General features: G+C 45.2%; 1 long non-coding RNA gene across 1 annotated transcript; it reads right to left on the reverse strand.

Annotated features, from left to right (window-relative positions):
* Positions 1–56,253: 56,253 nt before the first annotated feature.
* On the reverse strand, positions 56,254–112,802 carry LOC140105029 (uncharacterized). Its single transcript, XR_011850478.1, has 3 exons — positions 112,487–112,802; positions 72,499–72,568; positions 56,254–56,342 (listed from the first exon to the last, which is right to left on the reverse strand). It is a non-coding gene; the product is annotated as an uncharacterized lncRNA (long non-coding RNA).
* Positions 112,803–144,179: the final 31,377 nt, after the last annotated feature.

Below are 144,179 nucleotides of genomic sequence, written 5' to 3' on the forward strand. Positions count from 1 at the left end.
ACAACCTGAAAACGGAAAAAAAACCTAAAAAAACACAAAAATCTAATAACCTGCTCAGTGGTCGGGGAGATGGTGGACGCTGGTGGGAAGGGAATATTATTATTAATGATACTCGTGTGTTATTCTAGGAAAGGTCCAATATCCTCGGGCGTCCTGGATAGTTTTTGGGATTAAAATTTAAAGGGGTCGTCCACTTTCAGCAAATAATTGACATTTCTTGTGTAATGAAAGGTTATACAAATCTCCAATAGACTTTCTGTATCAATTCCTCACAGTTTCCTAGATCTCTGCTTGCTGTCATTCTATAGGAAACTTCATGTGGTGTGGGACGAGCAGACCCAGTAAGGTTCGAATCCTAGGTGCACGTCTCGTTATATCCCTGGTCATGTGATGTCACACAGGTGCACGGCTCGTTATATCCCTGGTCATGTGATGTCACACAGGTGCACGGCTCGTTATATCCCTGGTCATGTGATGTCACACAGGTGCACGGCTCGTTATATACCTGGTCATGTGATGTCACACAGGTGCACGGCTCATTATATCCCTGGTCATGTGATGTCACACAGGTGCGCGGCTCGTTATATCCCTGGTCATGTGATGTCACACAGGTGCACTGCTCGTTATATCCCTGGTCATTTGATGTCACACAGGTGCACAGCTCATTATATCCCGGGTCATGTGATGTCACACAGGTGCACGGCTCGTTATATCCCTGGTCATGTGATGTCACACAGGTGCACGGCTCGTTATATCCTGGGTCATGTGATGTCACACAGGTGCACGGCTCGTTATATCCCTGGTCATGTGATGTCACACAGGTGCACGGCTCGTTATATCCCTGGTCATGTGATGTCACACAGGTGCACAGCTCATTATATCCCTGGTCATGTGATGTCACACAGGTGCACGGCTCGTTATATCCTGGGTCATGTGATGTCACACAGGTGCACGGCTCGTTATATCCCTGGTCATGTGATGTCACACAGGTGCACGGCTCGTTATATCCCTGGTCATGTGATGTCACACAGGTGCACAGCTCATTATATCCCGGGTCATGTGATGTCACACAGGTGCACGGCTCGTTATATCCCTGGTCATGTGATGTCACACAGGTGCACGGCTCGTTATATCCTGGGTCATGTGATGTCACACAGGTGCACGGCTCGTTATATCCCTGGTCATGTGATGTCACACAGGTGCACGGCTCGTTATATCCCTGATCATGTGATGTCACACAGGTGCACGGCTCATTATATCCCTGGTCATGTGATGTCACACGGTTCTGATTACTCTCTGTTATACTAAGGGTAGGACAGTGAGGGTAATAGTCCTTCTGGCTGCAGCCTTCCCTTCATGTATCATTCATCTTTATGTAAATCCGGTACATATTATTTCAGTGTATATACGGTTCCATTTCAAGTAACCGGGCCTGTTGTACTCTTTTCATGAACCAGGTGGCGCAGGATGAACACACAGCACTGAGCTGGTAAGGTGGCAGCCCTCTATGTGGCCCTTGTTATTGTCTATAATAAGCAGCGTTCCCTGATTTTATCTTATGGTTCTGCCGCTATAATCGGCTCCTGGTGATCACATGACGTAATTACATTGTTGACAAACAATAATAACCGGTCTGAACCATTTGTGCCCCCCCTCCCCCCGGTCATGGCGGCTACGTGTCAGAGCTCTGCAGATATTACAATGTTATAAGTCCCTGTAAGACGGTACATACTGCGCTCCTCTATAATATACAGTGGGGGGGGTATATATTCGCTCCTCTATAATATACAGTGGGGGGGGGGTATATATTCGCTCCTCTATAATATACAGTGGGGGGGGTATATATTCGCTCCTCTATAATATACAGTGGGGGGGGGGGGTATATATTCGCTCCTGTATAATATACAGTGGGGGGGGGGGTATATATTCGCTCCTGTATAATATACAGTGGGGGGGGGGGTATATATTCGCTCCTCGCCGCTCGTCCCGCATCGGGACCTAATCACATTTCATTTTCTCTTTATTCCTCTTCATGGTCAGCACGTGGCGCCGCCGCGCAGGTATATTATAATCAACATCTTTTTCATGGCTGAATACACTTAATACTTTCACTCATCAACAGATTGTATTAAACGTCCCCCGACGCACTGACCGCCATCGTACGGAGCGTTATAACGCGATAAAGCTCAGACACAACAGAAAATAGAGGGGGGGGGGGGTTCTGCTTATTTGGCTCCGATATCACAATTGAAAACTGTTTCTTTGATATAACTGAGGCTTTTACACTACATATTAAAGGGGATGTCTGCAAATTCAGCCCCCTCATCCAGCCCCCGCATGCAGCCCCCTCATCCAGCCCCCGCATGCAGCCCCCGCCTCCAGCCCCCGCCTCCAGGCCCCGCCTCCAGCCCCCGCCTCCAGCCCCCGCCTCCAGGCCCCGCCTCCAGGCCCCGCCTCTAGGCCCCGCATCCAGCCCCCGCATCCAGCCCCCGCATCCAGCCCCTGCATCCAGCCCCCGCATCTAGGCCCCGCATCCAGCCCCCGCATCCAGCCCCCTCATCCAGCCCCCGCATGCAGTCCCGCATTCAGCTCCAGCATCTAGCCCCCTCATCCAGCCCCTGCATCCAGGCCCCACATCCAGCCCCCGCATTCAGCTCCCGCATCCATCCCCTGCATGCAGCCCCGCATTCAGCTCCAGCATCTAGCCCCCGCATCCAGCCCCTGCATCCAGGCCCCACATCCAGCCCCCGCATCCAGCCCCTGCATCCAGGCCCCACATCCAGCCCCCGCATTCAGCTCCTGCATCCAGCCCCTTTAAGCTAATGGAGATGGATCGGCACTTTCTCCAGGCACATTCCTCCTCTGCTGCTCTGTCTGTGTTTGGGTTACATGTTATGGGGGCTGCACCAATGACACCTGGACCGGAACTCTGACATCCCATAAGAAGGTTATTTGCCCTCTTCCTGGTGTTCGCTATAAGTCTTACTAGCAGATACTTTATTGCTTTATTTTTGTTTGTTTGGGTTTTTTGCTCACCATTTGACTCTCTACCTGTTCTGCATAGTCCTGTTTTTGGACCCATTAGTAGAACCCTCCTCTTGTGTTTTGTTTTGTCTAGTCTTTGTTTCTATGTTTCACATTGGTGAAAGAAGGGAGCGTCGCCCAGTTGTTGGGTTGGTTTACAGTTAAAGCTGACGGTCTGTATCTTCCTTACTTTTTCCCTGTAATGTACCTATTAAAGGGATGTGTGGGTCAGACCACTTGGACCCTAAAAAGTGGACAGGAACATCTAATAAAATACATGGAAATGGAATATAGAAAAACTCAATGGAGTAAAGGAGCACCCCGCGGAGCACATGCACACCCAATAAAATACAGGGAATCCCGAGAGAATATAGGAAGCCAAATGGAAAATGGGAACACAAAATGGAGATCAGGGACAATCAGTGGAATATAAGGACCCCCAATGGACTACAGTGACTACAAGTGTATTACAGGGACCACCAGTAGAGTTCAGTAACACCCAAAAAAGTACAGGGACACCCAGTGGAGTACAGGGACACCCAATAAAATACTGGGAAATGGAACACAGGGACACCCAATGGAGTACAGGGACACCCAATGGAGTACAGGGACACCCAATGGAGTACAGGGACACCCAATGGAGTACAACGACAACCAATAAAATACTGGGAAATGGAACACAGGGACACCCAGTGGAGTACAGGGACACCCAATAAAATACTGGGAAATGGAACACAGGGACACCCAATGGAGTACAGGGACACCCAATGGAGTACAGGGACACCCAGTGGAGGGCTGAAGTAGAGCGCTGGACCCTCCTGTGACCATCGAGGTCTGTGATTGGCCGCAGTCAATGTGAACAACGGGTTATTTTTTTCCCAATATCACAGAAATATTCCCTTTATAATCATGTCCATAAGTGTCCCTGGAAGGTAAGTCCCCAGCTCATTTGTGCTGATAGGAGACGATGTGTAATCGGTTATTATGTACTCGGAGCGCGCCGCCATCTCACAGGTTTTACACTTGAGATGAAATGTTCTTCCAGTCATTAAGATATAAAACTAAAGAGGACGAGACGCAATTAATGGCTCCCTCCTAATTACCTGCTGCTCCGCCAGTGATTGGAGGAGGCCTCGTAACCCGGCATTACAGAGTCCTGATTAACACCGTGTCATCCCTCTCCATGATACACGGGCCACTCATTCTATATCCATCATCCTGGTAATACAGGAAATATCCGGAAATCTTCCTCTAGATTATCTATAATTACAGCAGCTCACAGCAAATAGGATCCAATGTCTGGAAGAAACAGCGCCACCCCTGCCCGCAGGATGTGTGTGGTACTGCATCTGTCTGTCTAGTATTTGTATCTACATATTATAATTATTATCTATGTGTCTATAGAAGAGAAAGTCCAAGGCAGCTCAGAGGAAACTGCTGAAAAGAGGGGATGCAAAACCTGCAGGTCCTGACCCGGAATAGGAATCCAAACAATAAACTATGGGCCAGATGTATCACTGTTGTAGCGCACTACTTCCACTTTTGCGCCTAAGTGAGGCCCATTGTTTCACCTGAGTGATCACAAGCTACAACCATCTGTGAGGAGTTCAAGCCCCTTAATTGTCACTTGTGAGTCTCAGGAGGATTTTGCGGCTTTACTTTACATTAGGCGCAATGTTAGATCCGGGCTCTTACATGTGACCCTCCTACAAGCTCATCTCTGCTTCTCTCCCGCACCCCAGCATGAGAATGACCCCCACAGCAGCACCCAGGTGAGTGACACCCTGCACCCAGTGACCTCCTCAGCAGCACCCAGGTGTGTGACACCCTGCACCCAGTGACTTCCTCAGCAGCACCCAGGTGTGTGACACCCAGCACCCAGTGACCTCCTCAGCAGCACCCAGGTGTGTGACACCCTGCTCCGGTGCTGGTCTCCTGCTGCACCCCTGTAATTCTGCCCGATATTCCTCCTCAGACACCAGTGTGGTCATCCTGCTACACGGGGGACACTTCTCTGTACTGTCTCTCCCCCTCTTTAGCTCTTCTATCTTGTAACATGGGGACACTTCTCTGTACTGTCTCTTCCCTTCTCCCTGCTCTTCTATCCTGCTACTCAGGGATACTTCTCTGTACTGTCTCTCCCCTCTCCCTTTTCTTCTATCCTGCTACACAGGGACACTTCTCTGTACTGTCTCTCCCCCTCTTTAGCTCTTCTATCCTGCTACACAGGGACACTTCTCTGTACTGTCTCTTCCTCTCTCCCTGCTCTTCTATCCTGCTACACAGGGACACTTCTCTGTACTGTCTCCCCCTCTCCCTGCTCTTCTATCCTGCAACACAGGGGACACTTCTCTGTACTGTCTCTTCCTCTCTCCCTGCTCTTCTATGCTGCTACATGGGTACACTTCTCTGTATTGTCTCTCGCCCTCTCCCTGCTCTTCTATCTTGTTACATGGGGGACTTCTCTGTACTGTCTCTTCCTCTCTCTCTGCTTTTTCTATCCTGCTACACAGGGACACTTCTCTGTACTGTCTCTTCCTCTCTCCCTGCTCTTCTATCCTGCTACATGGGAACACTTCTGGGTGGGTGGTAGATAGGAGATCTATCTATCTATCTATCTATCTATCTATCTATCTATCTATCTCCTATCTATCTATCTATCTATCTATCTATCTATCTATCTATCTATCTCCTATCTATCTATCTATCTATCTATCTCCTATCTATCTATTTATCTATCTCCTATCTATCTATCTCCTATCTATCTATCTATCTATCTCCTATCTATCTATCTATCTATCTATCTATCTATCTATCTATCTATCTATCTATCTCCTATCTATCTATCTATCTATCTATCTATCTCCTATCTATCTATCATCTATCTATCTCCTATCTATCTATCTATCTCCTATCTATCTATCTATCTCTCTATCTATCTATCTATCTATCTCCTATCTATCTATCCATCCATCTATCTATCTATCTATCTATCTATCTATCTATCCATCCATCTATCTATCTATCTATCTATCTATCTATCTATCTCATATCTATCTATCTATCTATCTATCTATCTATCTATCTATCTATCTATCTCCTATCTATCTATCTATCTATCTATCTCCTATATCTATCTATCTATCTATCTATCTATCTATCTATCTATCTATCTATCTATCTCCTATCTATCTATCTATCTATCTCCTATCTATCTATCTATCTATCTATCTATCTATCTATCTCCTATCTATCTATCTATCTATCTCCTATCTATCTATCTATCTATCTATCTATCTATCTATCGATCTCCTATCTATCTATCTCCTATCTATCTATCTCCTATCTATCTATCTATCTATCTATCTATCTATCTATCTCCTATCTATCTATCTATCTATCTATCTATCTATCTATCTATCTCCTATCTATCTATTTATCTATCTATCTATCTCCTATCTATCTATCTATCTATCTATCTATCTATCTATCTCCTATCTATCTATCTATCTATCTATCTATCTATCTCCTATCTAGTATAAAGAAAGCGGGCAGCACTCCGTTGTAGATAAAAGTAAAAAAGTGTCTTTATTCCATAGTGAGCAACTGTGACAGCTGTCACAGTTGCTCACTATGGAATAAAGACACTTTTTTACTTTTATCTACAACGGAGTGCTGCCCGCTTTCTTTATACTATTATTGGAGGACCTGAGGCCCGGTCCTAGGTTGCCTGCACCCAATTTTCTTTTTCTTTTTCTCTGAAGGTTTGTGCTGCTTGGACTTTCTTTTTGTATCTATCTCCTATCTATCTATCTATCTATCTATCTATCTATCTCCTATCTATATATCTATCTATCTATCTCCTATCTATCTATCTCCTATCTATCTATTTATCTATCTATCTATCTCCTATCTATCTATCTATCTATCTATCTATCTATCTCCTATCACACTTCGCTTATCTTTTATCATATCATCCATTTACCTTTCTCAGTTTGTTTCTGTGATTATTTTTTATTATTTTGTATTTTCTTTCCCTCTTTTCGCGGTTATATCTCTGATTATTTGTCCTTTGGCTGATTATTCTCCCTTCCTCCGGCGCTGGAGTCATCAGGTTGTGGATTTTGGGTTATTATGATGCTCATTATACCTGTGCCTGGATGTGGAGGGTCTGATTCCTGCCTTCGCTGAGATCTCATGACATATTTAGAAGTGATACAATTTCTGTATATTTCTTGCTCTTTGACCGGGTCTGGATAATTCTGTGCTCCGGGCCCCGGGGCCGGTGTCAGCCGCTCCCTCTAATGACTGCCAGGCTGCCGGATCCCCGGACATCGCGGACCCCAGAGAACCGTCTCATTAATTTGCTGCCTCCACTTTCTCCAGAAATCTTTTAAGATTAATCCCCTCCGGGTTTCCATGGTAACCAGGTAAAATAATTCCATAATACAGGTTGGAGCTGAATGTGGACAGAGGAGCATCAATTACATGGAAACCTATGGAGTGGCCATTAATTTAACTCCGTAATGCCACACATATTGTGAGAGAAGCTACAAAGTGTAGAGCTTCCTATGGAGGAGCCATCACATCCGGGAATGACATGATAATCCAATAAATACAAAGAATATGGTGTAATACCTCACTTTACCTGCGGGGGCACTGCAGGGAATGGAACACTTGTTCTGGCTTCTTTCAAATGATGGTCCCGATTGTAATGGCCTCTGGAAAGATAATTTGTCCTGCAGAGTTTGGTTATGGTAGTCTTATTGAGCACAGTATGGCAGTATTATTTTATGTCTATACGTGGTCTAATCTGAGCGCTGCATGGAAATTTTACTTGAGCTTCTATGACACTAGATAATACACAAGTCTCCTTCTCCCCTTCCATGTGTTATAATTATATACAGAGGTGAAGAAAAAGAGATTTACCGCAAGATTTTGTCTTTTCTTACACTGCTAGACATGGAAGAGGAAAGGCTGAGCAGTGAGTGAGTGTTACACAACAAGGTATAGTGCATTGTTAATTGGGTAAAGCAGGAATTACTGTTTAACTGCAGTGTCTGCTGTAATATGGGAGGAGGAGGGACAATGGTGGGGGAAGGGATCAGTGGGACCCGCTGTATAGGGCTGAACTGTCTGCTGTGAGACTAGAGGGTGCAGCTAAGGAAAGGAAGCAGCAAGACCTGCTGTATAACTGAACTGTCTGCTGTGAGACAAGAGGGTGCAGCTAAGGAAAGGAAGCAGCAGGACCTGCTGTGTAACTGAGCTGTCTGCTGTGAGACAATAGGGTGCAGCTAAGGAAAGGAAGCAGCAGGACCTGCTGTATAACTGAACTGTCTGCTGTGAGACAAGAGGGTGCAGCTAAGGAAAGGAAGCAGCAGGACCTGCTGTGTAACTGAACTGTCTGCTCTGAGACAAGAGGGTGCAGCTAAGGAAAGGAAGCAACAGTACCTGCTGTGTAACTGAACTGTCTGCTGTGAGACAAGAGGGTGCAGCTAATGAAAGGAAGCAGCAGGACCTGCTGTGTAACTGAACTGTCTGCTGTGAGACAAGAGGGTGCAGCTAAGGAAAGTAAGCAGCAGGACCTGCTGTGTAACTGAACTGTCTGCTGTGAGACAAGAGGGTGCAGCTAACGAAAGGAAGCAGCAGGACCTGCTGTATAACTGAGCTGTCTGCTGTGAGACAAGAGGGTGCAGCTAAGGAAAGGAAGCAGCAGGACCTGCTGTGTAACTGAACTGTCTGCTGTGAGACTAGAGGGTGCAGCTAAGGAAAGGAAGCAGCAGGACCTGCTGTGTAACTGAACTGTCTGCTGTGAGACTAGAGGGTGCAGCTAAGGAAAGGAAGCAGCAGGACCTGCTGTATAACTGAGCTGTCTGCTGTGAGACAAGAGGGTGCAGCTAAGGAAAGGAACCAGCAGGACCTGCTGTGTAACTGAACTGTCTGCTGTGAGACAAGAGGGTGCAGCTAAGGAAAGGAACTAGCAGGACCTGCTGTATAACTGAGCAGTCTGCTGTGAGACAAGAGGGTACAGCTAAGGAAAGGAAGCAGCAGGACCTGCTGTGTAACTGAACTGTCTGCTGTGATAAAAGAGGGTGCAGCTAAGGAAAGGAAGCAGCAGGACCTGCTGTATAACTGAGCTGTCTGCTGTGAGACAAGAGGGTGCAGCTAAGGAAAGGAAGCAGCAGGACCTGCTGTGTAACTGAACTGTCTGCTCTGAGACAAGAGGGTGCAGCTAAGGAAAGGAAGCAACAGTACCTGCTGTGTAACTGAACTGTCTGCTGTGAGACAAGAGGGTGCAGCTAATGAAAGGAAGCAGCAGGACCTGCTGTGTAACTGAACTGTCTGCTGTGAGACAAGAGGGTGCAGCTAAGGAAAGTAAGCAGCAGGACCTGCTGTGTAACTGAACTGTCTGCTGTGAGACAAGAGGGTGCAGCTAACGAAAGGAAGCAGCAGGACCTGCTGTATAACTGAGCTGTCTGCTGTGAGACAAGAGGAAGCAGCTAAGGAAAGGAAGCAGCAGGACCTGCTGTGTAACTGAACTGTCTGCTGTGAGACTAGAGGGTGCAGCTAAGGAAAGGAAGCAGCAGGACCTGCTGTGTAACTGAACTGTCTGCTGTGAGACTAGAGGGTGCAGCTAAGGAAAGGAAGCAGCAGGACCTGCTGTATAACTGAGCTGTCTGCTGTGAGACAAGAGGGTGCAGCTAAGGAAAGGAACCAGCAGGACCTGCTGTGTAACTGAACTGTCTGCTGTGAGACAAGAGGGTGCAGCTAAGGAAAGGAACTAGCAGGACCTGCTGTATAACTGAGCAGTCTGCTGTGAGACAAGAGGGTACAGCTAAGGAAAGGAAGCAGCAGGACCTGCTGTATAACTGAGCTGTCTGCTGTGAGACTAGAAGGTGCAGCTAAGGAAAGGAAGCAGCAGGACCTGCTGTGTAACTGAACTGTCTGCTGTGATAAAAGAGGGTGCAGCTAAGGAAAGGAAGCAGCAGGACCTGCTGTATAACTGAGCTGTCTGCTGTGAGACAAGAGGGTGCAGCTAAGGAAAGGAAGCAGCAGGACCTGCTGTGTAACTGAACTGTCTGCTCTGAGACAAGAGGGTGCAGCTAAGGAAAGGAAGCAACAGTACCTGCTGTGTAACTGAACTGTCTGCTGTGAGACAAGAGGGTGCAGCTAATGAAAGGAAGCAGCAGGACCTGCTGTGTAACTGAACTGTCTGCTGTGAGACAAGACGGTGCAGCTAAGGAAAGTAAGCAGCAGGACCTGCTGTGTAACTGAACTGTCTGCTGTGAGACAAGAGGGTGCAGCTAACGAAAGGAAGCAGCAGGACCTGCTGTATAACTGAGCTGTCTGCTGTGAGACAAGAGGGTGCAGCTAAGGAAAGGAAGCAGCAGGACCTGCTGTGTAACTGAACTGTCTGCTGTGAGACTAGAGGGTGCAGCTAAGGAAAGGAAGCAGCAGGACCTGCTGTGTAACTGAACTGTCTGCTGTGAGACTAGAGGGTGCAGCTAAGGAAAGGAAGCAGCAGGACCTGCTGTATAACTGAGCTGTCTGCTGTGAGACAAGAGGGTGCAGCTAAGGAAAGGAACCAGCAGGACCTGCTGTGTAACTGAACTGTCTGCTGTGAGACAAGAGGGTGCAGCTAAGGAAAGGAACCAGCAGGACCTGCTGTATAACTGAGCAGTCTGCTGTGAGACAAGAGGGTACAGCTAAGGAAAGGAAGCAGCAGGACCTGCTGTATAACTGAGCTGTCTGCTGTGAGACTAGAGGGTGCAGCTAAGGAAAGGAAGCAGCAGGACCTGCTGTGTAACTGAACTGTCTGCTGTGAGAAAAGAGGGTGCAGCTAAGGAAAGGAAGCAGCAGGACCTTCTGTATAACTGAGCTGTCTGCTGTGAGACAAGAGGGTGCAGCTAAGGAAAGGAAGCAGCAGGACCTGCTGTATAACTGAACTGTCTGTTGTGAGACTAGAGGGTGCAGCTATGGAAAGGAAGCAGCAGGACCTGCTGTGTAACTGAACTGTCTGCTGTGAGACAAGAGGGTGCAGCTAAGGAAAGGAATCAGCAGGACCTGCTGTATAACTGAACTGTCTGCTGTGAGATGGGAGGGGAGAACCTCTGCTGAGGGAGAAGAGCAGCAGGACAAACTGAGCTGTCTGTTTTGAGATGGGGGTAGATGAAGTGGCTGAGGGGAATAACAGGATTGGCTGTATTACACTGAATTGTCTGTTGTGAGATGGAAGGCTGAGGGAAAGAAGCAGCAGGGCTTGCGGTATAACTGAGCTGTGTGCTGCTACCACACTTGCTGCATTAGAACTGTCTACTGTGAGTTGGGAGGGTGTGACTGACGGAAGAAAGAAGCAGGACTTGCTGTATAACTGAGCTTTCTGCTATGAGATGGAATAGAGAGGGAGGTTGCCGAGGACGGGGAGCAGCAGGACATGCTGAGCCGTCTGCTGTGAGATGGGAGGGGAAGAGGCTGAGCCATTGGGTTTGCTGGTGTTTATAGCAGAGGCTCAGCAATGAAGGAATGCAATGAAGTTCTTACTAAAGGGTAGGAAATTCTTATATCTGGTGTCAGTGATGGCGTGATCTGCGGACCACGATTCTATCGGGTTTCCCGAATATTTCCTTTTTGTGCTGAATTGCCCCAGGTTTTTGGCGCACGCGATCAGATTGTGGCGCATCGACACCGGGTTGCATGTGACAGAAATCGGGGGGCGTGGCCGTCAGACAACCCGACTGATTCGGACAAACCGCAGAATTTAAAAACGAAATTGTGTCGCAAGATAAAGCACTTACATGCACCAGGAAGAAGAAGGTGAACTCCGGCGGACCTCGGCACAGCAGCGACACCTGCTGGATATCGGGCGCACGATCTTAGTGAATCTCGCCGGACCCGAATCCTCGTCGGACAACGCACCGCGGGATGGTGACAGGACCGGGTAAGTAAATGAGCCCCAGTGTTTTATCTATTGTTATTATGTCATGATGGTTTATAATTACTATTTACCTCCACACAAACCATTGGTCCATAGACAAATCATTGTACTAAAAATCAAAACTGATGGTAATTTGACTATTTCCAAGGATGAGCTCTCACCTCCCTGTTACCTTAGTGTTACCGTGCTGTGAGGTCATGGGGGGCACATCAGTCACCAGGGGGGAGGCAGCCTTGAATATTCATAGAAGAGGTGAAGCACAATACGGATATAACTGTATATACTGTATAGCAGAGCTTTTACCGTGTAACTGTAGACAATGAGAATTGAGTATGGAAATGTTATTGGACCATTAATTGGGGATATTGATATTAAAGGGGCCAGAAAAAGGATGCAAAAACCCAAAGTTTACATACCTTCCTGTATGGTGCCAGTATCTCTGGTCTTCAATACCTGTGCCCGGCCAGAATCAAGAAGTCACGGGACACATCGGTCAATCTGTGGAAACCTCTGAAAAGATGTCATTTTCCACAAGTAAAGTTTCAGGCAAAGGGGCCGAATACTGGAAGTACTGGTGCAATGCGGGAAATGAATAAGTACATTTCGTTCCTTTTTGCCACCATTGCCAGGGATCCCTTTTCCTGGAAAACCCCTTCAAGGCAAATACATTTGTAGACAGCGCCAGTCTGGCTGTAGTGGTAAAATCAGGTTACTACATCAGTTTCCATTTATTAGAAAGGTTAAGCTGCAGTAACTCGGTCCAGCCACTATCAGGGAACAGCGCTGTCTGTTTCCTGTTGCACTCACTATTTCTCAGCTCCTGAGTACATCTGATCTGGGGGGAGCTGGGTGCTAGACCCCCACCAATCTGATATTGGTGACTTATCATTGGGGTAATCAATCCCTTTAGCAGTCAGTATTATAGAGGCCTCAGCGTGAGGACCCCTGGGCGGCCGCGCCTTCTCCTGTAGAATAGAAATGATTGATTCCTTGTGGAGGATCTTCCATTGATGATTATCTGGGAGAGGGGAGAAGACCTGTCACACCGCGGCCCCTCACCCCGCGCTCCGGTACAGAGATGCTCCGCAGATTATCTTGTCTAAAGTGACGATTATGAATAAGATCTGATAACAAATGTACCGGATCCAAAGTGTCCGACAACGTAACCAGGATCCATGTGCACGGATTGTGGGAATATCTGACAGATGTGTCTATAGACCGCGGGACATGAGCCGCGATGATACGTGTCCAGTAAGAACAAATTTTGTGTTTGGACTCCCAGGACATGTCCAGATACGGGTCACATGATCATCATCTTTGCAACATTGTATCACTGTAAGTTCATATCCTGCACATGTCCTCACACTGCTTTACTCTTAGGTCTCTGTACTGAGCTGTTCCACATCTCTTCCCCTCTGCTCTGAGCACAGCAGTGTGAGGACACTTGGAGAAGCTACAATCCAGAATATTCCTCTATATTCTACAGTTCAGGTCTGATAACACATACAGGGACAATACCTAACATTGGCTGCAGAAGTCACAGAGCAAAGGACAATCCCCAGTGCACGTGGATTACAATCCTTAAACATAAATCCATATATAAAAATTCTACTCACAACATACACAAGGGTCTTATCACTCATCTCTCAGGGACAATACCTAATGCTGACCGCATAGAGCACAGAGCACAGCAGTGTGAGGATACACCCCAGTGCACTTGGAGAAGTTACAATCCTTAAATATAAATCTATATATAACAATTTTAATGCTACTAACAACATGCAGAAGGGTCTTATTACACATCTCTCCAGGGACAATACCTAACATCAGCTGCAGAGAGCACAGAGAACAGCAGTGTGAGGACACCCCTAGTGCACTTGGATATGTTACAATCCTGGAATATAAATCGATATATCACAGTCCTGCTGCTACTAAAAACATACACAGAGGTCTGATTACATAGGGATAATACCTAATGCTAGCTGCAGAGAGCACAGAGAACAACAGTGTGATGATACACCCCAGTGCACTTGGATATGTTACAATCCTGGAATATAAATCCATATATCACAGTCCTGCTGCTACTAAAAACATACACAAAGGTCTAATTACACATCTATCCAGGGACAATAACTAATACTGGCTGCAGAGAGCACAGAGCACAGCAGCATGAGGACACACCTCGCGTGAGCTTAGATTATAAAACTATATCTACTCCTACTATCAATATACACAGTGGTATAGTTACACATATCTCTGGGGACAATACCCAATACTGGCTGCATTCTGCATGGTCACATCTGCTGACGGGTTCCCTTAAACGTTTCTAATGTGAGGAGTGACAAGATGAAGATGTCTATTTGGGAGTGGGGCAGCTTCTTGATCAGCTGATCTGTGATATATTGAGCCGGAGTGTCCCTTTCATTGAGTATGAGTCGTATTTGCATTACTGGACCTTATTTATACATTGTAGCAGCCGCCTCAATCGTTTCTCGTGTCCTCAATGCGACACACAATTTTCTTTACATTCCAGCGATGTCAATTAACAAATTGCAAAATCTGCGGCGATTAATCCCCCATTTATCCTTACAGTCAGCAAATACAGTAACAAGTGCAAATGGCCTCAACGTCGGAACAGACTGGAGAGGAAATTAAATAGTGTTGACAGACTCCGAATTTGGAATATTAAACGCGCTGCGCGGTCACAACCTCCATTGTTGTCTTCAGAACACATTATAGCGGAGATATAAAAAGTGAGCGCGCAGCGGAGGCGCCGTTACCTCCTGAACTCCGGGCACCGCGTCTGGGAGACCTCGCACCGCGCACATCTCCGATATTTATGCCAAATTGCGGCCAATAAAGTTGTTTTCTGCTGAAGTTCAATAAAAGGTCCAATTGTGTTCATCCACAGGAAAAAAGAAAAGAAAAATCCTTCATCTAATGTTTGTTTTTCAAGAGTTTTATTTACCTTATTTAGCCCCCCCCCCGCCCCGACAGAAGAAGAGGACCCCAACACCCACCGCCACCAGACCATCCGTCCCTATGGTAGAACCAGGTGAATAGAGGATACAACCCAGAAACAAGGAATAGTCCGGTCACCAAACGCAGCGCCCACACCAATCCTCCACAAATTAGACGCCGATTTGTCGTGTATTCCGCGTGATGTGGATCTACTAAAATTTTCAATAGCGAGGGGCAATTACAGGCTGCAAGTGTCTGAGCTGTAATGAGAGGGGGCAGTAATTAAGGGGTAAATAAGTTTCCAACTAACCCAATGTCGTGAGTCATTTCATTGCACCCCCAGAGGGTCCCGCCATAGACTGTGGGTCCAATAACACAAGAGCAAATATTTATAAATGTTGTATTGTAACCGTTTCTTCTCCTGGTCCGGGTTCCATCCTGGGGGCTTCTGGGGCGCAGGATTACGTAACGTGTTTGATCTTATGTATTTATTTAAATTTTGTTTGGGGGGGGCGTCAATTCGCACAATGATGGTTGGTGCCATCAATGCATCTTTACTGCTTTAGCGCTACGTTGGGTTTCAGACACCCATCAGTTTTCCCAAAGATCTGGAATTTTAGGGAGAATGCTGTTTTTGTGTTATGCAAATTAGCTTCTTGGTGCATAAGGGGCGGGGCCACTATTACGGATGCACCGCTTATTTCCTTGCGTCTCTGTCTAGATAACACAATGATTACTCTTTCATTCATCCACCATAACAAAGTAGACAAGGGAAGAGGGTGACAGGTGCACTAGCAGGTTGGCTCCGCCCCTGATGCACCATGAAGCTCATTTGAATTTGGATTTGAATATTTGACAGATGACTCAGACACAGGAAAGTAAGTCTACAAAACTTATAAGGTGCCCTACGCACAGGGGTGCGCCAGCTATGAGGCGAGAAGAGAAGAGACTAAGATTGAGACATGGACAATCACAACTGTTAATTTGGATATTTTATTGATACGACCCAACCTATTACGTTAACCTTTATCTGACAATTACATTTTGTACAACCCCTTTAAGGAATCATTTATGAAGATAATGGGGCACATTTACTAAAGGTCCAAATCGCGCATTTCCGTCTGGTTTTCCGAATGTTACCATTTTGCGCCCAATTGTCCCGGGTTTTTAGGCGCACGCAATCGGATTGCAGAAGGGTCTTATTACACATCTCTCCAGGGACAATACCTGCTGCAGAGAGCACAGAGAACAACAGTGTGATGATACACCCCAGTGCACTTGGATATGTTACAATCCTGGAATATAAATCCATATATCACAGTCCTGCTGCTACTAAAAACATACACAAAGGTCTAATTACACATCTATCCAGGGACAATAACTAATACTGGCTGCAGAGAGCACAGAGCACAGCAGCGTGAGGACACACCTCGCGTGAGCTTAGATTATAAAACTATATCTACTCCTACTATCAATATACACAGCTGTATAGTTACACATATCTCTGGGGACAATACCCAATACTGGCTGCATTCTGCATGGTCACATCTGCTGACGGGTTCCCTTAAACGTTTCTAATGTGAGGAGTGACAAGATGAAGATGTCTATTTGGGAGTGGGGCAGTTTCTTGATCAGCTGATCTGTGATATATTGCCCCGGAGTGTCCCTTAAATTGAGTATGAGTATTATACATTCTAGCAGACGGTTCAATCGTTTCCCGTGTCCTCAATGCGACACACAATTTTCTTTACATTCCAGCGATGTCAATTAACCCAATTTCCAATTAACCCAATGTCGTGAGTCTGGGTCCAATAACACAAGAGCAAATATTTATAAATGTTATATTGTAACCGTTTCTTCCCCTGGTCCGGGTTCCATCCTGGGGGCTTCTGGGGTGCAGGAATACGTAACGTGTTTTTGATTTTATGTATTTATTTAAATTTTGTTTGGGGGGGGGGCGTCAATTCGCACAATGATGGTTGGTGCCATCAATGCATCTTTACTGCTTTAGCGCTACGTTGGGTTTCAGACACCCATCAGTTTTGGGGCACATTTACTAAAGGTCCAAATCGCGCATTTCCGTCTGGTTTTCCAAATGTTACCATTTTGCGCCCAATTGTCCCGGGTTTTTAGGCGCACGCAATCGGATTGCATTGGCTTGCGTGCAATGGAAATCGGGGGCGTGGCCGTCAGAAAACCCGATGGATTCGGAAAACCCCCGGTATTTAAAAAAATAATTGTATCAAGCACCAGGAAGAAGAAGGTGAACTCCGGCGGACCTCGGCGCAGCAGCGACACCTGCTGAATATCGGACGCACACGACCTTAGTGAATCCCGGCAGGACCCGAATCCATGTCCCACAACACGCTGCAGGATCGCAAATGGACCGGGTAAGTAAATGAGCCCCAATGTACCAGAGATATAGGGAAGTAGGATTACTGGGGGAAAATTCAGGGGGAAAATTGAATTAGAATAGCCCAGGGGAATGAAAATGGTGGATGTTTTTTTATTCATATTGTATTGTTAATATTTATTTTTGACCTCTTTTAGTTCTTCTTAAGGGGAGGGAGGGTTTGGTTTCAATAATAAGGAAGGTTTTTGCACTTGTAATATATAAAAGTTTAATAAAGCTAATGTTCCGGACCACCTATAACCCATGACCGTCAGATTCCGTAAGTGTCGAGTTTTACAAACTTATCTTCCGTTTTGCTGCTCGGAGACCACAACATCGGAGCCGAGAAGAGAATTTCACAAACTGTCAATCCTCTGACAACACGAGGTCTTCACGGACCCTCCGCGCCAGTAACATCTGCATCGCGGCCCGGAGTGAAGCTGTCACATATAATCAATGCCGCCACTCGCCGCACAGACCGGGCTGTTTTTCTTACATCATCGAGAACACAATCATTATTCACTTCCCACCCGGCTCGGAGACGAGGAAGCGCCGGCTCGGGGATAAAGAAGGATTAATTAGATCCCACTCACTTTAAATGAAGAACAAGAGCGGCTGTCACCTGACAAACAGCAGGCGCCGTAACCGCTACCGACCAAAAAGCCCAGGCGCAATTACAGATCGGAGGTGTAAGAAGAGGAGACGGTAATTAAGCAGCAGAGGTAAATACGTCCCTAATTAACCCTGGGGTCAGAGTCACTATTTTTGAAGATGGTATCTGCAAAGTCTCCCGCCACGAACTGCGTGAGATCCGATAACACGAGATCAAACGTTACAAAGTTACATTGTAACAATTCAAATATTATCCTATTGGAATGATCAATGCTCATCCTGACCCACCTGGTTCATGATTAGTCACAGCTTAAGTGCTATAGGTAGCCCCCTGCACCCATAAGTGTATCTGTCCTATGGAAAAAATAAACTTTGTTTGCCCCCCATTTCGCCGCCAGTGAAAATTTAAATTAAAAAGTTTTTAAAAGATTAAATATTTCCCCCAAATGATATCAATATGAATGTCAGTCGGTCCCGCAAGAAATTACAGCTCCGTACACTGAAGTATGAAAAATTAATGGATGTATCGGAGAAATTTTTATCTACGAGGATTTACATTTTTTTAAAAAATTGTTTAAATAGGACAAATACTGTATTACAGTAGTTTTGTTTTACACCCTATTACTACTAACCATGTACCCAATGATCCCTGACACTCTGTTCCACCACCACTGCTCCTGCTCCATCTGCTTCCTGTTCCTGCTGTGTCGGTAATGGTGAGACTCCCAGCCAATCACTGACCTCAGTAAAAAAAGAGGTGCTTAGCACCCCAATTTCGGATGATATGATAAAGTGATTAGTGCTTTGATATCGTTCCACTTATATCTGGAACATCCGTGTCATCATCATCTTCTGTCTGCAGAATGTGACTTAGAAGGAGTTGACTTTCCTCTGTGTTTTGTGTGTGAGCTGTGACTTTATTGGGACTGATTAATCCCATCTGGTTCCGCAGCAGCCCAGTCCTGTCCAGCAAATGGTTAACTTGAGTAATAGACAACTGGGCCAGTCAGCTGCTTAGGGCCACGTCCAGGGACTCCTTTATATATCTGCTTAGTTCCATTAAACCTTGCTGGTTATACCCTAATTAAGCTTCTGTTTTCTGTGCTTGCTATTGACTTTTGGTTCTTTGATCTTGGCTTTTGTTCTTTGACTTTCCCTTTTGGACTATGATTTTGTACTGTTCTTGCTATTTTCGTTGTGACCACTGACATCGCTTTTGTGTTTCTTGTTTGTGGGTCTTGTTTTGTGCCAGGGGTCCAGTCAGCTGCGTAGGGCCACGTCCCGGGACTCCTTTATATATCTGCTCAGTCCCATTACAACTTGCTGGTTATACCCTAATCCAGCTTCTGTTTTCTGTGCTCGCTATTTACTTTTGGTTCACTGATCTTGGCTTTTGTTCTTTGACTTTCCCTTTTGGACTACGATAATGTACTGTTCTTGCTATTTTCGTTATGACGGCTGGCGTCGCTTTTGTGTTTGTGTTTCTTGTTTTGTGCCCTCACACATTGCCGACCAGTTACTGGTCACTTAGGGTGGTGCCCATTAATTGGGGGCTTATTTTAGGGCTCACTGTTCTGCTATCCTGTCCTGACCTCCCAATAACTTGCTTTATTTATTTTTTTTACACTTTAACATCTTGCTCCAGCGCTTTTTATATTCAGAATGATCTATAGTGACAGTCTGTGTCTGTGTATAAGAAGAAGTAAGCTAATATCATCCGGGAGCGGGTTCTCCTCTTTCCAGATTTATGACTTTTTATTGGTTTTCCCCCTTTTTTTATTATTAGACTTTTTACATTTTTTTTGATTGACATGTACTTTGTGTATCCGCTGTTTCTATGTGGGGATGGATTTCCTGGGCTATGACACACTATATTGTCTGGTGAGCAAGCAATATGCATCTCCATCCTCTCTCCGACACCGCGTCTCATCCGGAGTTTTATTCCTTAGTACATTTTCATTTAAGATATGTCAGGTCTTATCATAGCGGCAGAATTGAGGGCGGCTGAATTACAGACGCTGTTTGCTCTCTGCTCCCCAGCTTGACTTTATATTAATACATATCAATTGCTTCTTGACATGTGAACTGACAGTCCGTCAGCCCGCGTTGTGTCTTGTTTGTTAGCGGAGACCGATCCGGGTTTCCCATAATTCACTCTCGTGCCGGCCAATGACATCTCCCGCTTTGGTGCGGTTGTATAATCGTCAGCTGCGTAAATATATCATTGCCATCGATCTGATTTAATGCTCATATTCAGGAGAAGATGAGGGAATACACTGTATAATGTAACAACCCGGGCGATACCATGGACTGAGGAGGCGGAAATCATCGGGATCGATTTATTATATGCCCCTCCCCCTCCCCGAGCCGAGTGTAATACAACCATTTATTACACTACATGCAGCAATTTCTTGTATGTATTTATATACCCGTAATCACCTCCATTTGTCACTCCCAGTATCCTTTGTGGGAGGTAAATGAGACAATCCCCGGCTTAGTCTTGTCTCATTTACATGGGAGATGCATCACTTTCAGGAGGGGGGGGGGGGCATAATAAATAATAAGTAAAATATCTGCTGTTTCCTGCATTGTAAGAAAACACTCATCCAGGGCCACCACCGGGTATTATGGGGCCCCAGACTGGCAATTTTTGTTTGTCCCCCATCCCAAATGATATTCATTTTCCATCTTATGCTTGGGAAGTAGTAGTGGTAGTAAAAGCGTAAAACTATCATGGGCTGCACTGGAGCTACAGCAGCAGAACCAACATTACTACACAGCTATTGATTATTATTGACTAAGTGATTATTGGAACATTGTGATGAGCGTTAGAACGTGAGTAACCCCAAGTCTATCACTATACTATACCAATAAGTGATCAATAATACAGAAATGACAGAATAGCCCTGTAAACCCTGACTCCACCCCTAGACTCAACATAAAGGTCTCTCGCAGTGACTTGACTGAGCTCTGGCCGTGTGACGATGAACATGACATCACTGGGCAATGTGGCCCTTTTAAAAAAAATTTGCCCTACTAATCCCATATACTAAACATATATCAAAAAGAACTGATCAGTTACCGTGACTCCACCCCTGAGGAATCAATCAGCGGGGGCGGGAGCTGCCGTCTATTCATTCTCCCTTCAACAGTAAAATCTTCTGCATCTTACCAAAGGTACTCAGGCAGATTTTAGGGTCCTAATATTTTATTTATTGATTTATTTATTCTTTTGGACGATTTTTGTAGCGGTTAAACGGGTTTACCCACGAAACAAGTTATCCGCAGGTTAGGGCCAAACTTACTGATCGGTGGTGGTCTCAGTGATGGGACCCCTCCAGATCACAGATCACTAGAACAATCTGATGTACCCCAGTTAGACCCCTCGGCGCTCCCCGAGATGAGCGGAGAAGCAGGATACCATGTACGATGGAGGTTGCAGAGTTTGGCATTCGGCAATCTCGGCTCCATAAAGATGAATAGGGCCGCCCGGCAATGCACGGCCGGCGGCTCCGCTTATCTTGGGGAGCAATGAGGAGTCTGACAAGGATCCCCCATTCTCCTGATCTGTGGGGGTCTCATTACTGAGACCCCACCGATCAGCAAGTTAGTTTCTATCCTGTGGATAAGGCCTAACTTGTTTGGTGGGAAAACCTCTGGAGGCAAAGATGTCCATCGACTTGGATGACCTTATGTGACCTGGATGTCCTTATGTGACCTGGATGTCCTTATGTGACCTGGATGTCCTTATGTGACCTGGATGACCTTATGTGACCTGGATGACCTTATGTGACCTGGATGACCTTATTTTACCTGGGTGTCCAGCGACCTGGATGACCTTATGTGACCTGGATGACCTGATATGACCTGGATGACCTTATGTGACCTGGATGTCCAGTGACCTGGATGACCTGATGTGACCTGGATGTCCAGCGACCTGGATGACCTTATGTGACCTGGATGACCTGATGTGTCCTGGATGTCCAGTGACCTGGATGTCCTTATGTGACCTGGATGTCCAGCGACCTGGATGTCCTTATGTGACCTGGATGTCCAGCGACCTGGATGACCTTATGTGACCTGGAAGCCCAGCAACCTGGATGACCTTACATAACCTATTATGACCTGTACTTACAGACCTGAAACCAGAGGTCTGTTACTCCTTGTGTCCCTCATGAAGACCTTCATATGTTTCCATTCACAGATCCTAGAAATTCCGATCTAACCTTCTAGATGTAGAACAATAGAGCGGAGTCCAGAGAGATGGAGAATGAATTCTATATGGGGAATACATGTAACCTGGAAATCCCAAATTACCAGAATTAGTAACGACAGCGGAGGGTGCGGCACATGAAGGGTTACACCCGCAGTAAGGTCACCTTCATTGTCCAGCCAGCTCAGAAATGGATGAAAATAGAAGTGGATTATGTGTGACCGGTGGAGGGAGCGGGTGACAGCGGCGCTTGTAGTGCGGAGACTGAACACGGAAGATAACGCCTCGCGACCTACAGTATAGAACAAAGACCGCGGATGGAAGGAGACACAGAAAAACTTTTCAGATGATTTCTCCGCTAAGCCGATTGCTCGAAACACTTGGAAAGCGGCTCCGAGATAAAGGTTATGTGTTAATAACATTGTCCTGGCGGTAGAAAGCGGCAGATTTAACCCCTTCAAGTCACAGCTTTCAAAATGCAGGAATTTTCAAATTTTTTTGTTATAGAAGTTTACAATTTTTTCAACAATGGATAAGGAGTTATTTTTGCAAAATGAATTTAATTTTCAGGAGAAAAACAGACGGCGCTGCTTAACGACTCTGGACATCAATGTCCAATACACAAAAGTTCATGACATGGAGACCGGGGACCTCGGGGGTTGTGCTTATTCGTTAGGTAGAATCCAATGAGACTTGTAATAGTAGAAATAGAGAACGGGACGCAGCGCTTTGTAGCTTCTTCCACAACAACCTCACATACAACATATACAGGGGGAGGGGGGACAACAGCAACGCCTCACATGTAGAGGGGAAATGTAATGTCATTAAATGTAATTATAATGGAATTTAATTTAATGTGGTCTTTTTTATTCTGACATATGTATAACATATCCAATTTTTTGTGTTCCTTTTTTGGTTTTAACACCTTTGTATCACAGTTTATACAGTCGAAAAAAAGACACATGTCCATCAAGTTCATCCAAACTACAGGCGGTCCCCTACTTAAGGACACCCGACTTACAGACACCCCCTAGTTACAGACAGACCCCTGTGCCCCCTGTGACCTCTCTGGATGTTACTATAGTCCCAGGCTGCAATGATCAGCTGTAAGGTGTCTGTAATGAAGCTTTATTGATAATCTTTGGTCCAACTACAGAAAAAAAATTTTGAAACTCCAATTGTCACTGGGACAAATAAAAAAAATGTCTGGATGACAATGATAAAATATACAGTTTCGACTTACATACAAATTCAACTTAAGAACAAACCTATGCCTGTATTGCTCAAAAAATAAATATTTGCACAAATAATAAAAATTTCTTGTATCTAGAGATGAGCGTGATTGTTTTTTAGTTCTGGTCCAGGGTTTGGGGGCATCCGGTGCGGCCCAAGCATAATGCTGGATTGGTGAACATGCAGTCAAATTGAAGCCAGGGGCCAGGGGGACACAGCAATGGGCAATCAAAGCCATAGCTAGTGCTCCAGTTGACAGTGCTACCTTCCAGCAATGGCTGTGTTTGGCTAGGAGCGCCACCCCCTGGTCAATCACAGCTATGGCTAGTAGGTAGGGCCGTCAATGTGTTGCATTGGCTGCATGGCCACCAAACGGGCAATATATCTCCGGTTCACGCGGGACACACCCGAACCCCAGACGTGAACTTAAAGTTCGGGTTCAATCACCTCTACTTGTATCCATTAACTGTGTGATTTCTTATAGAGCTGTAAGAAACCTCTTTTTAGGATAAGGGATCATTTCTGTGCTATTTTGAGTTGCATTTGACTATTTTGGAATTTTTTTGTTCTGTTTTGTACAAAAACGCTCAAAGAAATCCCATTGAAGTACATCTGAGTATAAATTATTATATTTTTACCAATGTTTCCTATTACGTGGGATAGAGACAGTTATAACTTTATAGATTTAGGCTTTTCAAATATTGTAGAATTAGTTTTTATCTGTAATTTTAAAATTTGGCAAAAATACTTACCGGGAGTCGATGTATCGTGTCTTGAACAATAATTGAACGCCACAGAAATTAGAACTTTTTGGTCATTTTACATGAGATTCTTTTTGAAAAAGTGGGGAACAAATGGGGTCAGGACGTGGATGTTCCGGCTAACCAAATTTACTGCATCCAACATGTGAGTGTCCCAACACAAGGGCCCAATTCTAAAAACTATTAAAAACTATTTTTGTGATTTTATAACCTTTGCCCATAGAAAACGCCTTGTATTAACAGTTTTTAGAGTTGGCTCCGTTCAGGAGATTTTCCAGCGCTGCCGCCAGGTATGGAAAATGGTTTATTACTAACATCATTAAAACCCGAACGCGGATGACGGCGGCGGCGAGTATCTACTGAAAGAGACGACCCAGCGCTCAGTCTGTTCTGACAGCCCAAGAAATGGGGATTTATGGCCCCCGCACCGAAATATAAAAAATTCCTAATGTGACAGCAATTGAATTACTGAATCATTTTGCAGCGTTTATGTCATCGGCCTCTTTACCAGTAAGAAGTATAAATGTTAATGATCGCTCGTCCGCCGTCCGGATGTGAGAATACCATTACAGGCCATTTAGACAGATAGCGCCGAGATTTATGGCAGATTTGTTAGCGAAAGGAAATCGAACCGTTTAGAGATTGGAGGAAAAGGAGTCATGTATAAGCGTCGGGGCCTAAGTGCTCTGTGTCCTTTAAGGTGGACAATAAAAAGCAGGATATAAATAACTTACCCATGTACAAAGAGGGAACATAGAATCAAAGGGGCGTGCGCACTGCCCCCGGGCGGGAGACTTCCATCCCCCATAAAGGTCCATAACAATTCATCTTCCATGAAAAAGTAAGTTCCTGCTCTATCTGATCTAATGTAAAGGGTTTCCAGGAATCAAGACATCAAGTAATTATTCTTTGGTTCATCTGTCAGAAGCAAAGTTTAGGGCTCTGACTCCAACCCCCACCCACCATATGTTGTATGAAGGGTCTGCGTGTGTTGCAGCCTCTTCACTTGGACCCCTTTTATGTAAAAAGGACTGAGCTGCACGTAGGATGTCCCACTTATTTCTTTTACATCGAGCGTATAGGTCACCCCAATTACTATGTCGGATAGGAGTTAGGCCTACTTCAGAATGCCCGAGATGCGGAACTGAAGAGGCAGATATACTCCACATGATGTGGGGATGCAGGGAACTGGAGTCTTTTTGGAAATCTATATTAGAATTGACGCGTAAAGTTTTCTCCGTAACTATTGAAGAAAGCCCACTAACATGTCTATTGGGAGTCCTGAAGATAGACAACCTGACAGAACCTAATAATATTGCAATACAAAGGTCTTTATATCAAGCTAGAAAAGTCATAGCTGCCCATTGGATTAGGCCTAGGCCACCGGACAAGAAAGAGTTTATAGACCGTTTGAATGCAGTAATACTATTGGAATATAGCACATATGTGAAGAGGAATGGGGTCTCTAAATTCGAAAAGATTTGGGGCAAGTGGCTAGATACACCTGGTTTACCATCAAACTCCCTAATACGGCTAAGAAATAGCTTAGAATATCAACTATCACTGGCAAGATAAGTAAAGATAGGTTAGGTCTTCTCTACTATGTGAATAAATATATGAGACCGGAAAGGTCTTGAAGAGCTGGCTCGCAGGGGTGGGTGGGGGGAGTTGGGAAGGGAGGGAGGGAGTATGTTACTAATAAGCATTCATGATAAAACATACATCCGGTAAGAGAAAATGGATACAATTGTAATTACCCTGTAATGCTTTAATGTGTATCATTTGAGGTTGTATTATAGTACAAAATCAGAGCTTATTGTAAAGATATGTACATACTCCCCTCCAAGTTGCGCTTGTTGGGTGTGTGGTTTTTTGTTTTTTTTCTTAAAAAATGTTTAATAAAAATATCTGATTTAAAAAAAAAAAAGGACTGAGCTAAACAATGGGCGGGCAATAATCATGATCTGTACATTTCCCTTTCATTGATTTCTCCTCTCACTTGCTGCCAATCCTATGATACTTCAGCAAAATGTAAACCAACCAGATATCAAACCATCTCAGTTAGCTCAGAGTTCACAAAATCTACATTCTCTAAAGCTGAGATGTATAAGTATATAGTCAGGGAGGCTGAGATGTATAGAGTGATTAAGTATATAGTCAGGGAGGCTGAGATGTATAGAGTGAATAAGTATATAGTCAGGGAGGCTGAGATGTATAGAGTGAATAAGTATATAAACAGGGAGGCTGAGATGTATAGAGTGAATAAGTATATAGTCAGGGAGGCTGAGATGTATAGAGTGAATAAGTATATAGTCAGGGAGGCTGAGATGTATAGAGTGAATAAGTATATAGTCAGGGAGGCTGAGATGTATAGAGTGAATAAGTATATAGTCAGGGAGGCTGAGATGTATAGAGTGAATAAGTATATAGTCAGGGAGGCTGAGATGTATAGAGTGAATAAGTATATAGTCAGGGAGGCTGAGATGTATAGAGTGAATAAGTATATAGTCAGGGAGGCTGAGATGTATAGAGTGAATAAGTATATAGTCAGGGAGGCTGAGATGTATAGAGTGAATAAGTATATAGTCAGGGAGGCTGAGATGTATAGAGTGAATAAGTATATAAACAGGAAGGCTGAGCTGTATAGAGTGAATAAGTATATAGTCAGGGAGGCTGAGATGTATAGAGTGAATAAGTATATAGTCAGGGAGGCTGAGATGTATAGAGTGAATAAGTATATAGTCAGGGAAGCTGAGATGTATAGAGTGAATAAGTATATAGTCAGGGAGGCTGAGATGTATAGAGTGAATAAGTATATAGTCAGGGAGGCTGAGATGTATAGAGTGAATAAGTATATAGTCAGGGAGGCTGAGATGTATAGAGTGAATAAGTATATAGTCAGGGAGGCTGAGCTGTGAGATGCTTGTTTATAACTGTGTGACGGGAGACTTTTCATTTTTTCCAAGCAACTGTGATAAAGGTTTCTGCCTCCCCCTCTAGAGAGTCAGAGTGGTACAATCCATCATACAGGAGGATCTGGAGTCTGTGATGATCTCCATGGTCTCCAGTATAGAAAGTGGAGTCACCGGAGGTGGAGCTGAACAATTGTCCCAATGTGATATATAGAGACAATGCAATTTTAGCAGTTTGAGGGCCATAATAATTAGTGTTTTTGTGCCCCATAGGGTTAGTTAAAACGTAACAAAAATTAAGGACTATGTTAATTTTTAGTTTTATTCAAAGTACATTTTTTAAATTAAGAGAATATAATGTATCACCTCGGGCAAACGGGGCGACTGTGGCGATGCTTTTTACAGAGTCGCAGGAAATTTTTGGGTAAATTTTATTTTATTGTGTGTTTCAAAATATGTAATGGGTAGCACTTCTGCCTTGCAGCGCTGGGGTCCTGGGCTCGAAAAAGGGGTAATGACTCTGAGTGGGTAGATGTCTGGGGTAGAGCTTTACTGGGTCAGACCCAGCAGCTCTGGTTAAGCCTTGTGCTGCAGACTCCGGACCGGCACCAGGTGACGTCCTCCCCAGTGGACGTTCCGAGAGAAGTTTAACTTCCAATCAGGGTTTTCAATCTGGATCTTGTCGATCTTCGCTGCCGGTTCACTGTGCGTCTTTCTACTGAAATGTTTTTTTATTCCATCATCTCCCGACCCCATAACCAGCGGGTTATATATCATATATTATGGGGAATAGGATTTCAGAATTTTTTTTATTTTTGCTTTTTTTTTTTTTTTAACTATTTTCATACTTAAAAGCTGGAAGTGTCTCGGGTTTGTCTGAACCATTATGTAAAGTCCCACAGAGCAGAAAGCGGCTGCGATCTTGTGGTTTTGCCTTTCGTTGGATCTTTTTCGTTTTTCGCTGCAGAGATTCCGGTAAGTGCGGATCTTCCATCCCTGGTGAATGATTGATGAGCGGCTCTTATCACATTTTGTTTTCTGACTCTGGAGAAGACGCTGAACCTCGTTACAGGGTCACTCAAGCTGCCAGACGCATCTCCTGGCCGGTCATGTGACCCTCATATTGAGGTGTTTTTCCCGCTTTTCACCGAGAAGAACATTTGTTCTTACTGGAAGATTGATCCCAGCCGGAGAGTCCTGCTTTAAATATTCATTTGACCACATCATCGAGACGGCTTCATACTAAGTGAATGTGTGTCTGCTGGGATGAGATGCAATAAGCCAAACCGACAGATCGCGAGACGTTTGTAAACGCGACGATCCAACCAAAAGACTGAATGTGACTGTACATCAGGCCGGTATAATTCTCCGAGTATTCCCTTCCCGCTCTTTGGGGGTCATTTACTAAGGGGCCGATTCACGTTTTCCCAATGTGTTACCCGAATATTTCCGTTTGGTGCCGATTTCCCCTGGATTTGCCCCGGGATTTTGGCGCACGCGATCGGATTGTGGCGCATCAGCGCCAGCATGCGCACGACGGAAATCGGGGGCGTGGCCGAACGAAAATAAAAATCTGTCGCAGAGCTTGCACTTAACTTCTCTCAGCCTGAGCCGGTGTATTCCAGTGCGTGTCGGGGAACTTCAGCGCAGCAGCGCCACCTGGTGGACGTCGGAGGGACTACCTTAATAAATCCCAGCGCAGAGAACGCGCCGCTGGATCACGAATGGACCGGGTAAGTAAATCTGCCCCTTTGTTTTCAACAAAACTGGTGGTGAGTCATAGCCCCCCCATCATCGTCTCATTTCAAGGTAATGAAGGGGGCGGTGACCAATTTAGGACAAACCCCATATGAGAGCCAAACAGAGTCAACCGGGGGCAGTATGGAGGCCTCATGTAGGGGGACCATCAAATATGCACATATGGAGCATAAACATGTCACATACAGTAAAATATACAGACATACAGCATGTATACACACAAATACAGTATATACACACCATACAACTTATATACAAACAGCATATACACATCCCATGTACTGTAAACACACATATAGAGCATATAGACAACACAGATTCACATCCATACAGTTATACACCTATACACACATTGAGGCTACATGCACACGAGGTATCACCGCCGTACGTTATGCCCCTCTCCATAGGAAAGCACTGCGGACGTGTCCTATCTTTCTACGGGCTACTTTTTGGACCAGCACCACTAGTGGACTTTAATGTGTGGTGCATATTTTAGAAGTATAGTAATAACATGTAGAGATTGATTAAGTATCTGTGTGTTTGCCTTTGCAATAGACTTTACCCGTATTAACGGGTCTGTGTAATAACCCACTGATGCCAGGACACAGAACATTGCCTAAAACATCTAATTGCCCCAACCAGCATCTTCTTCCCATAACACCAGTCAGTTCTGTATTGTGGTCCCCCAACCATCATGTGTCCAATCCGCACTTGTCTCATGTGGTACTAGGGTTCCTCAGGGGTGGAGCTACAGGAGGGGCAGAGGTGTCATTTCCATCCATTTTCTAATGTGTGTGGGAGCTCAAGGTCCCCTTTATGATATAAGAAGCCACCAGTAGTTTAGTTACTCCTCTCTGGACAGACCTGGACAGATATAATATTAGCAGAACTCAGGTTCCCAATGTATCTTAATTTCTCTTTATACAAATGTATCATTTCCTGTTCTACCACCTACGTGTAGCACTGGGCTTCTCATTTAAGAACTCTGACAGGCTCCAGAGATTGGGTTCCTCAGGGGTGGAGCTACAGGAGGGGCAGTAAGAGCCCCGCCCATTCCGTAGTGATTGTTGGTGCTTCATTTCTCCTCTATGATGTAAGAAGACACCTAGTTAGACATGGAATTAGCAGACCTGAGGTTCCCTGAGAATTCTTAATCCCTCTACAAAACCAATGTGTAATTTCCTGCACTAGCCGAGTATTTTGTAGGTGAAGCCGCTGCTCGGTGTCGGTCCCCTGCAGTATTTGTTGGTGAATTGTTGTCACTCAGTCTCCACTGCTCGGTAATTGGCTCCTCAGTATAACAACAGATGGTTTGCGGCTCAGGGATGTGTGTGCGAGGCACGAGCTGCGCCCCATTAAATTATACATGGAATCCTATCTATAGGAATCTCTGCCTCGTTCCCACGCTCAAGGTTAGACTCTATTTGATGTGGTTCAAATGGATCTTGGATCCTTAGAAGTGCAAAGCTTTTATAGAAAAAAAAAAATGCAATATTTTAACATTTCAACCCCTTTTTGGCTTCTTCTTCACTTGGACGCATTTTATGTCTTCTGAACTTCAATCTTGTATAATATCAGGAATAATTTATTTGCGTTGGATCGGTGAACTCTGCCGCCTACAAATCACATTATGTGACCATCAAAAGCTGTGGAGATGTGGAGACAGCGGCATTCAGAGAGCGACCACAAGGCCAAGTACAGTGCCAGACATGATTTAGTGGCCATGTGTGGTATTGCAGCCGCATACACTGGAAGATCAAAACAGGTCATGTGACCAATGGATGTGACATCACTAACCACAAGAGTGAAGGCCATGATCAGCTGAGCTTATTGGTAGGGGGATCTGAGATATTTTTTAGGGGCACTTAAGGTGCTGAACACAACCCATTGGGGTAGATTGACTTACCCGGTCCATTCGCGATCCAGCACGCGTTCTCTGCGGAGCAAAATCCCAGGGCAATTCAGGGAAAATCGGAGCACATCGGAAATATTCAGATAACCTGGCGGAAAAACACGATTCGGGCCCTTAGTAAATGACCCCCATTGTGTCCTAAAAGGGGTTTTGCTAGCCCCCTGGATGGGTAGTGTCATGTCCCCATATGGGAAGTGGCCTGGAAAAGGGTTTATGGTCATCAGCTCCACAGTCGGGAATGGAGTGGCAGCCAAATGGCTTTTGAGGAAGGGACTTTTGGTTCCGCTCCTCCAATCACTAGTGGTCTCAACAATTAGGAGAGTTGCCTGTATCCCACCACTGCATCCACTCTCACAACAATCTCCAGAACCCAAGCAATTGCAGGGGAAAATAAGCCACAACATTTAACATTTACCCAGACCTGCATAAGACCAGCTCGGTCTTGCCTCTAAACTGTTCCTATTTGGGCCAGGGTTCTGTGCGCTGCTACCTCTTTTTGGGCTGGAATATGCCCAAGAGTGGATCAGGGACAAGTCTGACATGCATTACGGTTGGGAAGAAAGAGCTCTATTTATGACTTTGCCAATTTAGGCTGCCTTGTAGGCATGTAGAGACTTACAGTCATTGATGCTCCTTTAGGGGATTCTGGGAAATATGATTTCTAGGATTGGACATGGAAAAGATTGTCTCTTTTGGTACCTTTTAAGGAAGCCCCCTTAACATCAAGCATGACTTTCAGGAAGCCTAATGACATTATGTGAGATTAAGCCAAACGAGAAGGGCGAGAGGATGAGGGAGAGAGCACCGCTCACCCCTGCCCCTCTCCATGTGGGATTAAAGCCAAACCAGTCTAAATACTCCAGAAGGAAACGATTCCCAATTGTAGACAGCATTGTTTCAATGTGGTTCCATGGAGGCATTGTTTTCCTTGTCACATCTTGGAAAACATATTTGCATAATTCCCTGAATCCCCTCGTGGAACATTAATGACCATTAGTCTCCACACGCTTGCAAGGCATCCTTAATTGGCACAGACTCTGTAAGGAGAACTCTTACTTCCTGACCCTGGTCCAAAGCCTCTCACTCAGCCAATCCAGTTCCCTGCGCTGTACTGAAGAGACGCAACCACGTCGCAACAGCGCAGTCTACAGTAGTGAATCTGTTTATACTGGTTTGGCTTTGATCCCACATAATGTCATTAGGCTTCCTGAAAGTCATGCTTGATGTTAAGGGGGCTTCCTTAAAGGATAGCAAAGAGGCCATTCTTGGCTCCATGTAGTCAGCGTGGCCCCGTTACTGTAGATGAGTAATGAGTCATTGTGAATGTTAATCGAGGGAAGAGCTAAACTTAAACTCCTCTCGCCTCGCTATCCTGGAGGCAGGTGCATTTAAGCAAACCAACATTGGAGCGAATAAACCCGATACAGGTGAGAGATTGGATGCGGCGACTCACATAATTATGCATTAACAAGAATTGTGAAGAAGCGACTTGTGATCCCGCTGATGAGATTCCATTGATCCTTTAGGACAAGTGAAAAAACATTAACATGTGTAAATTGATGTTCCTATTAAGGGGCACGAATATTTGTCCGGAATGACAGGTAGGAAAATCTTTTGTGAATTTATGGTTAAAAAATTCACAAAAACAGCAAATTCTAATTTCTGTATTCTAGAACTTTCCGATACCCCGATGTAACACAATGAAATCTCCCATTCAATGTCACATTTAGTCGTTAAGTTTGGTGATTATCTTTTTGGAGGATTACTTTGTTGCGTTTATCTTAATCATCTTTGTATTATTTATCTAACTTTTTATGAGAAAATACATTTCTGCAAATTAATTGCATATTTTACAAACATGACACAATTGGCGTCTTCCGATAAGCATCGGGGTAATGGGATTGTAGGTAGCCCGCTTCTGAAATGCACTTTGATTTCAGCATAAATCTTCTCCCGGTGAATATAAATCATATTGTGGTCCCTAATTATGTTCGGTGAATATATTTGCTCCGGGTCTGAATACATAACGAATGATTAACTGTTAACACCTTCTCCATTTATAAGGATTGTTTTCCGCTTTTATGAAGGAGAAAGGCAATGGGGAGTTTTTCGGTTACAATAGAGGAATTCAGAAGAAATACCATTCAATAAACAAAAGGGGAGAGAATACATTGAACAAGGGAAAGCACTTAAAGGGGACCTTTCACCACCTCCACTTACTCCGACTCTTTGGATCCTGTAAAAGGTGCCGTTCCCAGGATTCTGGAGGTGTCGGAATTTTTTCTCTAGTCCCCATTGCGTTGGCATCCAGTTGGGTGATTAGTCTCTCTTGGGATGGAGAAGACATCATGACCTCGCCCACTTGACAGTAGACAACCTAATTAGCATACTAGTTGTTGGAACTGACCATTTCTTTTGGAATGGTGAGGGCTACAGAAAAAAAATGATCATTGGAGCCTTTGGTCCTTTTAGAGGAGGCAAATAATTGGAGTTGGTAAGTTCCTCTTTATAGAAGACAACAACTCTTTGTATTTCACTCCTCTGGTTCCTGTTGGGTTCCTGAGAAGTGAATGCTGCTAGTTTTAACACCCAGTGGCGCTCATTTATTAACCCGGTCCAGTCGCGATCCCGAGGCGCGTTGTCCGCCGCTGATTCGCGTCTGCCGGCATTCACTAAGGTCGTGCGTCCGAGTTCCTGCTTGTGTCCCTACTGCGTCGAGGTCCGCCGGAGTTCACCTTCTTCTTCCCGGTGCATGTGAGTGCTGATCTTGTGACACAAATTCTTTTTTAAATTCCGCGTTTTTTCCTAATCAGTCGGGTTGTCCGACGGCCACGCCCCCGATTTCTGACGCGTGAAAGCCGGCACCGATGCACCAAAACCCGATTGAGTGCGCCAAAATCCCGGGGCAATATGGCACAAATCGGAAAAGTGCGCAATTCGGACTCTTAGTAAATGAGCCCCATTATGTTACACAGGATTTTCTATTATCGGAGAAAGGTCTATCTTTAATCTATGAAACCTTTGTAGAGTTCAACATCTACAAAAAGAATAAAAAATGAATTTTTATACATTTGTTTACACATCAGTGGGAGTTCATTTTATACAAATGTGGCTCCAACTGCACCCATTGGGGGATATTTATCAGGGCTTGTGGGTCACATTACCCCAATCCACCAATAGGGGACGAAGGGGCTGCAGGGGGGGAGTGGGTGGCTTCAAGGGGGGGGCATGTAACGGGCTGTGAAAGCCGGCATTTGATAAATATCCCCCAATGATTGTGGTGAAGTAGTCTTTCTCCCTGCCGTTGGTCTTCTTGATCTCAGAGGCCACCACATCGGATCTTATGGCATTCCACATCACACACCATATCCAGGCACTAAACCCAGGACCCAGTGTGGTGCCCAAAAACTGAAGACATCATGGGGATTAGGGGACATGAGACTCCGATGACTTATATGACCACCTGACCTTGTGGTTTGGTTACCATAACTAATTGCAGCCATCATATGTGCACAGGCAATCATCTATAATGGATGCTAATGGCCTTTCAAGAAGCTACGCATTATGTACTCTACAAGTTGTCTTACAAAATCTTCAAGGAACAAAAACATCTCATTTATTTCAAGGATCTTTCAAAAATAAGATCTTAAAAAATTCTGTTCTAATGGCTCCCAGACAAGGTTCCCTAATGTCCAAGGCTTCACTTCTGCCATGACACTCGGATTCACACGAGAACGTGATGGAACGTGATGGAAGGTTGGAAAAAAAATGGTCTCTATTTTAAAGATGGAAAAGATAGAATGAGGAACAATTCACCGGATGGTTATCTGGACTTGTCTATGAAGTGGCTCGGTTCTTCTCCTTGTCCATCATGACCATGTCCATTGTTTGACCCCATCTTGATGAGCCTCACCTTTTCCTTCTAAGATTATGCAAAACCTGTCTAAACCATTCCCCTTCAGTTTGGTTGAGGACAACATTTCGGCTACTAGTGATAGATGAATGCACATAGTGATCAGTCCTGGCTTCATGTCCACCGGTGGTTTCTCCAGTGGGATAAATTTTTTGAAGTTATTGGGGGAGATTTATTAATCTTGTTTGCAGGAAAGAAAACTGTCTTCCCCACATTTATAAAGGGTTTTAGACAGTTTTCTGGCTCTCTGGCGACTAGCTCAACGAAAGGGGCGTGGCCTAGGAAAAAAAAGGTCTGTGCGCTAAAAATGCTGCTGACCCAACAGAATTTTGTCCTAATTTTCTGTCCGTAAAGTAAGCCAACTAATAGGAGGTGCAGAGTACGACTAGACAGTCTTATACGGCACCAGATTTATCACCCAGCTCCCGACACTTATACGACTGTCTAGTCTAACCTTAGGAAACTTTTTATAAAACCGCCCCAATTATTTCCATCTTTTCTCGTTTATGACTAATTTACGGAGCGTGATACTTTTAGATAATACATCAAGTAATATAAAAGTCTTTTGGCGTTGCTATGTATAAATGGAAGGAAAGTAAAGAGTAAACAGCTATTTATGTAGATTGTGGCTGGTTTCTTAACGCGCTCAGTAGAATGTGTGGTAATGAGCATTTCATATGTTTCTAAATATAATGTTTCTATATAATGTAATGCTGCTGTACTGAACATAGATGGAAAGGTATGACAGACACCGAGCTCTAAAGCTAGGCTTACCCACTGTCTCTACCTAATCGCCCAGCCCATCCTAAGCAGTAAGTGACAGCTGGTCAACATTCCCCGTCCTGCCCCAAAATGGAAACATGAATCCAAAAACAGAACAAAACAAACACAGACAATTACAATTACAGGTCACAACCAAGAAGACAATGCAGTACATAATCAATAAGCAAACAGATGGTCAAAAGACAGGAAAAGAATCTAAAATACGGAAATCCAAAAAATGTTAGCAAGCTCCAAGAAGACTCTAGTCCCAGTCTAGAAAGTGATTGGAGGAAGCATTTGTTCATCAGAGCTGGCTTAGCTGTCTGTAGCCCAGAACAACAGGAGACAGATGAGTGTGATGGAAATCAATTAAGAGAGGCAGGAGTGTGATAAGCCAGAGTTCAGACTAGTAGGGGACAGAATGCAAACTAAGCACAAAATTACAGTCAGCAGCGCATCTTGTGCTGTACTTTATGGGCAGAGGATGATACTGAAGCGCAGACGGGCACAGATGTTACAATATCCATCTATTAAATATAGATACTTATTAATGCAACAGAATTTTCTGCGGAAATAGGAACAATATATCAGAAAATCTTATGTCCTATAAATTCTTGTCGCATAACTCAGGATGGATCTCACTTTAACCATCACTTACTGTACTGCACCGAGGAAAAATAAACGACATTCTTCCTGAAAAACCCTAAATATAATCATATTCCAGACGCGTCGAGTGACAGAAGTCGGGGGCTATCACACTTGTATATTTAAAAAAAAACAGAGATGTTTTCGAATGCAAAGAAAAAAAATCTGCCTCATTATGTTGTAAGAAAATTTCCATAAATGCTGGAAAATGAAGACGAAACGAACAAAAGCAGGAAAATGTATACACCAGAGCTGGCTGTGCCATAATTATATGATTTGCGACACACATAATGGCAGCATGTGCACACCTGTTTAATAGTAGACAATATTTCACTAAGCCTCCGAGTTACCCACAATGCATCTGCCCGCGGATTTTTCCCCTTTGTGAATGCCGCCCGCCACGAGCCGTAGATGAAACGCAACCTGGAAGGGACGTGGAAGGACTTTGCACAGAGCAGAAAAAAGTTCAATCCCAAAGTGTTTCTACCTCCTCGGAAAGCCGGCAATCTGTTGCGGATATTAGCATAATTGATGGAAGGTTACGCGAGTGATGAGCCCCGGCCGTCGTTGGGACTCTCTAATGATGCCCAGGGACTTCATAAACAGTACGAATATGTAATTGCGATTTTTGGAATACGCTTTGGCAAGTCACATGTTATATTTATTTAGAGGTTTACATACGGAATGAATCATTGGAAAAGTTTGGCTACAAAAAGTTTTTGGAAGCGGTAGATGGAATGACTTACCTGTACTGAGACATTATACTGTAGGTAGGAAACATTGCATTGACTAACGAGCAGGAAGTTGTCTGTAATGAGCTCGTTAAGAAAAGATCATTTATAGGGACTGTTAATGGGCAATTTCCCGCTATTCCCCCTCCTAACTCCATTCCAGACTCTTGAAGTTGCTCCTTCACATTAGATTCCTGCTGCAATCTGTGGGATATGATGGGTGATGCAGGTCAGTGGGGTATCCTGCGTAATTGTGTTTTGGATATGATCGGTGATGTTGGTTATTGGGATATGTTGGGTGATGTTGGTTATAGGAATATGATGGGTGATGTTGGTTATTGGGATATGTTGGGTGATGTTGGTTATAGGGATATGATGGGTGATGTTGGTTATAGGGATATGATGGGTGATGTTGGTTATAGGGATATGATGGGTGAGGTTGGTTATAGGGATATGCTGGGTGATGTTGGTTATAGGGATATGCTGGGTGATGTTGGTTATAGGGATATGATGGGTGATGTTGGTTATAGGGATATGATGGGTGATGTTGGTTATAGGGATATGCTGGCTCATGTTGGCATACGGTGGTATGGCAGTATATGATAGGATCGATCAGACAACCTAGGGTTAAAGTACCCTAGGGAGTCTGAAAAATAGTAAAAATAAAAATAAAAAAAAGTTAAAAAAAAAATTATAATAAATAAACTCTAAAATTTCAAATCACCCCCCTTTCCCTAGAACTGACATAAATATAAATAAACAGTAAAAATCACAAACACATCAGGTATCGACGCGTCCGAAAATGCCCAATCTATCAAAATATGATAACGGTTTATCAATGCGTTTAACCCCGTAACGGAAAATAGTGCCCAAAGTCGACAATGGCACTTTTTTGCCATTTTGAAAAATATAAAAAAATCTATAAAAAGTGATCAAAAGGTCATACAGTCCTAAAAATGATATCATTGAAAATATTATCAAATTTCGCAAAAAAATGACACCACCCACAGCTCCGTCCACCAAAGTATAAAAAAGTTATTAGCGCCAGAAGTTGGCAAAATCAAAAAAATAATGTTTGTACAGGAGGTCTTAATTTTTGTAAATGTATGAAAACATTATAAAACCTGTACAAATTTGGTATCCACGTAATCGTACCGACCCAAAGAATAAAGTAGACAAGTCATTTGGGGCGCTCAGTGAAAGACGTAATATCCAAGCCCACAAGAATACGGCACAAATGCGTTTTTTCACCATTTTCACTGCATTTGGAATTCTTTTCCCGCTTCCGAGTACATGGCTGGAATATTTAATACCATCTCTATGAAGTACAATTTGTTACGCAGAAAACAAGCCATCACACAGCTCTTTACGTGTAAAAATAAAAAAGTTATAGATTTTTGAAGGTGGGGAGTGAAAAATGGACATGAAAAAACAGGAAAGGACCCGGTCCTTAACCGGTTAATACTTTATGTTTATGTTGTATTGTTGCTCATGTAACCGGTGGTAAGATCCACAGGTCTAATAGTGCCGTAGTCCATGGCAGAGCATCGATCCTCCAAACAGGGGAATCTCTCCATGTCCTGGTAGGTCTTTTATGAGAAAATCTGTGGCTTGAATGTTTTTGGTGCACTATGGGTGTGGGTGAAGTAGTTGGGTGCATCCTCTCCTGTCCTGCTGAGTGTCAGGAGTTGGGTGGTAAAATTTGGCAAAAGCCGGTGCACTAGACCTCATAGCCACACCTATGGTGCACTGAAATTATCATCTGTATATAACTCAAATGAAAGAGTTTTCTGCATTCAGGCCGAGAATTTTGTCAAGAAAGACATATTGATGATACAAGGATATCTGCTCAATTTATATGTAAACCCCCCCCCCCTTCCTAATAGCTACAGACACCCTCAAATATTACTTCAAACAGTCAGTGATGGAGACAATAAACGGAAATAGTAGAACAAAAAGACAAAAAGGAGAAGAAAACAATTAAAAAAACTACAAAACAAAAAAGTAAGAAACAAAAAGAAGGAAAACAGAGAGAAACAAAACAATGGAAAAGGAAAACACAAGTAAAAGGGAAGAAAACAAAAACAAATTGAAGAACAAAAAGAAACAAAAACATGAAATAATTATGAAAGTACAAATGACAGGAAAGGAAGAGAAATTAATGAGAAGTAGAACAAAAACTGAAAGATACGGGGAAAAAATGGAAAGGCAGAAATTCAAAAACTATGAAGAACAGCAATGAAGAGATGGACAAGGAAGAGGAAAGAAAAAAGACAAATTTAAGAAAAAAAAAATAGATGATAGCAATAGTAAGAAAAACAAAAGAAAAAAACTAAGGATTTTTTTTTATTTGCCTTTTATTGCCAGTCACAATCCTTGAAATGTGAAAAAAAAAACACAACACAAAGGTCTCAGCTGTTTTGTTTTTAATTTTTTTTTCATTGAATTCTTTAGAGGTTTTTTTTTTGCTCTTCCATTGTCTTCAGGTTTTCACTTCATTTTAGGAATAAAATGCTGGCAAAAATCTGCTTGTGCGACAAGTTACAGAACAAAAATGTTCAATTACCGTAAAAGTGCTGAGCAATATTGACATTTTTTAGGTTTTTTTAAGCCTTTTTATTATTATTATTATTATTGTTATTATTATTGAAACAGTTCATATTTGTTTCAATTTATCTATTTATTTGTGAGTGCAGTTGTGTAATATATATATATATATGTATAATGTTCTTGTTGTTACTTTATCACACATCTTGGTCTCTTGGCCCGGACCATTGACCAGTGGTGGCTCTTCTTTGGCTCTATCTCTATGACCCAAGTCCTTAGGGCATAAATCTCGATATTTGATATGCTGCCCCTTTAACACATGAAGTTTGTCATCCTCCGGGAGACGTCGCAGTGAGATAATGAGCGGACTGTAGGTTACAATAACAAGTCATTATGGTCTCCACCATCTGCACCGGGCGGCGGTGGAGGTGTAAGTCTTCATCTCCAGCAGTAAGTGTCTCCGCACTTGTGTCTCCCTTCCATATGGAGAATGGAGATTTTCCCTGTGATGGGTTTTTTTTCCCATAACTACAATTTCAATTAAATCAGATTCTCTGTGAAGGTTAAAAAAACCCTCTAACCATTAAAAAACTGCAGCCGCCGTCCAGCGTAGAATTACTACAGGAGAAGAAAGGCAGCTCCTTCCCGGCAAGGTTAAAAAGCTTCCATTTACGGTATTCTTTTAAACGATACATTTATATTTTATGTCTCACAGTACTAAATGGTGATACAATATGTCCCCATTATGGATCCACTGGAATACAGCGCCCCCTATAGTCATATGTTAAATACAGAGGCATCAGGAAGCGCTATGGACCCTGCAGAGGCATCAAGAAATGCTATGGACCCTGCAGAGGCATCAGGAAGTGCTATGGACCCTGCAGAGGCATGAGGAAGTGCTATGGACCATGCAGAGGCATCAGGAAGTGCTATGGACCATGCAGAGGCATCAGGAAGTGCTATGGACCCTGCAGAGGAATCAGGAAGTGCTATGGACCCTGCAGAGGAATCAGGAAGTGCTATGGACCCTGCAGAGGCATCAGGAAGCGCTATGGACCCTGCAGAGGCATCAGGAAGTGCTATGGACCCTGCAGAGGCAACAGGAAGCACTATGGACCCTGCAGAGGCATCAGGAAGTGCTATGGACCCTGCAGAGGCATCAGGAAGTGCTATGGACCCTGCAGAGGCATCAGGAAGCACTATGGACCCTGTAGAGGCATCAGGAAGTGCTATGGACCCTGAAGAGGCATCAGGAAGTGCTATGGACCCTGCAGAGGCATCAGGAAGTGCTATGAACCCTGCAGAGGCATCAGGAAGCACTATGGACCCTGCAGAGGCATCAGGAAGTGCTATGGACCCTGCAGAGGCATCAGGAAGCACTATGGACCCTGCAGAGGCATCAGGAAGTGCTATGGACCCTGCAGAGGCATCAGGAAGTGCTATGGACCCTGCAGAGGCATCAGGAAGTGCTATAGACCCTGCAGAGGCATCAGGAAGAGCTATGGACCCTGCAGAGGCATCAGGATGTGCTATGGACCCTGCAGAGGCATCAGGGAGCGCTATGGACCCTGCAGAGGCATCAGGAAGTGCTATGGACCCTGCAGAGGCATCAGGAAGTGCTATGGACCCTGCAGAGGCATCAGGAAGTGCTATAGACCCTGCAGAGGCATCAGGAAGAGCTATGGACCCTGCAGAGGCATCAGGATGTGCTATGGACCCTGCAGAGGCATCAGGGAGCGCTATGGACCCTGCAGAGGCATCAGGAAGTGCTATGGACCCTGCAGAGGCATCAGGAAGTGCTATGAACCCTGCAGAGGCATCAGGAAGCGCTATGGACTCTGCAGAGGAATCAGGAAGTGCTATGGACCCTGCAGAGGCATCAGGAAGCGCTATGGACCCTGCAGAGGCATCAGGAAGTGCTATGGACCCTGCAGAGGCATCAGGAAGCACTATAGACCCTGCAGAGGCATCAGGAAGTGCTATGGACCCAGAGTCTAGAGACAAAAACACCAGGACAAATAAGTGCTGCAGAATTTGTACGAACACAGGTGGAAACCAAGGGGACAATGCAGTACAGAATCAGGGGACAAGTGGATGCTCAGAAGAAACGAGCAAGGGTTACAAGATAAGAGAATTACAATAAATTCTAACGAGCTCCGATTGAGAGTTATAGCAAGAACTGGGAAGTAGGAAAACCTCTTATAATATATGAGAGTCCACATCCAGTAACTGATTGGAAGAGGCATCTGCCCATCAGAGCTGGTTTAATCGTCTGCAGCCCAAAATAAAGTCAACAGGAGACAGACGGGTGTGGTGGAAATCAATTTAGAGAGTCAGGAGTAAAATGAGTTCAGACTAGTGCTGGACAGAATGTAGACAATATCACAGTGAGTGGAGCATCTTCTGCCTCACTTCACGGGCAGAGGAAGGCACCGAAGCCAAAATAGGCCCAGATGTAGTTTTCATTTTACTTTTCCTGAACCCCAAGATGTTTTTCTAAAACATAATAGAAATTAATACCTTTAAAATACAGTTCATTTTGCAAACATTAAAAGGATATTCTGGGAAAATGAACATTTGATACAAAAAACCCATGATGCTATATATAAATGAATATAACAAAACTCAATGTCATTAGTCACAAAATGGAGTTTAAATAGTTTGATTTTATGATTCACAACATTTTATGGCATCTCTAAAGTAGGGGGATTATCACCAAGATGGCCGCCACTGGAAACTACAAGTCCCATGATCCTTTAGTGCTCAGTAACTCCTCCTCCCTCTTATGCTCTGTCCCCAGTGATGATGTAACAGACTGTGCTGCTCTGTTACCATAGTAATGCTGTGTAACTGCCATCACTGCACATCACCAAAACAGCGGCTATACTGGATGCCCTGCAACCAACCGACTACAGCCAAACCTAGTGGTGATCACATGACCTGCCCAGGCAGGTGCAGGACATGTGATGTGGACATGTGATGTGGACATGTGAGCAGCGGTACCTTCTGTCCTGTGTCTTCTCCGCGCGGAGGAAAATAACGGACTGATAAAGGGACGGGAGCATAGTAATTCTTCATTACAGTCTATGTCACCAGCATTTTCTACTAAGGGGAGCAACATTCTAAATAATAACATTTTAAATTAAACATCATCTTCTATTTTAAGTATCTACTTGTACATAAATTATGCTGATTCCTGGAATTGCCCTTTAAGGGTTTAATTGACTGTGGAATGAAAAAAAAGAAACTTGTGAAAAAATGTCAAGCAATGAGGATGAATCCGGTTCTGGCCTTTCCCTTTAAGAGGCAACAAACATTTAGACATTTTTGCCTTCAAAAGAAAATCACATTTGTTAAAGTCAGTAGGACCTGTAAGATGCCGCTACAGAAATCAAACATCTTGGCTCTGTTGATGCTCTTACAAATTATCATAAGTACCAAAAATAAGCCTAAAACTGAACAAAACCACCACGCGGCCCGGAGAAGAGCTCGTCTACCCTAATTACATGATTTGCGGTGCAGACGGCACGACTTCTCTTACACCTGCTCAATCTCCTCATAAAGGGATGTGTCATTGAAACTGCACCTGATTCCTGATATTTGCATATTTTACAATCTCCGAATGTGTAATCATCAAGACACAATGATGGAAGGCGTCCTGGTGCGATAGAAAGTAACGCGCGCGGATACAGAATCGCATCTGGAGGTGTTTTAACAAATTAACTTTTTTTTTTTATACTTTTTGCAGACTTGAGAGACCATTAGAGTAATTGCTGAGCGGGAACAGGCTGATCTGTCGGAGGGAAGGCAGCAGAAGGCTCGGGGAGCTGAGTCATACGGCGTGGGCACTGCCGGTAATTCACAGCGCCGGCGACCACTCACCTATTTGGTGACCCTAAATGCAACGGGAAAGAGGTGGATGAGCACAAAAAGTTAGAATACAGTCAGTTATAAAGAAAGGTTGAGTCGTAAAGATGGGGACGAGAAACATTTGACGCGAGTCATGAGTAAAGTGGCTTAGAGGGTCACAGCACAGATGAGATGACCACACACCATGCTAAAGCTTCATAGAGAATGTCCTTCCTTACCTCTCCACTTAGCTCAATATGTCTCTAGATGATTAGCACAAGGTGGGTATGTACAAGATTACGAAAACAGCGCCACTCCATGGACCATCCTCCATGGACCATCCTCCATGGACCATGCTCCATGGACCACCCTCCATGTAGTATCCTCCATGGACCCTCCTCCATGGACCCTCCTCCATGGACCCTCTTCCATGGACCTTCCTCCATGGACCATCCTCCATGGACCTTCCTCCATGGACCATCCTCCATGGACCCTCCTCCATGGACCATCCTCTATGGACCTCCTCCATGGACCCTCCTCCATGGACCATCCACCATGGACCTTCCTCCATGGACCTTCCTCCATGGACCATCCTCCATGGACCTTCCTCCATGGACCTTCCTCCATGGACCTTCCTCCATGGACCATCCTCCATGGACGATCCTCCATGGACCTTCCTCCATGGACCTTCCTCCATGGACCATTCTCCATGGACCTTCCTCCATGGACCATCCTTCATGGACCATCCTCCATGGACCATCCTCCATGGACCATCCTCCATGGACCATCCTCCATGGACCATCCTCCATGGACCTTCCTCCATGTGGTCCTATACAGTTTTCTACACAGGAGGTCCAGACAAAGGGAATCCCCTCTGAAGTTCTCATCCGAAGTTATGAAGCTCCGGTCATGGATGCACAAGGCTTCAAGCATCAGTGGGCACAATTCACCCCATCCTTATCTAGTAGAGCAGGGTCCATTTGAGCCCGGCCACCCATAAAACTATTTGTTCTTGTTTTTTCTTTAGTATAAATTTGATTGAATTTCTGACCCTTTCTACTTGTTCTCTGCCGGTCTTCACCTTCAGCTACTTTGACTATATAACTCTTCCATGACTAATATACCTTGGTAATGTATTGTGGTACCAACTGTTACCTACTCACCAGCCATTGTTTAGCGGCCGATGTATTCATTGAGAAGAAAAAACATATCCTTAAAGGAAACCTACCACTTGTAGTGGCAGGTTTCCGATGGAAATACCGGGCACCAGCTCAGGGTGAGCTCAGGGTGAGCTGGTGCCGGAGCTTATTTTAGTTAGTGTTTTAAACCGCGGTATCGCGGTTTAAAACACTTTTTAAACGTTATAGCCGGCGCAGGCAGGTACGCGCTCGGCGCTTACCATGGGCGCGGCTCTCATTCACTTCCTATGTAGCCGCGTGCACGGTAAGCGCCGAGCGCGTACCTGCCTGCGCCGGCTGTAAAGTTTAAAAAGTGTTTTAAACCGCGATACCGCGGTTTAAAACACTAGCTAAAATAAGCTCCGGCACCAGCGCACCCTGAGCTCACCCTGAGCTGGTGCCCGGTATTGCCATCGGAAACCTGCCACTACAAGTGGTAGGTTTCCTTTAAAGTCCCATTGACCCAACTTTCTCCAGTGACCCAATGAATATACATTTCTTGGATTATTATAATGACAGACCATGTTTGGTGCCATATTGCACTTTTTAAAGGGGTTCCAGATGTTTTGGATTTCAAAATTGCCCAGGGTTGAGAAACAGCATGAAGGGCCAAGCAAACATCTGGAGTTATGTTCATTATGGAAAAACCAAGCCCTATAATCGTGTGCCCAATAGGTCAGTCCCATTTTTGTAGAGCTCTTTCATAGAAGTCACCTCCTACTGATACTGCATGGCTCTGTTCCCAATCAGAGGATACATTTTAGGTTCCTATAACCACTGCAACCAATCATTGGCCTCAGTGGTCACTTCTGCAGTAATGGTGACGTCATTATTGTAACCTCTGAGGTCATTGGAGCCTGGATGGAGCCTCACTACTCCTGGTCTGATTCAGGGTTTCTTTGATGGAGTATTCCATATATTTTTTTATCTTATGACAATCCAGGTCACCAAGGATTTTACCAACCACCATGGGTTAAGCATGAAAAACCCCTTTAAGTGGAACTCTGATCAGTCTGATTATATTTAACAGGACACATTGGTCTACGTAAGAGCTTTATGCACAAAACAGTAGGAGATGGTTCATCGTCAGATGTTGGTTTAGATGTACAGTCAAGATGAAAGGGTTGGATGTTTACACGCCTTTATGTGAAGGTTGAGATATTTTGTATATTCTCTGTAATTTTTTTCCATTTTAGAGCAGGAATTGTTCAGCCTGTTGAGTTTTGTAGATCAGGCATCATATATCTAGGTCCTCTACACCAGAGACTTGGTGGACATGAATGTGGAACACGCAGGAAGCCTGGTATGATATGGATGACTATAATGACCATCATATAATGACCATCATCCCTCCTGGTGTCTGCTGGGAATAACACCCGATACAGCACACATCAATCAGCCCCGACAACATCCGGTGCTCCAGGAGCACCATCATCCTTCAACTTCAAGGATCCAGCAATAATCCCGGTTACTTGTCTTCTAAGTGGGTTAATGACAAGGACCTGCATATTGATGATGATGACCACACGCCTCGTCCTCTCTCACCTTCTGTGCAGGATTCTCAATGGGATTTTCCCGCCTGGACCATTGCATACACATGAATGTACATTGTAGCTTTGGCTGTATGTTTAGGGTTGTTTGGGTTGTCCGGCTGGAACTTGAACCTACGCCCCAGTCTTGAGAAGCTTGAAGTCTCCATGATTGGCCTGTATTTAGCTCCATATGTCTTCTTATCACTTCTGAGTTTGACTTCCTGCTGAAGTTTGACCTACCCCACCATGATATGGCCACCTATGCTTCCCGGTGGTGGTGGTGAGGTCAGGAGGATGTGCATTGCTTATGCTCCTCCACACATACAGTAGCATTTGATTGGATTAGCTTCAGTCTCTAGGCAGAGCCCCTTCTTCCATTTGCTTGCTGTTCCCCTACATTGGACAGACCTTCTCATGTCTTCAAGTAAAAGATTCTTCTTGCCCCTCTTCCATCAAGGGCAGATTTGTAGTGGACACGACTAATAGTTGTCCTGTAGCTCTACAGCTCCTCCAGTGGACGGGTGGTGGCCATGTCTTGGTAGGTTGGCAGTGGAGCCATACTCTTCGCTGATTGATCAGTGCTCCAGCAGATGTTTGGAGTTACATAACCCTGCAATGCATTTTGCCTTCCCGTTACTGTTGTCAGGTCTGTTCATTGGTTTTCATGATGCTGTTTGTTCACCAATGTTCTCTAACAAACCTCTGAGGTCTTCACAAAACATCTGTAGCTATACTGAGAATAAATGACATTCAAAAATCTATTCACTAAAGGCGATTCGGATATATTGGATTTTATTTTGAGGTATCAGCGTACGGGGGGGGGGGCGAATACATTTGCTCAGGACAACTTTCAGTTTTTTTTCATTTACCAAAATGTAGTAAACCAAATATCATTTCCGTTACATTTAATACTTGATTCTTTGTATCACATAAAATATCAATAAAATACATTGAACTTTGCGGCTGTAACATTCCAGGGGCGTGAATATTTTTGCATCCCATTGTAGATAGATACGGAAGATCTTCCCTCCCTCTGCTGGAAATGTGTCGCCCTTCTTGAACTTTGATAAACTGAAAAAGAAACCAAGAAGAAGAAACGAAGGGAAAAGATCTGTATACAATGTAGCAGCAGACGGCACAATAGATTCTTAATTATTGAGTGAGTTTTGGAGAAGCCGTTCTCTCCCCTCGCTGCTCTCCGCCGGCGTCTGCCGAGGGTAAACTGCATTTTATGTGTCTTATAAAGTAACATATATTTCAGCTGAAGCTTTTCATCACTGCAACATTTTACACTTTTATCACCTTAAAGGGATTGTGTAACCTGAGTTCTGATCCGTCCTGATCCCCGGAAAAAAACATATTCTGCCATTTTCCACTTGTCTCAGGTACTTTTTTTCTTTTTCCATTTCCTTTCTAGGTCAGAGAGATTGGATAGAGGAGATAGACGGTGGATAAGCATGAGTGCACGAGATTCCTAGTTGTGTGCTGGGCCCAGTTCTGCTCCATGCTGTTTGTGTCTGGGTCAGGAGCTGCCCCCTGCTGGTTGTGTGCAGGGCCCGATGCTGTCCTCTGTTAGTTGTTTGCAGGGCCCTGGTGCTCCTCCTTGCTGGTTGTGTGCAGGGCCCGATGCTGTCCTCTGTTAGTTGTTTGCTTGGCCCTGGTGCTCCCCCCTGCTGGTTGTGTGCAGAGCCCGATGCTGTCCTCTGTTAGTTGTTTGCAGGGCCCTGGTGCTCCTCCCTGCTGGCTGTGTGTGTGGTCTGTTGCTGTTCTATTGCTGGACGTGCAGAGCCTGGAGCTGCCCTCTGCTAGTTGTGTTTAGGGTCCAGTGCTGCACCAGCTAAATGTGTGCAGGGCTCCATGTTGCTCCCTGCTGGTTGTGTGCAGGGCTCCATGTTGCTTCCTGCTGGTTGTGTGAAGGGCTCCATGTTGTTCCCAGCTGATTGTGTTCAGAGCTCGGTACTGCTCCCTGCTGGTTGTGTGCAGAGCTCGGTGCTGCTCCCTGCTGGTTCTGTGCAGAGCTCGGTGCTGCTCCCTGCTGGTTGTGTGCAGAGCTCGGTGCTGCTCCCTGCTGGTTGTGTGCAGAGCTCGGTGCTGCTCCCTGCTGGCTGTGTGCAGTGCTCGGTGCTGCTCCATGCTGGTTGTGTCCAGAGCTCGATGCTGCTACCTGCTGGTTGTGTGCAGGGCTCTACGTTGCTCCCTGCTGGTTGTGTGCACAGCTCGATGCTGCTCCTTGCTGGTTGTGTGCACAGATCAGTGCTGAGTCCCTGCTGGTTGTGTGCAGTGCTCGGTGCTGCTCCATGCTGGTTGTGTGCAGAGCTCGGTGCTGCTCCCTGCTGGTTGTGTACAGGACTCTATGTTGCTCCCTGCTGGTTGTGTGCAGAGCTTGGTGCTGCTTCCTACTGGTTGTGAGCAGAGCTTGGTGCTGCTTCCTGCTGGTTGTGCAAAGAGCTCAGTGCTGCTACCAGCTGGTTGTGTTTGGGCTCAGTACTGCCACATGCTGGTTGTGTGCAGAGCTCGGTGCTGCTCCCTGCTGGTTGTGTGCAGGGCTCTATGTTGCTCCCTGCTGGTTGTGTGCAGAGCTCGATGCTGCTACCTGCTGGTTGTGTGCAGGGCTCTATGTTGCTCCCTGCTGGTTGTGTGCACAGCTCGATGCTGCTCCCTGCTGGTTGTGTACAGGGCTCTATGTTGCTCCATGCTGGTTGTGTGCAGAGCTCGATGCTGCTCCTTGCTGGTTGTGTGCAGAGATCAGTGCTGAGTCCCTGCTAGTTGTGTGCAGAGCTCGGTGCTGCTCCCTGCTGGTTGTGTACAGGGCTCTATGTTGCTCCCTGCAGGTTGTGAGCAGAGCTTGGTGCTGCTTCCTACTGGTTGTGCGCAGAGCTCGGTGCTGCTCTCCGCTGGTTGTGTGCAGAGCTCAGTGCTGCTACCATCTGGTTGTGTTTGGGATCAGTACTGCCACATGCTGGTTGTGTGCAGAGCTCGGTGTTGCTCCCTGCTGGTTGTGTGCAGAGCTCGGTGCTGCTCCCTGCTGGTTGTGTTCAGAGCTCGGCGCTGCTCTCTGCTGGTTGTATGCAGGGCTCCATGTTTCTCCCTGCTTGTTGTGTGCAGAGCTTGGTGCTGCTCCGTGCTGATTGTGTGAAGAGCTTGATGCTGGTTGTGTGCAGAGCTTGGTGCTGCTACCATCTGGTTGTGTTTGGGATCAGTACTGCCATATGCTGGTTGTGTGCAGAGCTCGATGCTGCTCCCTGCTGGTTGTGTGCAGAGCTCGGTGCTGCTCCCTGCTGGTTGTGTTCAGAGCTCGGCGCTGCTCTCTGCTGGTTGTATGCAGGGCTCCATGTTTCTCCCTGCTTGTTGTGTGCAGAGCTTGGTGCTGCTCCGTGCTGATTGTGTGAAGAGCTTGATGCTGCTTGTGTGCAGAGCTTGGTGCTGCTGCCTGCTGGTTACATGTGGGGCTCAGTACTGCTCCATGCTGGTTGTGTTCCAGGCACCATGCTGCTCTCTGCTGGTTTCCCAACTATAAACACGTATTCCTATTTACATGTCAGGGACTAAGCGTCTAATTGCTGAGGGCCCAACCACTGGAATTGGAGAACCCATTCAATACCCCATGTGTACGCCCACCCTGCACTCCACTTATGTCTACAATTGTCCCAGAAGTCTTACAGTAAAGTATTGGGTGTACCTGCCTATCGGCTCATATGGAGCACTTGGAGCCACTTCCAGGTCCTAGTGTTTGTGACTGCTGGTTCCAGACCCGGATTGATCAGGGGATTATTGTGCACATCAGAAGACCCGAGATGCAGAGTAAAGAAGAAGAGCTTTATAGAGATCTCAGTGGTTTTCTCATCTCTATGGCAAGGACTTTCAACCAATATTTTGCAGTTCTATATAATAGAATCTAATAAATATTAATCAACTCAACTTCCAAAACCATCAATTTCCTTCATTACAAGTCCAGATGTAGAGCAAAAGCCACACAATAAATCTCCAGGTAGAAATCTATATTGAAGAAGCAGATGAATGGTGGTAGCGGAGCATGAGGTGAGCTGATGACAGTGGGAGCTCAGTGATTGAGTAGGGAGCGGTAGTGGAGCGGTAGTGGAGCGCTCAGCCCTGGGGGGTTCATGGCGGATGGAGAGATGTGTAATCATTCCTACTCTATGTATAACTACGTATAGTATGGATTGATATGGAGGACTATCTATCTGTCCACCATATCCTATACAGACCTTATGTTTGCATCCTTTGTAAATAGCCTTTGTGAGCATTTTGAATCACTTTAGAACTTTATAAAACTTCATTTCACATTACCCTGCTCCCTGTCAGCAGCGTATGGTGAGTCCCAGAGGAGCGGATGCAGCCTGGGTCTCAGTCTCCTCATGCAATCTTCCTCTCTGCCACCCCATACCCATCCCTCTCCTGCCTGCTCAATGCCTGAATTTGGAGGAGAGGAGACTGAGACACAGACACACAGGCTGCAGCTGCTCCCTGCCTCCCACCCGTCTACTTCCACTAGCAGTGAGCAGGTGATGTGAAATATAGTTTTATAAAGTAATGAAATGAACATGAATGCTATCAAAAGCATTTTTAATATTAGCATTGCATCGGCTATTGGAACCTGTCACCAGCTAAACATGACATTCCTGATGACAGGTTCTCTTCTTCCTGCTCTGATCATTGGACTGATAACTGACTCTTTACATACTCTTTCCACCCAAACCTTGGCTCATTCCCATCTACTCTCTTGCCTTCGCCTTTGTGTTTTACACTGGTGCAGACTAAACCTACACCAGGATTACTACAAGAGGTATCAACCCGGTGATCTCCCTGCAACATAGTCCAAATCCCTGTAGTGAATCCTGTAACATGGTGTTTTATAGGAAGTGCAGTAATACCTGACACGACCTGCGGGGGCGCTCCAGGAGAATGAAATGTCAAATGTTACAAGCGGTGACTCTATACAGAACATATAAAACAGGTTTTTCTGAGTGATATTATCCGACCAATCAGAAGCAGAGCCTATAATAACCGCTATCACATTTCTCTCCACATTCTCTTTGAAATTAGCAAAGTCAAAGATCTCCAGAATCCATCGATTGTTCCCAGATAATCGTCATCTCGTCCCCTTTTTTTTCCCACTTTTTTCCATTTTTTTCTCCATTTAATGACTCTTTCCTCTCGGCTCCTCGGATATAGGACACTTTTTATATATTTTTTTTATTTCCGCGACATCTCCAGGAAAATGAAAAGCCGCTCGGTCGCTCGTTAAAAATTCTTTGTGGTGAAAGTTCTTTTTTGTAAATGATAATAGAAAACGGTAAAAAAAAAAAAAAAATTCTAAACCTTTTGTGAAAAAACAGCGACATTTCCAGACGTTATTCGTCTTCGTTATTTTTATTCTTTGGGACAAAAACTAAAAAAAAATAAAGGAAGAAAAAAAAAATTTCTCTCCGTCCTCTGATCACGTAAGGTTTGAAGTCCTCCACTTCGGAACTGAAATTTTTTTTTATTAAAGGGACGGTTTGATTTTTTCAGAAACATCTTTTCATCTCTTTTTTGTTATTTGCAGGAAATCATTTCCCGCTCGATGATCGGATTAGTTGTTTCTTCTTTCTTTTCCCGTAACATTGTAACCGTTTTTTCTGGTTGACGCTCTATAAATAACCCGATTCCCCCCCAGGTGCACTCGATGGCGTTTTTTTCTGCCTCTTCGGGGACGGCTCATTGTCTGTTCTCAGCATTAAAGGAGGCGGCTCGAGGATTTGATTAAAAAACTTTATCACTGCGTTGAGCCGGCAGCTTCCTGTCGCGCCGGTGATGCCGCGGTTACACGTTATTCTTGTCGTTAAACAGTTTTAGAGGGAATTACAGTGGCGGAGTTTCTGCTGGCGCAGCCGATCGGCGCTCGTTGCTTAGGAGCCGGGGGTTCGGGAGTAAAGGAATTATTGAAATGAGGAGGATAACGTCGGCTTCTGTTTAAGCTAAAATAAAAAGAAAATAAAAGACTTTTTTTTTTTGCCTCTTATCTGGGTCTCGGCTTTTGTTCTGTTTTATGCATCTACAGAAAATCCCTCAGCACGCGCCGCGTCCAAGTCATTCCGGAGAACATCCCTCTGCAGCCGCTATTACAAATCAAGGCGAAATTTTGAATAGGAAGTTCTGGTGCTCGTTATATGAAAGGGCGTGAAAACTTTCGCAACTCCCTTTCTATTACTCTAATGGATCCTAAGTGAGTGGCCGAGGATGACAGCTCATTGTATATGATGTATGAGAAGGTGTCCTTCCGGGTTACTTGTGTCACCTTCCTCTATTTTTGGCTGTTTTATAATGTACTTCATTTTATAGTAATTAATAATAAAGGTTATAACTAAATATCTCCTACAACTTGCGGCTCTACTCAGTGTACTCAGTGTATTCAGTGTTACTGAGGACATCGTGTGACAAAATGTGATAGAAAACTTCAGATCATTGAGAAGAAGATGGTTACAGGAGAAGAGTGTGATGATCTTGATGGAGGCAGTGACCTGATAATACACTGCATAATGTTATACATGATCAGGTTTGATAAGAAAGAGCAATGGCTTCCCACTTGGAAGTTTGGGGCACCTGTCAAATGTTGTGCCCCCCACCGCCCCCAGAATGATAATCCGGTTCTGTGTACACAGCGAGTTCACTGCACCTGGAAAGGAGGAGGGTTTCCTGTGATTTGGGGCCCCTTCTTCTCCTTGTAGACCCCTAAACACAGTCTCACTACCCCCCCCCCCCCCTGATGGCAGCCCTGGTATGAAGTGGGAAGGGATTTCAGACCCCATAGCCAATCAGATTACTGGTCAGCAGCAGGAGAGGAGTGTTCTGGTTTTGTGCAAGGCAGCGACCCGATTATTTAGAACATGTAACTTTACTAGGGAGATGTGTGAGATAATGTTTGAAGTTGGTTCAAAATGACATCACTGGGAAGATGATGGTCACAGGAGAAGAGTGTGTTGATCTTGATGGAGACAGTGACCTGATAAACTATATAATGTTATATGTTATATTATAATAATATAAAGCAATGGAATGAAGTGGAAAGCACACCCCATAGGCAATCACATTATCCGTATGATTGCAGCAGGAGACGAGAGTCCTGGTTATGTGCGCGGCAGTGACCTGTGATGTTACTAAGAAGATAATTTGATAGTAAATAACAAAGTCTTGATGAGACACATTGGGGCTCATTTACTAAAGATCCACAGGCCGCATTTTCATCGGGTTTCCCAACGATTTTCCATGTTGCGCCGCATTTAACAGGGGTTTTGGCGCACACAATCGGATTTTGGAGCATCTGCAGCGGCTTTCACGTGGCACAAATTGGGGGGCGGGTTGTTGGAAGATCCGACGGATTTGGACAACGCGCGGGATTTAACATTGCAAATTGTGTCGCAAGTTCATGCACTCACATACACCGGGAAGTAGAAGATGAACTCCGGCGGACCTCAGCAGGGAAGCGACACATGCAGGATCTTGGATGCACCATGTTGGTGAATTGCGCCGGACTTCATCTTCATCGGACCGTCCGGATCGGGGATCACTACAGGACCGGGTAAGTAAATCTGCCTCATTGTATAAGTAAGTGTGTAGGGACATCTGACCCCATAGTCAGTCAGGTTACTGTCATGATGGCAGCAGCAGGAGAGGAGTGCACTGATCTTGTGGGAGAAAGTGACTTTATCAGTGTTGTTATTATTTTATACTGTGGATGAAAGGAAGGAAAACAAATAAGACGAGTGGGAGGTCACAAAACTATCAGAAGCAAGAAGTCATCCTGTTTATATGTAAATATCATATGTCATATGTAAATATTGAAGCTAAAATCTGTCCCTTTAAATCCGTTCCGCTGGCTGCGCTGGAAGCCTCTCCATATACAGTGATTGCTGTTATTACGTTATAACTTCCTATAGTGTTATTACATTACACTGCAACAATCAGAGAATGTTTATTAATCCACATTTATCTCGTCTATAGAGAAGCCTCTAATCTGATTCTCCACCTCACAGATGGGTTTTAATTAATTACTGGAGCCGGATAACCAACCTGCAAAGAGGGAAGAAACAATCTGGAAACTTTAAAGTATAAGATGGAAACAAAAGACCTGATCTGCCTTGATGATCTGTCCTAGAAATGATTAGTGGGAGTCCACACATCATCCCCCCACACATCAGCTGATATACAGAGCAGACAGCGCCATTCTCAGTGCAGTGGCTGGATTGGGTAATGCAACCTAACTCCTAGTCAAATATAAAAGGAGCTTATCTGCAGTACCGAGGTCTGACCACTACACTGAGAAGGGCGCTGTCTGCTTCCTCTTTCATTCTCTGTGTATAAGCTGCTGAGAATCGCTGATCTGTGGGGAGTGCTGATTGTCAAACCCCCGTCATCGTGACATTGGGGACCTATGTAACTCTCTGCTGCCTGAGCCATGGTATAGAATGGCACCCGCTCTGCCCATGGGGGTTCTCCATGTAGTGTCTCACATCCGTGCTGACGTCTGGTGTGAAGAATTGCTTTTTGTAAGTGTCAGGTCCTGCTTTATAGCAGGTGACTGCTCCAGCCCTCATGCCGCCCCCCATCTTGTTGTAGATGTTGCTGCCTGAGGCAGGAAGCCTAACTCGACTCATCATTGCACCCCTGGACCTATGTAATGAATTATTGAATCCTAGTAAACCCCTTTACACAACATTGTTCTCTGATTCTAAAATTGTATCCAGTCGTTAGGTGATACATTGATATGACTCAAACACTACATTAAAGGGGTTGTACCATGACATGGCCTTTTTTTGTATATTTATATCTTAGGTTTTGGTCTGACATCATTGATCCACCCTGTTTCTGAGAAGATGTGGTCCCAAAACTCCACTATCTAGCAGGACAAGCGCAACACTTTATCTGGCAGCCCTAATAAAATCCCCACAACTATTTTTAGAATAGACGTCATGTGTAGTGAGGAACGAACCCGAACGGCAATGTTCAAATCCTTGCCAAATATTGCAGGCCCATCCCTGCCGACCCCTGCCGACCCCTGCCGACCCCTGAAACTGGTTGACAAGTATATACTGAAAATATCCTCCTCCATTATAAAAGTTGGCTGACATTTCCCACTTTTATTTAGTTTACTTGTAGGCTTTGCTGTATAGACTGGGACAGAGTCAGCAGAGTCACCTCAGAGAGGAGTTTATGATACATTTGCAGTAAACTGTAACTTTTCACTGACATTAGTTGTGTAATATCACGCTGCTGCCATGTTCTCTAATTAACATGTCAGCATTTGCTTCCGGATCTTTCCTTTTGAGCCGACTCTGTCCCAGTCTATACGGCAAAGCTGACAAGTAAACTGCATAAATGTGGGAAATGTCAGCCTTGAAGCTAGAATATGACTGCATTCGTTCTTCTTGCAAGTACATTAGGTCATATTCCGATTGTTAAAGGGATGTGTTAAGGATATATATGTCTATATCTTAAAAGTTTGTAAATGACTCCACGAGAAATTAAGATGTAAAACGAGACAGATTCTGTTTTATTGCCTCCGCTCCTCGCCCATCATTGCGCACAAAAGACTTTATTGCAAAGCAGGATGTTCTTTATCGTTATGACAATGCGGCGCTCTCCGTTTTTTTATATTATGTGTATTTCATGCGCTGTTTTGCTTACTTGTTTAGTGTTTTTGGTTCATAGATTTATGAGCTTCTGCATTTCACTTCTGTTAAGCTATTTCATGGTTATTACATTCAGAGATGGAGGATAGGAATCTTGATTGTTTCCACTGGAAATTAAATCTGCGATTTCACGCCGTTAAACTACACAAGGCATTCGACTCGAGTGCATTTTTAATGAAGAAATTACTATCTGGATTTCAGATGTTTTATATGTTTCAGATATTCCGGGCTGTTTGCTTTATAACTCGCCTTTTTTTGCTTTATGTAAATTACAAATATAGACGAGGGAAGACGTTGGTTACATGACTTTTATATGACTTCACTTTTGTTGTGTTACTGACTGGGGGGGTCACATACTTTCCTTGGCCTCTCACATGTAAAATATATTTCTGCCCTAATGGGGGTTTTACTTGTAAAATCCGAGGTCACTGCTTCCTGAAAGATCAGAACATCCCGAAAGTGTAGCGAGCCCTGTCATCTGATTGGATGCCGAATGTTTTATCTACCACCATTTCATTATACAGATCTTTTCATTGTCAATCCCATCCTCGAAATAAAAAAAAAACTGAGCCTGAAAAGTCACTTTCTTACACAACATAAACACAAAGCATAAAGCTTCAATTTATTTCTAAATGAATTTTTTTTATTAAATCTGCAAATGATAGAATATTGAAGGTAAAATCTGTCCCTTTAAATCCGTTCCGTTGGCTGCGCTGGAAGCCTCTCCATATACAGTGATTGCTGTTATTACGTTATAACTTCCTATAGTGTTATTACATTACACTGCAACAATCAGAGAATGTTTATTAATCCACAACATAAAGCTCTGCTGCTGCTCTTGCTTAGACTGGTGGAATGCTAACCCATCCCACCTCAAGATATGGCACAACCCGGGACTTTTCCCTTCTTCATATTATAATAAACCCATAAGATCTTTATTCTTAGATACGTGAAAAAACTTTAAAGACTGAGGCTTATGTTGGGTGGTGGAAAAACCGGTCACAGCTTTTATACAAATATTATTTTAACAATTAACCAAAACGCATAAATTATCAAAACAGTCGGCACTTGTAAGTGAACTCTCCATCCGGAGTGAAAAAACGGCTGGGGACTGCACTATGCCCATCTGGACTCCCAGATGGCAAGTCGGCCAGACGAGCAAGCAGCAATCTCAGAGCTCCATTATTTCCACAGTAATACAAAACAATAAATTAGGGAGGGAGGAAGGTTGGGACTGCTGCTTGTGTGTGCCGCAGCCCAGAGATAGGGAGGAGGAGACTCATTCTCTCTTATATACAGGAACAAAGGGGAGGAGGAAAGTGCTCCACAGCAAACCTCCTCCTTATGAAGTGCAGAATATCCTTTAACCCCTTCCGCCTAAAATATCATCCATCAGTCCAGGGGCACCCTCTGATTCCCGTCGGGAGGACATCGCATGAACCGAATGGCAACAGCATAAATGATCTTCTCCATTTACATGATATTGTCTTTATTATTAATAAATCTGATGTGTTCTCTATAGTATAATCAAAGGAAGGTCCCTATACCCCACAAAATCAGCTCACTCCTCCCCCGCAGCTGTAAATGTACGTGATGTCGGGGGCTACTACACATTTTATTTGCATTATTTTCATGATTTTCTGAATAGTGTTGTGCGGCCCCAAACTGTTCAGGTTAATCCACCCCCCTTGTCGCCAGCACTATTGGTTTTCAGGTTAATCCGCCCTCCTCCAGCCAGTAAACACCTTGAGATGCAGATTGCTGGACTTTTAGGGTGGACCCTCTCCAAAATAGTGTCGCACAGCTTCACTAACATGCTGGCGGCGACTTTAAACCCCTGTAACCAGTGCCAGGACCAACCACGGATGTTTCTCTGATTTGACCAAACCCGAAATTTCATGGGTTCGCTCATCACTAATAATGAATAAATCTGACCCGTTCAGAATCCGCTCAGGAAAGTCACTTTATTACAAAATATATAAAGTGACAGAGGAAGGGACAAAGACTGAGACAAAGACTGGACAATACAAACATAGAAGAGTAGTCAACATATACGGGTCAGAACCAACAGGATAATGCAGTACACAATCAATTACAAAAAGGATGGACAAAATAACGGGTCGAGGAATCCAAAGTACAGAAGTCAAGATAAATGGTCCAATAAGATTTATAGCAAGCACAGGTAAAAAACATTTTATGAGATGTCTGAAGCCTCGTCCACAATAGGATTGGATCAGCTTGCTGACGTCCAGACAAAGCAGATTAGAGGGAAGAAGTGCGAGTGGAGGAAGATTCTGTCCATCTCAGACACAACTCAGAGAAAATCCACAAGTGACAGATGGTGGAAATATATTAAGAAAGACAGGAAAGGAGTAAAGCAGTGTTCAGACTAGCAAGGACAGAACAAATCCTAAGAACAAGATCACATCCTCAGCACATCATTAGCTGTACTTTACAGGCGCAGATGTTACATTATGTCAATATTTTTGGTTCTTACTGTGAGAAGTGTAGTGTTCGGTCATCTGCTCCAGGCCAAGTCCACCATATACTAAGTATGCTCTCTACTGCCTGGGCCGGAGCAGACAACCTGGCTCTACTCATCTGATGCCAGAGATCTGAAAAGAAGGACAATGACGACTATGGAATTGTGAGGACTTTAGAGAAAATTCCAACTATGCTGGAACCAGAGGAGCAGCACCTCATAAAAGATGATGAGAGATGGTGGAGGTGATGACAATGGAGCTGGTGTTGATGGAGAAGGTGAGAGATGCTGGAGGTGATGACAATGGAGCTGGTGTTGATGGAGAAGGTGAGAGATGCTGGAGGGGATGACAATGGAGCTGATGTTGATGGAGAAGGTGAGAGATGGTGGAGGTGATGACAATGGAGCTGGTGTTGATGGAGAAGGTGAGAGATGGTGGAGGTGATGACAATGGAGCTGGTGTTGATAGAGAAGGTGAGAGATGGTGGAGGTGATGACAATGGAGCTGGTGTTAATGTAGAATATGAGAGATGGTGGAGGTGATGACAATGGAGCTGGTGTTGATGGAGAAGGTGAGAGATGGTGGAGGTGATGACAATGGAGCTGGTGTTGATGGAGAAGGTGAGAGATGCTGGAGGTGATGACAATTGAGCTGGTGTTGATGGAGGAGGTGAGAGATGGTGGAGGTGATGACAATGGAGCTGGTGTTGATGGAGAAGGTGAGAGATGGTGGAGGTGATGACAATGGAGCTGGTGTTAATGTAGAATATGAGAGATGGTGGAGGTGATGATGACAATGGAGCTGGTGTTGATAGAGAAGATGAGAGATGGTGAAGGTGATGACAATGGAGCTGGTGTTGATGGAGAAGGTGAGAGATGGTGGAGGTGATGACAATGGAGCTGGTATTGATGGAGAAGGTGAGAGATGCTGGAGGTGATGACAATGGAGCTGGTGTTGATGGAGAAGGTGAGAGATGGTGGAGGTGATGACAATGGAGCTGGTGTTGATGGAGAAGGTGAGAGATGGTGGAGGTGATGACAATGGAGCTTGTGTTGATGGAGGAGATGAGAGATGGTGGAGATGATGACAATGGAGCTGGTGTTGATGGAGGAGATGAGAGATGGTGGAGATGATGACAATGGAGCTGGTGTTGATGGAGGAGAGAGAGATGGTGGAGATGATGACAATGGGGCTGGTGTTGATGGAGAAGGTGAGAGATGGTGGAGGTGATGACAATGGGGCTGGTGTTGATGGAGAAGGTGAGAGATGGTGGAGGTGATGACAATGGTGCTGGTGTTAATGAAGAAGGTGAGAGATGGTGGAGGTGATGACAATGGAGGTGGTGTTCATGGAGAAGGTGAGAGATGGTGGAGATGATGACAATGGAGCTTATGTTGATGGAGAAGGTGAGAGATGGTGGAGGTGATGACAATGGAGCTGGTGTTGATAGAGAAGGTGAGAGATGGTGGAGGTGATGACAATGGAGGTGGTGTTCATGGAGGAGATGAGAGATGGTGGAGGTGATGACAATGGAGCTGATGTTGATGGAGAAGGTGAGAGATGGTGGAGATGATGACAATGGAGCTTATGTTGATGGAGAAGGTGAGAGATGGTGGAGGTGATGACAATGGAGCTGGTGTTGATAGAGAAGGTGAGAGATGGTGGAGGTGATGACAATGGAGCTGGTGTTGATGGAGAAGGTGAGAGATGGTGGAGGTGATGACAATGGAGCTGGTGTTGATGGAGAAGGTGAGAGATGCTGGAGGTGATGACAATGGAGCTGGTGTTGATGAAAAAGATGAGAGATTGTGGAGGTGATGACAATGGAGCTGGTGTTGATGGAGAAGGTGAGAGATGGTGGAGGTGATGACAATGGAGCTGGTGTTGATGAAAAAGATGAGAGATGGTGGAGGTGATGACAATGGAGCTGGTGTTGATGAAAAAGATGAGAGATGGTGGATGTGATGACAATGGAGCTGGTGTTGATGAAAAAGATGAGAGATGGTGGAGGTGATGACAATTGAGCTGGTGTTGATGAAGAAGGTGAGAGATGGTGGAGGTGATGACAATGGAGCTGGTGTTGATGAAAAAGATGAGAGATGGTGGATGTGATGACAATGGAGCTGGTGTTGATGAAAAAGATGAGAGATGGTGGAGGTGATGACAATTGAGCTGGTGTTGATGAAGAAGGTGAGAGATGCTGGAGGTGATGACAATGGAGCTGGTGTTGATGAAGAAGGTGAGAGATGCTGGAGGTGATGACAATGGAGCTGGTGTTGATAGAGAAGGTGAGAGATGGTGGAGGTGATGACAATGGAGCTGGTGTTGATGGAGAAGGTGAGAGATGGTGGAGGTCATGACAATGGAGCTGCTGTTGATGGAAGTTGTGAAATGTCCTCTTTCAGAGGGTGATGGAGAATTTTTCCAGTTCTTAGAATTGTGCGGCTCCTATCATTCCAACCTCGTCATGTGGGATGATCCTTACAGTAACATCCAACTTCAGAATACTTGATTTTTCATCCACGTTTCCAGTCTGGGAGACAAATACTGAGACACAACATGAAGGAGAGTCACAGCTCATTGTCTCCTCATCTGTGATTCATGCTCTGTAAAACCTTTAATGTCTATATTCCGCCTGTTTGTCCTATATCCACCGCGTGAGCGATGGGCTTTATGGCCATCGATTAGAAATTTGACTAATGTAGCTAATTTGTCCTGTGTAATTTACACTTCGCCTATTAAAGAGCACTTTCCATCATTTGGCTTCTTTTTGGATGACGGGGGAGATGAAGCCACCTCTTAAACTCACTGGACATATTCCATCTACAGAACAAGACACATATCCCTGAATATGGCTTTTCAGCGATTTTGCAATGTACTTGATTAGACCGGTGCGGACGGACTACAGAATCTTAATCAAGGTAATTAAGTGACTTAAGTGTCTCTTCTTGCACTTATTTCTCTGGCGATTTACTTAATAAATTGAGGTATATGACCCATCCATAAAAATGCAATTTAGCCTGTGAGGAGATACAAGCCTTTGTCTGATGTTTCCTTTATGATCACATGAGTTTTATGGTTAATATTCTGCTGGTAGGTGCAGACAAGACATTGGGTATGAGCAGCCGGTGCTGTGGGTCATGTGCATAAATGCAAGAGGTTATCCTCATTGACCCGCAGGAGGCGCAAAATGGGGCAGGTTATATAAAGTATTAAGTATGATCTCATCTTTAAGGATATTATAATAATGGCGATTGTATATTCTATATGTGAAAGATATTTATGGGTGATGATTGCAGGACACCCGAGGCCATGTATGTACACAGTGGGGCTCATTTACTTGTTTCCTGATGATTTCTGTTTGCAGTGAATTGCCCCTGGATTTTTGCTTGCATGCGACAAAAATCAGGGGCGGGCCATCGGACGGATTCGGACAAACTGCGGAATTTAAGAAAGGAATTATGTCGCAAGATCAGGCACTCACATGCAGCGGGAATTCCGGCGGATCTTGGCGCAGGAGCGACACCTGCAGTAACTCAGGCGAATTGCGGCAGATCCGAATCCTCATTGGACAACGCACCGCGGGATCACGACAGGACCAGGTAAGTAAATCTGCCCCAGTAGCATCACATTGACAATATAGTCTCAAAAGAGAGACGCCATCATGACGGAGGCGTCAGGAGAGACGCCAAAGAGACAGGGAGGTGGGGGAGTCACGGGTCACTGCCCCCGGCAGTGCGCAAGGAAAAAGAAAAGTATGGGAGATTTACAATCTTCTCTCACCCTGACTCAGAGGCCTAAGGAAGGTAAAACTGATTCCCCTCTGGTTGGTCTTTGCAACCGGTTCCAAGCCTTTGACAATGTCACGAAGGTTGAGGGTGAGGTTCCGGAGAGGGCGGGAGGGCTTCCAGGAGATGCTGAGTCTTCCTCTGGGGATGCTTTATCCTCAGAATGGGAGGCTGACCTGGAGTCAGGAGACGAGGACGAGCTAATATGGACATTACAGTGTAAAAAAAGAGAGGGAAAGGTTGGTGGAAAGAAGAATGTGTCTAACTCAATCACTCATGATGGCGGCACCCACTCCGTTGACGCTGGCGTCCATTAATGTCGCCAGCATTAAGTCTGATGCGGCTAGATTTGCGGCCTTTGATTTTCTCGGCCGTGTTGAAGCCGACATTTTATTTTTGCAGGAGACCAGGCTGCCAGATTTGGCGGCCGTGTTTAAAGCTAAGAGGGAATGGAGACACGGGCCTTCCTATTGGTCTCTTGCGGCCGAGCCGTATAGCGGAGTGGCGGTCCTTTTTACCGCACCGGTAGAATGCCGACGAGTTATTCAGTTAGAAATGGGGAGGTGCCTGATCCTGGATGTCATCATGAAGGGACAAGAACTTCGCCTAATTAACATCTATGGTCCCCAGTCCAAGTGGGACAGGAAGTGTCTATTTATGAGGATCAAGCCCTACCTTTTTACAAGTCGGCAGGTGGTCTTTGGAGGGGACTTCAATGCTGTCACGAGGTCCCAGGATAGGGGAGGTTCCAGAGACAAGCTGACTTATGATAGCGTCGCTCTTAATAGCATAGCCAGTGAGGCTCGCCTGGTGGATGTCCACATCCGGCACACCCCAGGCCACGCGGGGTTCACCTATTATAGGGGTAGCTGCAGGTCTAGAATAGACAGGTTTTATTTAAAGGAGGAAGCCATTTCTTCACCAGTTTCTGTTGTTGAGGTGGAGTTCTCCGACCACTGTCTAATTTTGTTTTCTCTGAATGTTACAGAGACCCCCCGGATGGGAAGAGGCTACTGGAAGCTCAATTCGTCTCTCCTGGAAGAAGCGGAGATCAGACAATCCTTTGAGGACTTTCTTGAGAGCCAGGTACCTTTGCTGGGCCTTTGTAGCAGTAAGTCAGAGTGGTGGGAGATGCGCAAGAAGAGGGTGGCGAGATTCTTCCGCCAGCTCTCGAGCCTCAGGAGCCTGGGCAGGTACCGCCTGTATCAGGGCCTGAGGAGGAAACTCGAGCATCTCGTCTCGACTGGAGGTAGTCGTGAGGACATCTCCAGAGTGAAATCCTTGCTGAAGAGGTGTCAGTACGATAGACACGCATCTTTGGTTTTTGAGAGGGATTACGGGAAATACCGCTCGCCCGACCCTTACAGAAACTGCAAGATGTCAGTGAATGGTAAAGTTGTCACGGGACTGGTTGACAGTACGGGATCCCTGAAAAGGTCCAGATCAGGGATTCTGGAGGTCGTCAGATCCTTCTATTCGCACCTCTTGGGCAGGAAGGATCTAGATCGGGATGTGATGTCGGCTTTCCTGGCAGAAACTGTCCCTGAGCCAGGAGTAGACCCCTCTCTTGATGTTCTGACAGAGATGATCAGGGAAGAGGAAGTCAGCCGGGCGATTGAAGGGCTCGCCCTCAAGAAATCGCCGGGCCCGGATGGCTTAACATCTGAGTTTTATAAGACCTTTAAGGACGCCTTGGTTCCCCTCTTGACTGAGGTATTCAATGAGTGTCTTTCCTCGGGCGCTCTGCCGAAGTCAATGAGGAGGTCTGCCCTGATCATCCTGTCAAAGGGTAAGGACCGATCTCATATTGAGAACTGGCGTCCCATAGCGCTTCTCAATACGGACAGAAAGGTTTTGGCAAAGGTGCTGTTTAATCGGCTGGTGCAGTTTGCGCCCCAGCTCCTTTCGGGGACCCAGCACTGCTCTGTTCCAGGCCGCAGTACCTTTAGTGCTGTGCTTTGTGTCCGGGAGGCAGTGGAGCAGGGCAGGGCTGGTAACTGGAAGGGGTACTTGCTGTCCTTGGATCAGGCAAAAGCGTTTGATCGGGTTGACCACGAGTACCTCTGGTCTGTCCTTCTGAGGTATGGCCTGCCAGGGGAGTTTGTCAATTGGCTGAAAGTTTTGTATGCAGGGGCAGAGAGTTTCCCGCTTGTGAACGGTTGGATTGGCCGCTCTTTTGAGGTCGGGTCTGGTGTTCGCCAGGGTTGTCCTCTGAGCCCACTACTGTACGTGTTCGCGATTGACCCATTCCTTAGGAGGGTTGATCGTGGCCCGTTGGTGGGAGTCGGGATGGATCGGGCAGCACCGGAAGCCACTCTAAGGGTGGTAGCGTATGCTGATGATGTCACCGTTTTTGTGTCCTCGAGAGGGGAGGCGCAATGGGTGATGTGAGAGGTTGACCGCTACTCAGAGGCTTCTGGGTCCAAGATCAACCGGGATAAATGTGAGAGTCTCTGGCTGGGAGAGGGAGGTCCAGGCTTTGATCTCCCGGACACTCTTCCAGGGCCCCAAGACTCTGCCAAAGTTCTCGGCATCGAATTTGGCCAGGGGGTTTACCCCATGCAAAACTGGGACAGCAGGCTTAAGATCGCCACTCAGAGGGTGGACCAGTGGAAGGGTTGGTCTTTGACCCTCAGGGAAAGGGTTAATCTGAACAAAACCTACCTGCTCCCATTGCTGATATATCTGGGCAGTGTGTGCATGTTGCCAGAACCCCTCTGGACTCGGGTCTACGGTCTGTTCTTCCAGCCTGTTATGGGGGAATAGAGATGTAGGGGAGACAAGGAGAGACAAAAGAGCGCTCCTATAGTGTGTTACCCTCGTTATATTTGGATTTATTGTGATGTAGTGATACACTCATCTTTTGGAGTTGTGCAGGTAGGGCACAACTCCTATTGATGCTTGGTATGAGACTCAATGCCGCTGCCTTGTTCCGCTGCTGGCTCCCCAAAGGTCCATATGCAGTAACTTGAAGTATAAATGGATATCATCCAGGAGGGGTGCGTTGCTCTCCTATTTGGAACGTTTGTAAAGGAATCGGTGCTGGCTTGCTCAAAAAGTTTCTTTTATTTAAGCCAATTTATGGCAATAAAATATAAAAGAATTAAAACATTAAATGGAATGGCGTGTTTCACGCTCGTGCTGAGCGCTTCATCAGATTCAATGGGGGAATAGGCTGAACCTTATGGAGAGGGAGGTTACTTACCGCACGAGGAGACAAGGAGGGTTGTGTATGGTCAACCCTGTGGTGTTCCTAGTGAATACCTTTCTTAAGATCAATGTAGCAAACCTCTGGAAAGAGAGGGCTCCTCCGTGGGTATACTCCTGCAGGGGATGGGCTCCTCCGTGGGTATACTCCTGTAGGGGATGGGCTCCTCCGTGGGTATACTCCTGCAGGGGATGGGCTCCTCCGTGGGTATACTCCTGTAGGGGATAGGCTCCTCCGGGGGTATACTCCTGCAGGGGATGGGCTCCTCCGTGGGTATACTCCTGTAGGGGATGGGCTCCTCCGTGGGTATACTCCTGCAGGGGATGGTTTAGGCCTTTCTTCCAGGAATGGGAGACAGGAGGACAAGTGAAGGATCTCCGTACACCGCATGGGCATCTTCCAGCTTACGCTACCCCGGTTCTGAAGGTGATTCGCCGGTGGGGTCTGGGAATGTGGGAGATCAGGACAATGTCAAGGAAAGTCCTTGACAAAAGCGTTCTGTTGACCCATTTCCAGAAGCCCCTGGCCCTCAGGGATTGCCCAAGTCGGGATCTGGGGGTGGGTTTGAGTCGGTTGAATTCCATCAGGATTACAACCGGGTGGGCGCTTCCATCCATTGGCCCGGGTTGGCCGGTCTCTCCTATGCGGAGTGGGCCTATGGAGCATTCAGAGGCCTGGGTGGCTCATTTACTAAAGGTAAATTCTTTAGTTGGACTGTTTGCGGTTTTCTGGATTTGCGCAGATTTGACAGGTATTTAACAGGGGTTTGCATGTGTTTCCGTGTATATTTAATAATCCTGGATGTGACCTCTTTTTATGTAGGTCCTTTAGCTCCACCCTTATACTAATATATCTCACCTTTAGCGGCCACTACAGGACAATTACAGTATTACATGTCGGCACAGTTTCCCTGCACTCACTGTTACTTTCCTGGGGACATATCACAAGTCTCGCAGTTTTATCTTGTCAGAGCTGTTTTGCTAATACTCAGCTATTTGGGAATTGCGCGGTGCGGGCGTTTAATACCTCTTTAATGTCACTGGTGACAGTGAGATGAGATAACAATTAATCTCCACATTCCAATATGAATATGCACTTTTAGCCCGAGCCGTTCACTCAGTTATTCAATTTTATAGCTAATTATCATCGGAGGAGCCGTTATCACCCTGACAGGCTGGCGGAGAGGTATCGCGCTGCTTATAAATATCCACCCCGCGCGCCAATAATCTCATATTACCGCACAACGCGGGGACACAACACAGGTCATTATTTCTTCAGTAACTGTGCTGAGCCGGCGGTTTAATGGGTCTGGGTGCTGGGGACCTCGGAGGATTTCCTTATGGACTTTACTACCCAATTCTCCGGCAGAGGATTGCCAAATGATTTGGACCCATGATGTGGGGTAACGGAGGCGCGAGGAGGTTTTATGGCGCCGGATAATTAAAACATTCCGTTATTCCTTGCAGAGATTTTATTGATTGCATTAAACATGAAGATTGCTGCCACAAGTTTTTGAGAATTTGCTAATTTTGCAAATATCCTGTAGATACGAGGACCCGATCTTATTATTACAGAGAATTATCCAGGGGATGATTGGCCATCGGCTCCACAAATCCCAGGGGGCCGGAGGGATCAGGGGCCAATGGGGCATTCCTCTACTATGGTGACATGTAAATAAACTGGGGGTCGTTTACTAAGGGCCCAAATAGCGTTTTTACGGCGGGTTACCTGAATTTTTCAGTTTTTCCCTGAATTGCCCCGGGTTTTTGGCGCACGCGATCGGATTGTGGCGCATCGGCGGCGGCGTGCACGCGACGGAAATCAGGGGGCCTGGCTGTACGAAAACCTTGCGGATTCGGAAAAACCGCTGCGGCGCTTACCTGCACTCGTCCCGGCTTGGTGAACTCCAGTGCACTGCGAATCCTCCACACAGAACGCGCCGAATCGCGAATGGGCCGGGTAAGTAAATCTGCCCCAATGTCTCCAGGGGATGAAGCGCTTGAGGAGGGACATGAGTCTGTGTTGGAGGATCAGCTCTTTGCTGGAGGACCTGTGCTTTGCGCTAAAGGACCGCCAGTCTGCTATTAAGGAGATCCACCCTGCTGGGATGGACTTCCACCTTGCTCTGAAGGACCTCAACCCTGTGCTTGAAGGACTGGCACCTTGCTCTAAAGGACAGCCACCCTGCAGTCACCACTGGTGGCCATACACGTGGTCCATGTATCCGCAGTGACCACTGGTGGCCATACACGTGGTCCATGTATCTGCAGTCACCGCTGGTGGCCGTACACGTGGTCCATGTATCTGCAGTCACCCCTGGTGGTCATACACGTGGTCCAAGGATCCGCAGTCACCCCTGGTGGTCATACACATAGTCCATGTATCCGCAGTCACCACTGGTGCTCATACACGTGGTCCATGTATCCGCAGTCACCACTGGTGGTCATACACGTGGTCCATGTATCCGCAGTCACCCCTGGTGGTCATACACGTAGTCCATGTATCCGCAGTCACCACTGGTGGCCATACACGTGGTCCATGTATCTGCAGTGACCCCTGGTGGTCATACACGTGGTCCATGTATCCGCAGTCACCACTGGTGGTCATACACGTAGTCCATGTATCCGCGGTCACCACTGGTGGCCATACACGTGGTCCATGTATCCGCAGTCACTACTGGTGGTCATACACGTAGTCCATGTATCCGCAGTCACCACTGGTGGCCATACACGTAGTCCATATATCCGCAGTCACCACTGGTGGTCATACACGTGGTCCATGTATCCACAGTCACCACTGGTGGCCATACACGTGGTCCATGTATCTGCAGTCACCACTGGTGGCCATACACGTGGTCCATGTATCTGCAGTCACCACTGGTGGCTATACACGTGGTCCATGTATCCGCAGTCACCACTGGTGGCCATACACGTGGTCCATGTATCCGCAGTCACCACTGGTGGCCATACACGTAGTCCATGTATCCGCAGTCACCACTGGTGGCCATACACGTGGTCCATGTATCCGCAGTCACCACTGGTGGCTATACACGTGGTCCATGTATCCGCAGTCACCACTGGTGGCCATACACGTAGTCCATGTATCCGCAGTCACCACTGGTGGCCATACACGTGGTCCATGTATCCGCAGTCACCACTGGTGGCCATACACGTGGTCCATGTATCTGCAGTCACCCTTGGTGGCCATACACGTGGTCCATGTATCTGCAGTCACCACTGGTGGCCATACACGTGGTCCATGTATCTGCAGTCACCACTGGTGGCCATACACGTGGTCCATGTATCTGCAGTCACCACTGGTGGTCATACACGTGGTCCATGTATCCGCAGTCACCGCTGGTGGTCATACACGTGGTCCATGTATCCGCAGTCACCACTGGTGGCCATACACGTGGTCCATGTATCCGCAGTCACCACTGGTGGTCATACACGTAGTCCATGTATCCGCAGTCACCACTGGTGGCCATACACGTGGTCCATGTATCCGCAGTCACCACTGGTGGCCATACACGTGGTCCATGTATCTGCAGTCACCACTGGTGGCCATACACGTGGTCCATGTATCTGCAGTCACCACTGGTGGTCATACACGTGGTCCATGTATCCGCAGTCACCGCTGGTGGTCATACACGTGGTCCATGTATCCGCAGTCACCACTGGTGGCCATACACGTGGTTCATGTATCCGCAGTCACCACTGGTGGCCATACACGTGGTCCATGTATCCGCAGTCACCACTGGTGGCCATACACGTGGTTCATGTATCCGCAGTCACCACTGGTGGCCATACACGTGGTCCATGTATCTGCAGTCACCACTGGTGGCCATACACGTGGTCCATGTATCTGCAGTCACCACTGGTGGTCATACACGTGGTCCATGTATCCGCAGTCACCGCTGGTGGTCATACACGTGGTCCATGTATCCGCAGTCACCACTGGTGGCCATACACGTGGTCCATGTATCCGCAGTCACCACTGGTGGTCATACACGTAGTCCATGTATCCGCAGTCACCACTGGTGGCCATACACGTGGTCCATGTATCCGCAGTCACCACTGGTGGCCATACACGTGGTCCATGTATCTGCAGTCACCACTGGTGGCCATACACGTGGTCCATGTATCTGCAGTCACCACTGGTGGTCATACACGTGGTCCATGTATCCGCAGTCACCGCTGGTGGTCATACACGTGGTCCATGTATCCGCAGTCACCACTGGTGGCCATACACGTGGTTCATGTATCCGCAGTCACCACTGGTGGCCATACACGTGGTCCATGTATCCGCAGTCACATCACATGGGTTACACCCGGCTTCCTCCTCATGTAACACGATTTCTGCAGTTATATTGGGACGAGCTATTTCTATCACCGCTCTACGTGTCGGGGCCACAGCTTAATCCTGAGTGAGGCCCAGATATGTCACATCCCCCAGAAGAGTGAGTGTAACGAGCGGAAGCTCCAATGTAATTGATGTGGTGGCCGGGAGCAACATGCAAATTACTGGTAAAATAAGCTGCAAAGATGATAATTACTGATATCATAGAGGAAAACCCAGACTAGATCTACTCTGCCTGTGACATCACTAACAGGACTGATGGAGGAGGCAGTAGTCAGGTCTGGGCAGTAGTGATGTCACAGTACAGGGATAATACACACAGTGATGTCACAGTAAAGAGATAATACACACAGTGATGTCACAGTACAGGGATAATACACACAGCGATGTCACAGTACAGGGATAATACACACAGTGATGTCACAGTACAGAGATAATACACACAGTGATGTCACAGGACAGGGATAATACACACAGTGATGTCACAGTACAGAGATAATACACACAGTGATGTCACAGTACAGAGATAATACACACAGTGATGTCACAGTACAGAGATAATACACACAGTGATGTCACAGGACAGGGATAATACACACAGTGATGTCACAGTACAGAGATAATACACACAGTGATGTCACAGTACAGAGATAATACACACAGTGATGTCACAGTACAGGGATAATACACACAGTGATGTCACAGTACAGGGATAATACACACAGCGATGTCACAGTACAGGGATAATACACACAGTGATGTCACAGTACAGGGATAATACACACAGCTATGTCACAGTACAGGGATAATACACACAGCGATGTCACAGTACAGGGGATAATACACACAGTGATGTCACAGTACAGGGGATAATACACACAGTGATGTCACAGTACAGAGATAATACACACAGTGATGTCACAGTACAGAGATAATACACACAGTGATGTCACAGGACAGGGATAATACACACAGTGATGTCACAGTACAGAGATAATACACACAGTGATGTCACAGTACAGGGATAATACACACAGTGATGTCACAGTACAGGGATAATACACACAGTGATGTCACAGTACAGGGATAATACACACAGCGATGTCACAGTACAGGGGATAATACACACAGTGATGTCACAGTACAGGGGATAATACACACAGTGATGTCACAGTACAGAGATAATACACACAGTGATGTCACAGTACAGAGATAATACACACAGTGATGTCACAGGACAGGGATAATACACACAGTGATGTCACAGTACAGAGATAATACACACAGTGATGTCACAGTACAGGGATAATACACACAGTGATGTCACAGTACAGAGATAATACACACAGTGATGTCACAGTACAGGGATAATACACACAGTGATGTCACAGTACAGGGATAATACACACAGCTATGTCACAGTACAGGGATAATACACACAGCGATGTCACAGTACAGGGGATAATACACACAGCGATGTCACAGTACAGGGGATAATACACACAGTGATGTCACAGTACAGGGATAATACACACAGTGATGTCACAGTACAGGGGATAATACACACAGTGATGTCACAGTACAGAGATAATACACACAGCGATGTCACAGTACAGGATAATACACACAGTGATGTCACAGTGCAGGGATAATACACACAGTGATGTCACAGTACAGGGATAATACACACAGCGATGTCACAGTACAGGATAATACACACAGTGATGTCACAGTACAGGGATAATACACACAGTGATGTCACAGTACAGGGATAATACACACAGTGATGTCACAGTACAGGGATAATACACACAGTGATGTCACAGTACAGAGATAATACACACAGTGATGTCACAGTACAGGGATAATACACACAGTGATGTCACAGTACAGGGATAATACACACAGTGATGTCACAGTACAGGGGATAATACACACAGTGATGTCACAGTACAGGATAATACACACAGTGATGTCACAGTACAGGGATAATACACACAGTGATGTCACAGTACAGGGATAATACACACAGTGATGTCACAGTACAGGGATAATACACACAGTGATGTCACAGTACAGGGGATAATACACACAGTGATGTCACAGTACAGGGGATAATACACACAGTGATGTCACAGTACAGGATAATACACACAGTGATGTCACAGTACAGGGATAATACACACAGTGATGTCACAGTACAGGGATAATACACACAGTGATGTCACAGTACAGGGATAATACACACAGTGATGTCACAGTACAGGGATAATACACACAGTGATGTCACAGTACAGGGGATAATACACACAGTGATGTCACAGTACAGGGGATAATACACACAGTGATGTCACAGTACAGGATAATACACACAGTGATGTCACAGTACAGGGATAATACACACAGTGATGTCACAGTACAGGGATAATACACACAGTGATGTCACAGTACAGGGATAATACACACAGTGATGTCACAGTACAGGGATAATACACACAGTGATGTCACAGTACAGGGATAATGCACAAGTTTCATCACTAGGAGTGGGGAGTTTGTTATCATTGATTTGACACGTACATTTTTAGTTTTTCGATCCTTGTGTATTTTGCTGTATATTCTGCTGTCCCTACCACTTAGTTACACCCTGTATACATACGTCACTATATACAGCATATACACGCCCAATTAGCTCCCAATGCTCCAGATACTGGGGCCCCCTGACACCCCGGGTCCCGCTATGCTTTGGCTGCTACCCCTGTATTACGTCCTGGTCTAGTGGCTTCCAATAAAATCCTTCCATTGTTTCCTCTAGTGTGTGTACATTGTATTAACTTCTGATTGAGCTGAACTTTACAATGTACTTTATAACTTGGGATTTGGGCTTTTCTTAATGACTTCCTGCAGGTGGGGAGGAGAGCGCCCCCCGCTGTTCATCAGCTTTATCTGCTCCCAGCAGCTGACTATCTGATTGGTTTCCAGCTCCCTCTATGGTGGCTCTACCTCTCGGGCTGCCGGAGGATTGTGCTACTTACAGAGACATATTTACTTATTCCACAGAACAATAAGTTACATAAATCATCCTCTTCCCACTTTCCACTTACTTGTTGACTTGCATCAAATCCTCGGGTGACATAAATCTTTCCTCCGCTGCGCTGCTTCAGAATAATTCTCCTGCAATCCAATAAAAATAGGATATGAAAGGCATCAGGGCCTCGCAGAGGAATCCGACTTCTTCTGGATCAGAAGTGAGATTGAAAGAGACGACAAAGTGCTGACCTGACGTGAACCAAGGAGCTCGGAGAGTCAGGAGGAGCGGCTGGTGCCAATGGACCCAACTGGTTGACTGATGTCTAAGTGACCCTGCTGGTTTTCACCCTCTAACCCCATATACAGGAGTCTGGGCTGCGGAGGGGTCATCAGGTCACCACTATCTCCTATAGTCCTGGTGTAGGTGGAAGTTGTTAGGAAAGGTCAAGAGATGGAAAGCACCAGAATGGTCAAGAACAAGCCAAGGTCAAGACAGAAGGTAAAGAAGAGTAACAGGTCAGAGGTCAGGACAGGCTGCTCCGAATCGTGACCTCAAAATCAAGATCCAGGATTGCAGTTGGATTATGAAGGAAACAGACCATCGCTGGATAAGACTCAGTAGGACCCTAAAGATATTTTACTGGGATTCTGGAAAACTTCTTGGGAATTACTGAACCTTCTTTGACCAATCCGTGGTCTCCCCGGAGCATGGAAGTTACTTCTCTGATGCCACAAATGACAACCCATGGTCTGTGGGGTCCACAAATACGACAATGGGGGTCCCTTGTACTGAAGACCAGTGAAGTGTAGGAACCGAGAGTCAGAGCAGTTTTTTTAAGCCACTCCATTTTCATGGAAAACCCCTTTAATACTCAGTCACATTTCTTAAAGGCAAAGTCACTTTTCTACCCAGGGGTGATTATTGATCAATGCAACAGCAGTCACCCAGAGCAGAGGAAAACTGAATGCAGAGAGATCAAAGCACAGCAGTCACCCAGAGCAGAGGGAAGCTGAATGCAGAGAGATCAGAGCACAGCAGTCACCCAGAGCAGAGGGAAGCTGAATGCAGAGAGATCAGAGCACAGCAGTCACCCAGAGCAGAGGGAAGCTGAATGCAGAGAGATCAGAGCACAGCAGTCACCCAGAGCAGAGGGAAGCTGAATGCAGAGAGATCAGAGCGCAGCAGTCACCCAGAGCAGAGGAAAGCTGAATGCAGAGAGATCAGAGCACAGCAGTCACCCAGAGCAGAGGGAAGCTGAATGCAGAGAGATCAGAGCACAGCAGTCACCCAGAGCAGAGGAAAGCTGAATGCAGAGAGATCAGAGCGCAGCAGTCACCCAGAGCAGAGGGAAGCTGAATGCAGAAAGATCATAGCACAGCAGTCACCCAGAGCAGAGGGAAGCTGAATGCAGAGAGATCAGAGCGCAGCAGTCACCCAGAGCAGAGGGAAGCTGAATGCAGAGAGATCAGAGCACAGCAGTCACCCAGAGCAGAGGGAAGCTGAATGCAGAGAGATCAGAGCACAGCAGTCACCCAGAGCAGAGGAAAGCTGAATGCAGAGAGATCAGAGCACAGCAGTCACCCAGAGCAGAGGGAAGCTGAATGCAGAGAGATCAGAGCACAGCAGTCACCCAGAGCAGAGGGAAGCTGAATGCAGAGAGATCAGAGCGCAGCAGTCACCCAGAGCAGAGGGAAGCTGAATGCAGAGAGATCAGAGCGCAGCAGTCACCCAGAGCAGAGGGAAGCTGAATGCAGAGAGATCAGAGCACAGCAGTCACCCAGAGCAGAGGGAAGCTGAATGCAGAGAGATCAGAGCACAGCAGTCACACAGAGCAGAGGGAAGCTGAATGCAGAGAAATCAGAGCACAGCAGTCACCCAGAGCAGAGGGAAGCTGAATGCAGAGAGATCAGAGCGCAGCAGTCACCCAGAGCAGATGGAAGCTGAATGCAGAGAGATCAGAGCGCAGCAGTCACCAAGAGCAGATGGAAGCTGAATGCAGAGAGATCAGAGCACAGCAGTCACCCAGAGCAGAGGAAAGCTGAATGCAGAGAGATCAGAGCACAGCAGTCACCCAGAGCAGAGGGAAGCTGAATGCAGAGAGATCAGAGTGCAGCAGTCACCCAGAGCAGAGGGAAGCTGAATGCAGAGAGATCAGAGCACAGCAGTCACCCAGAGCAGAGGGAAGCTGAATGCAGAGAGATCAGAGTGCAGCAGTCACCCAGAGCAGAGGGAAGCTTAATGCAGAGAGATCAGAGCACAGCAGTCACCCAGAGCAGAGGGAAGCTGAATGCAGAGAGATCATAGCACAGCAGTCACCCAGAGCAGAGGGAAGCTGAATGCAGAGAGATCAGAGCACAGCAGTCACCCAGAGCAGAGGGAAGCTGAATGCAGAGAGATCAGAGCACAGCAGTCACCCAGAGCAGAGGGAAGCTGAATGCAGAGAGATCAGAGCACAGCAGTCACCCAGAGCAGAGGGAAGCTGAATGCAGAGAGATCAGAGCACAGCAGTCACCCAGAGCAGAGGGAAGCTGAATGCAGAGAGATCAGAGCACAGCAGTCACCCAGAGCAGAGGGAAGCTGAATGCAGAGAGATCAGAGCACAGCAGTCACCCAGAGCAGAGGGAAGCTGAATGCAGAGAGATCAGAGCACAGCAGTCACCCAGAGCAGAGGGAAGCTGAATGCAGAGAGATCAGAGCACAGCAGTCACCCAGAGCAGAGGGAAGCTGAATGCAGAGAGATCAGAGCACAGCAGTCACCCAGTGCAGATGGAAGCTGAATGCAGAAAGATCAGAGCGCAGCAGTCACCCAGAGCAGAGGGAAGCTGAATGCAGAGAGATCAGAGTGCAGCAGTCACCCAGAGCAGAGGGAAGCTGAATGCAGAGAGATCAGAGCACAGCAGTCACCCAGAGCAGAGGGAAGCTGAATGCAGAAAGATCAGAGCGCAGCAGTCACCCAGAGCAGAGGGAAGCTGAATGCAGAAAGATCAGAGCGCAGCAGTCACCCAGAGCAGAGGGAAGCTGAATGCAGAGAGATCAGAGCACAGCAGTGTGAGGACCCTTTCCCAATGCACAATCCTGGAATAGAAATCCTGCTGCTTTGGACAACATACATGAAGCTATGGATACACAGATCTCTGTCTGGAGCTTTTCAATGTCAAATCTGCTGACAGATCCTCTTCAATGTTTAATGTTGTGTCAATGTAGAGAATTGGGAACGTTGGACCTGAACACAACCTGGTGTTAAAAGGTGTTTAAGCTCTGACTCTAAGACAAAAAAACCTAGTAACAATAACCGAGTCTCTGAACAAAGACAACAGGGAATCTGTGCTCAGGTTTACAGTGAAGACATTATTAATAATTGATTTCATCTTGTATTCTCGGCTCCAGGAGGAGGCGGAATTCGCGGTCTTGTAGGACATTCTGCATCCACCGAAAATTGTATATAATCAAACCAGACAACGAGAGGAGCTGGGATGTGGTTGGCTGCTTAGAAAACAAAAAAATAATGGGTTTCAGAATAATTGAAAAGCTCCGGGCAGGAAAAGCCGGAGAAGGAGAATTTGTTTTACATGGAGGGTAACTAAAAGTTAATCAGGTTTGGACTTGTGATCCGGCAGCACCGGCATTAAAGGCGCAGAACGATGTCCTGAGCGCTACAAGAAGCGGCACAGGCACCGCGGAGAGGCCGATGATTTATGTATGGTAACACATGGCTGGGGGATGGATGAGATGGATCCAAGGGTCTTCATCACAAGGCAATTCTGGAACAACATTGCATTGCTTATTAATATCTATAAGACAGCACAAAGGCGCTCGGGTCCACGGTTCATCACGTACGTCTTCAAACAAGTCCTGGATGTCGGCAGGGGATGGAGCTGTAATGAAATGTGAAGACATTTACCTATTCAAGAGCTTCATAACTACAGGGGCAAAGAGGATGGTTTAAAGGGGAGACAAGGAACTAGAATTAACTACTACTGGACCGGAACCGTTGTCAGCAGAACTGCAACTTTCAGACAATTCTGAAAGGACCTGTGCCCCGCACCTACATCTGACATAATTGTAGAGGATGGGTTATATGACAGGTATGGAAACAACAATCTACTGTCAATCCCATAGGCAATGAATGGTTTGGTAATGGGCATGAAAGAGCCCTCCAGAACTGACCCTTCAATGTGGTAATTGTTCTCACTAAGTATGTATCAAGTGAGTGGAGAGGTGGCTGTGAAGCTTTAGGTGAGTGGAGAAGTAGTCATATATTATTAAGTGAGTGGAGATGTGGCCATGTACCAAGTGAGTGAAGAGGTGGCCATGCAGCACTAAGTGAGTGGAGAAGTAGCCATATATTATTAAGTGAGTGGAAATGTGGCCATGTATCAAGTGAGTGGAGAGGTGGCCATGCAGCACTAAGTAAGTGGAAAAGTAGCCATGCATCATTAAGTGAGTGGAGAAGTAGCCATATATTATTAAGTGAGTGGAAATGTGGCCATGTGCCAAGTGAGTGAAGAGGTGGCCATGCAGCACTAAGTGAGTGGAAAAGTAGCCATACATCATTAAGTGAGTGGAGATGTGGCCATGTATCTAGTGAGTGGAGATGTGGCCACGCAGCACCAAGTGAATGGAGAAGTAACCATATATTACTAAGTGAGTGGAGATGTGGCCATGTATCTAGTGAGTGGAGATGTGGCCATGCAGCAATAAGTGGGTATAGAGGTTGTCACACAATACTGATGCCCATGTATCAAGTGAGGGGAGAGGTATCACGCAATACAGGACACATCTTTGATAATCCAGAACATCCAATTACCTAGAATATTGAAGTAGGATTAAAAGAAAGTTGCTGTAAACATTGCTGGATACAATAAGATTTTCCAATTGCATCGCAGTCGCCATATTCAGCTCATCACGGAAAACTAAACTGATTAACATATGCGCAGGAAATTAAGTGGTTAAGGAATAAGCCGCTTTCTGCCAGAATCTATAAATGTAGCCCTCGGGGATATTGTCAGATTTGTTGTTTAAACCCATTGCAATTGCAGGTGATCCTTTGGCCGGCAGAGAGAGGCAGGTGCGCCGTAGCCTCAGCCAGATCTCATTGGCCGGCGTCCTGCACAGCCCCAAGTGATTGGATAATGCAATGAAAAATGAGAGCAATAAGTGGATTCATGAAGTATTATGCTGTACGGGGTAAGCAGAGCCATGCCCCATGGCAGAGCACAGGACGGCGCCAGGCTGCCACTACAGCTTCCATGGCACGGCTGCTACCGGCCAACGATGTAACATACCAAACGTCTCTGTCATCATCTGATACATTGGGATGCTGAAAGTAGACAGCTAAAAAGATGGATAAATAGATAGATAGATAGATAGTGTACTGTCCTCCCACCAGGACTGGAGCTTTCCGTGTGGGGCCAGCTGGATTCCCCTGGTACCTCAGTGGCTGGCTTTAGCGTGGTCTTCCACTAAACTTGTCACAGTCTCTTGGTCCAGGTGGAATAGGTGTTATCCAGTGACAGTATTGTCACAGAAGTGGGAGAGGCCACGGTAAGATGGAAGGTTCTTCCTAGGGCACCAGCGGTCTATGCATGTGTTAGGGATCCCCCCGGGTAGATGGTAGACTGGAGACCATGATGTTAGCAGCAGCCAGGGATCACACGTGGAGACAAGATGAATAACATCAAACTTACAGCCTCTTTATTCCAGAACTTCAATGCAGCAAACGTAAAAGGCTGAGGTAAGGGTCCTATTTGCCAATGTACGAGGGAGCTGGTAGAGGAAGCTCAAAGCCCAGATTCAGGAACCTGGGGCTGGAGAAGGTAGAAGCCGCTTTGGCAGCAATGTTATTCAGGCTCTTTAAGTACTTAAAGCTGCAGCAGGCCTGATGGAGGGAGATTATTCTTGGATAGGAGACAGCAGCAGGCCTTGTGTCCTCTCACATGGAGATCCTAGACTGTTCTGGAACTTCCAGCCAGAGGGGGTATAAGTTAAACTTCCCTTCATGGTGGTGTTTCAGGCATCCACCAATTAGGAACCTCGGGGCAGAACAGGATTGACATAAGTAACAACAAGTCTAATTGGTTAACAATCAAACCCTCCCCTTCCCAGGCAGATAACATTACAGCTGGTCAGTAATAAATATATAATTATCATAAGGGAATAAATATATAATTAAAGGCAAAGTTCATATAGAACCACTTAGACTATAGGATCATCACCTACATAGCTAAGGATTGCCTGAAGTATAAAGGTAAGGGACCTGTCCAGCGGGCCATTACATAAGTGCCAGCTTGTGATAAATGTGCCCACTGTAGAAAGATAATAACTCTGCAGCCTTCTCACTTACTATAGTTTGTTCCATAAACTTTGGGGCCATCAGAAACATTTCCTCATACAAGATAATGGGGCATATTTACTTACCCCGTCCATTAGTGATCCAGCGGCGCGTTCTCTGCGGTGGATTCGGGTCCGGCTGGGATTCACTAAGGCAGTTCCTCTGACATCCACCAGGTGGCTCTGCTGCGCTGAAGTTCCCCGAGGTCCGCCGGAATGCACTGAAGTTCACCGGCCTATTCCTGGTGAAGGTAAGCGCGAGTCCCGCAACACTTTTTTTTAAAAATGCAGCGGTTTTTCCGAATCCGTCGGGTTTTCGTTTGGCCACGCCCCTGATTTCCGTCGCGTGCATGCCAGCGCCGATGCGCCACAATCCGATCGCGTGCGCCAAAATCCAGGGGCAATACAGGAAAATCGCCGCAAATCGGAAATATTTGGGTAACACGTCGGGAAAACGCGAATCGGGCCCTTAGTAAATGACCCCCAATGATGTGTAATATTCTGTTATTAGAATATATTTTATACTGTCACCTGCATCGCACCAGGTCACATTATAAAGCTCTACCTACACATCATTCTCTCCAATAATCTGCCCCTGTGATGGATATTAATGTCTCCGATGCTCCTGAACTGGAGAGAACAGATGAAGCCTTCGTATTAATCAGATATGTAAGAGGGGACACATAGCAGCCCCCACTCCTCAGAATAAGAAGCTTAAAGGGACGGTGTTGACAGCCGCCTCCCCCCCACGCGGGGTCTGTCAGGAGCTGTAAGGGGGAGCGCGGCTCCAGGTATTCTGCATTAGCAATGAGATGGCATTTACAAAGCGCGAAGTCGATCTGCGGCCGCTCTTATGAATGTGCATTGTCGGGGCTTTATCTCCTCCGCACACTCCATGTCTCAGATCAATCACTGATGTTTAGCTTTCGCATTTATTCCGAATATTCAAAGGTTGTTCCCTTACAGCGGGATTGACTGGCGGATGCGGGATGGGACAGTTTGTGCGCTCATTTAGATGTCAATAGCGTCATCTCCGCGCCTCAGATCTGACTATTATGAGGCGGGTGAAGAGTAAATAATTGGCCCCGATCCTGGATGTGGCAACACAGAATCAATGTGTCAAGAATGTGTCAACCCAACTTCCAATGTTTACTGACTAAAATAGAAACTCTGCTTCCCGCCGTTATTAGAGCAGGGTGTGAAGTCTTAGGAAAAGACACTTCTCAATGGATTGGGGGATGAATGGCAGAAAAATCCCAGGAACATCCAATTTTAAAGAAAAATGTTGAGGTATATTTTACAAATATGTTCAGATTTCTCAAAAATTCCAAAATACTTATTAATAATGTAGAAATAAAATGTAATTTTAAGCCCCACCCATGAGGAGCATAGAACTGCCCCTTATATGCAAATGTCAGCATACAGTTAAACAAGAAGGGATTGGGCACATCCTGAGATTCTTGATTCACGTAACAAAGTTACAATGAAGTCACGAGTGTGAGTATGATGATCTGTGACCACCGTAAGACAAAATATGACAATTATGGTTGTTTGACGTTGTGTCCATTTACAGAGATGATTGCTAGAGAGTAAACTGTTGCCAAGGCTCTGCTAGGTGGATGGGAAGAAGTAGATGTTCTCCTAGAGAGATGGAGAAGATAGGATGGTCTGAGTTGGATGGAAAGTAGGAGATGTTCTCCTAGAGAGATGGAGAAGATAAGATGGTCTGAGTTGGATGGAAAGTAGGAGATGTTCTACTAGAAGGTTAGGAAGTGGTAGATGTGAGGGTTGCAGAGAGATGATATTCTATGGTAGGATGAGATGTTCTTCTAAAGGAATGGGGAGGATAAGATGTTCTACTAGCGGCTCAGAGACAGTGAAATGTGCTACGTGAGGTTTCAGGGAAGATGATGCTCCATTTGAAGGATAGGAAGGCCAAGATGTTCTACGAGAGTAGAAAGGAGATTATGGTCCACAATAAGAATTCAGAATAAGAAGACTTTAGTAGGATGGCGAGAATGATTATGTTCTAGCAATGGGTTATCTGGGAGGAAAGGGTTCGCTGAGGTGGTGGAGTAAATAATCTGCTACTAGAGTGATGGGAAGGGTCGTAAAGAAATAAGGAGAAGAAGAAGTGCTACTACAAATCTGCAGAAGAGATGTTGTGTTAGACGGATGGAGAGAAGGAGATGTTCTGCCAGAGAGGAGAAGTAGATGGGCTTCTAGAAGGAGGAGGAGGTTCTCTACTAAAAGCTTGAGGAGCAGATTTGCTACTAAGGAGTTGGAGAAGAGGAGATGTTCTTCTAGGAGGATGAGCAGTGGGAGGGCTACTAGATAAATGGAGAAGAGGAGATGTCCTGCTGAAGGAATGAGGAGAACATGTGCTGGTAGATAGATAAGGAGTAGATGAGCTTCTGCACATAGAGAGGAGACGTGTTCTCCTCTAGAGATGGGGAGGTGCTGTAGAGGACTTATACCAATATATTTAGCATAAAAAAATACCATTCAGGTTTTTAGTTTCAAACATTCTCTCCTTTATAGCGGTCTGTAACTCATGAGTCCTGGTCCCTGTCTTCCATACAGCAGGTTCTGGGTTTGAGACCCAGGAAATACAGATAGATACATCTTCAATAACAGCAATACATAATCATCATGTGAGGGAAAAATGATAGTATTGAAGTTTATAGTAAGAGAAAATCCTCTCTTTTAGAGCAGTTGATTAGTTCTTAGGGTTCCTGCCTCCTGTACTGAAGGTCCTGGATTTGAGACCTGATACAAACATACGGAAGAACAGTCAATCAGGGAAGTCTTTCCCTTCTAAACATTGGGGTCTCTATGGATTGTGGTTTCTAAGGGGTTAACCCTTCTCACTACTCGCACGTGGCTCCAGCTGCCGTGGTCCTTACATCAAATATACTTGATTTCACATCTTAATTTTGCAGGAACTGACTTCCTCTGAGTGGGATGTCTGACTGTTACACTGTCACATGGCTGCAGCTGTGTGGTGGCAGCGTATAGTTACATCACAGACGCTTCTCCGTGTGTAGTGATGTGAATGTAAAACACTTGCATAATGTGAACTGGGAGGTAAACATTCTCTTACTAAGATGTTAAAAATGTCAAGGACGCACTTAGAGATTCCTAATAAGCTGACAATTAGGATAAATGTCCTACGTGACCTGGCAGCTGAGCAGGTCCTGGGAGGTCTACACCCACACAGGACCCTCTAACACTCCCCCGGGGACACTCACTTCAGGAATCTGACCTGTCTCCCAATATTGAAATAAACTACAATCACAGAAAACCTGCAGCAGGAACCATTTAATATCTGCAGCAGGTCAATAATTACTGTGGATTCGTAGCGCAACTTTCAAACTTTGCAATGCAACAACCTCCTGAGCTCCCCCTAGTGGTGGTGTATATATAGTATATAGTAATCTCCTGAGCTCCCCCTAGTGGTGGCTGTATGTACAGTATGTAGTAATCTCCTGAGCTCCTCCTAGTGGTGGCAGTATATACAGTATGTAGTAATCTCCTGAGCTCCCCATAGTGGTGGCTGTATGTACAGTATGTAGTAATCTCCTGAGCTCCCCATAGTGGTGGCTGTATATACAGTATGTAGTAATCTCTTGAGCTCCTCCTAGTGGTGGCTGTATATACATTATGTAGTAATCTCCTGAGCTCCCTCTAGTGGTGGTTGTATATACAGTATGTAGTAATCTCCTGAGCTCCTCCTAGTGGAGGCTGTATGTACAGTATGTAGTAATCTCCTGAGCTCCCCATAGTGGTGGCTGTATATACAGTATGTAGTAATCTCTTGAGCTCCTCCTAGTGGTGGCTGTATATACATTATGTAGTAATCTCCTGAGCTCCCTCTAGTGGTGGTTGTATATACAGTATGTAGTAATCTCCTGAGCTCCTCCTAGTGGTGGCTGTATATACAGTATGTAGTAATCTCCTGAGCTCCCCCTAGTGGTGGTGTATATACAGTATGTAGTAATCTCCTGAGCTCCTCCTAGTGGTGGCTGTATGTACAGTATGTAGTAATCTCCTGAGCTCCCCCTAGTGGTGGTTGTATATACATTATGTAGTAATCTCCTGAGCTCCTCCTAGTGGTGGCTGTATATACAGTATGTAGTAATCTCCTGAGCTCCTCCTAGTGGTGGTGTATATACAGTATATAGAAATCTCCTCACCTCCGCCTAGTGGTGGTGTATATACAGTATGTAGTAATCTCCTGAGCTCCCCCTAGTGGTGGCTGTATATACAGTATGTAGTAATCTCCTGAGCTCCCCCTAGTGGTGGCTGTATATACAGTATGTAGTAATCTCCTGAGCTCCTCCTAGTGGTGGTGTATATACAGTATATAGAAATCTCCTCACCTCCGCCTAGTGGTGGTGTATATACAGTATGTAGTAATCTCCTGAGCTCCCCCTAGTGGTGGCTGTATATACAGTATGTAGTAATCTCCTGAGCTCCCCCTAGTGGTGGCTGTATATACAGTATGTAGTAATCTCCTGAGCTCCCCCTAGTGGTGGCTGTATATACAGTATGTAGTAATCTCCTGAGCTCCCCCTAGTGGTGGCTGTATATACAGTATGTAGTAATCTCCTGAGCTCCCCCTAGTGGTGGTTGTATATACAGTATGTAGTAATCTCCTGAGCTCCTCCTAGTGGTGGCTGTATATACAGTGTGTAGTAATCTCCTGAGCTCCCCCTAGTGGTGGCTGTATATACAGTATGTAGTAATCTCCTGAGCTCCCCCTAGTGGTGGCTGTATATACAGTATGTAGTAATCTCTTGAGCTCCCCCTAGTGGTGGCTGTATATACAGTATGTAGTGATCTCCTGAGCTCCCCCTAGTGGTGGTGTATATACAGTATGTAGTAATTTCCTGAGCTCCCCCTAGTGGTGGTGTATATACAGTATGTAGTAATCTCCTGAGCTCCTCCTAGTGGTGGCTGTATATACAATATGTTGTAACCTCCTGAGCTCCCCCTAGTGGTGGTGTATATACAGTATGTAGTAATCTCCGGTGCTCCCCCTAGTGGTGGCTATATATACAGTGTGTAGTAATCTCCTGAGCTCCCCCTAGTGGTGGCTGTATGTACAGTATGTAGTAATCTCCTGAGCTCCCCCTAGTGGTGGCTGTATATACAGTATGTAGTAATCTCCTGAGCTCCTCCTAGTGGTGGCTGTATGTACAGTATGTAGTAATCTCCTGAGCTCCCCCTAGTGGTGGCTGTATATACAGTATGTAGTAATCTCCTGAGCTCCCCCAAGTGGTAGCTGTATATACAGTATGTAGTAATCTCCTGAGCTCCCCCTAGTGGTGGCTGTATATACAGTATGTAGTAATCTCCTGAGCTCCCCCTAGTGGTGGCTGTATATACAGTATGTAGTAATCTCCTGAGCTCCCCCTAGTGGTGGCTGTATATACAGTATGCAGTAATCTCCTGAGCTCCCCTAGTGGTGGCTGTATATACATTATGTATTAATCTCCTGAGCTCCCCCTAGTGGTGGCTGTATATACAGTATGTAGTAATCACCTGAGCTCCCCCTAGTGGTGGCTGTATGTACAGTATGTAGTAATCTCCTGAGCTCCCCCTAGTGGTGGTGTATGTACAGTATGTAGTAATCTCCTGAGCTCCCCCTAGTGGTGGTGTATGTACAGTATGTAGTAATCTCCTGAGCTCCTCCTAGTAGTGGCTGTATATACAGTAGGTATTAATCTCCTGAGCTCCCCCTAGTGGTGGCTGTATATACAGTATGTAGTAATCTCCTGAGCTCCCCCAAGTGGTGGCTGTATATACAGTATGTAGTAATCTCCTGAGCTCCCCCTAGTGGTGGTGTATATACAGTATGTAGTAATCTCCTGAGCTCCCCCTAGTGGTGGCTGTATATACAGTATGCAGTAATCTCCTGAGCTCCCCCTAGTGGTGGTGTATATACAGTATGTAGTAATCTCCTGAGCTCCCCCTAGTGGTGGCTGTATATACATTATGTATTCATCTCCTGAGCTCCCTCTAGTGGTGGCTGTATATACAGTATGTAGTAATCTCCTGAGCTCCCCCTAGTGGTGGCTGTATGTACAGTATGTAGTAATCTCCTGAGCTCCCCTAGTGGTGGCTGTATGTACAGTATGTAGTAATCTCCTGAGCTCCCCCTAGTAGTGGCTGTATATACAGTAGGTAGTAATCTCCAGAGCTCCCCTAGTGGTGGCTGTATATACAGTATGTAGTAATCTCCTGAGCTCTCCTAGTGGTGCTGTATATACAGTATGTAGTAATCTCCTGAGCTCCCCCTAGTGGTGGCTGTATATACAGTAGGTAGTCATCTCCTGAGCTCCCCTAGTGGTGGCTGTATATACAGTATGTAGTAATCTCCTGAGATCCCCCTAGTGGTGGCTCTATAAACAGTATGTAGTAATCTCCTGTGCTCCCTCTAGTGGTGGCTGTATGTACAGTATGTAGTAATCTCCTGAGCTCCCTCTAGTGGTGGTGTATATACAGTATGTAGTAATCTCTTGAGCTCCTCCTAGTGGTGGCTGTATATACAGTATGTAGTAATCTCCTGAGCTCCCCCAAGTGGTGGCTGTATATACAGTATGTAGTAATCTCCTGAGCTCCTCCTAGAGGTGGCTGTATATACAGTATGTATTAATCTCCTGAGCTCCCCGTAGTGGTGGCTGTATATACAGTATGTAGTAATCTCCTGAGCTCCCCCTAGTGGTGGCTGTATATACAGTATGTAGTAATCTCCTGAGCTCCTCCTACTGGTGGCTGTATATACAGTATGTAGTAATCTCCTGAGCTCCCCCTAGTGGTGATGTATATACAGTATGTAGTGATCTCCTGAGCTCCCCTAGTGGTGGTATATATACAATAGGTAGTAATCTCCTGAGCTCCCCCTAGTGGTGGCTGTATATACAGTATTTAGTAATCTCCAGAGCTCCTGCTAGTGGTGGCCTTATATACAGTAGGTACTAATCTCCTGAGCTTCCCCTAGTGGTGGCTGTATATACAGTTTGCAGTAACCTCCTGAGCTCCCCCTAGTGGTTGCTGTGTATACAGTATGTAGTAATATCCTGAGCTCCCCCTAGTGGTGTCTGTATATACTCCATGTAGTAATCTCCAGAGCTCCCCCTAGTGGTGCTTGTATATACTCCATGTAGTAATCTCCTGGGCTCCCACTAGCAGAGATAGCAGTGTAGATCCAGTATTTTGGAACCCCCGAGCTCCTGCTAGTGGTGACTGTATATATAATATGCAGTAATTTCTTGTGCTCCCTCTAGTGGAGGTTGGTGGCAGACAGAATGTCATTATTTATCTAGTTATCTGCACAGGGGATTTAGATATTCACTTTAAGCATGTTTTAGTATTTACACCAGTTTCCTAGAGCAGCGGACGGCACAATCCTGCACCGGTCTCTATTTATGCAGAAGCTACAAGGATCTGTATATTTCACGGCTATTTAGCATTTTAAACACAAACCTAATTTTTGCCGTTTGTGTTCTTACAGGACAGTGATTTATTCTCTCGCCGTGTACAAGAGCGGAGAAGACTTCAGAGCAAACACAAAATGTACAACTCGGAACGCAAAGGGGGAAACACTCCGAAAAGCAGGCGGCGCCATAAACAAATATTATGCAAATGACTCCATAGGAATATTCCGGCACATGGGCAGTGATTAAATACCTCGCTGCCTCCTTGTAATGAGCGCTGGAGGCGTGGGAAAAGATTAGGGAGAAGAAACAAGATATCTAGCGAATCATTTCTCTATACACGGAGCTAACGAATCCTTAATCACATCTGTCAGTCCCATGTAAGAGCCCGGCCGCAGTATATCACATGTCTGTGGGGAGGACAATGGAAAATTATACTTTCACCCCAAGAGAAGTTACGTCTTCTGCTGCTCCTGTCGGCATCGTGTCCTCTGTGGCTGAGGTGCAGCCGTTAGTGATTCCAAAACTAAATGGGGAGCATGACCCCTCCCCTTTAAGGGGCGCATCATAATCAAACAACTGGTCTGTCCAGAGCACATTGGGGCAGATTTACTTACCCGTGATTCACTAACATCGTGCTCCTGTGTTCCTGCATGTGTCGCTGCTGCGTTGAGGTCCGCCGGATTTCACCTGCTTCTTCCTGGTGCATGTAAGTGCTGATCTTGCAACACATTTCCTTTTTTAAATTCCGCGGTTTGTCCGAATCCGTCGGGTTGTCCGACGACCACGCCCCCCGATTTCTGTTGCATGCAAGCCGGCGCCGATGCGCCAAAATCCGATCGAGTGTGCCAAAATCTCAGGGCAATTCAGGGCAAAATGGAAATATTCGGGAAACCTGACGAAAGTGCGGCGTTCGGACCCTTAGTAAATGACCCCCATTGTTCCAGAAGTCTTGTGGTTTGCTCACATGCTTGTAGCTCAATCCTTGCCTCCATGTTCATTTTAGACTGGATAGGCTTCTTTCGATGTCTTCACAAGTCTATGATGTGGCTCCAGGTTTTTGGAGGTTTCTGGGAGAATTACACAGCCGGGGATGAATTTGCTGGCTCATGAACCTAAAGGGCTCTAAGGCGTTACCAGAGCCCCTCCGTGCTGTAGCTGCCCTTGCTGTTAAACTCTGCTGGAGGACTTTCCCCTTCCCCCCTGCTCCCTCTGCACTCTTCTCCTCATACTGTGTGAGATTACTGGAGACAGCGGAAGAGGGAAGTGCTGAGGGAGCAGGGGGGAGACAGTACTACAGTCGGTGAAGCTACAGCTTGAAGGGGCTTTGGTAATGCTCCCAGGGAGCTCTTCTGACTCATTAGCATAATTTAAAAAGTTGATTCTAGAGAGAAGGAGGCCACGGATAATAAATATAAGTCCCGGTGCCTGGATCTAGGAGTAATGTCCCTGGGTTATCAGGATGGATTTGAGACTCTTTCTTGTTGTAACATAATAAATCACAATAAAACATAATAAAACCTTGCTGACGTCTCATGTATTATGTTATCAGACATCTGATGCTACTGACCTACAAACACAGAAACCTTTGCTTCTAAAAGGGTGGTCACACTTTCTGACAATCAAATAATTAAGTATATCTGGTTGTCAGCACCTGCACCTTATCTTATCTTCCAGATTCCAAGGAAAACTGTGAGACTTTTTTTTCATTTTCACTCATAGGGGGGAAGTATCACCGTCCCCGGCCCCTGCCAGATCTATCAGGAGGCCCCGGCAGCGCGGGCACCATTGCCGGGTGCATCGTGTACCACCCCCCTGCCCAATCCACGAAAAGGGTGGAGTAGTAGCAATTCGTGGCTCTGCATGGGGAAATGAGATTATATGTTTTCGGATGAAAAATTTCTTGTCTTTTTTATCTATTATTTCATTGATGACAGGCGGGGGTTCACCAGCCACGAGGCGAGTGGAGCCTCTTGCCTCAGACGGCAGAGAGTTCAGGTTCCCCCCTGCTGACAGGTTCTCTTTAGTTTCCGTCCATCCGCTTCTCATAACTGGACACGATCCGACTGTTCATTTAACAGTCAATAACACAATGTTTTAGTTTTTCGAGGTCAATCTATAGCGAACACTTTGCTTAATGATTTGCGCAGTCGATTTTCATTGACCGACTGCAGAATTTGCAGAAAAATGCTTTCTGTGTTTGTTAGAATATTCCGGCTGAAAGATGAAGGAGAAGAAGAACTTTGTGAACATTGGGGCTCATTCACTAAGGGCCCGGCACCAGTTTTCTGTTGGACTTTGCACCTTCTTTCTAGTATGAGCTGCTTGTACAGGTATTTAGGAAGGTTCCGCACCTCATATGTGTTACATGTGACACTTACATGTGACCCCTATGTGTCCCTTATGTGTTACATGTGACCCTTATGTGTCCCTTATGTGTCCCCTATGTGTCCCTTATGTGTCCCTTATGTGTTACATGTGACCCTTACATATGACCCTTACATGTGACCCTTATGTGTCCCTTATGTGACCCTTATGTGTCCCTTATGTGTTACATGTGACCCTTACATGTGACCCCTATGTGCCCTTATGTGTTACATGTGACCCTTTTGTGCCTCGGCTGCGCTATTCTTCATGGAATACAAATGTCTGCACTGAAGGAGCGTCCGGTGCTCGGACCGTGCACCACATTTAATATACAAAGTCAGACAGAAAATAGTTTAGGAATAGACGTGATATATTTTGGGGTGGGGGCTCTCAGTATCTTCCAGTTCTGTCTTTCTCCGTCCCTTAGTTAGTGATAAGTTCCTGGAACACTTGGAGGTCCGGTTTGAGGTTCGGCATCTTCCAGTCTCCATGTGCCGCCATATCCTGGGACATCGCTCTCCACCGTACCGGCGCTGTTCATGTGAAATTCAATAGGGGGCAATAGTGAGGGGGGGGGGATTCAAGCTTTCGATAATTTGCTTTTACTGGATCTTATCTCTCCTCATAAACAGCAGATGAGAACACCTCTGGTTCCGGTTCTGCTCGGCCGCTCGGCTCTGACATCCTGATTGGCTGCTGCCACCAAAACACGTCAATTATTTCCACCTGTACATTATAATTGGGCGCCATTTTATAAATATATAAATATACATTAATGAAAGCAGAGCCAGAGATTCCGGACAGGATGGCGAGGAGTTGTCACCCAGTCACCAGCCGTCTATGAAGCCCGTGGCGTTCGCTTCCCTCATCCGGCGGCACCTGACACATTTGAGATCTATATGATATGTCGGATTGGCCATGCATTGCTGATCGGGGGACTGGTAAAATCCAAAACGACTTGGAGGTGGGAGGCGCAGACGCTGCAAAGCATGAACGTAGATTTTCTGTTTCCATGGCGACCGTTTCCAGTCTCTCAATATGTTCACAGAGGCTTCTATAATCTGCGCAGAATTACTGTTATTGATCAAACCCGGATTTATAAACGGATGTGACTTCCAGCCCCGGATCATTTATGTTCTGCGTTTTACGTTTCCTCCTTTTTACTCGTCTCCTCTCTTTATTCTATTGATGCGGGTGATAATTGCGCAGATGGATTCGCATGTTTCGTCGCCGTCTTGTGTTTGGCGCGTGCGGCCGCAGACCTCGGTGATGTGCGATGATCTGCGGCCGCTCCTCGGCTTATATCCAGGTATTAGCTCAAACTTTCTTCTGCCGATGTGTCCCGTGCGGTAGAAGAGCTCGAAATATTTGGGGTCTTTTTAGTGACACTTTATTTGTCACCGAATTTGAGGTTTTTATAAAATATTTTTCATATTCAACTGAAATTGCCTGATTTCAGATCCTCCTTTTGTCACTTTTGCAGCTGTTTTCTCACTTTACGGCTGGAATATGTCCCGACAAAGACCTACTGGGGCCACTGGGCAGTTCTACAGCAGATCTGACCTGGTGTACAATTGCGCTACAGCCTGCACCAGGTGCAGACATTGGGGCAGATTTACTTACCCGGTCCATTCCCGATCCAGTGGCGCGTTCTCTGCGGTGGATTCGGGTTCTGCTGGGATTCAATAAGTTCCTCCGACATCCACCAGGTGCAGCAACACTTTTTTTTTATGCGTCGGTTTTTCCGAATCCGTCGGGTTTTCGTTCGGCCACTCCCCCCCATTTCCGTTGCGTGCATGCCGGCGCCGATGCGCCACAATCCAATCGTGTGCACCAAAATCCCCAGGGCAATACAGGGAAAATTGGCGCAAAACGGAAAAATTCGGGTAGCCTGCCGTAAAACCGCAAATCGGGCCCTTAGTAAATGACCCCCTATATCTAGGGAATGCACAGCACAGCCCACTCTGCTGCTGGGAACACGCCCCTCCACACCCACTTGCCACAGAGGTGACGTAAGGAACACGCCCCTCCACACCCACTTGCCACAGAGGTGACGTAAGGAACACGCCCCTCCACACCCACTTGCCATAGAGGTGACGTAAGGGGCTTTGTATGGCAGATAACTGATAAATCTCCCCCAATGTGCCACACCCAGGGGCAGATTTGTCTGTAACGCATCTCATATACCTGTGTGGGGGGCCAGAGACTATGGGGGGCGCAAACAGGGAACCAGGGAGGAGGAGCATCTCCCAATCCTTCCGACCCTTACACAACCTGGCTCCATCTCCTCTTCGCACTCTCACTTTTTTTAGGCGGAGCTCCCGATTGGAGGAAGCCGAACCTAAAGTTTGCCTCCACTCATCTCTAATCTTATTTCTCTCCCTCCTGCTAATAATTGAGATTCCAGCGCTAGTGGGAACGCGAGGAAGTGAGAGCGCGAAGAGGAGACTGGAGCCAGGTTTATGTAAGGGGGGGGGGGGGAATAGGGAGATGCTCCTCCTCCCTGGTTCCCTGTCTCCGCCCCCCATAGTCTCTGGCCCCCCACACAGGTATATGAGATGGGTTACAGACAAATCTGCTATTTCTGGCTTAGGCTGAGCTGGAGGAAGCTGAACCTAAAGTTTGGGTCTGTTCATCTCTAATCAAGACCAAGAGGAATAGAATGGGACCTCAAAATGTCAACTCTTCTTCTGCCCAAGCCTCAAGAGTCTGGGGTATCATGATAAGCCTATGGGGGTAACTCCATAATAAGAGTGCGGCCAACACCAACAATCCCCCCATTTTTATGGAAACACCATACCATGATCTACACCCCATTACAACAGCAGAGAGTCCCCAGAAATGTGCCAACAGTATTGATACTACTAGCAAAGTGCCAGCATATGGAATTTCTGGATATTGATTCTACTTATTGGCACCAGTACAGCTAAGAGTCTAAATTTCCAGATCCATAACTGAGTGAGAACATTGGAGAAACCCACTGGAGACCTTACCACCTCTATGGAGATATTGCCCTTGGTTAGATTTAACCCAAGGACCACAGTACTACAAGACTGGGGTACTACAAGACTGGGGTACTACAAGACTGGGGTACCACAAGTGGAACGATCCACCAAAGTGTAGAACCAGCAGGTTCTCAGACTCAGCGCCAGGACAATGGGGCACATTTACCCGGTCCTGTCGCGGTCCTTTCGCACATTCTCCGTCGAGGGTTTGGGTCTTCGTCCACCAGGTGTCGCTGCTGCGCTGAAGTCTGCCGGAGTTCACCAAGCTATCCTGGGTGCAGGTAAGTGTGTGCCAAGCGACACATTTTTTTAAAAAATACCCCGGTTTTTCCGAATCCATCAGGTTTTCCGACGGCCACGCCCCCTGATTTCCGTTGCATGCATGCCGGTGCCGATGCGCCACAATCCGATCGCGTGCGCCAAAAGCCCGGGGCAATTCGGCGCAAACCGGTAATTTTCAGGAAACCCGACGGAAAAGAGCGATTTGGGCCCTTAGTAAATGACCCCCAATGTCCTAATAACAATGGCCATCTTCATTTTTGACGTTTTTCCTTCTTTGGGTCGTTGTAACGCACTGTACAATGTCATCAGATTCTGCTTGCAGTTCCATGACTGACCACACAGAGCACTGTAGGCACAAGCCACGCCCAGTACAGAGCATCAGACTGCACTACTCTGCCTCCTAGTGGTACAGATTATTAGTTTACATCTTTCTCTGCAAATATATATAGAATATCGGAGGATGATGAGTAATTAGATGCCAGTTTTTAAAATTTAATATTCCTGGTTATTACGGGAAGATGAGTCTTTGCTTATATTCTCAAGTGACTGCACCTCCTTCCTCAAAGAGTCTTTGATTAGAGCGGCCGCTGATCAGCATGCATAGTCAGCCCCGCGTATCATATAGATCTCAAAGTTGTCAGGTAGAACCTGAAGATGAAAGCCAACATGTCGGCTCCGCCACGGGCGCCGCTGCTGAGGATGTTGGACAGTGACTGTATCTAAGCCCCTCGCTGCAAATTATTCCTCCCAGCTCCTCTCTCATTATATGAACCCGATAAATCCTATAGAAAATGATGGCGCCCGGCGCCTGTGTCCATGAGCCGATTATAAAGCACATGTCTTGGGTTGATATAATTGACATATTTTTCGCATAGCAGGTAGGCATTAGCCATGCAGGATGTCAGCGCCGCGCAGCCGTGCAGAACAGAGAGAGGGAGACGCACATTCATTTGCTGTTTGTGTAACGAGATAAAAAATCGGGAGAAAAACAAAATTAGTGTACGGTTAATTCCGGCATCACCCCTCCCCCGCACTCCATACTCCACACCCTGCTGACCCTTACATAACATATGAAGGAGAACTTTTTTGCATGTGTAATGTAAAGATGTAGAAGAGCTGAGTTTGTCAATTTTCAGTGGGGCTCATTCAATACAGTTAAAGTGGACCCCCACCCCCCCTAACATTTTCATACACACAGACCCCGCACTGATCCAATATAGTGGATAGAAGCAGAAGGCTGAGTGCAGTATACGGCTGCTGTGCTGGGGTCTTACAGTTGTAATATTATTTAAAGGGGGTTTCTACAATTTATTCGCTATAAGGAGACGGACAGGGGCTCCTCTCCTGGAGCCCATGCCTAATGGCTGCCCAGTGTGGTTAGTCAGTGAGTCACATGGTCCACTTGCAATAGTCATGATCAAACCCTTTAAGGCAGCAATAGTCATGATCAAACACTTTAAGGCAGCTGAGCTGCAGTTCTCCGATGCCGCCACTATAGAATTGATGGAGCCCTTGCTTATGGGCCCATCCACTGCATAGATTCCAGTCCATGGAAACAATTGTAACAGATGATGGAACCTTCAATTTTTGATACAAAGGAATTTCTGGGTGCAAAAGGGGCGGGGTCAAATCTTCTAGTGCACCTATTTTCTTCTGTCTATATCATCTTTCTTTATAGGATGTCAATCATTGTCTATAGGGTGGGTGCAGCAGAATAAAATTCTGTAGAAAGAAGAAAATAGGTCATAATGGGGCTCATTTATTTACCCGGTCCATTTGCGATCCCGCAGCGCATTGTCTGACATTGATTCAGGTTCTGCCGGGATTCACTAAGATCGTGCGCCCGATATCCACCAGGTGTCGCTGCTGCGCTGAGGTCCGCTGGAGTTCACCCGATTGCGTGAAAGCCGGCGCCGATGCGACACAATCTGATCGCATGCGGCAAAATCCCAGGGAAATCGGAAATATTCCGGAAACCCGACGAAAGTGCGTAATTCGGACCCTTAGTAAATGAGCCCCAATGGGTCACATCCCTGGTGCTGATTCCCATGTGACTGATCACCTGGCCGTGAGGCCAGTGCTGGTCCTTTAGCCTACTGGTGGCCACAGTGTATTCTGTGCTGCAGCCTCTGTCTATGTGCTGCTGGAAGAGACTGCTGTCCGCACGTCCTCTCATGTCTTATTATAATAATGACACCTCTCCCAGTGATCTCCGGGGACAGCCGGCTGCCGCTCAGCAGACAACACTGTGGCCACCAGTAGGCTGAAGGACCAGCACTGACCTCACGGCCAGGTGATCTGTCACATGGGTATCACCCCACTGTCTGGCCGCAGAGAGGGCTGGGAGGGGCGCATAACAATGAATCAGGGAATGTGCATAAATTAAGTATCGGAGGAGCCAGGAGGCGCCCGGCTGACGGGACTCTGAGTGCCTCCGGCTCATTTTAATATTTTTATAACCATATTTTCTGGCTCTGACGGGGGCCCTGGAGATCATCCGCTGCAGGTAACGTGGGTGGTAAATGCTCTTTTATCCCCTCTTAAACACTTTAGGGGGCGCTATAAATCTGCCTTGTATATTAGCATGTTACATTATTATAACGCTGAACGTTAACTGCCCACTCATTGCATTATAGGGGTCCCTGATATCCTACACTGGGGGGGGGGTGCACAATCTTCATCCAGACCCTCGTTGTTGACATCCCAATGGTGGACATGATGAGTAAGACCTTATTATTAATTATATTTACGTACCTGACCCTTTGGCACAAGGACCTGACGGTGCGCGCTCTTCTACATTATCAAACACTGTAATGGATCTGTAATGAGCGTGTGCAGCCGGGACTATCGCCTCCCGACATTAATTACGTAGAGCAGACGGGGGAGGGGAACGTCTTGAGCGGCCAGCCATTGGAAAACAATTCCCTCCTCTGACTCATCATCAACACCAACATGGCAGCTCCTTCTGCATGGCTGAGCCCAGAGTGGATGAACACCACGGCCTGGAAGGGGGAAAAAAACTTTGCCATAGAAGGTGTAATAAAGATAGGGAAGCCATTAGCGTCTCTGTATAAACACAGTAATATTCTCATTTATATGGCTACAGACGCAAATGTTATCTGCCGAGAAGGGGAAACAGGTTTATGCAAAAAGAAAAGATAAAGGTTCTCTGGATGGAGATGCAAATGAGAATATTAGGCAGGTTAATGTTTGCTAGGACCTCGCGGCGCTCATTACCAGTCTATGAAGAGTTCCCGTCCTACACTCATGGAAGAGACTTATTCACAGCACAAGGATCTTGGGGAGATAGACTTGTTGAGTAAAGCTGCAAATCCATTCTATTCTTTCTGCAAATTTGGGTAAGAATTTCAATATTTAATTATATAAATTTGATACATTGTAACGACGAGCGAGCACAAGCCTCGACACACTGCAGGGCACATTATATCCACTGTATGGCTGCATAAAGAAATATTTATGATAGACGTCTCCAGGCGACAGGTGTGTCCATCATTATGTTTCTGCAAATTTGGGTAAGAATTCTAATTTTGCATCATATAAATTCAATACCAACATGCAAGCACAAGCTGTGACAGGTGCAATGCCGGGGTTAGGGGTGGCCCCAATGTTATGCTGGGTCCTCCAGGCACCGTTGTGGTGTCACTACGGTTCTCTGCTCTCCGGAAGGGATGGAAAGATGTGATGCACCACAATGGGAAATAAGTCCAGAGAGTCGGGGTCTGTAGTGAACAGTTTCCTTCTTTACTGAAGAAATTCAGGTACAAAGTAACAGAAGTTAAAAAAAAGGGCTGAATCCTCCAATCTCCTCTGTGGCAGAAGAAGGGTTAATGCTGAGGACAGGCCTGGGCTCGCTGAGAGAGACAATTTTTAGATAAAAGAAGGGTGACATTAAGTTACTAGGACTCTATGGGAATATGTCATTAGATGTATTTGTAAAAATAATATGATGACGGGTTCCCTTTAGGGACCCAAATCTGAAATGTTTGGCACAGACCTGAACATTGCAGTTCTGGTCCACTAAATTCTAGTGGTGACCTTATAAGATCAGAAAATAGTCACCTACACAGTGGATGCAGTAGGTGGTGAACGTCTATAGTGGGACCACCCCTTTAATGTCGGTAGATGCTAATTACCCCCTATGACCATGCCGCTCCAGCCTGATATACGGCACCGTATAACTCTCCGCCTGCAATGATAAACACTCCCAATCTTTGGATAAACCATTCACACACATATACATATATTCTTCATATTACACAGATATCCAGGCAGGTGCGCGGCATTAATACAGCGCAGCGTGAATGTTCCCCGCCGCAGGCGCCGCGCATTTAGCTTCCTTATTTCTGAAGTGTCAGTAGATCAAGTGAGATGCAAATTGTACTTGACATAAAAGATGTGTTTCCTTGTAATGTGCAATAAAAATGCAATGGCCGGAGACAGATGTAAATCACAGAAATAAGTTTTTCAAATAAGAATATCTGTGAAAGTAGGAATCAGAAAGCTATAATACAATTCAGGCCGGTGGTGATGAACCCCCTTATGGTGGGAATGAAATATAATAACTCCGCTCATTCACATTCCGTATAAATAACGCCGAGCCGATGGAGAGAGCGGCGACGGTTTCCCCATATTATGTATCGTTGCTTTCTTCGTATTTGGCGTTTTTATGATATTTAAAGACTTCTCTTTTCAGGTAGAGGCTCCACCACTGGACACGTGGCTCTAAATAATGCACCTTATAATATATGTGACCTAGGAGGAAGATGGGAGGACGGGATAGTTGCCGTGGTAATGTCTATGTAAAGTTATAGATACTTTTGCACATAAATCGGGAAATGTATCTATTATACTATAACACTGTATATTATACAGATAGACGGGAGGGATAGGAGGGGGATGCAGCTGCAGAGTCTTCATATTTCTCCTAATCTCTGAGACTGTATGCTGTGAGAGGGGAGCGGAAGTGAGGAAATATCTGACATATCTCACATGCTGGCATCTTGCTCACTCCATAAACGGGATGGAAGGGGGGTGGAGCTTCAGATTCTCTCAATTTCTCTTTCTCTCTCTCTCTCTCTCTGAGACTGCATGCTGTGGTAGGGGAAAGGAAGTGGAGAGACACCTGACATTTCGCACTCAAACTTCAAGCTGTAAGAGTAGAGCTGATTTGGGGTGAAATTCTAATTTTTTTATCTCATAGGCTTATGCTATTGAATGGGAGAGAAGTGCAAAGACTGTATGCTGTGAGGGGGTAACAGAAGTTAGGAGACATCTCAACATCCATCATTCAAACTTCATGGTGTGAGACACCATGAGAGGAGACCGCTGACAAATATAGTATAATAAATATTAGACATGGGAAGGATAGGAGGAGGATGAAGCTGCAGTTTCTATTTGTCATTCTCTCTGAGACTGTATGCTGTGAGAGGGGAGTGAAAGTGGAGTATCATCTGACATATCTCGCTTCATGCTGGCATCTTGGTCACTCCGTTTTGAGAAATCACCTTTATTCAAAAAAACCCATATTTGATACAAAAAAAATAATAGAGGGAAGGATAGGAGGGGAATGCATCTTCATTATATTTCTATTTCTTTCTCTCCCTGGGACTGCATGCTGTGGTAGGGGAAAGGAAGTGGAGAGACACCTGAAATCTCTCACTTATGCTTCAAGCTATCGGAGAAGGAACAGAAGTGCAAATACCGCATGGTACAGTAGTAGAGACACATCTGACAGCACTCTCTAACTTCATGATGTGAGAGGGGAACAGCAGTTCAGAGACATCTGACATCTATCATTCAAACTCCACGGTGTGAGAGGCGAGAAGATGACGGAAGATCTCTGACATCGATGTATAATATAAGGAAAAATTAATAGCGGAGGGATAGGAGGGAGATGCAGCTGCAGTTTCTATTTGTCATTCTCTCTGAGACTGTATGCTGTGAGAGGGGAGTGAAAGTGAAGTATCATCTGGTATATCTCACTTCATGCTGGCATCTTGGTCACTCCGTTTTGAGAAATCACCTTTATTCAAAAAAACCTATATTTGATACAAAAAAAATAATAGAGGGAGGGATAGGATGGGATGCATCTTCATTATATTTCTATTTCTTTCTCTCCCTGAGACTGCATGCTGTGGTAGGGGAAAGGAAGTGGCGAGACACCTGAAATCTCTCACTCATGCTTCAAGCTGTGAGAGGAGATTTGGGGAGACATACACATGATTTTATCTCATAGGTTTATGTTATCGGAGAAGGAACAGAAGTGCAAATACCGCATGCTACTGAAGTAGAGATACATCTGACAGCACTCTCTAACTTCATGATGTGAGAGGGGAACTGCAGTTCAGAGACATCTGACATCTATCATTCAAACTCCACTGTGTGAGAGGCGAGAAGATGACGGAAGATCTCTGACATCGATGTATAATATAAGGAATAATTAATAGCGGAGGGATAGGAGGGAGATGCAGCTGCAGTTTCTCTTTTTGTTAAACTTCATGCAGCGAGGATGTAGCCAAAGAAGATAGAAATTTGGTATCTCCAACCTAGAGAGGAAGGCAGACTCCGTGCTGTGAGAGGGTAACAAAGTAGTGAGACATCTGACATATTTCACCTAGAGAGGTGAGCAGAGGATCGGAGACTCTACTTTGGTTTCTATTTGTAGAAGTTTTTCTATCTTTTCACAAAAAAAAAGAAATCCATCTAGGGAAATACCACAGGAAAGGGCACATGAGGGGGGGGGGGGGGTACAGCTGCATTTTGGTTGTGGATCTTGGCTGCGAGGGCGGAGCTGAGAAACCAAGACCTCTGACAACTGTATCTGTTTCTGCATAATGCTAGGGGGGAAGAAGAAACATTGATACATCTAATTGACTCAACATTCCGAAGAGAACCTGCCCACCCATCAACCAGCGTGATGGAAAAGGAGTTGAGTTTACATGAGAAAAGGGCAAACATTGGGGATGTTGGTGAGCCCCCAAATCTGCCCGACTCTCCATGTAACTGCTCATGACCAGTAGAAGCCAATAGATGCCCAGGTCTTTAATTGACTTACAAGATCAGCCTTCAGTTTTCCTCCACGATCGTGGATTCAGTCTAGAAGGATCTTTGCTACTTCAAATGATTTGTTTGTTTCTCTGTTTATTTCTCTTACTAGCGAGTTTTATTTTCTTCTTTGTGAACATCTACAATATCTGAGGATCCTATCGGGTCTACAGATGAGGCCCAAATCAAATGAATAATGAATTTCCTAAATTATGGACTTTTGGGACTCAGGCTAGGGACAAAACTCCAGGCTAGGGACAAGTTTTAGGACTGAGATCATGGCTGAGGAGCTCGGAGCAGGAGGTGTCAGTCTCGCCAGAGTCCTCCCACTGAGCCTCTGTCCAGGGTCCTGAAATTGAAATGATATGTGAACATTTAAATGATATTGAAACTCCTACGATGAGGAAGGTTTTAGGAGCAGCCGTACATTGATAGAAGTATGAGGTCTCTATATTGAACATATCGGAGGATTTCCTAGAGGCGGAGACAAAAATTGCAAATTGAAAAATAAAGAAACTTGATACTTGTTATCTGCAGGGCATGAACAAAACAATGGATTGTTATGTAGGGGGTATTATCCTCACCCACTCATATTTATAGTGGATCTACCATCATTTCTTTCTCTTCTTATTGACGTAATATTCCCCTTTGATATTGTCCAGACGTGATATTTCTAATATTTACAACATTCTTTTTTTTTCAATATCAATTCTATTGAGTTATGAATGTATTGAGTTATGAATGTAATATACGTATTCACTTCTGGACATCATTGCCCATGTATTTACATTCATGGAACTTTTAGATTCTTCATAAATTTTTTTTAAACTCTGATTTTTTTTGTTTTTGGCTACAAATGTTGTCGGAATTGTTTTGCTGCGCGCTAAGGTCCTGCCTCTCTCCTGCCTCTCTCCTGCCTCTCTCCGCCTGTGCTTAAATCACTGGTGTTCTACGATCAGTTAGCCGGCCCGTTACATCATTCGCTTTTGTAAGGTTACCACGTTACCTATATACTGTATCGGTTCACATGGTTTTACCTTTGGGGACCAGGTGACTCCGTTAACCATGTGACTTTCTCCATTATTGGGGGATGTGTGGTGGTTCCGAAGGTCATCTGGTTTCCTCATTGACCAGTCATGCTTTTTGTGGGCCGGCATTAGACTGGTGCATTTGGAGTTTTGACCCCTTCATAGGATGAGCATCGTAGGGGTGTGACTTCAGGGTAAGTATTTTGATCTTTTCGGGTGTTTTTTGTTTTGCACAGCTGATTTTTATCTTGCACTTGTATATGTGAAATGATTGTATTATGCACATGCCACAAAAGCGCTGGATTTGTTGACTGATGTCTTTTATGCTTAAAATATACCAATCGAAGGATTTCATTTTAGCCTGGAGACAAGAGAGCTGGATCTTTCAATCTGTTTTTCTGACCATTTACCCAAGCGATCGATATGATCCATGTTCCAAGCTTTAATACTCAAGTTAATACTCAATACTCAGCTGGTAGGTGTTTTTTCCCACTCTTCCTGAAATTTTGAGCTGGCCAGGACCAGGACTTTCCGCAGCCTATAGAAGGTTGAATGAGAAAGTCATCACTCTCTCTAGGTCCATGGCCGGTCTTTCCTGATGCCCGTCTTTCTCTACATTCGGTGAACTCTGACCCGGACACTCATTGGCCTTTTGACTCATCATGTACTTTGACATTCAGTCTTGGAGATGGAGACCTAAGAGACTCAGACACAAATTTGTAGGACACTCTGTTTACTTTTGCTTTGGATTCTATAGAATCTGACCTGAAACTAGATTTTACTGTATTTTAAATCCTGAGTTCTATGACCTTTGAGGGTTCAGCTGTCACCTCTGTATCTGAATTCTTGGCACACATCACAAGATGTAATGTTAATTAGACCAATCACTATCATCTGACATAATTGGACGCCGTCAATTACTCCCAACTTACTACGGTATCTAGGAGACATTAATTGCATCTGCCGGAGCCGGAATGTGGAGGGGCTACCGGCTGGGTGTGACTCCTAGACTGTCCACTAGGGAACCATCATGTGTGAAGGAATCATGGAGATGGATCAGCAGATATTCGGATTAGTGGATTTCAGGTCTTCCAGTAGAAAACACAGAGACCCTTGATAGTCAATGGGGCGGGGCATCGGGTAGTAACTCAGTATTCACTACCTTCATCATTGTGCATCATAGATACAGAACTGTGACAACAAAACTAGACAGGACATGGACATCGTCATCCATAGGGAGTCCAAATGTAAAGATGGGTCGGTGATACTGATCCAGAGCACAGCAGTGTGAGGAAACGTCATCAGTACAATCTTGGAATATAAATCCATACACCACAGTCCTGCTGCTGATAACACACACACAAAGGTCTGATTACACATCCCTCCAGGGACAATACATAACACTGGCTGCAGAGAGCACAGAGCACAGCAGTGTGAGGTCTGATTACACATCTCTCCAGGGACATTACATAACACTGGCTGCAGAGAGCACAGAGCACAGCAGTGTGAGGTCTGATTACACATCCCTCCAGGGACAATACATAACACTGGCTGCAGAGAGCACAGAGCACAGCAGTGTGAGGTCTGATTACACATCTCTCCAGGGCCAGTACATAACACTGGCTGCAGAGAGCACAGAGCACAGCAGTGTGAGATCTGATTACACATCTCTCCAGGGACAATACATAACACTGGCTGCAGAGAGCACAGAGCACAGCAGTGTGAGGTCTGATTACACATCTCTCCAGGGCCAGTACATAACACTGGCTGCAGAGAGCACAGAGCACAGCAGTGTGAGGTCTGATTACACATCTCTCCAGGGACAATACATAACACTGGCTGCAGAGAGCACAGAGCACAGCAGTGTGAGGTCTGATTACACATCTCTCCAGGGCCAGTACATAACACTGGCTGCAGAGAGCACAGAGCACAGCAGTGTGAGGTCTGATTACACATCTCTCCAGGGACAATACATAACACTGGCTGCAGAGAGCACACAGCACAGCAGTGTGAGGTCTGATTTCACATCTCTCCAGGGACAATACCTAACACTGGCTGCAGAGAGCACAGAGCACAGCGGTGTGAGGTCTGATTACACATCCCTCCAGGGACAATACATAACACTGGTTGCACAGAGCACAGCAGTGTGAGGTCTGATTACACATCTCTCCAGGGACAATACATAACACTGGCTGCACAGAGCACAGAGCACAGCAGTGTGAGGTCTGATTACACATCTCTCCAGGGACAATACATAATACTGGCTGCACAGAGCACAGAGCACAGCAGTGTGAGGTCTGATTACACATCTCTCCAGGCACAATACATAACACTGGCTGCAGAGAGCACAGAGCACAGCAGTGTGAGGTCTGATTACACATCTCTCCAGGGACAATACATAACACTGGCTGCACAGAGCACAGCAGTGTGAGGTCTGATTACACATCTCTCCAGGGACAATACATAACACTGGCTGCAGAGAGCACAGAGCACAGCGGTGTGAGGTCTGATTACACATCCCTCCAGGGACAATACATAACACTAGTTGCACAGAGCACAGAGCACAGCAGTGTGAGGTCTGATTACACATCTCTCCAGGGAAAATACATAACACTGGCTGCACAGAGCACAGAGCACAGCAGTGTGAGGTCTGATTACACATCTCTGCAGGGACAATACATAACACTGACTGCAGAGAGCACAGAGCACAGCAGTGTGAGGTATGATTACACATCTCTCCAGGGACAATACATAACGCTGGCTGCAGAGAGCACAGAGCACAGCAGTGTGAGGTCTGATTACACATCTCTCCAGGGACAATACATAACACTGGCTGCAGAGAGCACAGCAGTGTGAGGTCTGATTACACATCTCTCCAGGGACAATACATAACACTGGCTGCAGAGAGCACAGAGCACAGCAGTGTGAGGTCTGATTACACATCTCTCCAGGGACAATACATAACACTGGCTGCAGAGAGCACAGCAGTGTGAGGTCTGATTACACATCTCTCCAGGGACAATACATAACACTGGCTGCAGAGAGCACAGCAGTGTAAGGTCTGATTACACATCTCTCCAGGGACAATACATAACACTGGCTGCAGAGAGCACAGCAGTGTGAGGTCTGATTACACATCTCTCCAGGGACAATACATAACACTGGCTGCAGAGAGCACAGAGCACAGCAGTGTGAGGTCTGATTACACATCTCTCCAGGGACAATAGATAACACTGGCTGCAGAGAGCACAGAGCACAGCAGTGTGAGGTCTGACTACACATCTCTCCAGGGACAGTACATAACACTGGCTGCAGAGAGCACAGAGCACAGCAGTGTGAGGTCTGATTACACATCTCTCCAGGGACAATACATAACACTGGCTGCAGAGAGCACAGAGCACAGCAGTGTAAGGTCTGATTACACATCTCTCCAGGGACAATACATAACACTGGCTGCAGAGAGCACAGCAGTGTGAGGTCTGATTACACATCTCTCCAGGGACAATACATAACACTGGCTGCAGAGAGCACAGAGCACAGCAGTGTGAGGTCTGATTACACATCTCTCCAGGGACAATACATAACACTGGCTGCAGAGAGCACAGCAGTGTAAGGTCTGATTACACATCTCTCCAGGGACAATACATAACACTGGCTGCAGAGAGCACAGCAGTGTGAGGTCTGATTACACATCTCTCCAGGGACAATACATAACACTGGCTGCAGAGAGCACAGAGCACAGCAGTGTGAGGTCTGATTACACATCTCTCCAGGGACAATAGATAACACTGGCTGCAGAGAGCACAGAGCACAGCAGTGTGAGGTCTGACTACACATCTCTCCAGGGACAGTACATAACACTGGCTGCAGAGAGCACAGAGCACAGCAGTGTGAGGTCTGATTACACATCTCTCCAGGGACAATACATAACACTGGCTGCACAGAGCACAGAGCGCAGCAGTGTGAGGAAACATCACTAGTACAATCCTGGGATCCTGGAATATAAATGTGTATTTCACAGTCCTTCTGCAGCCTGTAGGATCACACCTGCTGACAGGTTCCCTTTCAATGCTCAGGGTACAGTATAATCCGGGGTGATTGCTGTTACATGTGAATATACATTCCGGCTATTTGTTGACAATGTAACTTTTTTCCTCCTTTCTTTCAGCCGTGCGCCATTCACCAGCCCCATCTCCATTTATTCCCTAATTACCCGCCTCTAATTCCCTCCGTCGCTCCTCCGCACTCCTCTCTGGCCGTCGCTGTAATATGTGAAGTGCTCGCTCTTTGTGCTGAGACCATTTTGTTTAACCCTTTGCCTTTCTTTCTTCCATTATTCCTTTGTGTGGGTACGATGCCACATGATCGGATCACGTCTCCTTCTCCAGACGTTTCTGCAGACATCAGGGATTGGCTCCGGCCTGGATTTCTATTATCGCCGTTATATAACGGGAGCCGCACATTATATAATATGGAGGTGACTTTGTGGCAGTAGCTGCTATCTACCTCATCTGCTGAATAAGCCCCGTCTGTGTCTCTGATGCTGCGACACTGCAAGTCCTCTTGATCCTACGTCTGTTTTGATAAGAAAATTTGTCCTTAAAGGGAACCTGTCACCTGCCACCACTAAACTACTTTCCTTCTCAGGTCCGGTATGAAACATGTTTTCTAAGTTCCCTCTTTTATGTGAATTCTCCCCTATTTACCTTTAAAAGTTTTCCTAAAAGTCGAGCAAATCTGACTCTTGTCATCCCATTTTCACATGAGATGAGTCAAGTTTAGAGGCTGCAGTAGCCAATACCTCAAGACTTCAACAATAGAGCGCAGTTAAGAGGGACTTGCCTCGCCCCGTTTTATTAATCATGGGGGGTTCCTGCAGTCAGATTGAAATTTTTTCCCCATGAAAATCTGAAAACCTCTGAAATCAGTCTGATTTCCAGACGAGGAATACATGATTTTTGCTAAATTGTATCATAAATTTCCTCCCTTATAGACCCCTATGTGGGCAGCTGCACAGTTGTGGCCCCGTGTGGGGTGTCTATGGTCCCCGGTGATTTTGGTTACTTTACGTTGTACGTTTTATGTATTCAGAATTAATAACTACAACTGTTTCGCAAAACTTGATGAACCCCGGAGCCTCAGGGGACCAAGAGACGAGGCCGAGTGTTACTAATAGACAATGTACAGTATATCTGATGCGTTATGCTTTATACCTCTGTACAGATATAAAAAGAAATAAATATCAAAATTAAATTAAGCCGCTTACTGTATAATAAGACGGGTTCAGCTGCTTGTGTATCGCACGACGTGATATAATACAAATCAGCACCGTGAGGCCTAATACTCGTAACCATAGATGCGTCACATACAATAACAAGGTATTAAATATCAATAATTACATGTATATAAATAACAAAAATAAGATATGAAGACGTCTTACATTTCACTCCACAAAATCTCCGTTTTTCCTTAAAGGGGTTGTCCACGTTACCTCATGTGTTTCCTGTACTGTGGTGTAAGTATGGGGGACAGGATATTACATAATGGGGCTCATTTACTAAGGGGTCCGGCGCATCGGCGCAGGCTTTCACGCGTCAGAAATCGGGGGGCGTGGCCGTCGGACAACCCGATGGATTCGGAAAAAACACGGAATTTAAATAATAATTTGTGTCGCGAGATCAGCACTTACAAGCACCAGGAAGAAGAAGGTGAACTCGGGCGGACCTCGGCGCAGAAGCGACACATGCAGGATATCGGGCACACGATCTTAGTGATCCCGGCAGACCCGAATCCTCACCAGATAACACGCCGCTGGATCGCGACTGGACCGGGTAAGTAAATGTGCCCCAATGTGATTTCTATCTGAACAATCGCCCTGCCAGGACCTTAACTCATGGATACTGTCATAATGTGCTGGCAGGTCCTGGTGATTTGTAGCACTGGCGGTGGTCCTGGTCCTGGTGATTTGTAGCACTAGCAGTGGTCCTGGTGATTTGTAGCACTGGCGGTGGTCCTGGTCCTGGTGATTTGTAGCACTGGCGGTGGTCCTGGTCCTGGTGATTTGTAACACTAGCGGTGGTCCTGGTCCTGGTGATTTGTAGCACTGGCGGTGGTCCTGGTCCTGGTGATTTGTAGCACTGGCAGGTCATGTCTGCTGGGTTACCTGGCGTCTTTCCTTCCCCTGTGCTCTCCTGCAGCACTCCACTGGGTCCCAAAGTTTTTCATGCAAAAGTGTTTGACACTTTCCGCACCGTCCAAACACCACGAGTAAGACACTTGTCTAATTACACATGTCTAGAGCATTTGATGTATGCTGACATTGTCCTGCGGATACATTGTCCTGCGGATACATTGTCCTGAGGACAATGCTTACGGCTTGAATAGCAGCATGAGGTCCGCAGCTATTGGTCTTTACTCCTGCTGTGACTCCTCTTATTTGTATCATTTTATGAAATAAACATGCATGAATTTCATGTTGGTATTGTTTTTTTTACCTTTGCCTGTCCTGACCTAAAATTGCCCTGACCTTCGCCTGCACTGACCTCATCCTGCTCTGACCTCGTCTTCCTCTGACCCTAACCTGCCCATTCATCTGCCTGCCCTGACCTTAGCCTGCCCTGACCTCATCCTGCCTTGACTTCAGACTGCCCTGACCTCATCCTGCTCTGACCTTGTCCTCCTCTGACCCTTCCCTGCCTATTCCTTGGCCTGCCATGACCTTAGCCTGCAATGACTTCAACCTGCTATGACCTCTGCCCTGCCTGCCCTGTCTTCAGCCTGCTCCAACCTTGTCCTCCTCTGACCTTGTCTGCCCTCCTCTGACCTTGCCTGCCCTGTCTTCAGCCTGCCCCTTCCTTGACCTGCCCTAACTTTAGCCTTACCTGACTTCAGCTTGCTTTGACCTCTGCCTGCCCTGAACTTGGCTTTCCCGTACTTCCGCTTGCTCTGACCTTGGCCTTCCCTGACCTCATCCTGCTCTGAGCCTTCCCTGAGCTTAGCCTGCCCGGAGCTCAGTGTGCCCTGACTTTGGCATGTCTCAACCTAAGCCTTCCCTGACCTTAGCTTGTCTTTGACCACTCTCTGCCTTTTCCCTGTTGCCTTACACTGACTTACCTACCAACTGTCACCAGTATCAGGCCTTGTGATCCATCAATCAGACACCCCACAAATATAAATGACTTAACCTGACAATAGTTTAGTCCCAGAGACCCCCTTTAAGGATCTTCATTTGTGCCACTGTTTCTATGAGACACTTTTCTCCATTTATCTCGTATTCTGTGGCTTTTTCCACATTAAACCTGAATTCATTGCAGGACGTTAATTACAGCTCCAGCTCCGATACAGAATCGCTGTTTACACGCCCGCCTCTGAATAGCCGCCATTCATCCGGGTGACAATATTTAGCAGCATATGTTCTCATACAGAAATCTTACAAAACCCTATTTTCTGAAAAAAAAAAATTGTAATTAGTCCTTGAGGAACAATCTTATTTAATACCGTGGTGTTTATGGCTCGGCGGCCGCCTCCGGTGCCTCGCACTCCATTATTATGCCCATTGTAAGAATAAATCCCCAGGAAAAGGTTTTGTGTCTTTTGTGCTTTTTGTACATAATTACATGATGGTTTAGATTATTGTTTTAAAATTAGAGTAAGTGTTAGAGCGGGAGGAAACATATAACACTTATAAATATTTGCCAAATATTATATGTTAAGGAATCTGCGGGGAATTAAAGAGGGGTGTGATTTATAGGACGGGTCTATTGTGCCGAGGCGAGTACTGCTGGGCGCTAATGTGTATTGTATTGTACAGGCTCCTTAAGGCTCCGGGGCCAGGGTATGGTCACGACCTCTGCCCCCCCCCCTTGAATTGCTCCATGTAACGCACATAATGATACATAGAATTTGTGACTCCCAGTGGTGGCCCTGGTGGTCAGTGACTGTCACTGTTTCTTCCTTCCACCATTGGGGATGAATCTTGCTTGATGTTATAGGACTCATATGAGTGCTTGATCCTTGGGGATTGGTCTCCTTGAACACCCAAAGATTATGGGAATGGGGACCCAAAGTCCCCCGATGTGTGCCCCATGACGAAGGGAGCGGCGGTGTCCATTCCCAACCTAGACTCTATTGACAGTTATGGAAAGTGATGGCTGAGGCCAGACTCCCAATGATCAGAGACAAATCCCCTATTGTGTGTGAATACCAGTACCAGATTTATTGGTACCACTTGCCCCTTTACATAAGCCATTGCCCATCTAAGACCAGAATTGAAATGACTAATAAAGTCTGCAGAACATAGAAACTCTCCCTTATTTGGTGTCTGATCAGTTGGGTCCAACCTAAAGGACTCCACTATTGGCAGTGTTGGACTGGCCCACCAGAGAACCAGGCGATTGTCCGGTGCGCCCAGGCTCTAATTCTGGGCTAATACTGGACATTAGAGATGTAGCAGAAGCAAACTTAATTTGGAGGTTAGTAGGATCTATTCCCTAGTGAAGGATGAAGGCTGGTCCAACCTAGAGGACTCCACTATTGGCAGTGTTGGACTTGCCCTCCAGAGAACCAGATGATTGTCTGGTGGGCCCACGCTCCAATTCTGGACTAGTACTGGACACCAGAGATATAGCAGAAGCAAACTTAATTTGGAGGTTAGTAGGGTCTATGCCCTAGTGAATGATGGAGTTGGGCCAAGTGGTGGACTTAAGGAACCCCAGTCTGATACTGATCATTTGGGTGGGGTTCAACTACTGGTGAACCACACCCCAGGGGTAAAGGAGTCTTCCGTAGTCTGTTATTAGAAACTGATTAGTCTGTTATTAGAAACCAGGTGATCCTGGTCTATATTAGGACCTTGGGAAGTACATTGTGAAAGAGCTCCCAGATAACATTGGCTACATGTTCTAAGATTCTCCTAATGTAAAATAAGAATCAACTTCACATTTTACAGTTTACATTATCTTCTCACCACAAATCCCCCAAATCCAGAGAATTGTCACTTCTTAATTAACATGATCAACGGAAAGCAAATAAATCACCTTGTGAAAATATCACCTTGGCTTTCCTGCAGCTCCGACACAAATGATTGCAATTAAATTCTATCCAACTTACAATAGAAGACAATTAAAGCGGAATTATAGAAATTTATCATGTAAACTTCACCCTCCAAAAAACCCTATGGGCGAACCCAAACTGCAATGTCCCCAAACCCAGACTTCAGCTTTGCCGGGGGCATTTAAAGGGTTAACACATGCAATCGGATGTTAGCAGTTGCTTTGGGCTCAGTTCAGATACCCAGACCAAACATTTTTTCAAGGTTCGCCCGAACCCAAACGCGTTTAGTTCTGCTCATCCCTATTTAGGAAGAATAACTATACGTCCCCCAAAAAAGACCCAAAGGAACTCAATTGGCCATGGCACTGCCTGTGATGTACAGCACAAAAATTCCCAATTAACCAGAAGTAAAAGCCAATAAGGAGGGATGTTCTAGCATTTAGGATTAACAAGGGCTCCTCCTGGGCGGGAACTGGGTGTGGCCTAAAGCTCCTTAGATTATACTGTACATACAAATATTGCTAGAATTGACCAGAAAATCGATTTTAATAAATGAAAAAAATCTATTTAATTTAAAATTTCCTCTTTAATTAAGATGAAAGCAGCAGATTTTTTGCCGGACCTTTCCCTTTCCTCTTAGATCTATAGAATATTTGGAGGAATAAAAGCGACATTTTGTATCAGAATCCGTCTGCACTTAATACTCATTAACTTAATTCCACGCTTGTTAATGGCTGTGATTAGACAGAACCTCTTCCCGCAGTAATGCACTTATTAATAACATGTTTTTGGGATCCGGGGGTTGTTACCTCTCCACAGAATTGGTTTTCAGCTTTGTAGAAGGAATGCGAGAACCTTTTTAATAGTCGGCCCAATTATGTTTCCTTAGCACCAAATAAAGGACAAACATTCCAAGTTTTATTATAATGAAGTAGAAACACGTCTCCGGTAAGACCCGGCGAGCCGCTGCTGAGCTCTGGGGCGCCGTATGACGCCACGAGCTCAACAACCAAAACATCATTACTGTGCATCGTCCTGGGGTCACGGAATCAAAGAGTAAACAAGTTTCACTGCTAAATGCGGGATTTATGGAGAATTTCCTCTGTATCTTCTGCTTCCTACAAATAGATCCCCCAATCCTGGGAAATAAATCCTAAACAGGGGGACATTACATAGAGAAAGGTCTAATGGTGGATGTGACTCTTACTGATGCTGAAAATGAGGTATTATTTTAAAATAAATAGAAAAAATTCAAAAATTCAAAAATGTCACTTATTACAGGGCCACCTATAGGTGCCCACCAGAGCCCTGCACAAGGAGGATGAACTTGGCTGCTATGGACCCGGGATGTGTCTGTGCAGTAAAGGGTCAGAGTTTAGGTGTGAAAGTGCAGAAAGATGACTGAGGACCAAAATACAGTCAAATTGTAAAATTAGATGTAAGAAACCCCAGTCGGAATATCAGAGACATCACAGTGGTTACAAGAGCAAAGCTCAGGGAATGTAGAAGCTTAACATTTCCTACTGTGAAAGTGTTGTTTTCTGTGTCCAAATTGCTGAGAAATTAGCATTGTTATGCATATGCAAATATATTGCATATTGGTACCCCATGGGCGTGGCTATGAGCACCAGTGCGCCCTCTGCTGGTCAGTGGGTGGTGTGCTCGATAAAGGTCCCATAGAGTTGGGCTGCCAAAGTGACTTTACAGCATCAAAAGCTGCATTCTACCCAACCAAACCTTATTGCACCAGTCACTTAGTATTGGCATTTCCTTGCCCCCTTGGTGGCTTCATGGCTTCCGACTAACCTTGGAAGTAAGAGTAAAGGAAGCTTTTCATTATAGTATTGACACCACACAAAGTTGATACCTAACACCCAAAGTCAGACCCAAATCAATTGTTACTGACCTCCAGATTCGGTTGTCTGGAGTACATTATCAGTTTACAGATCTGGATCATCTGGTTCCTTACTCCGTTATGACAACCTGGGTCCTTAACAGCTAAGTACATCCTACCTCTGCAGTATATGTGGTGCAAACTTTAGCCTTAGACATCAGAGGGGTTGTTGCTGCTGTTAGGGAATGGACAAAGATAGAAACAGACACAGATAGTGAGCCCTAAAACTAGACAACCTCAACTGTAACCCCTACCTAATTTTCCATTCTACCCTAAACGGTAGGTGACAACTTGTTGAAGTTCCCTTCCTGCACCAAATAAAAATAGGACAAAACAAACACAGAAGAATAGTACAAATACAGGTGAAAACCAAGAGGACAATGTAGTACAGAATAAAGAGATAAATGGATGTCCAGAACATAAGCAAAAGGTCAAAAGAAAAGCATGCGTGGATCATGATGGGAGACAACATATAATGGAGAAGCTGCTCCTCCTCTTTTTTACACTCCACTCCTCGTTGGGACATAAAAAACTGCATCTGAAAAGCTGAACATGTGAATGAACTCATTGGAAGTGCCGAGAACTCAACAGACAAACCTCTAATGAGATATCAGGGTCCCAGGCGGTAAGTGATTGGAGAAGTCATCTGTCCATCATATCTAGCTTAACCATCTGTAGCCCAGAATAAAGTCAACAGGAAGCAGGCGGGAGTGTTGGAAATGAATTAAGACAGCCAGGAGTGGAATAAGGATGTGTTCAGACTAGTAAGAGACAGAATGCAAACTAAGTACACGATCACAGTCAGCAGCACATCCTTTGCTGATCTTTATGGACAAAGCAGGATGCTGTATCCCTAACACTGAAGTAGCGGATGTCTTATTATAGGTAGAATTTTTGAGATTGTGGACTTTAGTTCTGATGAGGGATCTGCTTGGCATAAATTAGGGAGTTGCATGCCTAGCAATTCATAACACTCCACTTAATACTGTATCTCATCTGATTGGTTCCTTCCCACGCATCAGCTCACATTCTGCATCTTTGGAGTTGTGGGAATTTTGTGGACTTCTCCATCTGTAATCTGCCAGCCGGACGCCATGTTATGACTTACAGCAATGAGACCTACAGACGCGATAGTCTGCAGCCAGAGTCCCTCCTTCTGACTATAATCAGGGAGAGCAGAAATGCCAAATGTGAACATCTCGAGGTCACGACGGGATAAATATATCTCCACATCAGATGTTACTTTCTGTAATTATAATTACGGACAATTCTCCTGGTCCTCGCGTCTCCTTGGCGTCTGTATCTCATGGGGTCAGGCGAGCGAGATAAACAACATATGTGCAGATGGATGGAAGCGCGTCCGTGCCTCATTAACCCTCGCCGGTCACAGGCAGATAATTGGAGAGTGACCATCAGTTGCGGTGATGTCAGAAGACGCACGCGTCGCCGGTGCACAGACATATGGAGGAAGTCGTAGGGAACCCGTCGGATTTTTACATTTGTTAAACTTAACAAAAGTTACAAAGTTGCACTTTGCAACATGTAACTCCGAGGCGATGTCTTAGCGCTCTTCTTATCGGTTTTGGACTTTCACTACCTGTTTGAGGGGGTCTCTTGACAATGGCCTCATCACAAAGTGATCCAGCCGTCACCGTGGGCGGCCATCTTTGGGGGTCTTCTTGGCGTCTGTCACAATTCTATGTTTTTGTTGATGCGAGTTATTACGAATGTCCTCCGTTAAGCCGATGTAAATTCATAATCCTACGTGATTCCCATTAGTGTTTTCCGAGTTCTAATGAGATCCTTACCCTAAACCGGTAATGTGGCGGCATTATCTCGCCGGCATTGTGCGCAGATAATGAGCCGTAGAGCGCGGCATCATTATTATAGCCGCTATATCATCTTCTTATCATCATCCAATTTCCAGGTTATTTTCTGCCACTTCTCTATTGAACTCCTATATGACATCATAAATATTTCCCGGAATCCGGAGGAATACATGTTTTTTATGAGCGAGATAAAAAATAAAAAGCTTCATTAAAAAAAAAACCTCCCAGGTTGTGGAGATGACAGACGCTTCTAGGCGAGAAGCTAATGCACTGCGACTCCGGGGGAATAATGTGATGGTAACCTGCGCCATTGTTACATAGGTTCCAGTAAGTGCGCGCGTGTCTGGGGGCGGCAAAAGGAAAACAGGAATTTTTTATCTTAGGTAAAATGGAACCTGTCAGCAGGTGTGACCAGACTGCAGCCAGTGCTATGTATTGTCCCTGGAGAGATGTGTAATCAGACCTCTGTGTATATTATTAGTAGCAGCAGGACTGTGAAATATTGATTTGTGTTTCAGGATTGTATCTTCTCCAAGTGCACTATGGGTGTGTCCTCACGCTGCTGTGCTCTGTGCTCTCTGCAGCCAGTGCTATGTATTGTCCCTGGAGAGATGTGTAATCAGACCTCTGTGTATATTATTAGTAGCAGCAGGACTGTGAAATATTGATTTGTGTTTCAGGATTGTATCTTCTCCAAGTGCACTGTGGGTGTGTCCTCACACTGCTGTGCCTGTCAATCATTTCTTTGAGCTGCTAGTCTAAGACTAAAGAGAAATGACCTCCAAATTTGTGCCCATTTCTGATTTATTTGGTATATTGTTCCCTTCAAAAGACTCAGTTATCTTTCTAGTTAACATCCCCCCTCCCCACTAGCAATCTACTCTCATGGTTGCAGTAATTTATTTTTACTGCAGCACCCCCTGTGGACAAATGGAGCATTACATGTTTCCCATTGGAAACAATGGCAGTCTGAATAAAGTATGGACAAGCTGGGTCCTCCAGGGAAAGATGCACCCCATGTAAAGGAATATGCTAATATTTGGTCACTTTATGGGTGGGGTGACCATGTCACAAGTATCATTTTTGTGTAGCACCCCCAGAGGAGTATTATCTGGCACCGAGTGGAAACAATGGGGCAGATTTACTTACCCGGTCCATTCGTGATCCAGCGGCGCCTTCTCTGTGAAGGATTCGGGCCTTCCGGCGATTCACTAATGTAGTTCCGCCGATGTCCACGAGGTGTCGCCGTCCTACCCTGGGTGCAGGTAAGCGCATGTCAAGGGACACATTGGGGCAGATTTACTTACCCGGTCCGTTCCCGATCCAGCGGCGCGTTCTCTGCACTGGATTCGGGTCTGGCCGGGATTCATCAAGGCAGTTCCTCCGACGTCCACTAGGTGGCGCTGCTGCGCCGAAGTTCCCTGAAATGCACTGAAGTTCACGATCCTATCCTGGATGAAGGTGAGTGCAAGCTCCGCGACACAATTTCCTTTTTTAAATGCGGCGGTTTTTCCGAATCCGTCGGGTTTTCGTTCGGCCACACCCCCCGATTTCCGTCACGTGCATGTCAGTGCCAATGCGTCACAATCCGATCGCGTTCCCCAAAATCCCGGGGCAATTCAGGGAAAATCTGCGCAAAACGGTAAAATTCGGTTACCTTAAGGTTAAAACACGATTCGGGCCCTTAGTAAATGACCCCCAATGGGCGTCTGTATGGCCAATAGAGAAGCCGAGTCCTCCAGAGAATATTCTTATAGACTATTAAAAAGTTAAATTTCTAAATCCCACAATCCCTTTCAGCAGTACAATACTTTACCCCTAGAGGAATCTCATTTACATCACAGCAGCGTTAAAATTATGTTAATTTCAGCTTTTTCAGCCAAATTGCAATTGGCATCTTTTGTTTTTTGCGCGTTTGGTGTCTGCGCGGCGGCGGTGGCGCTCGCTGAGTGATGGAGGCTTGAGCGTGACTGATCATCCGGTATTTCTCATGGAAATGAGAATGTAATGAAGCCAAGTTGTTGGGCAACTACTGAAACAAATCATATTTATTGGTTAATTAACTGTGTTTGTGGTGTGTGTGCGCCGCGCTCAATAATTACATCAGAATATATTGGTTCTTGGATTCAAGGTGCGACAGTGTCCGTAATGAGTTCTGCAACGAGCGCGTTTTATGGCGGCTGAAAGCGGCGAAGAGATTGACAAGTTTAATGATCAGACAAATTATGATTCACATATACAATCTGTTTCCACGGGTGGAAAGAGTCTCCCTATTAGTAATTATCTGGAATATAAGTATTGAGCGCAAATCCTCTCGTCCCGTATCAAATTATATGGATTAGTATAAGGACTCGTGTAAAGAAGCGCCAAACTTCATGTAAGTATCAGGTGACACCTATAGAGCGGTGGTAGCAGTACCAACATTTATCACACAAGAAAATCACCTTCACGTTATTCAGCAGTTTTCCCCGCTGCAGCCTCTGGTGCTGGTGGCTGGAGAGCGGCTGCTATGATGTCTCCAGCACACGGCAGAATCTGCGCCATAACTCACGCTCTCTATCACTCAAAATAATCAGAAAGTTGATACAAACTAATATACATAATAACTGACCTACACCTATGGGATTAAAGCACTTGTGGTGAAACAGAAACTTACTGTTAGCTGCAGCAGCTTTTGTTTTTGCCTCTGTCTCTCCTCTCTTGCTCAGAAACATCATCAGGACTATAAAGGACATTATAGAAAAGTATTGACCAGTAAATAAAGATCTTTGGGGGAGATAGAAACTTACTATTAGCTGCAGCGGTCTCTGTTTGTACCTGTGTCTCTTCAGTCTTTCTTAGCTCCCTCTAATTCCCCATCCCCTCTATAGACTTTCTCAATTAGCTTAAAGGGGTTGGCCACTTTGCCTCATGTTTCTTGTAATGTGTGTTGGGGGCAGGATATGAGGTAATTTACCAATATACATCTATTAAATCTTCTGCTCCACCTTCCTGATATGTAAAGTGAAGCCTCCGGTCTTTTAGAGACATTCCTGACCATAAAGTGGCTGCAGATGGAGGGTCATGTGATCTCTATCTGTCCAGGAGCAATCGCCCTGCCAGGACCTTCATCTTATATTCATAAATACCATCATAAGGTCCTGGCAGGGCGATTGCTTGCATCTGGATTTCAGGTTTGGGGACCCGATTCTTGCGGTTGGGGTCCACTGAATCCTAGTTAACAGCCGTTCAAAAAATATCCAGAGCAAAAAACTTTTTGTTGTTTTATTGACGTTTCTTGAGTCTTCCTCATTGGTTTATTACACCATTAACGATCTCCCCGGCTCGGTGCTCGATACGTCCTCGCAGCGTCTAATTTCCGAGCCTGGATAGACGTAGATATTCTGCGGGAACTTTATAACAATTTATTCTTTGTAAGCAGAAACCCGTCTGCCGAGCATTGACTTGTAAGATTGGGTTCCAGGTTTATTGCCTCAGAGACAAATGTTGTTCTATATATCAACGTTCTCCGGTACAGATCTCCGATGGCGCGCCAATGTTAGGTCCTCGCTAATTTACGTGTAATTAACCAATTAATGAAGCATTGCCCAGCAGCCTGCTAAGACGAGGCGAAACTTTGTCTGTCAGCGACCTTCAGAGCCCACGGATAGAACTTCCTCCGTTACTCTGTAGTTTCTGCTGCCAAAATTATCCGACTGCTGCGGGGCCATGAAAAAGGATCCGAAATATAAAAGAGCCAAATATTGCGAAAGAGATGTTAGAGAAGTTAAAGGGATCCTGTTACTGGCACAGTGATAACTCCCTTTAGGTTCAGGTCAGGGGCAAAAACATGCAAAGTGAACTTTGGCATCTGGTGCCCGTGTCTGCGGCTGCTGCACCCGTTGGACCCTGGTGTCTATTCCATTTTGTCCCTATTGTGATACCATTATGGTCCTAGGTTTATAACCTCCTGACCTTAATGTTTTACCCTTGTGACCCTATTCTTTAACCTTGTGACCCTCATGACCTTACGGTCTACAATGTTGTGACCCCATTGTTTATACTCTTAAGCTCATAGTTTAAAACCCTAATGTTTATGGCTTTTTGTCCCTATTGTAATACCCTTGTTGATACCCTAGTGCTCCAAGTGTTTATACCCTCATAACCCTATTCTTTATATCCTTCTGACCGTAGTGTTTATAACTAGTGCTTGTCAGGACTCGGGGTCAGTGAACCCCCTGGATCACCACTGGAGATAGTTCTAGCCGACACCTGGGACCGGAGTCTAAGTGGCACCTGGTCTTCACCAGAGCCGCCGCAAAGCGGGATGGTCTTGCTGCAGCGTGGTGCCACCAGGTCGTTCCACAGGTGCTACTAGCCTGCGATGGAAGCCAAGGTTGCGGTACATCACAGTCCAGGCTCGAGGTCAGGTACAGGCATGGAGTCAGGGCAGGCGGCAGAGATGCAATGTCACAGGTCAGGTGCGAGGTCAAACAACAGGGAACGGGAACAAGGAAGCTTTCTCTAAGGCTAGTGAGCACAAAGATCCAACAGGGAATGATGGGAACAGGTGGCCTTTAAGGAAAACCCAAACGTGGACGGCGCCAATCAGTGGTGCACTGGCCCTTTAAATCTCAGAGTGCCGGCATTCACGCCCTAGTGAGCGGTGATGCACACGAGGCCTAGCCGGGACTGGAGCAGGATTGTGGAGAGGTAAGTGAGGGTCGGGGAGGGGCACGGCTGTTATATACGCTGGAGCGCTGTAAGCTACGTCCGATGACCGGACCGCTATTTAGTGAATTGTTTCCAAGCTTATTGCTATTGTCCAATAAAGCTAGAGAAATACAATGCTGTAACTGGGGGAGGACTAGGGTGCTGCTGACTTTAGTAAGTGCTGCTGGAGGGTTTTATTTGCCCGACAGGTCGTCCTTAAGCTATCTGTGATGGATAGATGCCTCCTCCAAGCACTTTCTGCACCTGGGCTCTTATATGTTGTCTGCACAAATTTCCGTTCTTACTATAGGTCTTCGTTGCAGTCTGCAGTCTAATTTTTCTAGGCTTCTGTATTTTTAGATTAATTGATCTGATTAATTGCCTGTCTTCTAATTACCCATTTGCCTCTTGATTCTGTACTGTATTGTCTTCTTGGTTTGACCCATATTTGTATGACTGTTCTTCTGTGTTTGTTTTGTCCTTTATGCTCCTCCTTGATTTCAATTACAGGGTAGGAAGGGAACATCAACCCGTTGTCACCTACCACTTAGGATATAGTAGGACAGGCAAGTAGGTATGGACAGCTGGGAGAGTCTAGCTTTAGAGTCCAGTGTCCATGTTTGTCCTACCTTTCATCTGTGTCCGTTCCATTCCAGCAGTATTACATAGTGTTTATACTGTACGCCCCTATTCTATACATCCTTCAGACCCTAGTGGTTATGTACACATCATCATAGTATTTATACCTTGTGACCCTAGTGAAGAGGGAGCTTCTCGCGATATAGAGACATGGATGTGCTGAAAGCAGTGCTGTCCGCATAAAAAATGATGTTAGAAAAAAATATCCCAATAAGATGCCACAAAAAAGGAACATCTCCAAAAGAAATGCAAAAAAAAGCCTTAGTAAAATAAATCCATGACATTCGAGAATGATAAAGAAAACCGATCTCTCACTAAATGCCCCAATTCATACCTAGAGCTGCATTATGTGCGAATCTCATGTTGTCAAGGGAACAGAATCCCACGGCTCCTGCACAACACGGATGATAAAAAATAATTTGCCGTCGCCCAATGATCCAAAATTTTCGAAATTGTCAAAATTGCTCAAGTAAAAGCTCAGCAGTTTTGGGTCAATGGTGAAAAGCAGTAACATCTTGTTGTCTCGACAAAGGATCGTTCACTTAAAATAAACCATGAAAGAAATGGCTGCGGAATAAAACGTCTTCTCCTGCTGCCGCCACTCGGGAGCCGGCACCATCATTAAAAAAACTCAGCACTTACTTCAAGTCCTTGACTCAAGCTCCGGGAACTCAAAGTCAACTTGTCGGGAGAAATTGTAGGGATGGAAGGACAATAACATCATTACTTCTGGTCTTCAACCGGCTCAAAAAACTCCCAGCATGCACTGGAGCTGTAGCTTCATAATACCTGGGGGGGCGAGACATTAGAGATCATGCAGAAACACAAAACCACCTGGACTTTGGAAGAGCACAAAGATTTGGTGTGGTCACCCCCTTGGGAGTAAGACCCTGTTTTATTCAAGCTTAGAAATATAAGACCTCCCCTGAAAATAAGACTAGCAGCATTTACAGCTACAGCTTCCCCCGCGCCGTACATTAGTATTAGTAGATCATTTACATACTGCAAGAGGCTGTCACATGAGCAAATAATTCATGCGATAAAATCACCGACTGTTGCGTTGCGAATGGACAAGAAGGGCTCATTGATTCTCATAAAAAATGGCGTCACAAGAAACACAGCAGGAAATTCAGGGTTTGGAGAATTATAATGACATTCCATAAGATGATGATTTGACTGTCTCTGAATATATTTTGCTTTTGTTCATAGATTCTTGATGGAATTCAGAGTTTGGGAAGTTATAAGGATCTTAGAAAAGTTGACATGATGGGGCAAATTTACTTACCCGGTCCTGTTGCGATCCCCAATTCGGACGGTCCGACGAAGATGAAGTCCGGCGCGATTCACGTAGCTCGTGCGCCCAAGTTCCTGCATCCGTCACTTTTTACTGCCGAGGTCCGCCAGAGTTCACCTTCTTCTTCCCGATGCTTGTAAGTGCGGGTCTTGCGACACATTTAGAAATGTTAAATCCCGTGCATAGTCCGAATCCATTGGACCCCGGGCGCCAAAATCCTTTCACGTGCACCAAAATCCCCTGTTATATGCGGTGCAAAAATCGTCAGGAAACCTTATGGAATTCTTGATAGGCCAATTATATTGTTGTTTTTAATGACAAGTCTACAGTGCATTAATAATGTTGATTAAAAAGTGGCGCTTGGTCTGCACTGCACGGGAAGTGTCACCATTTGTTCATTCTGCAGAAATGTGGCGCATGGTCAGTAATAAATGTGGGGCTCGGTCAGTAATAAATGTAGTGCATGGTCAGTAATAAATGTGGTGCTTGGTCAGTAATAAATGTGGTGTTCGGTCAGTAATAAATGTGCTGCACGGTCAGTAATAAATGTGGTGCATGGTCAGTAATAAATGTGCTGCACGGTCAGTAATAAATGTGGTGTTCGGTCAGTAATAAATGTGGTGTTCAGTCAGTAATAAATGTGGCGCACGGTCAGTAATAAATGTGGCGCTCGGTCAGTAATAAATGTGGTGTTTGGTCAGTAATAAATGTGGTGTTCGGTCAGTAATAAATGTGGTGTTTGGTCAGTAATAAATGTGGCGCACGGTCAGTAATAAATGTGGTGTTCGGTCAGTAATAAATGTGGTGTTCGATCAGTAATAAATGTGGTGTTTGGTCAGTAATAAATGTGGCGCACGTCAGTAATAAATGTGGTGTTCGGTCAGTAATAAATGTGGTGTTCGGTCAGTAATAAATGTGGTGTTCAGTTAGTAATAAATGTGGTGCTCGGTCAGTAATAAATGTGGTGTTTGGTCAGTAATAAATGTGGCGCACGGTCAGTAATAAATGTGGCGCTCGGTCAGTAATAAATGTGGTGTTCGGTCAGTAATAAATGTGGTGTTTGGTCAGTAATAAATGTGGCGCACGGTCAGTAATAAATGTGGTGTTCGGTCAGTAATAAATGTGGCGTACGGTCAGTAATAAATGTGCTGCTCGGTCAGTAATAAATGTGGTGTTTGGTCAGTAATAAATGTGGCGCACGGTCAGTAATAAATGAGGTGCACAGTCAGTAATAAATGTGCCTCAAACTCGGACTAAGCAGTTGTCACTTTAGCTGCACATTTTTTCTGTCTTGTCGGACATAGAGCAGCCGCGACACAAAACTGGCACAGACACTATATAAATACATGTGCAAGCAGTTTGCATGTTCTTTTCAGTGGAAAGTCAGAAAGAAAACTGGTGCAAACACAGTGCATTAATAATGTTGATTAAAAAGTGGCGCTTGGTCTGCACTGCATGGGAAGTGTCACCTTTTGATCATTCTGCAGAAATGTGGCGCATGGTCAGCAATAAATGTGGTGCTCGGTCAGTATTAATGTGGCGTATGGTCAGTAATAAATGTGCTGCACGGTCAGTAATAAATGTGATGCTCGGTCAGTAATAAATGTGCTGCCTGGTCAGTAATAAATGTGATGCTCGGTCAGTAATAAATGTGGCGTACGGTCAGTAATAAATGTGCTGCTCGGTCAGTAATAAATGTGATTCTTGGTCAGTAATAAATGTGGTGTTTGGTCAGTAATAAATGTGGTGCTTGGCAGTAATAAATGTGCCGCAAACTCGGACTAAGCAGTAACAGTTGTCACTTTAGCTCCACATTTTTTCTGTCTTGTCAGACACAGAGCAGCCGCAAGACAAAACTGGCACAGACACTATATAAATACATGTACAAGCAGTTCACTTGTTCTTTTCAGTGGAAAGTCAGAAAAAAAACTGGTGCAAACACAGTGCATTAATAATGTTGATTAAAAAGTGGCGCTTGGTCTGCACTGCATGGGAAGTGTCACCTTTTGATCATTCTGCAGAAATGTGGCGCATGGTCAGCAATAAATGTGGTGCTCGGTCAGTATTAATGTGGTGTATGGTCAGTAATAAATGTGCTGCACGGTCAGTAATAAATGTGATGCTCGGTCAGTAATAAATGTGCTGCCTGGTCAGTAATAAATGTGATGCTCGGTCAGTAATAAATGTGGCGTACGGTCAGTAATAAATGTGATGCTCGGTCAGTAATAAATGTGATGCTTGGTCAGTAATAAATGTGGTGTTTGGTCAGTAATAAATGTGGTGCTTGGCAGTAATAAATGTGCCGCAAACTCGGACTAAGCAGTAACAGTTGTCACTTTAGCTCCACATTTTTTCTGTCTTGTCAGACACAGAGCAGCCGCAAGACAAAACTGGCACAGACACTATATAAATACATGTACAAGCAGTTCACTTGTTCTTTTCAGTGGAAAGTCAGAAAGAAAACTGGTGCAAACACTTTAACAAATGCGGGCTAAAATCTTTAGTATTCATGTCGGCCACTTAGGTAGCACCCGCACAACTGTATAGGAGCCGCACAATTTGTGTGTCTATGGCACACAGTGTTTCACCGTACTGTGACCGAGCCGGGAAGCTGCGTGTGAAGAGTAGGACACGTTGCTCTGCTTTCTACGGAGGGGGATGAGTATTGCTCACCCCTCCTCCTCTGCCCGGTTGTGTGATCTCCAGGGGGATGAGTATTGCTCACCCCTCCTCCTCTGCCCGGTTGTGTGATCTCCAGGGGGATGAGTATTGCTCACCCCTCCTCCTCTGCCCGGTTGTGTGGTCTCCAGGGTTATGGCCCCAGCGAGGACACATTCCTGTGCACCATCCCATAGTCTTCAAATGTCATCTCTGAATATCACCACGTAACATCTACATGGAGCTTGTCATTGACCCGTGGTCATGATGGTCCCATATGCGATTTCCACCTACTGGTGTATATTTTTTTGACTGAAACCATACAAATAGGGATAAAATGTTAATATGATGCACTTGTGGCCCCCATAACGCCTGCATCTGGATATCACAAGTTCCTCACTTTATCAGTAACTCGTTTTCTTACCGTAAGAGACGGGAACCGTTCCTGACGTGTTTGGATGTTTCTATCGGGAAGTCTCATTTGCACTCTATTCCATGATCCATTTTCATATTTACTTCTGAGAATTTTCTGTTGTGTTTCACCCAGTGGCATCAATTTCTGGCGAAAGAGCAATCCGTTTCCCTCGTAGCCGCCACTCGCTGCTTAAATTGGTCAACGCGAGCTTAAGAAATGACGGTGCCGGAGCGCGGTGTTGTGAATAATCATACAGTCGGCCAGGAAATTCATTTTTCAATTTGATCATCTTACGTTTTGGACTTGGATAGAGCCGGCATTAGAATGGAGAGTGTGTAATGATACGACCAGTGGCTGGATGAGGTTCCTGACTGGGTGCGAGGACTCGCGCGCGCGGACACGTAATTCCACAGCTGAGATTGTCGGCCGAGGGCTTCTTATACTCACCTGTCATCTCAGGCAGTGATGGAGTTTCTGTCCTCCAAATGGATAGATTTCTCATTTCGGCTTCTCATGGGACGCACTTTGAGCACTAAAGAGAAAATTCTCCAAAAACAATATGTGATAATCGTTACAAACCAAAGCAAATATTCCGGAGCACTACAGAGGATTTATCCAAAAAAAATTTAAAATAATATGATCCTCTGGAATTTAGGAAATAGAGAAGACCCTATAACAAGGAATAAGATTTGCCACCTAGATGAAGGACCACAGCTTTGTTTTCCCTCAATGCACTTTCCATGAACTTTTGGATGAAGAGGTCTACCTCAAATCTGAGGTGAACTGTCTATACAAGCCACAAATAGAGAGACATGTGTGAGCTCCCCTGACCAAAGATGAAGCAAGTTTTATCACAGACCTTTAAGGGTTTAAAGGAAATTACTGTGTATACTTGGGTTTACACCAACCCAAGTATAAGCCAAGATACCAAATTTTACCCCCAAAAAACTGTGACTATGTATTAAACTCGAGTATAAGCCTGGGGTGGGAAATGCAGCTGCTACTCTTTACTGAAATATCCAGCAGCCCCCCCCCTCATAAATGAAATGTCCAGCAGCCTCCCCTCATTAATGAAATGTCCAGCAGCCTCCCCTCATAAATGAAATGTCCAGCAGCCTCCCCTCATTAATGAAATGTCCAGCAGCCTCCCCTCATAATTATGTCCACTGCAGCTTCTCCGTATTAATATAGTGTAGAGTCCCTTAAAAAATAAACTTAGTACTTACCCTCCGGCGATCACCTCTGGCGTCTTCTACTCCTCACATTTCCTCTTCCGGTCTTCGGGTTACCAGCAGCCCGGGAAGAGGCTTGGCTATGCGGTCTGCCCACACACTATGATGTAATGGTGTCGACGCCTGGTGATGTCACAGTATAGAGCGTATAGATGTGCCTCTGCCCACTGCTGGGAACCCGAAGACCAGGATAGAAGATGTGGAGAGAAGAAGAAGCCAGTGGTGAGCGCCAGAGGCTAAGTACTAAGTTTATTTTTTTATATATCACGTATGAGTCAAATGGGCCTTTTTCAGCACAAATATTGCGCTGTAAAACTTGGTATGGTATTGAAGTTTTTTGTGGATCAGTGGACACAACAATTGTTGGACAAATTCTGAGAATTTGTCACCCCCTCCACGCTTACTTACCATGGAGATGGCGTCAGGGGGGAAATAATTGCAATTGGTTTGCTAGCAATTGTGATTATTTCAGGAGAACTGGTGTACAAGTCCTGATACATTTCCCATATCTCTTTCTCTACGTTGAGACTGTTGGTGACTGTAGAGCCTCCATTTCTAGAGACTATTGGTAACTGTAGTCCTTCTATGCTGGTGAGTGTAGTTTGTCATGTCCTGAAGACTGTTAATGACTGTAGTTCATTTCTCCTTAGGGACTGTTGGTTTTTAAAGTCCATCATATCCGGTTGGTTACTGTTGGTGACCATAGTTGGTGTTGATAGTCCATCGCTTCCCGTAGACTGGTTGTTACTGTAGGCCATCACTTTCTACAGACAGTTGATAGTTGTGGTCCATCTCTTCCTAGAGACTGTTGGTTACTGTAGTCCATCTCTTCCTGGAGACTGTTGGTTACTGTAGTCCATCTGTTCCTAGAGACTGTTGGTTACTGTAGTCCATCTCTTCCTGGAGACTGTTGGTTACTGTAGTCCATCTCTTCCTGGAGACTGTTGGTTACTGTAGTCCATCTCTTCCTGGAGACTGTTGGTTACTGTAGTCCATCTCTTCCTAGAGACTGTTGGTTACTGTAGTCCATCTCTTCCTGGAGACTGATGGTTACTGTAGTCCATCTCTTCCTGGAGACTGATGGCTACTGTAGTCCATCTCTTCCTGGAGACTGTTGGTTACTGTAGTCCATCTCTTCCTGGAGATTGTTGGTTACTGTAGTCCATCTCTTCCTGGAGACTGTTGGATGCTGTAGCCCATTGATTCCTGGAGACTGTTGGTTACTGTAGTCCATCTCTTCCTGGAGACTGTTGGTTACTGTAGTCCATCACTTCCTGGAGACTGTTGCTCATTGTAGTCCATCTCTTCCTGGAGACTGTTGGTTATTGTAGTCCATCTCTTCCTAGAGACTGTTGGTTACTGTAGTCCATCTCTTCCTAGAGACTGGTGGGCACTGTAGTCCATTGATTCCTGGTGACTGTTGGTTACTGTAGTCCATCTCTTCCTGGAGACTGTTGGTCATTGTAGTGCATCTCTTCCTGGAGACTGTTGGTCATTGTAGTCCATCTCTTCCTAGAGACTGTTGGTTACTGTAGTCCATCTCTTCCTAGAGACTGTTGGTCATTGTAGTCAATCTCTTCCTGGAGACTGTTGGTTACTGTAGTCCATCTCTTCCTGGAGACTGTTGGTCATTGTAGTCAATCTCTTCCTGGAGACTGTTGGTTACTGTAGTCCATCTCTTCCTGGAGACTGTTGGTCATTGTAGTCCATCTCTTCCTGGAGACTGTTGGTTACTGTAGTCCATCTCTTCCTGGAGACTGTTGGTTACTGTAGTCCATCACTTCCTGGAGACTGTTGCTCATTGTAGTCCATCTCTTCCTGGAGACTGTTGGTTATTGTAGTCCATCTCTTCCTAGAGACTGTTGGTTACTGTAGTCCATCTCTTCCTAGAGACTGGTGTATACTGTACTCCATTGATTCCTGGTGACTGTTGGTTACTGTAGTCCATCTCTTCCTGGAGACTGTTGGTCATTGTAGTGCATCTCTTCCTGGAGACTGTTGGTCATTGTAGTCCATCTCTTCCTAGAGACTGTTGGTTACTGTAGTCCATCTCTTCCTAGAGACTGGTGGAAACTGTTCTCCATCTCTTCCTGGAGACTGTTGGTCATTGTAGTCCATCTCTTCCTGGAGACTGATGGTTACTGTAGTCCATCTCTTCCTGGAGACTGTTGGTCATTGTAGTCCATCTCTTCCTGGAGACTGTTGGTTACTGTAGTCCATCTCTTCCTGGAGACTGTTGGTCATTGTAGTCCATCTCTTCCTATAGACTGTTGGTCATTGTAGTCCATCTCTTCCTGGAGACTGTTGGTCATTGTAGTCCATCTCTTCCTGGAGACTGTTGGTCATTGTAGTCCATCGCTTCCTGGAGACTGTTGGCCATTGTAGTCCATCTCTTCCTGGAGACTGTTGGTCATTGTAGTCCATCTCTTCCTGGAGACTGTTGGTCATTGTAGTCCATCGCTTCCTGGAGACTGTTGGCCATTGTAGTCCATCTCTTCCTGGAGACTGTTGGTTACTGTAGTCCATCTCTTCCTGGAGACTGTTGGTCATTGTAGTCCATCTCTTCCTGGAGACTGTTGGTCATTGTAGTCCATCTCTTCCGGGAGACTGATGGTTACTGTAGTCCATCTCTTCCTGGAGACTGTTGGTCATTGTAGACCATCTCTTCCTATAGACTGTTGGTCATTGTAGTCCATCTCTTCCTAGAGACTGTTGGTTACTGTAGTCCATCTCTTCCTGGAGACTGTTGGTCATTGTAGACCATCTCTTCCTATAGACTGTTGGTCATTGTAGTCCATCTCTTCCGGGAGACTGTTGGTCATTGTAGTCCATCTCTTCCTGGAGACTGTTGGTCATTGTTGTCCATCTCTTCCTGGAGACTGTTGGTCATTGTAGTCCATCTCTTCCTGGAGACTGTTGGTCATTGTAGTCCATCTCTTCCTGGAGACTGTTGGTCATTGTACTCCATCTCTTCCTATAGACTGTTGGTGTAGTCTTACTCTTTTCAGCGTCAGTTGATTGACAATTGTCGTGCACCGTGTCCTGGAGACTGTGACTGCAGGCTATCGCTCCTGGGAGACTGTTAGTCTGTGGACAATCTTCTGTCCTCTTACACCCACTCATTGTAACAGGATTCTGTCCTCCATCTAATTAATTATAGCAAATACATAAGACATTACTAATTAATAGAAGATGATACGAGAACGTCCATCTACCAGAGATGTCACCCTGTGCCACGGATGCAACGGATAAGGACCCGCACATGACACGTACATTATTAGCCTTACAGGAACATCTGCTGCAGATTTATAGACGGATCCAGCAGATGGACACAAAGGCAAAGCTTGTAATTAACAAATATATATCTGATTAATGGTAACGAGGAGATACACTTTCTTTCTTAGGTAGAGGGATTGGAGATAGATAGATAGATAGATAGATAGATAGATAGGAGATAGATAGATAGATAGATAGGAGATAGATAGATAGATAGATAGATAGATAGATAGGAGATAGATAGATAGATAGATAGATAGATAGATAGATAGGAGATAGATAGATAGATAGATAGATAGGAGATAGATAGATAGATAGATAGATGATAGATAGATAGATAGATAGATAGATAGATAGATAGATAGATAGATAAATAGATAGATAGATAGGAGTTAGATAGATAGATAGATAGATAGATAGGAGATAGATAGATAGATAGATAGGAGATAGATAGATAGATAGATAGATAGATAGATAGATAGATAGGAGATAGATAGGAGATAGATAGATATATAGATAGATAGATAGATAGATAGATAGATAGATAGATAGATGATAGATAGATAGGAGATAGATAGGATATAGATAGATAGATAGATAGGAGATAGATAGATAGATAGATAGATAGATAGATAGATAGATAGATAGATAGATAGGAGATAGATAGATAGATAGATAGGAGATAGATAGATAGATGATAGATAGATAGATAGATAGATAGATAGATAGGAGATAGATAGGAGATAGATAGATAGATAGATAGATAGATAGAGAGATAGATAGGAGATAGATAGATAGATAGATAGATAGATAGATAGATAGATAGATAGGAGATAGATAGGAGATAAATAGATAGATAGGAGATAGATAGATAGATAGATAGATAGATAGATAGATAGATAGATAGATAGAAGATAGATAGATAGATAGATAGGAGATAGATAGATAGATAGATAGATAGATAGATAGAAGATAGATAGGTAGATAGATAGATAGATAGATAGGAGATAGATAGATAGATAGATAGGAGATAGATAGATAGATAGATAGATAGATAGATAGGAGATAGATAGATAGATAGATAGATAGATAGATAGATAGATAGGAGATAGATAGATAGATAGATAGATAGGAGATAGATAGATAGATAGATAGATAGGAGATAGATAGATAGATAGGAGATAGATAGATAGATAGATAGATAGGAGATAGATAGATAGATAGATAGATAGATAGATAGATAGATAGATAGATAGATAGGAGATAGATAGATAGATAGATAGATAGGAGATAGATAGATAGATAGATAGATAGATAGATAGATAGATAGATAGGAGATAGATAGGAGATAGATAGATAGGAGATAGATAGATAGATAGATAGATAGATAGGAGATAGATAGATAGATAGATAGATAGATAGATAGATAGATAGATGATAGATAGATAGATAGATAGATAGATAGATAGATAGATAGATAGGAGATAGATAGGAGATAGATAAATAGATAGATAGATGATAGATAGATAGATAGATAGATAGATAGATAGATAGATAGGAGATAGATAGGAGATAGATAGATAGATAGATAGATAGATAGATAGGAGATAGATAGATAGATAGGAGATAGATAGATAGATAGATAGATAGAAGATAGATAGATAGATAGATAGGAAATAGATAGATAGATAGATAGATAGATAGATAGGAGATAGATAGATAGATAGATAGATAGATGATAGATAGATAGATAGATAGATAGATAGATAGATAGATAGGAGATAGATAGGAGATAGATAGGAGATAGATAGAGAGATAGATAGGAGATAGATAGATAGATAGATAGATAGATAGAGAGATAGATAGGAGATAGATAGATAGAGAGATAGATAGATCGATAGATAGATAGATAGATAGATAGATAGATAGATAGAGAGATAGATAGGAGATAGATAGATAGATAGATAGATAGGAGATAGATAGGAGATAGATAGATAGGAGATAGATAGGAGATAGATAGATAGATAGATAGAGAGATAGAGAGATAGATAGGAGATAGATAGATAGATAGATAGATAGATAGAGAGATAGATAGGAGATAGATAGATAGATAGATAGATAGGAGATAGATAGATAGATAGATAGATAGATAGAGAGATAGATAGGAGATAGATAGATAGGAGATAGATAGGAGATAGATAGATAGATAGATAGATAGATAGATAAGTAAACAAAAAATGGCAGCACTCCCAAGGGTTGAAGAAAAAAGTGAGGTTTTATTCCATCTCTCGCAACGTTTCAGCTGTGGATCAGCCTTTGTCAAGCAATACAACAAGTGTTCAGTCAGTGTTTAAATGGTGGATATACAGTGACGTTTCACATCCATCAATTAAGTGAAAATACAGTTTTACAGATCATCAACTTATCAATATTAAACAGTAATATAAGTGTTATCAGTATCGCAGTGTTGTCAATGTATACATAGTGACATATTACATAAATACACAACGAGGATATAAAAAAAGAGTAATACAGTGTAAATTGATGCCAAAAATCACCTGTGTGATCCTGTGCCCGCGTTGCGCAGGACGCATTCAGCGTCTCCTACCGGTTACTGCGCATAGCCGGAAGGAGGAGAGGAGACAATGCACTGCTACTGCGCATGTCTGTCAAGTAAATGATGATGAAACTAATTCTCTATATTGTGGAGAGTAGCAGCAGTATAATGATGCGCAAATGCGCCTAGAACCCTATTCTGGTGCCTGCTAGCACATTAGGACGCTTCTGCGCCCAATATTATGTAGTACAATACCGTCATCTGAGCGACTAGTCAGGAGATATCTGTGTATTATTGTAGAGGAGCTCGTCTCACATTATGGACAATGAGAGATATGACGGGGTTAAAAAACCTCCAGAGAATAAGTCCACAAATAATGAGGGTCGTGGTGTATCCTAAATCACCCATTCGGGCGATCAGGATACCCATGAAGGGGGCAAACTACAGTGCGGGCAGGGTGTACATATAATATGCCACACTGTCTCTCACCGGACGATGTCCCCACCTCTATTGGACCTAGACTGATGTCCTAGAGACGTATATAGCTTCCTCATTGGCTATAGCGCTACGGCAAAGAGAAGTACATTATCGGTATATCGCTAATAGGAACAAATCCACTGTCTCCACTCCTCATTAAAATTAAATGAAATAATAAAATAAATATCATTAACTAAACAAAGAAAAAAGAAAAAAAGAGGGAAAGTACACACAGAAAAATTGATGATTTTGGCGATCTTCTTTCAGTGCATGTGGTGCTTATACGTGAAGATAGTGGTCTGAAAAAAACAGATAAAACAAAAATTAGTATCATGGTATCAAGAACACCAATAACCTTATGGGAAGAAGGAAACAGGTAAGTCATGGGACATAAAGGGCAAGTAAGACGTCAAAAGATCCCACTGGTCTTGAAATCCACGTTCAAGCCATTTGGTTTAAGTGTATTTAGTTTATAGATCCACTCCAATTCTCTCTTTTTCAATAATTTCGTTCTATCCCCACCTCTTCTTAGAGGGGGGATCCTGTCGATTAACCTGAACCTCAATTGGCCTTCCCTGTGGTTACACTCCTTAAAATGTTTAGGGACCGGAAGGTCCTTCCTACCACTCCTGATGGTATATCGATGTTGGCTCATACGTATTTTGAAGTCTAAGGTGGTCTCTCCAATATACCAAAGATTGCAAGGACATTGAAGTAAATAAATTACAAAATCAGAGTCGCAAGTTAGGTAATGTTTGATCTGATACTTCTGCTTAGTAATGGGATGTATAAAGCTGTCGCCTTTCAACATCATCGTGCAATTTACACATTTTAGGCACGGAAAACTGCCTTTTTTCTGAGGAGCTAAAAAACTTTGCCTAAGTGTCTTTCCTGATCCCACATCCGCTTTAACCAATCTATCCCTCAGATTGGGGGCACGGCGGTAGGATAAGAGAGGCGGTTTAGAGAATTCTTCAATATTCGGGAAGGCATCTGTTAAGAGATGCCAGTTTCTTAGAATGATTTTACTTATGTTGTTACTTGACTCTGTGTATGTAGAGACAAACGGGATCCGTTTGTCCGTTCTGGTTTTCGTACGGGATTGTAATAACATATTTCTATCCAGTGTATGTGCCTTATCTCTCTGTTCTGTGATGACAGAGAAGGGGTATCTCCTATTTTTGAACTTTTTAGTAAGCTGCTCAAAACCGTTATCGAGGCAGGAATCATCAGAGACGATGCGTCGAATTCTAATGAATTGGCTATAAGGTAACGATTTAATCATTTTCCTAGGGTGGCAACTGCTATATTCTAGTATGTTGTTCCTATCTGTCGGTTTCGTGTACAGAGTGGTACATATCCTGCCTTCATCAACACTCACATTCACATCCAGGAACTGTATCTCATTTTTGGACCATACCGTGGTGAATTGGACATCTTTGTCGATATCATTCAGGAAGGACTGAAAAGACAATAATTCCTCTGGGGTGCCGCCCCAGATGAGGAAGATGTCGTCTATGTATCGCCACCATCTCACCACTTTTGAGAAATGGTGGGACACATAGACGCACCTCTCCTCACAATCACTCATGAAAATGTTCGCGTATGTGGGGGCAACATTGGCCCCCATGGCCGTCCCCCTCAGTTGAACATAAAAAATGTCCTGAAACATAAAATAGTTACATGTCAAAACCATTTCTAATAAATCCATAATGAGCAAAATAACTTGTTCTGAAAAATCAGAGTTCTGTAGTTTCCTCCTAACAGCTGCTAGACCCCTCTCATGGTTGATTGAGGTATATAGACTGACTACGTCAAATGACGCCAGAATGATCTCCCCAGTACAGTTTAGATCTACTTCATTCAGTTTAATTAGAAAATCAGAGGTGTCACGTATATATGACTGTGTATCTGTGGCAAACTTCCTGAGAATCTTATCAAGGAAAATATTGATGGTATTAAAAATTGATCCCCTACCGGAGACAATGGGTCTCCCTGGTGGATTGCATAGGTCTTTGTGAATTTTTGGGAGTAAATATAATACTGGTGTCACTGGATTGTCTACCAACAGATAGTTAAGTAATGCCTCATCAATGATGCCCGAATCTCTGGCTTTGTGTAGGACTCCTGTGATCTTTCTTTTAAATTCAAATTTTGGGTCTGTGTTTACTGTCTTATATACTGCAGGGTCATTCAGTTGACGTACAGCTTCCTGTATATATTTCGTGGTGTCCATGACGACGACCGCACCACCCTTATCCGCTGGTTTGATGGTGAGGTCGCCGTCATGGACAAGTTCTTGTAGAGCCTGCCATTCGTGTCTAGTGATGTTAGGATGTGAAAGCATAGAGGTTGTGGCATCTGCCTTTATATTTCGCAAACCTTGCTTGATACTTAGGATAAATGCATCAACAGCTGTATGTGTGACAGTAGGAGAAAAATTGCTTTTGGTGAACAGATCAAAATCACTCAATTTCAACAATGTATTGCTAGTGGTAACATTACTTACTCGTGGTAGATCAGGTCTTTCTGTAAACCACACTTTAAGTTTAATAGTCCTGAAAAAATTCTCTAGGTCCATCTCGGTATTAAACCAATCAATTGGAGTGGCTGGACAAAATGATAAGCCCTTGTTCAATAGTGTTGTTTGAGCCGGTGTCAGTACCTTGGATGAAATGTTGACAACTAATGTTTGTCCTTCCTTGTCGGGTTCCCTCTGGATGTCGTCGCTTTCCCTTTCTGGCTTCTTGTAATTTTTCCTGTGTCTCTAATGTCTGATTCCGCCCCTTCTAGTTGGTCTGTCCTTCCATTTGGGGGACTCTCCACTGCTCCTAAAAAAGGCTCATCACGGGTTGTAGAATATGTCGGTTTCCGTCCTTGATTCCTTTGTGTTGGTTCTTTATGTTTAAATATCCCTGTTCCATGTTGTACGTTTTGCCAAGTGTAGACGGTTCCTCGTGAATAATCTTCCTCGTCTCTATACCATTTCTGCCTTTTAGTGGATTCAAGTTCCAATTGTAATTTAGATAAATGAGTGGTTACTTTATCTTTAAAGGCGCCGTAATCTACCTCTGAGAGAGAGTTAGTCAGCAATAGATCAATTTCCTCGGTTTTGCATGTAATATCTTGTAATTCTATTTGTAAATATTCCAGATTCAGTAACAAAAAGTCCATGGCATATTTATTGGAGAGATCCTCAAATCGTTGACAAAATGTAGTATTTAATGCAAATAAGTTAGGTCTAACATTGGAGCGCATACCTTTGGGAATTCTCCTAGCTTTGTAGTATTCTCCCAATGTCGTCAGGTGTAGTCGAAGATTGAGTGCACGTTTGGAGTAGTTTTCAAATTTCTTTTTGAGTTCCACCAAAGAGGGTTTCTTCAGAAAGCTTGCATCTCCCCCTATGCCGCTGACTATCCTGGTAATTTCCTCCTCCGTAAAGGTTAATGAATGAGAGGGAATAGGGTCAGTAGTAGTTTCTGTCATGTTCACGGCGTGCTCAGCTTCAATGGGTCTTGAGTAGATAAAAAATAGTAAAGCAGCACAGCCTTAAAGAAAAAAAGGGAAATGCGGGTGCTATCCAGGTGCTCTTACCCTAAGAGTATGAATATAAGTAAACAAAAAATGGCAGCACTCCCAAGGGTTGAAGAAAAAAGTGAGGTTTTATTCCATCTCTCGCAACGTTTCAGCTGTGGATCAGCCTTTGTCAAGCAATACAACAAGTGTTCAGTCAGTGTTTAAATGGTGGATATACAGTGACGTTTCACATCCATCAATTAAGTGAAAATACAGTTTTACAGATCATCAACTTATCAATATTAAACAGTAATATAAGTGTTATCAGTATCGCAGTGTTGTCAATGTATACATAGTGACATATTACATAAATACACAACGAGGATATAAAAAAAGAGTAATACAGTGTAAATTGATGCCAAAAATCACCTGTGTGATCCTGTGCCCGCGTTGCGCAGGACGCATTCAGCGTCTCCTACCGGTTACTGCGCATAGCCGGAAGGAGGAGAGGAGACAATGCACTGCTACTGCGCATGTCTGTCAAGTAAATGATGATGAAACTAATTCTCTATATTGTGGAGAGTAGCAGCAGTATAATGATGCGCAAATGCGCCTAGAACCCTATTCTGGTGCCTGCTAGCACATTAGGACGCTTCTGCGCCCAATATTATGTAGTACAATACCGTCATCTGAGCGACTAGTCAGGAGATATCTGTGTATTATTGTAGAGGAGCTCGTCTCACATTATGGACAATGAGAGATATGACGGGGTTAAAAAACCTCCAGAGAATAAGTCCACAAATAATGAGGGTCGTGGTGTATCCTGAATACCAATCTTTGGTATATTGGAGAGACCACCTTAGACTTCAAAATACGTATGAGCCAACATCGATATACCATCAGGAGTGGTAGGAAGGACCTTCCGGTCCCTAAACATTTTAAGGAGTGTAACCACAGGGAAGGCCAATTGAGGTTCAGGTTAATCGACAGGATCCCCCCTCTAAGAAGAGGTGGGGATAGAACGAAATTATTGAAAAAGAGAGAATTGGAGTGGATCTATAAACTAAATACACTTAAACCAAATGGCTTGAACGTGGATTTCAAGACCAGTGGGATCTTTTGACGTCTTACTTGCCCTTTATGTCCCATGACTTACCTGTTTCCTTCTTCCCATAAGGTTATTGGTGTTCTTGATACCATGATACTAATTTTTGTTTTATCTGTTTTTTTCAGACCACTATCTTCACGTATAAGCACCACATGCACTGAAAGAAGATCGCCAAAATCATCAATTTTTCTGTGTGTACTTTCCCGCTTTTTTTCTTTTTTCTTTGTTTAGTTAATGATATTTATTTTATTATTTCATTTAATTTTAATGAGGAGTGGAGACAGTGGATTTGTTCCTATTAGCGATATACCGATAATGTACTTCTCTTTGCCGTAGCGCTATAGCCAATGAGGAAGCTATATACGTCTCTAGGACATCAGTCTAGGTCCACTAGAGGTGGGGACATCGTCCGGTGAGAGACAGTGTGGCATATTATATGTACACCCTGCCCGCACTGTAGTTTGCCCCCTTCATGGGTATCCTGATCGCCCGAATGGGTGATTCAGTATACACCACGACCCTCATTATTTGTGGACTTATTCTCTGGAGGTTTTTTAACCCCGTCATATCTCTCATTGTCCATAATGTGAGACGAGCTCCTCTACAATAATACACAGATATCTCCTGACTAGTCGCTCAGATGACGGTATTGTACTACATAATATTGGGCGCAGAAGCGTCCTAATGTGCTAGCAGGCACCAGAATAGGGTTCTAGGCGCATTTGCGCATCATTATACTGCTGCTACTCTCCACAATATAGAGAATTAGTTTCATCATCATTTACTTGACAGACATGCGCAGTAGCAGTGCATTGTCTCCTCTCCTCCTTCCGGCTATGCGCAGTAACCGGTAGGAGACGCTGAATGCGTCCTGCGCAACGCGGGCACAGGATCACACAGGTGATTTTTGGCATCAATTTACACTGTATTACTCTTTTTTTATATCCTCGTTGTGTATTTATGTAATATGTCACTATGTATACATTGACAACACTGCGATACTGATAACACTTATATTACTGTTTAATATTGATAAGTTGATGATCTGTAAAACTGTATTTTCACTTAATTGATGGATGTGAAACGTCACTGTATATCCACCATTTAAACACTGACTGAACACTTGTTGTATTGCTTGACAAAGGCTGATCCACAGCTGAAACGTTGCGAGAGATGGAATAAAACCTCACTTTTTTCTTCAACCCTTGGGAGTGCTGCCATTTTTTGTTTACTTATATTCATACTCTTAGGGTAAGAGCACCTGGATAGCACCCGCATTTCCCTTTTTTTCTTTAAGGCTGTGCTGCTTTACTATTTTTTATCTAGATAGATAGGAGATAGATAGATAGATAGATAGATAGATAGATAGATAGATAGATAGGAGATAGATAGATAGGAGATAGATAGATAGATAGATAGATAGATAGATAGGAGATAGATAGATAGGAGATAGATAGATAGATAGATAGATAGATAGATAGATAGATAGATAGGAGATGGATAGATAGATAGGAGATAGATAGATAGGAGATAGATAGATATGAGATAGATAGATAGATAGATAGATAGATAGATAGATAGATAGGAGATAGATAGATAGGAGATAGATAGATAGATAGATAGATAGATAGATAGATAGATAGGAGATAGATAGATAGGAGATAGATAGATAGATAGATAGATAGATAGATAGATAGATAGGAGATGGATAGATAGATAGGAGATAGATAGATAGGAGATAGATAGATATGAGATAGATAGATAGATAGATAGATAGATAGATAGATAGATAGATAGGAGATAGATAGATAGGAGATAGATAGATAGATAGATAGATAGGAGATAGATAGATAGATAGGAGATAGATAGATAGATAGATAGATAGGAGATAGATAGATAGGAGATAGATAGATAGATAGATAGATAGATAGATAGATAGATAGGAGATGGATAGATAGATAGATAGGAGATAGATAGGAGATAGATAGATAGGAGATAGATAGATATGAGATAGATAGATAGATAGATAGATAGATAGATAGATAGATAGATAGATAGGAGATAGATAGATAGGAGATAGATAGATATGAGATAGATAGATAGATAGATAGATAGATAGATAGATAGGAGATAGATAGATAGGAGATAGATAGATAGATAGATAGATAGATAGATAGGAGATAGATAGATAGATAGATAGATAGATAGATAGGAGATAGATAGATATGAGATAGATAGATAGATAGATAGATAGGAGATAGATAGATAGATAGATAGATAGATAGATAGGAGATAGATAGATAGATAGATAGATAGATAGATAGATAGATAGGAGACAGGCAGATAGACATGTAGATGGATAGATAATGTGGGTCATCCTGTGACCTGGGGCATGCTGTGACTTGTAGTTCTTCCCCCTCTGTGGCTGCGGTATGTGCGGACGTGTCGCTGCCCTTATTCCGCCTTATTATCAGTGTAGAGAGCGCCGGGGGGAAGCTTTGGGAGATGTGACCCTCCTGACCCGTATGTCATGTCTCAGCATCGCTCAGAATTTCACCGCACCCCAAGGATCTGATGCCAGAAGAAGGCAAAAATAACAGTCTCTCTGGGTCAGTCGGAGGCTGTCACTGCTGCAGAACATCTTATAGTTGTCTACTACCTGTTGCAGAGGACAATATAAGCACAAATGTTATGTAGTTGAGCAGTGAAGGAACTAGGGAACCTGTCAGCAGGTTTGCCCACATAAAATTGAGGCCAGTGTCAGGTATTCGCTTTGGAAATTTGTTAGTAGCAGCAGGACTGTGAAAAATTTATTCATATTCCACTCTACAACAGTTATGCAGAGAGCTATGAAGCAGCTCAGTGCAAAGAGCACAGCAGTGTGAGGACCGGGGAGGATATATCTGACTGACACGAAAGGCTAAAAATCACTGGCCCAGGAGGCTGGGAGTGGGTTAAAATGACAACATTAAATGAGATTCAGCTATAGCCATTACTGTAGATCTGTCCCTTCTTGGTTTGGCTTACCAGATCTCTGCCACAGACCTTCCACCAGGGGCGTAACTACAGTGGTAGCAGCCGCTATGGGGCCCACAGTGTCAGGGGGCCCCATCATCCGAACTGACACAATAAAGAATGGAGGATGTGCACCATTGTATCTATATTGTACTACACATGTCCAGCATAATATGTATATAACATATACTGTGATGTGTATATGCAGTATCAGTGATGTGCATATGGTGTCTGTATACACTGTATGTGAGTATGTTGCATATGGCACTGTATGTATGTGTATATGCACATGGGTGTATATATATGTGATTGTAACTTGCATGTGTGAGTATACGAATATGTATATTTTTTAAGTGGGAAGAGGGCCCCACACAGTAGCCCGCTAGGGGGCCCCGTCTCTCCTAGTCATGCTACTGCCTTCCACCTTGTATTCTCTGCACTGATGAGATGCAACAACCCTGAAACAACCTGCAAATGAGAACCAGGTTAAACTTTCATCCAATTGGACATATAGGGGCACATTTACTAAGGGTCCTCAGCCGCGAATCCGTCGGGTTTTTCCCGAATATTTCCTCTTTGCGCTGTATTTCATGGGATTGTGGCGCACGCGATAGATTTTTGGCGCAATCGAGCCGACTTTCGCTTCGCGCGACAGAAATCGGGGGCGTGGCCACCGGACAACCCGAAGGATTCGGAAAAACCGCAGAATTTAAAAATTCTTGTGTCGCAAGATCAAGCACTCACATACACCAGAAAAAAGCAGGTGAACTCCAGCGGACCTCGGCGCAGCAGCGAAACATGGTGAATATCGGCGCACAGACCTTAGTGAATCCCGGCAGAACCCGAATCAGCGTCGGAGAACCCGCCGCTGGATCGCGACTGGACCGGGTAAGTAAATGTGCCCCATAGTCACCTTAGTGTTTTGCAAAGAGATCATCTTATTGAGAAGTTGAAGAAGTTGCTAGCAGTTCTCTGATGTTCTGAGTCTGTGCTTACTGATTGGATGCGGCGCTCAGTGACATCACAGCCGCGCAGCGTATTAGTGATGCTCCCATATTGTGACAAATAGATGAGTTGCTTAGTTACCCTGGTAATTATCCTACATCTGAACTCCCGGAATGGTGTCTTTTTGCAGAAATGTAACATCCAAATATTTCCAATTTCTCCACGATCTACAAGGTGAAAATTCTAGAAGACGTCTATAGTTTGTTAAAAGTAAAACTGTGCAGAAAAGATTCTGAAGCAACAATGAGACGAACAGCCGGATCTGATCTTCCTCTTCCGAGGTGAAATTTACAGAATTTTTAAACCTTATAAAAAAATTTTTAGAATCTCCCATATAATTTAAAGAATATTTTCTTTTGACTTTCTATGTCAGTTTCCATGGTTACACAGTAAAGAATAAACACATTGGGGGTCATTTACTAAGGGCCCGATTCGCGCCGATTTTCCCTGAATTGCCCCAGGATTTTGGCGCACGCCATCGGCGCCGGCATGCACACGACGGAAATCGGGGGGCGTGGCCGAACGAAAACCCGACGGATTTGGAAAAAACGCTTCATTTTAAAAAAAAAAATGTTGTGGGACTTGCGCTTACCTTCACTAGGAATAGGCTGGTGAACTTCAGTGCATTCCAGCGGGCCTCGGGGAACTTCAGCGCAGCAGCGCCACCTGGTGGACGGCGGAGGAACTGCCTTAGTGAATCCCGGCTGGGCCTGAATCCACCACAGAGAACGCGCCGCTGGATCGCGAACGGACCGGGTAAGTAAATCTGCCCCATTGTATTATGATCTTTGTCGGACACTTGACCGTAGGACCAGACTACAGAGAGTTTGTTTGTTGTCTGTAACCATGGAAACACAGTCACAAAATTCTAGATTTGTAATCAAAGCAATTTGCAACATTGTTTCTTTTGACATTTTTAAGGGGATTTACCCTTTTTTTTTTTTACTAACTTAACATTGACCTATCACAGCAAATGGTATAACAGGCCCAACACCAGAGCACGCAGATGCCCCATGCTCCAGGTTCCTAAGATTAACTCTCCCGTTCTGTTAAGTGAACCAGAACCGCAAAGTTCGGGTCTTTGTCAGTGGCATTTATACAGTTAACCTGAATAGTTTTTTAAAATACAGGTTCAGCCGAATTCGTCCAAACCCGATTTTTAAAGGTCCTTCATTACTGATCTCCAGACACAGCTGTGTAGACTCATGCAAGGTCTCGGCTGGGGGCGGCTCTCACGTCCTCACCCCCTTCGGAGGGAGCATCTAGATGGGCAACACTGAGGTCCAAGCCCAAGTGGAAGCGAAACCATTAATTCCTGGCCCCATGTGGTTCCTTCTCGTCTGGGAAGATTTCAAGGTTCTCATCTTTGCCCCTGATTCGGAGACGTTTTTTAGGAACTTTTTCATGTTTTTTCTCCATACTGATGAGGTAGAAGCATCGGAGAGTCGCGGCAGATCGGTTTCATGAGTGCAGGAGTCAACAATGTGTAATGTCTCTGCTGATTTCATTAGGGCGGGATTTAATAAATGAGATTCGATTAATTAAACAGATAAATCCTCGGCTTGGAAGAAGAAAAAAAACATTCAAGCCTCGTAACATGGGTGATGTAAGTGTCCGCCAGATGTTATAATGCTCCAGATGCTCAGATGGCAGATTTACAGCAACGCCGCGTTATTAGCGAGAGGCCGCGATGTGAAGCCACTTACAGTTACAGCAGAATTCATTGTCAAGACCGAGAATCTGTTTATAAAACTTCACGTTATGTCCATCTAAACTAGAGGCGTCTATAGGGTTAAATATATGTCACGGGTGCTCCTGCGACCCATCTCCCGGGTAGCAGGCACACCCGTGCCCCTTCTCTGCTGCTCTGAGGCTCACTCACCTCTCCACGTTACAGCGATGACTCCAGCAGTGCGGTGCACGCATCCCAGCCTCCTAGGGCGCATGTCCGGCATCTTTGGGAAATTTAAAGAGCCTGCGCTGCGATAATTGTCGCTGGCCGGCCAGCCATATTGCTTACATTTCCAGCCTCTTCATGTGCCCCCTGCCGGATCTTTGTGCCTCACAGCCTGAAAGAAAGCTTCCTAGCGAATATCCTGCGTTCCTGTGTCTCCTGCGTTCCTGTTCCCATGTATTCCTGATCCGGAGTTCCTGTGTCCTGTGTTCCCATTCCCATCTGCCTGGACGTCCCGGTGCTGACCCTGGATTGGACTTGACGTTATATCTCTGCCGCCTGCCCGGACCCCGTGCCTGAACTTTACCACGTAAATGTCTCCTGCTAAGGTACCACGACTTTGGCTGCCACTGGGGGCCTAGTAGCACCTGTGGAACGACCTGGTGGAACCCTGCCGCAGCAAGACCATCCCGCTTTGTGGAGGCTCCGGTGAAGACCAGGTGCCACTTAGACTTCGGTCCCAGGTGTCGGCTAGTACCATTTCCCGCGGTGGTCCAGAGGGTCCACTCATCCCGAATCCTGACAATATAGTGGTTTTACAGGATTTTATTATTACTCTACCCTAAGTATAGCGCATCAATATGACATCGCTGACCTTCTGAACCCATCGTCCCCTACATCCCCCACGTCATCGTCCCCTACATCCCCCACGTCATCGTCCCCTACATCCCCCACAGCATTGTCCCCTACATCCCCCACGTCATCGTCCCCTACATCCCCCACGGCATCGTCCCCTACATCCCCCACGTCATCGTCCCCTACATCCCCCACGTCATCGTCCCCTACATCCCCCACGGCATCGTCCCCTACATCCCCCACGGCATCGTCCCCTACATCCCCCACATCATCGTCCCCTACATCCCCCACGTCATCGTCCCCTACATCCCCCACGTCATCGTCCCCTACATCCCCCACAGCATCGTCCCCTACATCCCCCACGTCATCGTCCCCTACATCCCCCACGTCATCGTCCCCTACATCCCCCACGTCATCGTCCCCTACATCCCCCACATCATCGTCCCCTACATCCCCCACGTCATCGTCCCCTACATCCCCCACGTCATCGTCCCCTACATCCCCCACAGCATCGTCCCCTACATCCCCCACGTCATCGTCCCCTACATCCCCCACGGCATCGTCCCCTACATCCCCCACGGCATCGTCCCCTACATCCCCCACATCATCGTCCCCTACATCCCCCACGTCATCGTCCCCTACATCCCCCACGTCATCGTCCCCTACATCCCCCACAGCATCGTCCCCTACATCCCCCACGTCATCGTCCCCTACATCCCCCACGTCATCGTCCCCTACATCCCCCACGTCATCGTCCCCTACATCCCCCACAGCATCGTCCCCTACATCCCCCACGTCATCGTCCCCTACATCCCCCACAGCATCGTCCCCTACATCCCCCACGTCATCGTCCCCTACATCCCCCACAGCATCGTCCCCTACATCCCCCACGGCATCGTCCCCTACATCCCCCACGTCATCGTCCCCTACATCCCCCACGTCATCGTCCCCTACATCCCCCACGTTATCGTCCCCTACATCCCCCACGTCATCGTCCCCTACATCCCCCACGTCATCGTCCCCTACATCCCCCACGTCATCGTCCCCTACATCCCCCACAGCATCGTCCCCTACATCCCCCACAGCATCGTCCCCTACATCCCCCACGTCATCGTCCCCTACATCCCCCACGTCATAGTCCCCTACATCCCCCACGTCATCGTCCCCTACATCCCCCACGTCATCGTCCCCTACATCCCCCACAGCATCGTCCCCTACATCCCCCACGGCATCGTCCCCTACGACAGGCAGCAGAGATCACCTGAGCACCAAATCCTCTTCTCAGAACCTCAACATCAAGTTCACTCGTTACATGGACTTGAAGAGACTGAAATGCAACATTTTTCATGTTTGGAGATTCAGCTGCTTTTCTCAGTCTGTGGGTGATGCGTCTTTATGTCTGCGCATCTCTAATCCTGTATAACCGGTAATATAACATTAAATCTTATTATTAAAAGACTTTTCTGGAATACTTAGTCCTTGCTTATTCCCCAACTCCTCTCTTCTGGATCAGCAGACGACCCCTCTAACTTTACAATTTTGGAGGTTGACCCAACATATGCCCAAGCTTTCTGCGGTGCACATTGCTCATAGGCTTCTGTATTAGACAAACATAGACTCTTTCCTATCTATTGAGTACATGGGCTCCTATGTATACATTGTACCTACCTGTCAGAAGACAAATAAGTGGAGTAGACATAAGTGTGAATACACCTGTCACTTCCCATTGAGCATCAGACGCTTTCATCTTCCGGTACATGAGCCCCGTCGCCCTCGTCGCCCTCGCCACCCTCGTCACCCTCGTCGCCCTCGCCACCCTCGACACCCTCGCCACCCTCGCTCTGCCTGTGACTAATATCACAATGTTTAGTTAATTACTCTTCTTCAATATAAACAAACCGGATTTTCCATAATATTTAACAAAACAATTAGCGGAATGAGCGATGACGGAGCAGCTGACACTCAATTAAAATCTCATCCTTCATCAACGTGAATAACAAGATGCAATTATAGCGAAAAATAATTGGGGTTCTGTGCGACGAGATCCAGAGAACCGTGACCCCTGTTCTCCGGGTCACAGACTATTGTGTTGCTCTATTACAGTTTCACGTATCTATTTTTATAAAGCTTTATTAATACAAAGAGATGGAAAAGTATTACATAAATTCTACAATGTACAGGGAGTTCTTAAAGGAACCGTCCACTTCTGACCAGCGCCCTCTGCAGGTCACACAGAGTAATCATATACATAAGCTATGTCTTGTCCAGATCGCTAGTGGAATCCATTATACTCCAATCACATCTAGAGCTGCATTCACTATTCTGTTCTGCCAGAGCTCGCATGACGCACAGTTCCAGCTGTAGTGGTCACTGTACAGTTTGTTGCCCAACAGTAATGTACAATATCATAAGGCCATTCAACTGTGCTGGGGCCCCAGGAGATTGGGGGCTTAGCTTATACTGGCTCCACGTGAAGTTTTTAATGAAACTTTGGATCCCCTTAAAAGGGGTCAATGGAAATGGGGCATTAGGAGGCCATTAAAGGGGCGGGTACCCAATCTCCCTTTCATTGTCTGGCATTTATGACAACTTTCCATATGGTGATGCGCTGCAGATAGTTTGTGATCCCTCAGTGCTGTGAGATGCTGTGCGCTGACAATGTGTTTAAATTATCAGGGTACAAGGTTTATCTACACTTTTATTTAGCCTATAAAGACTCTTCTATTATCTGACAAATAGAAAAAGAGATGAGACAGATCAGAGTAATGAGATGGATATAAGACAATAACACACTAAACTCTGCTCCCTCACCTAATCAAAGCACAGTCAGCTCTGCTATAAAGACCTTACTTGTCCGTAACTTAGAGAGTAAGTCTCTGCACGCTGCTGCAGGGGGGAGGGGCAGGAGGCAGAGAGCACTGCAGTGTGCAGGCAGGAGAAGCTATTCATGAGAAGAATCTGATCATAGTCAGAAGATTTACAGTCGTGTCAAGGGACAACCAAAATCATAAATACAAGGAATGATAGAGACAGGTTAGAATTGTATC

The sequence above is a fragment of the Engystomops pustulosus genome, chromosome 10 (genome assembly GCF_040894005.1).
Source record: "Engystomops pustulosus chromosome 10, aEngPut4.maternal, whole genome shotgun sequence".
Taxonomy (NCBI): Eukaryota; Metazoa; Chordata; class Amphibia; order Anura; family Leptodactylidae; genus Engystomops; species Engystomops pustulosus.